The following is a 144,179-nucleotide window of genomic DNA, read 5'->3' on the forward strand; positions in this document are numbered from 1 at the left end:
AATGAGTTGTTTCTGAATTATCATTAGAAAAAATATTTTCTTGAATATACTTTTTAGTGGTGGGATCCTTTAATATTTATACCTTCATTCTTAAAAGATGAAATTACTGGTATATCCTAGATAAGATTTTAGAGCTGAAGTACATATGAGACCTCTTGACCTTTAAAGGATGTATATGAATGCTGATGAGAATATCTCAAATATATAACGGTCTATTATAAAGCTAGATGGCCTATCTTCACATCTGATTCATTAAGCAGGTGTTGATGGAAAAGGGGTCAAGCTCAAGGGATATTATTCTGGTTAACAATAAAAAAAGGTACTCAAGGATTTATTATTTAGAAAGTTCTAGGACAAAATTGTATAAACAGTGGAAATTTCCAACATTGAGAACTCTTACAATATAGTGAGCTTCCATCCACCTACTTAATTGCATTTCTTTTCATAATCCTTTTATGTTGAAGACTCTCCCTCCATCTAACCTAACTTAATGGGGTTATATCCTGAGAAGCAAGTGCAGCTGAAGCACTAACTTCATTAGTTGCCTGACTCTACCTGTCAAGAATTCTGGCTCCAGACCAATTCGAGATAAATTTATACTGGGAAATAAGGCTACAAATAAGGCTACAAATAAACATATTTGGAGAAGAGAATGGTGTCTAAAACTCTTCTATATGAAAATGCGATAATACATGATTGTTTTGAGGGCTTAAGTGCTCATAATACTCTTAATCAACTATATACCGAAACTAGATTGGAGATTGCTCTGGGAGAGAAGATCAATAAGCTTTCTTTTCCTTACCAAACATACAGAGGTGAGCAGGGATAAAGAGCTCCTTACCCACTCCTCAACACAATACCCCTCTATCAAACTTCATCTAGTTAATCAAATACGTTATAATATCAGGCTTGGAAACTCCACAAGAGCGAGTTCTAATGCTTTCTATATTTTTGTTACTAAGAACCTTGCTTATATCACAAATTTAAATCTTATCTTGATAGAAAATTGATTGTGAACTGAAACTCTATCTTTGTCTCTTAGCTGATAATTATTTTATCACTTATTTTTCCATAGTACATTATTTTGAATACAAGAAGATATAAAATTTATTTTTTGAAATCAAGAGATGGCATATGGTTAGGGTGATCACTAATCTGTTGCTCGTACCAGTACACCTTTGAGAGTATAAGGACAACAGTTACGAACCAAGAGTATGTGACACCCAAGGGAAGTTAGTGTAGGTGTCCACGGTGCTGAAAAGTTCCCCTCCAAAGACTTAACTAGCACCTAAAAAAATTTCATTGCACAACCAGTATCTAAATCTATATTTACATTTATACATATCAACAAGGCAATTCAAAGACTAAAAAATATAATATAATGGCCCAATACCTTATATACAGTGTGAAGTCAAATTTTTACCTTGTAGTGCCCATAATAGACTATATGAAGTGTTGCAGAGCTTTTGATTTTTCTATTCTGATAGTCTCTTAATAAGTACATTTTAAAAATAAATTCTCAGATTCCTTTACTTGCTTGGAATTATTTTTCAGTAAATCATTTATTTGGGAAACACTGATGACTTACTCCTAAAGAGCCTAAATCCTTCTCTTCTGAAAGCATAATGCTGAATTTAAAAAATCAAACAGTCTCAGAGGGTTGTACAAGTAGAAATAATAATGTTTCTTTCACTGTTTTTTTTCTTTCACTTTTGTTGGTATCCCCTCCTTCTAAATAAAATGGGCAAGCTAAAAAAAATAAAGCAAATTTGTTGGACAAGGTAATTATCTTCTCTGTATCTACCTTTCCTCTTCAGTAAGGATGATAAATATTAAGAATTATCTGTAAAGATTATAAGGATATGTGAGTCATTAAAAAAATCTCCCTCATGAGGTAGTTGTGAAGATTGAGTACTCACATCTTTTAATTGAAGTATAGTTGATTTACAATGTTGTGTTTGTTTCTGTCTTGTCTTTTCTTTATTTGGGTAAAATACGCACAACATCTACCATTTTAACCATTTTTAAGTGGATAATTCAGTGACGTTGAGTACATTCACAGTGTTGGGTAACCATCACCGTTATCCATTTCCAGAACCCGTGTCTTTTCTGATGGTTAATAATCCTTGTGCATTGAAATGAGCAGAGCCCATGATTTTCAGGTTCCCTATTTTCAAACCCAATCTCAACCTCCTTAGATTTGGCACAAAGAAAATTATCAGCATCACAATCATTGTCATCCAAAGTCATCCCGTAAATGACAGAACTGGGTGTAGAATCCAGGTCTTGGGATTCTTAATTCCCTGATCTCTCTACAGTTCCTTCCTTAACTAAAGCTATTGTGCCACTTGCAACAGATGCTTTAAATTCAGTTCTGAGAGAAGTAATTCAAAGGTCTGACCAATTGCTTTAGCACCCAAACCACTTTTTAAGTAAATATTCTTTCATGAGAAGAGTATTGACAAAGAAAGGAGAAATGAAACAGACTTCAATCACTGAGTCTTCTGGTTTTTATCTAAAGAGGTAAATACATTTAAATAGTGAACACTAGATGTAATTCCAGGAAGAAATATTAAGTAATTTTCCTATAAAGACATGTAGTTTTATTCTGTAGTATAACAGAATAGTTTATCATTGCTTCTTGGTCTCTTGCTGTGAGCATGGTACTGTTTAAATGCAGATGTGGTACTTTACACCGATGCATGGGAACTGAGAAGAACTTTGCTATATTGAACATGAACAGTACAGGCACGTAGTCCAAATAATCCATGTGTTTTATGACTCCACTTCTGTCTTTCTCTCTTCTGCTACCTTTTCTCATTTTCTTCCACCTCACTCTAGTACTTTATGATAGTCTGAATAAAGAAAGATTGATTCATTTTTTAATCAATTGTAAAAATAGAAAAAGTGTTTCAGACAAACTACAGTATACTGCAAATATGAACATTTAATTTTATGTCACTTTAAAATAGAGTCATCTTATTATTTTCTTAAATTTACAAATAGTGAAATTCACTCTTTTTTTGCATATAATTCCATGCATTTTAACACATGTAGATTTTTATAACCACGACCAAAGACAGTTTACAGAGTACTTCCAACAACCCAAAGAATTCCTCATACTCCCCATTGTATTCAGAGACTTCCTCAAATCTTAACCCTTGGAAACCACTGCTTTGCTTTCTCTTCCTATATTTTGACTTTTCCCCAAATGTAAGTGGACTTATTTTTGATAAAAAGAATACAATATTTTATTTTACTAAAATTTTTATTTTGTTTCACTAAAACGTTGATACCATTTAACAAACTTCACCAAAGGATCTATAGTGTATGTGGCTCAATAATGAATAGGTTATACTTTGGTCAGTACTAAGTCTAATTTCTTTGTTTACTCTGTTTACACTGAATCTTTAAAAAACATAATTATAGGTTGTAGTAACGGAACAAAGCTTTTGGTGTCTCAGACCTAGAATTTTGAATATTTGTTTTTAAATCAGCCTGGAATTTCAAAGGAACGTTTGTATAACATCTATTTTCACTTCTGAGAAGATGTGAGTGTTTTTTTTGATTTTTGGATCAGCAGGGATGAAAAAGGAGATGGTGCACCACTTGGCCTGTCCTGCCCCACAGCGTCTTCTCAGAATTGAGCCTTGGGGCAAACAGAATGACAGCGTATCCAAAGTCACCTTCCTCATTCAGGGCTATGCTTTATAGTGGCCTGGTTCCATCCTACAGGGCTTTCAGCGGCTTATTTCTTCGTATGTGATTATTGGCTGGCTCGTGATTATTAAACCACAAAATGAAAAAATGGGACACTCTATATGTAGCAATCTCTTTGTGATACTCTGTTGTGAATTCATGGGAGGAAATTTACGCATGGGCACTACCCAAACTCCACCAATAAACAAGCTCTTCACAGCTACATATTTCTAGAAATACCTTGCTTATCACATCTGAATTTAAAATTTCAATTAGAATTTAAAATAATGTCTAGTTGAAATGTTATGTCCTAATTCCCTGTGCTGCATAGCTAATGGCCATCTTATGAATTTTCTTTAAAAGGATTTCATTAAAATCATTTACTAAATTGTTGCCTGGTAGTGTGTAAACACACTGAGGGCAGGGAGTGTCTTTCTCATTATTATGTCTTCAAATTGTAAACATGGATAAATTATTGAATGAACGAATACCAAAATAAATTAGCTCCATGCTGTCACAGAGCACTGTAATTGATGGAGTTGCCAAAATTATAATATGGCGTGTCCCAGGCCAGTGATCCAAGAACCCATAGCAATGCCTTCGGGACCAGGAAAGGAAGGAGACCAAGGTCTAGTTTATTCTAGAAAATCTCACTGCAATCCAAGTTGAGCAAAGCCTACAACACAGTCCTGAATTCCATAGGCAGAATGTCTGTGAATTTGGATCAACTGAGAGTCTAAGATGTGTTGTTCTCTTAGATTCTTAAGGAACAAGAGAGCAAAGCGAAGCAGCAAGTCTTTCTCTTGGAGGAGAATCTGAAACAAACGTTCTTATTCCTTGAAGGTTGCTCTTCCCAACTCTATGGAAATATTAGAATGCGCCAAAATGTTTCAAAACCCTTTTTCAAATTAAAAAATTTTGTTAGTGGTCACTTTTAAAGACACTGTTTTCTGTGATAATGTAAATGAATGTTTTTTAAGGCTCCATTTCTCTCCCTTTATATTAAAAATGATTTGAAATAGAAACTTTATTATATAGCAGCTCACTATTCCAATGCCAAATGCTTGACTTAAAATCTGGGAAATTGTATGTTGGAGGAATATATGTCATCAATCTCCTGAATTCAAATAGTTTCCAGCATCACTGAAGAGCTGGCACCGTTCACTGCCCCTTTCTGCGATTTTTTTTTCCTATTTCTCTGGCGAACATCTTTATCCGTAATTTAAATAATGTTCGAGAATCTTTAAGAAGGAAAGAATAAATAAATAAATAAATTTGCGATATTATTTCAGAGAAGAGAGGCAGGTTAAACTGGCATGGAAGCATTCCATATTTATTTCCTAACAAATTTGCAAGTCAAACGTAGTTGACTTTTTTTTTAACCCCTGCCTATTCTGATGCTGAAAAACTCACTTAGGTTTCAGAACTCCATCTGTGTTCTAGTTTCCTTCACTGTCATTTGTAATGAAGAGTTTGCAATAATTTTTCAGGAGGACTACTTTGTTCACTGATTTGTGAAATAGAATGGAATCCAGATCTGTTTATGCCTAGCTACCTGGATCTTCAGAGGCTATAACAGACATATTAAAATCTGCTTATGACAGTAAAAAAAACTGATATGCAGAGAGAAGCTACTTCTGAGTTAGAGGGAACCATTTTGACAACTTTCTTCTCTTTGACAATGGAAGGGGGAAATTTTTCTTAGAATTAATACACACTAATAAAAAAAAGTTCACGTTCATAGCCGTGATTCTGAAATACGTCCATATGAGACACAAACTACCAAAAGAACTGATGACGCTCTGCTTTGTTCTTGCCTTAGTGTGACTTTCAGAATGAAAGATAGGTTTTATTACAAAGAATGAAAAAGAGGTCCCATCTTTAAACATGATTAAAAAATAAGAGCTGAACTCATTACCATCACGGGGGCCGGTCGAGCCCTCATAACTTTATTTCCCAGCGATGTTTTTGTGGGTTGACTATATCCTAGGGTTTACTGCAGAGATCTAAGCAGGAAAGCCTTTGAATTCAGAATAAGCACCCTCTGTGGCATTCAGAGGTGAGGCTGCTCACAGGGGTTCAGTGACCCTGGAAACTAATTCCTCCGCAGCAAACCTTTCTAAAGGAAGCCTGTGATTAAATTGATGGAATGGCAACTGGTGGTTTGATTAAAGTGGGAGGGCGGGGGAAGTGGGGAAGAGCTCTACCTTTGGAAACAGAGAAAAATTCTCTAATGCTAATTAACCCAGCCTTTGCTTAAAAGCTGGGCACTTTGCACTTTATTCTCTATGTGAAGACACTGCAATTTGGTGACAGAGAGCCCATCACCTGTCTTTCCCATCCATATAGAAGGGTACAGAGAGCACAAAGCATGTAAAAGGTTTTCTCATATGGCTTTCCTGGAAATTATAAAATGAGACATCAGTACAAAAGAAAGGGGGGAATTCCCTGGTGATCCAGTGGTTAGGACTCAGTGCTTCCCCTGCTGGGGGCCCAGGTTCAATCCCTGGTCTGAGAACTAAGATCCTGCATGCTGTGTGACGCAGGCAAAAAGAAAAAAAAAAATGTAACTACTTCCCCTCTCATCTATATCTACGTATATCTATATATTCTGCCAAAGTTATCTGTAATCCTGGTTCAGTGAATCTCAACGGTAGCTACACATTAGGACTATCTGAGAAGCAATTTAAAATTCCACAACCCAAGCACCATACCCAGAGGTTCTGTTTTAATTGCTCTGGAGTGATCTGGGGTATCAGTGTGTGTGCATTTGCACACATACGTGCACACGCACACACACACACACACACTCCTGTATAGGATCTTCACGTTTTTAAAAAACACGCAGCCAAATTTGATATCCAGTGTGCTTCGTTCCAGCCATACTACATTTTTATCCATCTTTACAGTAAAAATAAGAGACATCTTGTGTCTTGGTGAATAGTACCACCTGTGAGTTCACTGAAGTCTGTTGTGTCTTTTTCACCTAGGTATCTCCCATAATGTCTTAGCCGGAACCTTAAACAATCTTTTCAACAAATAGAAACGTATCATCGTTTTTCCCAGTAAGGCCAAGTAACTCTCTAATAATGGATTTTTATTAGACAAAAATGCCTAACCCGGTTTGGAGTATTTAATGGGAATTCTTTCCCAAATGGACCATATTATTCATATTTTTCCATACAAACTATTGATCTTGGTGTTCACTACTTGAATTTTTTTTTAAAGTGACTTTGCAGAACACAAAAGCTGCCAGCAGATCTGTTGCTGATATGAATTGTCTGCAGGTAGAAACCCATCTCATCTTCACTCCATCAACTTCAAGGGAATTCGCTGACTTAACAAGGTGGTTTCCAATATTCAATGCAAACAGCGGGTAGACTACTAAAGCAGCACAGATAATCCATGCATGTTCTCAGTCTGTCTTGCGCTTACGGGGCACACTGCTTTCTCTCTTATCTCATCGGGGACAATGGGATTAAGCCTTCTTTCCATAAAAAGAACCCAAGCTCCCTGAGCAAATACCGTGCCCTATAAGCTTTATTATAAAACAATGACAGTAATCCTCATGATCATAACAGTGACCTTTGGTTTTCATGGTAGAATAAAGACACGTGTGACCGCTTTTTCAAGTGAGAATCACTCACCCTCAAACAACAATCATAAGGGGCACAGAAGTGAAAGCTTTCTATTCAGTGAATATATTCAGTGAGCTAGAGGATGGATATCTATAACAAGGAAACACAATAAATGAAAAGTTGTTAGTAAAGGAGAGTAAACGAGTCACCGGGGCAGATAACTATCAAACATACAAATCTGGAGATCAACAGGCAGGTTTTCCTCACAGAATCCCACAAAGGCTGAGAACATTGAAAGGGCCAGGCAAGGTCGGCCATTAGAAGATGTAGGTCTAGGGAATTCCCTGGTGGTCCAGTGGTTAGGACTCCGCGCTTCAGCTGCTGAGGACACGGGTTCAATCCCTAGTGAGGGAACTAAGATCCCGCGAGCTGCGCAGCATGGCCAAAAAAAAAGAATTGGTTTAACTACAGGAGAGCAGTTGAAAGCCCAGTGTTTCAACACCACTTGGAGCAGACAGGCCACCACTCCTGCATTATCTTCATAGAAGACAAGGGAGAGTTTTTTTCTGGAAAAAAATTAGACTAGAGAGATGCCAGACTTGGAGTTACAGGCGGAAGACGGTACAGATGAGAGGCTGACCTGTAGACAGATCGACTAAGTGAAAGTCTGTGTATTGGATGGTGGGACCTTCAGCTTTCTTTCCCCAACAAGTTTCAGGAGAGCCACATCCTGGTTTAAACTCTCCCTCCTCCAACCCTGCCCCCAGCTAGGAGCTCAGATGATTCATCTGGAGAAACTAAATCACTAAGTTTTATCAGACTCAAGAAAGCTGAATCTAAGCCAATAGTTGGGAAAGTCTATTAGCAAGTCATTTTGTACTAATGAACCCCAACAAGGCTGAGAAATTGAGGCCCGAGTGTCTCAGAGAGTGAGGGTGTACCTCACTCTCTGAAGAAATAAGAAGGTTAATTAAAGGTGTATGTGAAGCAGTTGGATGGCCCCAATTGCCCCTCCACAGCTGTGGTTGGCAGAATGCTAAAATGGCCTCCCAGATCTTCACCCACTGGGATACAGGCCCTGTATAATCCCCTCCTCAAGAGTTTGGGAAGGATTTGTGGATATAATGGGGTATCACTCCCTTGACTGTGTCACTATATATGGCAAGGGTGATGGGATAGTTACTCCCGTGATTACATTACAGTAGAAAATTGATAGATTGGGAAAATATATATGTAACACAGATAACACAGGACTAGTCTCTATAATAAAGAACACTTATACATTGAAAACGAAAAGACAACCAATCCAATAAAGGGCAAGAAATTATGAATAATTTACCAAGACGCAAACTTGAATGACCATTAAACATGTAGAAACTCATCTAATACCCCTGATGAGTGAGGAAACATAAGGTAAAACAACAGTGAATTATATTATACTCTGTGTCCATAAGCCTGGCCACAGTCTGGAGATGCAAGCTACTACCAGCATTAATACTGCAAAGGTACCTTGGTGGGGTACAGATGTGGGCAGAAGAGACAGGATAGGAGACATATGATTTGATTACACTCATGCATCTATAGGAAATGTCTGTACGTCTAGTTTAAAGAATTTCGATAATGTTTTTAAACTACCACATCAGTTTGTAGTCTAAGGAATCCCTTCAGGAGATAACATTTGCAAGGTACACAAAGATGCTCACTGTAGCATTGTTTATAATAACAAAAGGGAAATAAAACTTAAAATTCACCATGAAGGTAATGGATTCATAAATTATAGCGCATTCCCACTACAGAACACCACAGAATGAGGAATAAGGTAGAGATATACTTATTAAGGAGAATGACTATTTGAAATGTCCAAATTATAAAACAATATGCATGACATGATTTCATTTTAGGTGTAAAAAAGTGTGTGTGTGTGTATATATATATACACACACACACACACACTTTTCATATATGTGTATATTTACCTAAATATACCTATTTATACGTTTGAAAATGAATTATAAAAACTCTACTAGGATACATGCTAAACTCTTAACAGTAGTTACGTCTAGGGGGGAGTAAAATTTAGGGCTATAGATACACACGCACACATACCATAGATATCGATGTGTGTGTCTGAGTTGAGTTTTTCAAAGGAGAATAGATTCATGCATTATATTACCTGCATATTAAAGTAATAATAATAATTGCACCAGAAATTACATATTGAATTCTTTAAAAGCACAAGACGTTATATCGGTGGTCCGCAGAATAAAGCCTTCACCCTTGCTCCCTGAAAGATATTCACATCCTAAAGACCGGAATCTGTGACTGTGTTATGTTACATGGCAAAGGGCAATTAGGTTGCTAATCATCTGGCTTTAAAATAGGGAGATTTTTATGGATTCTCTGGGTGAGCCCAACGTAATCAGGAGGGTCCTTAAAACTGAAAGCAGGAGGCAGAAAAATTAATGTCAGATCCATGCGATGTGAAAAAGACTCAACTAGTCATTTCTGGCTCTGAAGATGGTGGAAGGGGCCATGAGCCAGGGGATGTGGATATCCTCCAGAAGCTGGAAAAGGCAAGGAAGCAGATTCTCCAATAGTGGTTCTAGAAGAAATGTAACCCTCCTGACATCTTGATTTTAGCCAGCAGACCCAGTTCAGACCTCTGAATTACAGAACTACAAGATAATCAATTTGTGTTGATTTAAGCCACTAAGTTTGTGGTAATTTGTTACAGCAATAGGGAAGTTATGCAATATGCATGACCTCATTTAAAATTAACAAGAACCTTAGAAAATAATATATACAACTGTAGGCCCCAATTTGCACAGGAGGAAACCACAGCTCAGAAGATCTGTTTAAAGGAACACAGCTGGGGCTTCCCTGGTGGCTCAGTGGTTGAGAGTCCGCCTGCCGATGCAGGGGACAGGGGTTCATGCCCTGGTCCGGGAAGATCCCACATGCCACAGAGCGGCTGGGCCCATGAGCTATGGCCACTGGGCCTGCGTGTCCGGAGCCTGTGCTCCGCGATGGGAGAGGCCACAACAGGGAGAGGCCTGCGTACCGGAAAAAAAAAAAAAAAGAAAAGAAAACAAATAAAGTAACACAGCTGGTAAGAGCTATGGATGGACATGAATTAGTTCCATAGGAATCTAGAGTTTGTACTTCTCGGCTTCTCTCTACTATTTTGTGTTCTCTGTTCTCTAATCTCTCTTTCTCTCTCTCTTTCTATCACCCATCACCCCATTGCACCTGTCTGGGGGCATGCCCCCCAAAATACTTAGTACGCCAGTAAGAATACAGGTTTGGGGTCAGACACATCTTCATTTGAATCCAATTACTAGCTGTGTGGGTGAAAACAAATTATTCAATTTGAGCCTGTTTCCTTATCTATAAAAGAGGAGAAATAATTTCTACCTTGTAGGCTGAGAGAAAGCATTCAGTGAAATAATGTATGAAAAATGTCCAACAAAGAGCCTTGTACAGATTTTGTTTTTAATAAATATTATTTATAGTTGGTGAGGACTATTGCTTTGTTATAATGACACTGGGAAGCCTGATTTTTTTCCTCTAGATGAGGTTTTAGGGTTTGTTTATACCTTTTTCATATCTGTCAGCTCCTGATTCAGACATGGTGGTTCATGCCTCTGGCACAGAATCACAGCTACAAACTAGGGAACTATTAACTGAGTACAAGTGGAGAGGAAGTGGCTTTTAGTGGTGTGGGCACCGGTGATCCATAATATGAATCCAGTCAGTAGCAAAGATGGACTGTTAGTGATATATATTTATCCCTTGGGATCACATCACAGAGGAGCAAAAGAAAAAACAAAACCCAATGAAAACTTCTGTTTAAATTTGGTCACAAATTTCAAGGGGACATCTCTATCAGAATCCAGATTATGATGACCTTCTGTTTTCTTTTTGTTTTTTTCTTTTTTTTTTTCAATTTTTTAAAATTGAAGTGTAGTTGATTTACAATGTTGTGCTAATCTCTACTGTACAGCAAAGTGACTCATTTATACACACATATACGTTCTTTTTAAATATTCTTTTCCATTATGGTTTATCACAGGTTATTGAATATAGTTCCTTGTGCTATACAGTAAGACCTTGTTGTTTATCCATTCTAAATATAATAGACCTTCTGTTTTCTGATTATGGAGACCTAGACTGAATTTTCTCAGAATATCATTTATAATTCACTGAATCAACATATTCTGTTGGTCTAGACGCTCCATAAGGTTCTTCAAAAATTCTCTTGAGGGACTTACCTGGTGGCGCAGTGGTTAGGAATCCACCACAAATGCAGGGGACACTGGTTTGAGCTCTGGTCCGGGAAGATCCACATGCCACGGAGCAACTAAGCCCGTGCACCACAACTACTGAGCCTGCGCTCTAGAGCCCGTGAGCCACAACTACTGAGCTTGCGTGCTGCAACTACTGAAACCCACGCACCTAGAGCCCATGCTCCGCAACAGGAGAAGCCACCGCAATGAGAAACCCGCACACCACAACGAAGAGTGGCCCCCGCTCGCTGCAGCTAGAGAAAGCCCGCGCGCAGCAACGAAGACTCAACAGATCCAAAAATAAATAAATTACATAAATTTTAAAAATTGTTTAAAAAAATTCTCTTGAAAAATCCCCTTCAGTTCTTTTTTTCTAGGATTTTTTTTCAAACTTTTCAAATTGTTTCTAACCTTTTTCTTTTTGAAGAGCTATTTTCAGAGATAATTTTTGATGGTTCTCCACGAACCATCTACATTTCTTTTAGAGGGTCCTTCCAGTTCTGGCTTGTCCAGTATGACGTCTGATGCATAAGACGTACTTAATCTGGATTCATTGAATGAGGCAACTGTCAAGTGAGGATGTGGCCACATTTGTTGTTCATGGAAATAGATCCCTCCCCCAGTTGAAAGGGAGGTAAGTCAGAGTGAGCACACACTCCCAAGGGACCTGAACCTAAGTGGTCCAAAATTCTTCGTTGGTCTCAGCCATTTATGCCCCTTATGCCTTACGAGAGAAAACTGAGAGAGGAAAAAAAAAAAAAAAAAACCTCCTTGGGAATTGTGTTCTGTTCTAAAAAACTCAGAGGTACTGAAGTGCTTGCCTTGCTAATGGCTTTTTCTAAGTGTGTTGACACCCAAGTGGGCTTGGGAGAACAGTTTTTACATGTGGGAAATACCATATGACTTAGGAACTGTGATTCTGGGTTTTTCTGTGAAAAATTTGTACTTGTAGCACCCTTCATTCCAATAGTCTTTGTCTTGCTTCTTGTTTCAGCTGCAGAGGCAATGAAAGCAGCAGGATAACTGAGCAGAATGGAGTATTTATAGCGATAACAACTCATTAAGGTCATCATTATTAACCATGACATGGGGCTTTCTTAATCACGTCAATGATTGCTATAACTCCTAATGATACTGCATCATTGTACTCTAACACTCTAGAGTGCTGCAAGGCTACTACATGTTACAAGGCTATGAAGACACAAATATACAGAGACATGGATAAAATGTTTCTAGTCTGTTTATTGTTCAAGCTGCATTTACCCACATTTTAAACTCTGCTATACAAAATGTATAAATGAACACAGAATCATACCTTTGAAGAAGACTTCCAAAAAGTAATTTTATCCAGTCCACTGCCTTAAATAGTTAAATATTCAAACCATCAAAGACATATGGTTGTAATTCCCTTTTAAGAAGCCACCAGGCTTGGAGTCTCCACAGTACTTTAAATAGACTGTTTTGGTACTTGATCATCATTTGGTCATTGAGCTTTGCTATAAGTTGAGTAAGTTACAGCAAATTATACACACACACAGACACACATATATGCCAATTATATATATATATATATATATATATACATTCCTTCGTGGGGTTGAAAAAATATTTCATACCTCCTTCATCTCACTGAAGCCACATAATAGAATTCACTTTTCAAGACTGAACACAGAACTTCCTCAACTGCCTTAACTCTGTCTCACAACTAATATTATCACTGATTTTAATCCCTTTGGACATTCTTTGGTCCCTAAATATAAACTTCATTATTTGTATTTAAGGGCAAAGGCAACAAATCAGATACTGGGAGAGGACAAATAGAAATGAGGAATTCTGCTCTTATCTATAGTTTAGTTGTATTGATCCATAAACACTAAGCAAACATATATATTGACTGCTTACGTTCAAAATCAGTTCATATGCCAAATCTTGAACAGGAAGGTGAGCTCGTAGTTAACCTGAAGGTTATTAACCTTTAATTTTTTTATTTAACTGGAATAATGTTTCACAAAGAAACCTGAAAAAACCTGAAGCATTTAGGTAACCTGAGGAGAAACAAACTCATGAACCACAGAAACAGGGGAAAAAATAGAGTGAAAAGTGAACTGGTCAAACCTCATGGAGAACTGGCTTTGTCATTACTCTCCAGATGCGACAATAGTCCTGACTTCCGGGAGCTCTACTTAAGTATCTTGTCATTCAAATACTGGCTTATAAGAATAATTTCTTATTCAAGAGGTTTCTCCTACATGTGACTCAGTCTCTGTATCGCTTTTTCTCTCTTATTCTAATTTTCTCTCCACTTCTCCAGTGTTTTTATGGCTGCTTTCAACACTTTCTACTGCTTTTCCATGGCTCTTATAGTCAAAATTTTACCCAAAGAATTCCCAGTTGAATCAGTAGTCACCAACCAGTAAGAAGGAATACTAGTGGTCAATATTCTCATGCTGTGACACCTCACAGATCCAGCCTTTCAAAATCTCCCAGACTCCTCTTCCAAAACTGGGATTAGAGCAACAGAATCACGTGACAGACATGAAACCCTAGGTGTATGGAACTGACCATGACCACTCATCTCAAATGAGGTTGTGAGTGTGACAAGCACTTCATGCCATCCAGTGCCTGGTAAAGAAGAAAAATATTTCTTACTAACTTAAACAAAAATTCTCTATGAGTAGAGACTAAAAATTATTCCTTATGTAGTCCTGTGTGATATACCATGGAGAATGCAATGCATTAATATACTTGCAATGCATTAGTATGTTCTATTGCATTTTGTATAGAGATTTACCAGAGTTAGTCATTTTGTTTAATAACCTCAGGGATGACTTACCTGTAAAGAACACTGTGCTGAGTCCTGCATGAAGGTGCTGGTGAGAAAGCGTGATGTAAAAAAAATAATACGTCGTATCTGTCCTTACCCCCAAAGAAGCTCATTACACAGTAGGTTATATACAAAAATCGTGTATAAAAAATACAAGGGAGTTAATAGCATTGGGAAAGAAAACAGTTACAGAATCTCTCTGGCAACTTCCAAAGCTTCCACTGTACTAATGCTCCAATTCGAGCTGTTATGGGGAGGGGTGGCCATAAATGTCACTCTACAGCTGAAAGGTATTCTCAAGCTTCAGGGAGCAAAACCTTCCCAGTGCCGAGGTCTAAAGGGTGGAGGGATGAACTTACTGTAGAATGGATCAGATAAGAGAATTGGGGCTGGTTTTGCATCACCTCCTGGATCTTTACCTGTTGGTAAAGTGTCTTCTTTGCTCTGAAAAAGTCTCTTTGGGTGGAGAAATTGTTCTTAAACCACATTAAACCATTCACACTTTCAAGGTGTGGAAATTTTCAGTGGTTTCCATTCATTTATGTATTTACTCGTTCAACCAGCTTTTACTGCAGCTCTAATAGATGTTGGATTATATAAAAGGCGAATCTTATATAATCCTTGCCCAACAAGATGTATAAAAAGATAATTGCAGCATGTTTTATTATTTTTTTGTTTATAGAAATATAATGAAATCTTTATTCAAAATGCTACAGGCACTCAGAGGAGGGGGCTGCATAACTGGGTAAGAATATCAGGCCAAGTAAGAAAGGGAGACCTTCGAAGGTGAACAAGAGCGCACCAGATGAGAGTCAGAGGACAGTTTATTGTAGGAAGAGGGAACAGACTGCAAAAATGTAACTTGTGAAAAAATGATGGTTTTAAGATGTTTGAGCTTCCCTGTGAGATCTAAGGGTCAGGTTGGTAGGTGATATCACAGAAGACACAGCTGGACAAATTATGTGAATCAGCTATAATAAAGCTTCTAGGGTAGCTCTTTTTAAATATAGTTTAGCCATGAAAGTTTCTTCAAATGTTAGAAGTCCCGTATGTAAAATGGAGTAACTCTGAGCTGCTCTGTTTTAAGCAGAGGTGGGGGACCTGAGGCGTGCATGGTCCTACTCTCTCCCAGCCTCATTTCCACCCAGGTAACCCCTAAAGGGCTCTGCAGATCACAACTTGAAAAGTAATGTACTATCATACAGCTGCCTTTCTTCAAAATGAATTATTGAATAAACAGATGAATTGATCTTTATCCAGAGCTCTCTTTTCTAGGATTTATTTTCCTTTACCAGTGTTTTTGAGCATCAGTATTTAAAGCATCCATCTCTCTCTAATACGGGCACAGTGTGTCACTTAAATCCTATGGTGAGTCCCAGGCTTTCCTACCTGATGGTCTTTAAATCAATAATTGTGATAAAACATCATTCAAAAATACTTTTAACTACATCTACATGTATGATACTTTCAAGAAAATCAGAAAAGCCTTTCCTTCTGTGTGGACTTCTTTTCAGTGGAAAAGTTCCCATGACAATATGGCTTGGCAAGCCAATGGTACCTATAGGCAGATTAGAAAAAGCCAGCCCTTCCCTTGACAAACCCAGAACCTGAACTACTTGTGGCTTGGTGAGCTGAGCAATGAGATTCAGATCTCACCTGGCCCCTTGGCTGGGGTCTTGGTTTTAGTGAACTCCTCACATAATGACCCAGGAAAGCCTTATTTACATATTATTATTTTTAGCTCCAACTCTAATTTATCAAAAGATATTTTGTAAACAAGGATGAATTCAAATTTATTCTAGGTCCTGTTTAAAGTCTCACTTTTTAGAGAATTCCAAGCACAGGCAATGTTTCAAAGCTATTTTTGCGCCATTGATGATTATAATAGGGGCTCTCTTGTGTATCAGTTTTTCCCTTGAAATATCCTCGATAGTATAATTTCAAATTCCAACAATGGCTTGATCCAGAGGCTAAGCAAGGAGGTACCATTTGTAGGCAGAGGGAGAGAAACATACTTCCTGGTGCCAACTCGAATAAGCTTTACAATCATTGAGCCTTGGCTATTTGCAAGCATACCCGTAGGCAAGATGTCCCATTACTGTAAGTACAAACATATGAGAAAATAGTTAGTCTATGCAGAACAAATGAATGTGAGACCTATGCTGGTGGAAAGCTTTAAAATTCTATTTTCCAGAGGTGTGTGAGCCTGAAGCACCCGAATAGGAAAGGCAGCTTAGAGCAGTTCCGGCTGCTCACTAAGCACGACCAAGATCTGGGTTTGAAAATGCAGGTTATACAGAAGTTCACCGTCTGAATTCAAACTGCTTGGGCCCAGGTTTGTAAAATAAAGATATTACTTCCCTCACACAACTGTTATAAGGAATAAATAAGATAACCTATATGACAGTGCCTACAGCTGAAGAAATACAGTTTCTTTCTGAATAATTTATTATTTAGAATAATTTACTCTAAATTTCATCTTTATTCACTTTGTAGCCTGGAGTACCTGATCTGGAACAGTGTTTCTCCGCAGTGATGGAAATATTCCATATTTGTGCTATCCAATATGGCAGACACTAGCTCCATGGGCTACTGAGCATGCAAAACACGGTCAGTATGACTGAGAAACTGAATTTAACTGCTTAATTTTTATTAATTGAAATTCAAATTCCAGTAGACACATGTGGTTAGTAGCTACTCAATGGCACAGTGCAGCTCCAGAATAGAATTTGCCCCTTACAGGGTAACTTCGGATTTTTTCAGCAATAAGTTTCTAAGAAAGACAATATTTATTTCTGCAAACATTTTTAGGGCCAGAGGTTTTAAAACTGGAATCAATGGGCAACTTGAACTCCTAAAATTAGATGATAATCATGTAAAGTTTGAGGTGTAATTTTCTGGGGAGAGGATTCCTACCATTGGATTTAGACAGAGGATGTCTCACAAAATAACAGTAAGTAAATAAATTAAAATAATAACATACCTAAGTTCCTTAAACCTTCTCTAAGTTTAAAATGCCCAAACTATGATTCAGAAGACAGAGGTGTCCAAGGTACTGTATTAGCTCATATAACTATAATTAATTCTTTCTATTAACACTAAAATATAAGCAGAGCTTTCAGTGAAAATGTAAAATATGGAATTCATAAGAAGTGTTCCATTGGTCTATTTAGATAAATACTAGTAAACACATTTTAACATATTTAATTACATGTTAATTACATGTTTTATTTCATTGATTTCCTCTAAAATATTAAATAGTACAGAATAGTACAGAAATGTACAAAGTAAAAAGTACAATTTTTCCCACCTCCTACCCTATTTCTACTCCCACCCCTAGGGATAACTATGTCAATAATTTGTCACATTTTCCTCCAGACTTTCTTTTCATTGTCCGTACATATATTGTATGTACACGTGCATGTGTGTCTATATGTTTGTGTGCCTAAATCTTGACTTCTATTGTATCAATACTATTTGTGATGGGTTGAATAATGACCCCAAAGATGGCCACATTCTAATCACTGAATCATATGAATATATTAACTTACATGGCAAAAAGATCTGTGCAGGTATGATTAAGTTATGGATCTTGAGATTGAGAGATTACCCTGGATTACCTGGGTGAGCCCATATAATCACAAGGGTCCTTAGAAGAGGGAGGCAAGAGGATCAGAGTTAGAGGTAGGAAATGTTATGACAGAAGCAGGAGGTTGGAGTGACTCCAGGAAGGGGACACAAACCAAGGAGTGCAGGCAGCTTTCAGATACAGAGGAAGACAAGGAAATTGATTGAGTGTTCCCTGAAGAAGGAAAACCGTTCTGCTGACACCTTGATTCTAGACCTCTGACCTCCGGAACTGTAAGAAAATAAATGTGTGTGGTTTTTAGCCATGAAAATTTGTGGTAATTTGTCACAGCAGCCATAGGAAATGAGTACACTGTTTCATAACTTACATTTTTTTAACTTAGTATAGCCTATGCATCCTTCCATATAAGTACATTATTAGTACATGCAGCGCTACTCCATTCTTTACCGTAGTTGCCTAGAATACCAGTTTGTCTCCCCTTTATACTGTTATGCGTAAGGTTTCAATACACACCCTTGGTTATCTATCTTTGAGCATTTGTCCAGATGGTTTTGTGGAACAGCTGATTTCAGAGAGGACCTGCTTGGTGAGAAGATAAAGATATACATGAGAAATGTGTTGTTATTCAGAACACTTGCCCCCCCTCCTCCCCCTCCCCTCTACAGACTGTCTCACTCACAGGAGATTATGATTCCCTGTTCCATAGACAGCAGACTTGGTCATGTGACTTGCTACGGCCAATAAAGTGTCAGCAGAAGGGATTTGGGCAGGCACTTTAGAAACTAGCATGTGCTTGTTTTCTTTCCCACTGCCACAAGATGCCCCATATAGAGACTGTTCCACCAGCCTGAGTGCCGGCTGACCCACGATGGATATGTAGGAAGACCAAAAAAAAAAAAAATAAGCCTTTGTGGTTGTAAATGACTGCAGTTGTGTTGTTCTTGAACACAAGAGCGTAAATTAGCCTAAACTGCCTGATGAAGTATGTGCATTTAAAATGCTCGGAGTTGCTACCAAATTGCCTTCTGAAGAGCTGTTTCTGTCCACCGACACTGTGTCTAGTGTCTTTTTTCCACACTCTTGCTTACAGTGTATAGCAATCGTTTCTAACTTTTGTCTTTCTCTTGGGAAAAGAAAATGGTATCTCACTGTTTTAACATGCATTTGTCTGATTTCATACAAGATTCCTTCATATGTTTATGATTCAATTGTACTTCTTCTATGAAACATTTCCATGGGTAGTGTACATTTTCATTGAATTAAAATATAACTCAAGCCAAGACTAAGTTGATCTCTTAGTCACTATATGGGCTACTCAGAATTGCTCACTTAGAAGTCTGGATAACAATTGATGATTCGATATCTGATTTTTGAGCCAAAGCATGTACCAAGAATGTTTAGTATGGTCATATGGTGGATCAGAAAAATGGGAAAGAAGAGGAAACCAAGGCCAAAATAGACCAAAGGACAAAAATATTAAAGGATGAAGCAAGGACCAAAGTAAGTGCAAAGTTTATATAATCATAATTAAGGTAATAATAGTAATTTGGCAACATATAATGACAGTCAAGAAAATGTTTATAAATTACAGGTAACCAGGGTAATACTGCAGGTTTTTATCTCAATTTTTTTAAACAATTTCTTTTAGCTAAATTCCTAGAGGTAGGAGTTTTGAATTAAGGTTGACCATAGTAACACTACCTAAGGTAGTGAAAGCTTGAAAGTAACTAAGACATTGACATTATTATACTTATAATTAGACAATTAGGTTAAGTAAAATCTGACATATCACTTGATTGAAATATAATGAAGCTGTTAAAAAATTAATCAGTAGAGTGATGTGGAATCCCGAGCCAATCTGAATGTCTTTTTTTTTTTTTAAATAAAACCTTTTCTGTCTTGTCCAGTTTTGTTCTCTTCTATGTTTTTATGGAACTTTGTGCCTCTATTCTAACATTTATCAAGATACAGCTTGTTTATTATTTTCCTCTCTAGACATCAAGGTCTCCAGAGCTAGATTTATGTCTTTTCTTTTTTTGACATACAATTCATGTTTTCTTACTTGAAATGTATTTATCCATTTCTTTAAGAGAAACAGAAAACAAAATTGCATGCAGACCACAAATATAATTATACAAATATGTTGGTACAGGTTAGAAGGGAACAAAGAAATGAAAATAATTCTTACAGCACAATCATAGCCATATAGATGCTGTTTCAAATGGTTTTCTTATAAGAAAGTGTTTTTTAATGCAAAATGGTATAAAGAAGATTTACATGTCCATATTTCTTCCACACAGTGATAGCCATTGTTAATGTGGCCTATTCTTTTCAAACTTTTCTATGCCTTTTCTTTTAAACACTATTGAAATTATTACACCTATAAAAATTGTTTACTCTGTTTTCTCCACATTTTCACTTTAAAGTTACTTTTTAACCGTTTATTATTAAACTCACATAAATAGTCTCACCTAAGTGATCTGTAGCCCTCAAAGGAAGAGAGCACATCAAATCAAACTCTTGGAAGAGATGAGGGACGGAGAACAAGGATCGTGTTCATGGAAATAGTGATGGCCTCTTTCAAGCAGCTGAAATTGCTTTGTTTTGTTTTGTTTTCAAGCAAAATGGCCAGTCCTGAAGCCAGACACATACATGTAGGTAGAATGATAGGAAACAAATAAGTGGGTAGGAAATCAGAAGGTTTAGAAAGAATTCCTAAAAGACAGGAGGTAGAACAACCTGGAGGCTGTGTAGTGCTGTCTAAGCTAATCTGACCTTATTAAGAAATAAGGTGAAGATAAGAAACAAGGTCATATTTACATCTGTAAATCACAAGTGCGAAACACACTATGGCAGAGGTGGGTGTCTCACTAAACTACAGAGTAAGGTGATTTCTAATAAATGGAGAAAAGGACATCAATAAGTACTTGTTTCAGCCTTCCCATGAGAAAAAAAAAGTCTGTGAGGAGGAGATATATTCTTGCACTAGAAAATTCCTTTGTTACCTAGTCCTTCCATATTTGGAAATAAAATTTCCCCACTCCTGACCCTGCCCACAAAGACCTCAATGCAATGCTCCTTCAGATGGTAGGTAACAAGGGAAGTTCCTATCTAGATGAAGTCAGTTATTTCTTCTGATATGGCTGCTTCAAGGACATAAAGACTAGAATATTCTGGGGGGGGGGGGCAGAGCTACCTTAAGTGCTCTGAATATCCATAAAACAATGGTACTCCCCTAGTGTCCTTCAAAAGATGTTCTGCAATGAGGGGATTAGTCTATACGTGTCCTGCCCAATATAGTAGCTACTAACCACATACGACTACTGAGTACTTTAAATGAGGCTAGTGTGATTCAGGAACTAAATTTTTAATTTTATTTAAGTTTAATCAGTTGAAAATTAAATTTAAATAGCCACACATGGCTAGCAGCTACCATACTGAACAGCCAACTGTAAGCCATGCCTTTGTGCTTATCACTTAAGCTGTAGCTTTCTCTGATCTAGGTCAATGTAGATCCAGGTATACTGGTCCAATCAAATCAGATTACGTGATAATGGCCTTTATCTAGCCTTACCCAATGCTGAGGCATGCATGTGTGAACAGCATACTGATTATGCCTGATATAAAGGCATCATGATGCCAAAATCCAGGCACACATCAGCTCTGTGCATAGAGCTTTTATGTTTGCAAACAGAAAATCTCAGAACTATAGTACCTTTCCCCAACTTCCCTTTCCTAGGTTGGGCATATATTCACTAATACTATAGATGTTGACAAATTATTTTTTCTCTGACTCCTATTAATAGTTCAATACAGCTAATGAGGAAAAAAAATATGTATTCATATATATATATATATATATATATATATATATATATGCATTTTATATCTAAAAGGGGAAATTGAAATCTTAAACCAAGTATGAGTTTTCAACTGCAAACACATAGTTTAGTAACCTGGGAACAAATATTCTAAGTACCCCCATAAACCCAAGACTACTTTTCATCTCATCCCCGATCGAGACTTGTTAAGCAGTCTCTCATGATAAGCCACAGTATTTGCTTTCTGCTTGTCTTCCTTCCTTGGCTTAGCCATCAGAATAAATGGAATGAATGATTTAGGGTGATGAAATCAGTGAGATGAAACTAAAACGTATTACTGAGCTACTGAGTAGAAGGGATGAACTCCAGGAAAACCCTTGAATGGATGAGAAATTAAGGTCGAATTAAGCTTGTTGAAAAATGTATCTGCAGAGTTATTGGTTCTTTGTTTCTTGATGATTGGCTCTAAGGGAAATTCAGCCCAGGGATGTTTTAATTCCTTTGGCTTCTTGCTGTCTGCTTTTCAACAGGACTAGCTCAGCTCTGAGTGCAGGAGGGGCTTTCGTGGCTGAAAGTGAGGTTTTAGAAGGGTACGTTTTTAAAAATGTGGTTTTCCTAGAACCTGAACCGATTAAGGAAGTAAATGAGAGACAAACTGCTGCAGGTCTCTGAATAGGAAATGATCTGTGAGTAAATTGAACAAGCCGGGAGACAGTAAATAGGCAATTAACATTCATTTTGGCAAATCTGCACCTGTTGGAGCTGAAAATACAAAGGGAAACATGAAGGAGGATGACAGAGCAAACCTGTCAAAAATCGTAGAATCGAAAGATTTTAAATCCTGAGCTTCACGAAATCATGAGTGTAAATTATATGAAGCTGCAAATCTGGCCAGACATCAAGAAAGATACAATCCACAAAGAAATTGTGTCTTAGCCACCTTTTCTCCACCTAAGTGTGCCTGAAGAGTTTCGGTGGATTCGGTGTGGCTGCTGGTGGTGTTTTAGATGCTTGTTATCCTTGGGGATTCAGGAAGTCTTGATAAATCTTTTGGGGGCAAGATTGTTCACAGAGGAAGTTATTTAAGGACTCCATTCTCTTCTCCATCCGCTGTTTCTTTTCCATTTTGGAAGGCCTCTACCATCATCCCACAAAGACCCACTGCCTGAAAGGAGCCTCTGTGGTCAGGCCATTCAAGATGGTTATTCTCTTGCTCTCTGTATATCCCCTGCTTGACCAGTCCCTACTTCACTCACATGACTATCCAATTCTCTTAATCAGTAACTACCCACGTGTTTACTCCCTGCCCCTGCAGCTGGTTTCCCTGGTAACTGATGAGCCACTCTGATGTCAATGCCCCTATAAATGGCAGCCTCCTTCTCCTCTGAGTAGTGAAGATTGCTGCCACGTCCTGTCTGCTGTCTTCTGTACACGGTGGGGTGTCACTCCAGGACCTTTTGCTTCAGACATGTAAGATCCCCCTATCCAATAAATCATTGATATCTCTGTTGCTGTCTCCGGGTTCTTTCTTTGATCTTGAGGCTGGGCAACTATGAGGCTTGCAGGCCTATGCAGTGCAGCCCAACAGAGCCTTTTGGAAAAGTTAGGATCATGCTTTGGAATCCACTTCACTAACTCTGCTTTCCTGGGAACTGTGCCATGTCCTACATCTTTATGTCCTTCTTCTTAGGATTCCGTGTTTACCATCTAAGTTCTAAATGTCTCCGATAAATCCAGTCACTGGGATTTATGGCTGATCTTTCTAAGTCTTGGCTCCATTTTACCAGAGACTTCAAGAAATAATCCCCTAAGAAAAACATAAAATAAATATTTGGAAAGTCTAGGCCCCATGGCTGGCCTTTGGAAAAGATATTCTTAGGCAGGTGTGCATTTGGCTTTTGTTAATTACATGGATTAGGGAAGCAACTTCCTTTGCATGAGGGAGTCCACCTGACAGAGGTGTTCTAACGCTAAAGAAACTAAGATAATAAGGTGATTTATAAGGAATTTTCTCTAGATGAGACAATTGAACATCTAGTTCTGAAATTGTTTATACATACCCATTCAAGAGACAGAGGAATGAGCTGGAATTACCTTCTAAGACTATGATTTGATACCATATATCCCAAGCTATATTCAGTAGAATATTGGTATCCTGGGGCATGCCAAGAGGTGTTCTCCATAATCAATAAACTTTTAGAAAGTTGTGTCTATATCTGCTATCCCTGAAAATTAATAGTGTATAACCCAGTGAAATTTACAAGAAGAAACACACCTCATCTCAACACCATTAACCTCACAAAGGACTCCATTGTCTCACAGCGCAGAGTTTGGATAATTCTCATTTAATTTATAGTTTGGGGCACAATTTTATCCACTCTATTGCTGGAGTATCATACTGATTGGCCCCCAAAAGAGCAAGTAATCAATGGAACAGGATAGAAAGCCCAGAGATAAACCCACACACCTATGGTCACCTTATTTTTGATAAAGGAGGCAAGAATATACAGTGGAGAAAAGACAGCCTCTTCAATAAGTGGTGCTGGGAAAACTGGACAGCTACATGGAAAAGAATGAAATTAGAACACTCCCTAACACCATACACAAAAATAAACTCCAAATGCATTAAAGACCTAAATGTAAGGGCAGACACCATAAAACTCTTAGAGGAAAACACTCTAAGACATAAATGTCTTAGAAAACATAAGAAATGTCATAGAAAACACTCTATGACATAAATCCCAGAAAGAAACTTTTTGACCCACCTCCTAGAGAAATGGAAATTTAAAAAAAATAAACAAATGGGACCTAATGAAACTTAAAAGCTTTTGCACAGCAAAGGAAACCATAAACAAGACGAAAAGACAACCCTCAGAATGGGAGAAAGTATTTGCAAATGAAGGAACTGACAAAAGATTAATCTCCAAAATTTACAAGCAGCTCATACAGCTCAATATCAAAAAACAAACAACCCATTCCAAAACTAGGCAGAAGACTTAAATAGACATTTCTCCAAAGAAGATATACAGATTGCCAACAAACACATGAAAGGATGCTCAATATCACTAATCATTAGAGAAATGCAAATCAAAACTACAATGAGGTATCGCCTCACACCAGCCAGAATGGCCATCATCAAAAAATCTAGAAACAGTAAATGCTGGAGGTGTAAAGAAAAGAGAACCCACTTGCACTGTTGATGGGAATGTAAATTGATACAGCCACTATGGAGAACACTACGGATGTTCCTTAAAAAACTAAAAATAGAACTACCATATGACCCAGCAATCCCACTACTGGGCATATACCCTGAGAAAACCATAATTCAAAAAGAGTCATGTACCACAATGTTCACTGCAGCTCTATTTACAATAACCAGGACATGGAAGCAACCTAAGTGTCCATTGACAGATGAATGGATAAAGAAGATGTGGCACATATATACAGTGGAATATTACTCAGCCATAAAAAGAAACGAAATTGAGTTATTTGTAGTGAGGTGGATGGACCTAGAGTCTGTCCTACAGAGTGAAGTTAAGTCAGAAAGAGAAAAACAAATACTGTATGCTAACACATATATATGGAATCTAAAAAAAAAAAAGGGCTCTGAAAAACCTAGGGGCAGGACAGGAATAAAGATGCAGACGTAGAGAATGGTATTGAGGACACAGGGAGGGGGAAGGGTAAGCTGGGACAAAGTGAGAGAGTGGCATGGACTTATATACATTACCAAATGTAAAATAGATAGCTAGTGGGAAGCAGCCACATAGCACAGGGAGATCAGCTCCACGCTTTGTGACCATCTAGTGGGTGGGATAGGGAGAGTGGGAGGGAGATGCAAGAGGGAGGAGATATGGGGATATATGTATATGTATAGCTGATTCACTTTGTTGTACAGCAGAAACGAACACACCATTGTAAAGCAATTATAGTCCAATAAAAATGTTAAAAAAAAATCCAAGAAACAAAATGACTGTACAAGGCAATCCATTGATACTATGTGTCCTTGATATGATACAAGGAAACGGACACTTTACCTCTTTGGTCTTCCTCCCTATAACCTGCTCTAATCATAAGGAAAACAGGAGACAAATAGAGGGACATCCGCAGAATACCTGCCTAGTACCCCTCAAAACTGGCAAGGTCGCCAAAAACAAGGCAAGCCTGAGAAACTGCCACAGCCAAAAGGAGTCTAAGGAGACATGACAGTTATATGTAATGTAGTTTCTTCGATGAGATCCTGCAATGGAAAAAGGACACTAGGTAAAAACTAAGGAAATATGAATACACTACGGGCTTTAGTTAATAATGATGTATCAATATTGGTTCATTAATCGTAATGAACATACTATACTAATGTAAGATGTTAATAATAGGGGAAACTGGGTACAGGTATATGGGGACTCTCCATACCATCATGTCAGTTTTTCTGTAAATCTAAAACTATTCTAAAAAATGAAGTTCATTAAAAAATTTAAAAGGCAACAAAACAAAGTACACTTAGCCCAAACCTTTGCTACTTTAAATACTAGCTACCTCTCTGCTCTTTTAACCCAATAAGCAACTTCACGCCCAGCCTGGGCATAGTGATTGCAGGGCCCAACAGCCAGGTTCCCTGGCAGGATTAGCCTCCTTCAGCATCTCTTCTTACCTAGCAATACCACCTCCATTAGAAGTAAAGCATAAAGACTGGTTCAAATGGCGGAGTAGAAGAATGTGCTCTCATTCCCTCTTGTGAGAGCACTGGGATCACGACTAACTGCTGAACAATCATCGACAGGAAGACTCTGGAACTCACCAAAAAAGATACCCCACGTCCAAAGACAAAGGAGAAGCCACAAGGAGACAGTGGAAGGGGCGCAATCACAATCAAATCAGATCCCGTAACTGCTGGGTGGGTGACTCACAGACTGGAGGACACTTATACCACATTAGTCCACCCACTGGAGTGTAGGTTCTGAGCCCCACATCAGGATTCCCAACCCGGTGTCTAGCAATGGGAGGAGGAATTCCTAGAGAATCAGACTTTGAAGGCTAGCAGGATTTGATTGCAACACTTCGACGGGACTGGGGGAAACAGAGACTCCACTCTTGGAGGGCACACACAAACTAGTGTGCACATCGGGACCCAGGGGAAGGAGCAGTGAACCCAGGGGAGACTGAACCAGACCTACCTGCTAGTGTTGGAGGGTCTCCTGCAGACGCAGGGGGTGGCTGTGGCTCACCATGAGGACAGGGACATTGGCAGCAGAAGTTCTGGGTAGTACTCCTTGGCAACATCCAGCTCTACCCACCACCAGTCCCTCCCATTAGGAAACTTGCACAAGCCTCTTTGATAGCCATCAAAACCCTTCAATGGTTCCCATTGCATTTAGGATAAAATCCAAATTCTTTTGTCCTTTTCTGTCCCTCAGCCTCAACTCCTGCCCACACTCTGAATTTCAGTTATTCAAAACTGCCTACTGTTGCCCTGCATATGTTTTATTCCCTTTTGCTTTGCTGCGTGCTGAAAGAATGATCATTCACGTTTATACTACACTGCTTTGTGTCACGTACATGTTAATATAATAATTTTTACAATAACCTTGTAAGATAGGTAATTCCATTTGCTCCCATTTTTCAGAGGAGGAAATTAAGCCCAGAGAAATCAATTAGCAAAGGCCATAGGGATGAGAATCCAGGCAAACTGGGGCCAGAGGCCTTCTTCTTACTACTGCATTTTAGGATCTTTCAAGTAGAAGGTCGGGCAGAGGCCATCAAAGGAAACACCCTGCTCCTTCTTCAGGATTCAGGTCAATAGTTCCTTCTTTCAAATGCCTCCGCTTCCTTCAGGATCCCTGTCTGCCCTCCTCCCACTTCCAGTCTGATTTGGTACCTCTGATGTCTGCTCCCCTATCACATTGTGTATCTGTCCATCCTGAACACTTCCCAGGTCCCACATTATTTAGTCTCTGCATGGAGTGCCATTTAAAAAGAAAAAACAGGGCTTCCCTGGTGGCGCGGTGGTTGAGAGTCCGCCTGCCGATGCAGGGGACACGGGTTCGTGCCCCGGTCTGCGAGGATCCCACATGCCGCGGAGCGGCTGGGCCCGTGAGCCATGGCCGCTGAGCCTGCGCGTCCGGAGCCTGCGCTCCGCGACGGGAGAGGCCACAACAGTGAGAGGCCCGCGTACCGCAAAAAAAAATAAAAAGAAATAACAGCCCAGCAACCCAAAGTAATTAAAAACAAACTCCATTTTTTATTTGTGACTTGTGAAGAACATTGAAAGCAGATCCAATTAATGACCCACAATTCTCTAAAGCCTCTGTCCTGTACAACCTCAGTCTCTCTCATTCCCCAAAGCTATGGCAGGGTCACTTGTTCAATTCCCCAATTAAAAAGAAAGAAAAAAACCCAGTACCCAGACCACATGACTTATGCTCTCTCTTTGTCAACCACATTTTATCTTTACCCATATTTTATCTTGCTGGTTTTCTGGTATTTGTTTATGTTTCTACTGCTGACAGGAATTCTTCAAGGGATCAGTGGCATGTTAATAAATCCTGTCCCCATCACACCTCTCCTAAAGCACTTATCATATTATATATCTTCCCCCACTACCCAAGCATACTTTATTCCGATACTTTCCCTCCTGTGGGAAAACTTAAATGACCACTAACTTTCTTTGTAATTAATTTTAAAACTTCAGTGTTTCAATCAATACAAATCTAAGCCCAAGCATCAAGCTGGTAATATGGATAATATGCACTTGTAATTACACATTCAGTTAACTATAAAACCTATTATTACACTAACAAAATGTATAAAACTCCTTAACCAACTAGGAACTTAGAGCAGCTGCAATACCGGTGCTTGCCATTTCACAGTTGTTCAGAGATTGTGTAAAAGGAGTTACACAAAGTGCTGGGGAGCTGTTTTTGCATAAAATCACAGTATTTTTTTAGATAAAGCACTAAATTTACATGCAAGACCTTGGGATACAAGAACACAAAGAGTAGGGATCTAGACACCAAATGAACATTTAGCACAAAAGCATTGTGGGAGGATGGAAGTCATTGCCTGACAGTACCCTGCTCATAAGCTCTTAATTAATAGGTGTTACTCCCCCTGAAATTATGTTCATATTGCAAAACTGGACATTCATGTTCCGTGTTGTATAAAAAGTGAAATGTATTAAGGACAGTACTCCTTTGGGGGAGGAGATAAGTATCATGTATCACTGGATAAAGTACATGAGGCAAAGCCTGATGCAAAGTACTCACCAAGTGGTAGCTAGCATTACTATTTATGTGGAATGAATAAACCCACATATTTATCTAAGACAGAATGAAAGAGATCCCAGGGACAACAAAGGAGGAAATAGAAGCCAAGACCAGAGCCAGGGAAGGGCCTTAGTTAATACAGGAGGAAGATTCAAGTATAGACAGGAACCAGCTGAATATCTTTGTCCCCAGGTTGTGCTGATGGTGACAGGAGGGCAGCTGCTGAGCTGAAGCTCTGAGCAGAGTCTCTGTTCTTGCCCTTTCTAGCCTTTCCTTTTTCCATTTGAGAGCTAAATGGACCAAATGGGATGGTTGGAAGGTTAGTATTGTCCTGAATGTTAGGCCCTCTTGGGCACCCAGAGCCCCCTCTGTGCTCCCACGTCCCTCCCCCTGCACTCAGCATTGCTCTGCATCAAATATCTATCCCTTGTTCACTCTGTTCTGAACGTCTTCATTCTGGCTTCTTTCATTCCCCCCTACTACCATCTATTCCTGGATTCTGACTTTTCTTCCACCCTTTTTTCTTATCCATCCATATAAATGTCTTGTTTATTACAGATTACCAATTATGCACAACTTCTGTGTAACCATTTTTTTAATCATTTGCATGCAGAATGGTTGCATTTTATTTGAGGGATGGAATCCTGAAGGACGCATTTAACTTGAAATATGCATTTGTGAAACTAATCCTATCAAATGATGGCAGATCTCTCTGTTCACCAGCTAAAGTGGCACTGCCATGTAGCAGCCACAATGTCAACACAACTCATGCTGCCTGCCAACTTTGGAATTCTGTGATTCTGGACAAAAAAAATTCAATTCGGGGCATTTACATAATTTTGTATTACCTTCATAAAATCAGACTTTATTCATATTTTAATTGCACAACTTTGGATTTGCATTTGTCACAATTACATTTATATGATTATAGATTGCATGGTAGTAGGGCTATTCATTTCAGAGGTAAAGGGGTAAAATGGAGTCTTAGAAAGCCTGAGGAAGGTGAGATCAACAGCTCACCTGTCCAGTTATCTGAGATGGGCAAGCTATTGTTCTATGCAGAGGAGACAAATTACATGATTCTGGGAGTGACTCAACAATCAAGTGAGAAACTAGTACCTACCAACCTGCAGGATGATATCCAGGAGACAGCTGTCTATGTAACTCCTGAGAGAAACATTCCTTATTTTTATGTAAATCAATAGAAATTACCTGCAATTTCAAAATTTCCATGAACTCAAATAAAAATAAAATACTTCTTTCAAACAAAACACGACTTAAGACTTAAGCTCTTGAAATAAGTAAACCACTCCTATCCTGGCTTTTAAAAAAAGGAAGGAGAGAAACAAAACAGTGGTTTGTGATCTCATCAGAATAATCATTCAGTTTTTCCATGAGGAGCAAAGCACTGTTCTATTACTTTTTAAATTATTCCTCCAAAATAATCAAGAATCATCACAATTAAATTTATGAGACTTATAAGAGCAAAGGAGTCTTTTTTCCCTCTTCTTTTTTGCTATAGAAGGAACACTGTCGATTCTAAAGTCAGAGCTACACTAGCCATAATCTTCTCTTATCCCTCCAGTCATCATTAATTTTTTTTTTAAAGATTTTTTGACGTGGACCATTTTTAAAGTCTTTATTGAATTTGTTACAATATTGCTTCTGTTTTATGTTTTGGTTTTTTGTCTGCGAGGCATATGAGATCTTAGCTCCCCGACAAGTGATCGAACCCTTACCCCCTGCACTGGAAGGCAGTCTTAACCACTGGACTGCCAGGGAAGTCCCAATCATCATTAATTTTTATGCAAACTATTTTTAAAGAGGCTGTAGGTATTCAAAAATGAACAGGATGTTCTCTTGGTCCTAAAATAATCACAAATAACTGTAGTACATAACTAAGTTCCTATATTTTAAGATAATACTTTGTACTTCTCATTCCATTCATTATAGAAAAGTATGAGGGAGAGAAGTGAATAGGAGAGATCCAAGAAGGAAACTTTAAAGGGAAATTTAGAAAGATGGACCAGAAATTTGCATTCTAGCATACAATTTATGAAACATAGTTTCATATGATTACCTCAGATTTATTTTCACTGTAACTCCGTGAGAGAAATAGGATGGTAACATTTTACATTTCAACTGTAAAATTGGGAGTGACTTTACCAAACTCATGGGACTAGAAAAGAACAGAAGTTAGATTGAAATCCAAAGCTGAACTCCAAAGTCCATTCTCCTTCATTATACTGTACAGGCCTTTTAGGACAATGACAACGTGGGACAAGGAAGCAGAAAGGAATTAGGCCATTTATGATGGAAGAAACAGAATTACCAAAGGCATGGTGATCTGTAACACACGGGCAATTTGGAGAGTTGAAGGAACTGAAGATGAACCACGAAAGATAGGTCAGGACCAAGTCAAAATTGTGTACTTAATTTAATTCAGTGAGCAATGGCAGGTATTCCATCCACAAATATACAAAACCAATGTTTCTTGGGTAAACCTCCTACATTTTATGAATTATTTTAGGCATTAAAGACATGGAGAAAATAATGATCCTGCTATCACCATACTAACAAAACAGTGGAGAGACATATATAGAAATATTTACAATACACTGGGGAAATTTCTGTAATGAGCACGAGTATAAGGTGAAAAAAGAGCCCAGGAAAATAATCTACTAAATCTATCTTGAAATGTTGAAATTTTTGAATTTGGCACCCCAAAACAATTACAATAGTAACCTCAAATATTACTGATCACAGATCACCATAACAAATATAATAATAGTTAAAAAGTTTGAAATGTTGTGAGAATTACCAAAATGTGACCCAGAGACATGAAGTGAGCAAATAGTGTTGAAAAAATGGTGCTGGTAGAGTTGCTCAGGATTGCCACAAACCTTCAATATGTACACAATACAAAATCTGCAAAGCACAGTAACAAAACACAATAAAACGAGGTCTATGCATTTGAATTCTGAATTAATATATTTCATTCCATGGTAAAGAAAGTGAGTGAGGACTTCCCTGGTGGTGCAGTGGTTAAGTATCCGCCTGCCAATGCAGGGGACACGGGTTCAATCCCTGGTCCGGGAAGCAACTATGCCCGTGCACCACAACTATTGAGCCTGCACTCTAAAGCCCGCGAGACACAACTACTGAGCCCGTGAGCCACAACTACTGAGCCCGCGTGCAACAACTACGGAAGCCCGCACGCCTAGAGCCCGTGGTCTGCAACAAGAGAAGCCACTGCAATGAGAAGCCCGCACACCACAACGAAGAGTAGCCCTCACTCGCCGCAACTAGAGAACGCCCGAGTGCAGCAACGAAGACCCAACGCAGACAAAAATTTTTTTTTTTTTTTAAAAAGTAAGTGAGTGAAAAGTGCAGGTGAGAAAGGTATTTGGTTTTATTTCAAACATCTGTATACTGATAGGAATTTAATCAATAAGATTCATTCTGGAACTGGATATCAGGTTATAGTAGTAGTTTAAATTTAGGAAATTGTAAGTTTTACCATTTATACCTGTCTATTCTTGATGAGGAATAAAGATCTGTTCTGTAAGCAAGAGAAATGTAATGATGGGTAAATATGCCACGAACCAAATTTTAAAACGTAATACCTTATCACTTGTCTAGCATAAATGATATCCCCTGGATTCAGTTAGAAACCTGCATTTAAATGCTGGATGAAAATATAAACTAAAACATAGACGTGAGTGGGAAACATACTGAAAGCCAGTGGTTTTATATACATACTTATTTAATCCTTAAAACTTATGTTTCATAATCTTTCTAAGATCTTACAAAGTGTTATTTTTCTAAACAACAAGAATAGCTATCTCTGTAGAACAATGCTAAAAGAGAACAATATAATTTATGTTTCTCTCCTCAATCCCCATTCCTTTCACTTTCTTCCTAGTATATCACAGTCAACAAAAAATCTTAAGTAAGTGCTTTTGGCCAAAGAGAAAAGTCTTTTATATACATATGAATTTTATATAAATATATAAAAATCAATTTAAAAGGACAAAGAACCATGAAGAAAAAAATGGAAAAATATGAATAGGAAATTCACAAAAATAGAACTACAATTCAGGCAAGAAACACTCAAAAAACTCAATTTCACTAATAATTAAGGATATACGAAAAATGACAAGAGGCAGCGTTTTTCCACTCTAATTTAGCAAACGTATCTTTAATATTGGCAAGTACGTAGGAAAAAATGGCATTCTTTTAAACTGTGAAAGAACAATTACTCAAGGTTTAATAAAATTTTAAATGTTCAAGCCTAACTGACACAGCAATTTTACTTCTTGAAGTCTATCCTGATACTTTCACAAATAAATACACACACACGCACACACACACATACACAGATACTGTACTGTAGCATTGCTTTGTAAAGTTAAAATCTGGAAATTAATCAAGTGTTCTTCAATAATGAAGTATTGAGTAAATCATTGTACAACTGCAAATGGAATGCAATGTAGCATTTAAATAGAATGAGGTATCCATATATATGTATATGTATATATATATATATTATAATGACAGAGAAAATTTCCAAAACATATTATTAAGTCACAAAACAATGTCTATAATGTGTATAGTAAAATATTATTAATTTTTAAAACTAAACTATATATGTATGTGTGTTTGTATATAATACATAAATATATCTAACTGTACATGAAAAGTAAGGAGTGAGAGACATTGTATGCTTCTATGACTAATTATGTTAATGAAATTAATTCTGAGACAGTTGAGGTGACTGGAGGGAAGCTAAAAGTATAATTTATTGTTCTCTACGTATCAGAGTGCTGGAATTTTTAACAGGCAGATACCCATGTATTACATGTAATAGCTGAGAAAATTGTATCTTAAAAAAATAATTTGGGGGCTTCCCTGGTGGAGCAGTGGTTGAGAGTCCGCCTGCCATTGCAGGGGACATGGGTTCGTGCCCCGGTCTGGGAAGATCCCACATGCCGCGGAGCGGCTGCGCCCGTGAGCCATGGCCGCTGAGCCTGCGCGTCCGGAGCCTGTGCTCCACAATGGGAGAGGCCACAACAGTGAGAGGCAAAAAAAAAAAAAAAAAAAAAAAAAATGACAGCTACATGAAGAGAGAACTAACACCTGGAGATTTTTCAGATGCATAGCCAGCTCTGTTCTCGCTGACTAGAGTAAGCAAACCTTCTCTATTCTTACTGATCTGCTTAATTGGACCGGGAGGTGACAGCAATAGGGAGGGAGGTTTGCTTTCTACGTGTATCACATAGTAGGAATTATTGTTTGTAGGCACCAACAAAGAGAATGGTACTGAATCCTAAGAGGTCCATGATGCTGGATCTGTATGATTTATTATTCAGTTAAAACCTCTAAATAGGGAAATAAGACCTCGTTGTCAACTCTGATTTTATATTCTCTCACTTTGCAATTCAATGAGTGAGTCAGGTGGGTATTGCCAAAAACTGGTTATGGATTTCACCCAAAGATGTATAATTGTGTTTGTATGCAGAGTTTCATCTTCACGTGCTTTGTATTATTTTATTTTTACCCCTTTTCTTTAATTTAATTTTTATTTATGTATTTTCTTCACCCACTCCGACCAGAATGACAGGACGTAGCTGCTTAATATTTAAGCCATTTTTCATGCATCCCTCTGATTCAGTTCTGGGCCTCTCCCTCACCGCTCTAGAAACAGGTGAGCTGCTTGCAATTCCCATGCCCTCCTTAACACCAAAACTATGCTGAGCTACTCTGCCACTGCCAGTCTCATCTAGAAGGTACATTTTTACTCTCTACATCTGGAAACAAGGGAAATAAAGATCAGAATATATTTGGCTTTAGCTGTAATTTAGACTTTGCTTTTATTTAACAAGCAGGATGATTCAGACCTCTGCTGCAATTACACTGCCTTTAGGGGTTACTGAGATGTAGTCAACTTCTACATCAGCAGTGATGTTCTACATCTTTCGGAAGGAGTATTGGTGGTAGGACCCGGGGACTGGAAAGTGGGAATTTAGAAGGATGCATTGGTAAAACCTACACATCTACATCTTCTCAAGAAATAGGCCCCCAGAAAATGTATTTAACCATGCAAATACTCATACCCTTTTACAAGTAATTCTATTCTGTAAATCCTTTCCAAAGAAAAAAAGAAACAAAATGTGGGAAAGGCATTATGCACTACGTTGACCATCAGGCAGTATTTATAATAAAAAACTGAAAACCATTAAGTTCTCCGATAGTAGGATGATGACTTCATAAAATGTTTATATTCAGTCTTACAGTGCTTTACAGAGATTGAAATGAGTGGTAATGAAAAAGATTTAGCAACACAAAAAATACTTATTAGTGAGAAAGGAACATGCAAATTAATACATACACTGTGGTTAAAGCACTGCAAACAAATGCATGGGAAATAGACCAAGAGGAAATGAAATAATAATGCTAAGAGGAAAAGAGGAAAGAAAACACCATAATCTTAGTTTTCAGATTTTTATTGTATGCTTATACTTTTTGATTAAAAACATTTATAAACTAATATGGCATATACTTTTTTTAATGCTTAATTCCTTTTAAGCAAGCAGGAAGCTGGAGTAAGGACCATATATCTTTGTATCAAATCTAAAAATTCTCTACATCTCCATATCCCCATTCTCCCTAATCCTATCCCCAATACACATGAGTATACACACACACTCCTCCTGAACAAGAAGATAGGAACTGCAGGTGTTTGTAAGTCTTTCTCGTTAGTGGGTGCATTTCTGGCAGGGGGACATCAGGTTAAGAGCTCTCAATTTTCCTCTTTTTCTGAAAAAATACCTCTTTTCTTCAGAAATAGTCATCTCGCACTGCATTACTCTTCCTGGCAAAATCCAGCATGATAACCATGTGAAGTGATAGCAATATACGTTTACACTCCAAATAAACATCGAAACAGGACCAGCCCAGGCATTCTCTTATCAGCAGATCTTGAATAATCTATCAAAAAGCATGAGACTGATCGTAAGATTATAGAGACTAATCCATTCTTCTCAAGATTGCTCCCATGTTCCCCAAAGGCAATCATTTGTCCTTTTAAATCTTTAGTGAGAGAGATTCTATGCCATCACCACCACTACACACGCACATGCACGCACACTCCCCATTCAAAATTTCTGAATAACTTGAATAGCTGGATGATTAAGAAAGGCTGCAGAGGCTCTCCTAAGCTCTTAATTAAAAATAAAAGCAGTAGCAAAAACTAAAAACGAAAATGTACTACAGTGATCAGTAGTGGACTGAATATATAACTGTTCTTGTCTTCTTCGTCCTCACATGTGAGTGAGAAACTATTCTATAAACCTGATTTTAATGGTGGGAAAAGCTGAGATTTAGAGAAGATAATTATAACAAGGTCCCATAGCTGTGAAATATCATATGTGTGATTCACAGGAACCTACAGCTCAGACTCTGCCCTACCTCTCACTCCCATTAGGTTATACTCTTTATCAGAGCTGTAATGTATCGTTGGGCAGGTTGGACACTGCACAACTCTTAGGAGCATTACTTACTTTGTAGTCTATGTGAATGATACTCCCAAGAGTTGGGCAGGGCACAGGCTGCACAACCTTATGTACTACGTACATCATCCCTCTGGATGTTTCTATCATCACTTATCAGCTCAGCCCATCACTTTCAAAGAGGTCAATTGACACAGAGTAAAATTCATTCTGGTTGGGGTCACAAAACTAGCAAAAATGAATTCTGAGCTCTTGGTCAGCAGAGATTTTCTTATGTTTTTTTAGTAACATCTCCAGTAACAAACCCAGTACTAGACACAGAACAGGAACTTAATAAATGCACATTAACTGATTATATGATCTTCTAGGAAAACTACTGTAAATCATGTAAAGGGATCTTTCGGAGGATATTAGGAAATATTTTGTAGCAGGTGCTAAACATATTTCGGACTATAAATTGGAATACAGTATAGTAGGTGGCTCTTCTATGAATGAGCAAGGGCAGCTACTTAGTACCTGTGCTGAAGAAAATTTAAACTAAAGTTCATTTGCTCCAGGTCTATAGAGAAACAGAAATGAAATGATGTGCACTTACATGAATATTCAATTTTGCCATCTCCTGGCCACAATGCAAATTACTGACAGTTTTAGAAATGTTTTAAGAGTATGATTATCAAAATCCTTCGAATAAATCAAATACAGTCATAAGAATAAAAACAAAATTGGAAATTCGGCTTGCTGGTTTCATATCCTTGCTTTCGATTTGCAGACCTCTGCCTAACCAATGCATGTGTAAATGTGACTCCCCGTATACAGGTGGCAAAACTAAGATTCAGAGAGAACTGATTTGCTCAAGATAAATGATGAAGCAGGGGGGAACCCTATAATTCAGTCTTTTGTAAATCTTAAACAGATGTTTTGAAAAGAAAAGAAATGAGGGAGTGTGACACATCTGGGTTCTCCAGTTTTCTTAGCCCAGTGTCCTAGGCTGAGCCAGTTTCAAGAGGAACAGAATATACTGAGTGGATAATCACTACAGCAGAGAAGTGAAAAAAAAATCCTTTGTTGCATGTATCACTATACACCCATACATACAAACACAAGCATACAATCACATTCAAATTCATTAAGGACCTACTGTATAGCACAGGGAACTCTACTCAATATTCTATAATAACCTATATGGGAAAAGAATCTGAAAAAGAATGGAAATATATATATATATATATATATTTATAAAACTGATTCACTTTGCTGTACACCTGAAACTAACATAACATTGTAAATCAACTAGACTCGAATAAAAAATTTAAAATAAATAAATTAAAAACATTGAAAAACAAAACAAAACAAAGCAAAACAAAAAGAGTAAAGATTCATCAGCCAATAAAGACAGCCTTCTGACTAGCTGTTGACTTCATTTAAGAAAATCAGTGGATGTAAAGCTATGCTTTTACCCCCAGGACATGAGCTCACAGTCCAGGCATTCCATGCCATACTAGACGCCCAGAAGAAGAGGAAGGGTAAACAGAGAAGACCTGGCGACAGCTCTATAGAATTTATTTCCCTGTGGCAAGCTAAAGTTTTAAAGATCTGTGCAGCAGGTGTGCCCTTCCCAGGAGCAGGTAAGTGCAAGAACTGCCTGCTTCTTCGGCTTCCGTAACTTTCCCACCGCTCAGAGCATTAAGGCTATTAACGGAAGAAACATTTCATTGAATCAGCATGAATCATTTCGCTGGAGATAGTATAAGTACCAGTAATTTTCAGATCAATTTACGTGATATTCCACTTATTTTATGCATCTCCTCATCGCTCCTCTACTTGACTGCACTAATAACACGGGCTTTTACAATTAAAATTTTTCATCTTCTCAGAGCTCACCTTTCCAATGGATATATATTGAGACATCCTCAATATATATTGAGAGGTGGACATAAAACTTGGATGGAAACAGACCCAGTGTTTTCTTGCCTCCTTATTTTTACCTCCAGGATCTCCATATAATTACTATTTCTCCCATAAACCCCTGCCACGGCTCTGTGATATAGGCAGGAAATGGGATTACTAACACTGTTGGATTCTAAATAAGGAAGCCTTTTTCAAGCTTTGCTTTTTGAAAATGGAAACCCAGGAGCTGACACATCAGTGGCAAATGTCTATGCTGCTGCTTAGAGCTGAGATTTGGTTTATTAATTCATTTGTTCATTTAATAGACATTAAGAATATTTTACTGGCTTCTATGCTAACTCTTGTGGATGGGAAGATAAGAGACATAAGTGTTCTCCTTCATGAAGGATTCAGGTAAAGTAGACATGGTCTATGGTCAAGATTAAGACAAGAATAGTTCAAGAATAGGCAAGTCTTTTGGCCACGGGGCAAAGAAAGCCATTATGTATGGAATTTCCATTATTCTATTCCAATTGCCTTTCCTATATGATTCTTCAAAAAATATGTATGTAAAGTAGACATCTTGGGCTTCCCTGGTGGCACAATGGTTGAGAGTCTGCCTGCCGATGCAGGGGACACGGGTTCGTACCCCGGTCGGGGAAGATCCCACATGCCGTGGAGCGGCTGCGCCCGTGAGCCATGGCCGCTGAGCCTGTGCGTCCGGAGCCTGTGCTCCGCAACGGGAGAGGCCACAACGGTGAGAGGCCCGCGTACCACAAAATAAATAAATAAATAATAAAGTAGACATCTTGATATTATACATGGGAACAAAGTAAATTTTCTAACATTGCACATCTAATAAATGCCAGAAATGAGATCCAAATATGAAAGCATCTTACTCTAGAACCATTGCCCTTTCCATGATTTTTCGCCAATTTAAGTAGCATATGATTCCTTTTCTCCACCCTTTGTTTCCTGATACACCATCATATCCTTTCTGGTTATTTGCTTAAGATTTTCCTGTTGAGTTGAGTCTGATTAGGGCTAGGGGGCAGGGTCGTAGTGAGGAGAGGTAGAGGAAAATAAAGTTTGAGGAATGAGGCATAGATCTCAAACTAACCCTGAGCGTCCAGGGTTTCTTTTTCATCAGTTCAGGATCATTTATCTCACAATGGAAAAATACTTATCTCTACATTTCTTCTTTAGCACTGTACTTGTCCATCTCAGACTGGTGCTCTTGTGGGAATATATCAGCTCGCTGTGGCCACAAACCTCTCCGAACTTAGAGACTTAAAATGACAAGCAGTTACTTAGTTCAAACCTCTGTGAGCCAGTGATTTAGCCTGGGCTCCACTTGGCTTCCCCGTGTTTGGAAGTTTGCTGAGGGTCAGCTGGCCTAGGAGGACCTCATCTACGATGTTGGGATGACTTGGCCTGGCTCATTGTGACTGGCCTGAATGTTCTCCTGGTGAGGGCAGAGGAGCAAAAGCAGAAAGGGAAATGTGCAAGAACTTTTTCAAGCCCCTGTTTTCACTTCAGCTATTAACATCCTATGGGCCGAAGCAAATCATGTGGCCAAACTCAGAATCAAGAGGTGGGGAAACTCTGCCTCTTGATAGAAGGAAATACAAAGTTGCATCGCAAAGGGCATGGATGAAGAGGAAAGAAGATTTGGGGCCACCTACCCCTGGGTCTAAACAAATGATCTTCTGACCAGGAAGGTGCACAATTTCTAGGTTTCACATGCTGTTTTAACTGAGCAAATATTCTTTTTCTGCTCTCAAAGAAAGTAGAAGACTTAAATAAAATACAGTGTACTCTGTTGTTCTACTGATCAACTTCTCCTTGCTATTACCTGCCAAAATTTTGATTTATTATCATGGAACCATCATTCTCTGTTTTACCCAAGAAGTTAAACCAAAGGTTCAAAAACCAAATTTTTGAGATTTGTACAATGTTTCTTAAAGTACAATGTTTCTTAAAGAATAACATAATTGTAAATAAATAATAATAAAAATAAATATAACTGATAATATAAATAATTAATATAATATAAATATAATATAAATAAATATTATTATAATTATTTATTGATACTTCATAGTTATTTATTAAAGTTTATTACAATTTATTAAATCCTTACTACATGCCAATCTCAACATTAAGTTACATTTTCTCATTTTATGAAGTATGCATTACTTTCCCAAATTTATACATGAAGAAACAGAAACCCAAAGCTAAGTTTGAACACACGTCTAATTCCAAAGCACCTTCTCTAGTCAATGTACTTTCTTTTTACTCTTGACTCTACCAAATTTCTCACATTTAATTTGAGCGATGTCATCCTGTTTTCCTTCATTTTGTCATTCTTTTTTCTAAATCAAAACTCACACAGTAACTCCCAGATTAACATGAGACAAGTGATATTTCTGATGATTGCTCTCCTGCCCTTGATTCAAGAATGGTTCCCTATCCCCTATGGCTCAGTTCCAAACTTAACGAGTGATGGTTTGCAACCTCAGGAATTTCCAGTTGAAATCTGAAACCAGCTCTCACACAAGGAGGGCACAGAGACACTGTAGAAAGAGGCAGACCACTCCAGACAGGTTTAATAAGGAAGGGAGCTTATATACGAGGCTTGTCTTGAATGGCTGCAAGACAAGTAGATCTCTACACCTGCCAGAACCTTCAAAGTCTATATAGAAGGCTTAACAGGGTTAAGTCACATTATCTCATCCAGATGGTCTCAGTAAAACATTGCTCTCTCAAGGCTGTGTCCTTGAAAAGACTGCTAGTGCAGGAATAGTGGGCAGAAGGTACTTTCCAAGGACAGGGAAGGAGGTGAGGAGTCTGCCTGGGTCCACATCTCAGTTCAGCCAGCAGTTACATTCTCTCAATGACCTCCTCCAACAAGGCATTTTATTCCCTCCCCAAATCAGGTATCTTATCTACCAATCTCTCCTATCCCTAAGCTCCAAACTGAAAAATATCTATTAGGATTGTATTGAGTTGGCCAAAACCTTCTTTCGAGTTTTTCAGTAATACCTTATGGAAAACCCCGAAAGAACTTTTTTGGCCAGCCCAATATTTTACTCCATACCACTCACCATCCTATCAGGGTTTTTCTTGAATTTCTCTTTGCCCATATTCTTTCTCCCATAAGGATGCCATCCTCTGTAAAGTCCTGCTCATCTTTTAAGGCATATTTTAAGAGGAATATTCAGATCTCTTTTTATAGCAAAGACTCATAGAAAATCAGTTTGAACCTTGTCTGGAAGCACTCTCTGAGTATTGATAAATAACCCAGGTCAAGAATGTTTCAGTCCACATACAGAACGTTGCAGTTTCTCTACAAAACACACACACACAAAAAAAAAAAGGATAAGAAAAGGACAAAAGGATAGTGTCACGAATCATCTCTGCCTAAGTAGTTGGATATTTTTCCTTTGAAATATCTCTTTATTCAAAGCTATAGGGATGAGCAGTCTGTCACCCTTTTCCAAAATGAGTCTACGGAAAAGAGTCAGAGGAAGTCTCTAATGGGGTACCAAATTAGCATAAGGAAAAAGCAAACATGTCCTCTCATTATGAATTGTTAATGGCCTGTTTACTGCTGAAGCTGTCACAGAAAACAAGAAAGTCTGGTAAGCCAATAATTTATTTCAGACTGTGGAATTAATTAGGAAGACAATTAAATAATTGTGGGAAAGCAAAAAATATGTTTGGACATTTTGTTTCTAGAAGTCTGGTGGTTTACGTGGGTTTGGATACTGCATGAGGGGTAAAAAAGAAGGAAGAGGCAGAAAGGGAGTAAACTTTCTAGGTGTTTCTTTATTATAAGATAAAGTTCACTTTCCATCAATTTCTTCAAGGAAATTTCAGTCAAACATCAAGCAGCAGTAAGCCGCCTTAATCCCTAAGAATATTTGAACGCTTTTGCGTTTCATGTAAGATGAGGTGGTCAAATTTGCTGTGGCTGCCATTTGTTTTTGCTCCATTTTGAAGTTAAACAATGAATAAATGGCCTTTTACCTTCACACCTGCCACATGAATATGACAACAGTAAATCCAAATGAAAATTAAAACTATCTTAAGTATATTTTAAACCAACTGTCTTTAAAGACTTCAAGTCAGTTTATAGACTTCTTTTTCCCAGAAATAATAAAATTTCAATAGAAATCAAAATTCATAAAACAGCATTTTCCATGCTGGAATTACAGCTGTCATATCTGTTTCAAGGAAGCTGCTTCCATTCCTTAGTACCCACCTACATTAATAAAGAAAATGTTTGGTGATCTGATTACAGGAAACAATTCTTTATAACAAGCAGTACTGCAGAGATTGGACTTGGTTATGCTCTGGATTGATGACAATAGAAGTCTACTAGGCAAAGCTGGGGCTTCTTTGTTGTGATGTGTTGACCGATACACCTGTCCCTTTGTCCTTTATATTCCCTACTACAAAAAAAAAAAAAAATCATCATTCTAAAAATACCCACCAAAAGGCTTTTAAAAATTAGTCTAGTACTTGGAATGGGAACTCTAAACCTGGATTACATGATGGACAATGTCAACTACAAATTGGTCCTTGCCATCTACCTCTACAAGGACTCAATTATGAGCTGTTGCAGCTGCTAACTTTCAACACACCCTGAAAGGAGTTTCAGGGTGAAGATCAGGAATAAGGCACTCTGTGCTCTGGGAAAAACTAGCAGAACAGGTCTTCAGATAGTCAGATATTTTCAGGAGAAGATTTTATGAGCCCAATTCTTGCATCTCCTCATATCTAGAAAAGTACTAAGATCCTTCGTGGTGACATCTGCTCCTCGTGACTAGCAGTGACCTTCACGAGACTAGCAGAACCTTTTGCAAAAAATAAGCACTTGATTGCATGTACTCCCCCCTTCACCAAAATCACATGTATTCTGAGCTCCCCCCTACCTCCTTGGCGCAGTTCCTCAGAGCTGTCTCCCAGGCTATAGTCCTCATTTTGCCCCAAATAAAACTTAACTCACAACTCTCACATTGTGCATTTTTTTCAGTCGATGACACTTTTTAATTTTTTTTTTCTCTTGTAAAGTCACTACAGAGAAATCTAGAGGGAGGTCAACTGAAAAAAAAAAAATACCATGTGAGCTGAGTTAAGCTTTATTTGGAGCTTACTGAGGACTATAGCCTGGGAGACAGCCTCACAGATAGCTCTGAGGAACTGCTCCAAAGAAGTAGCGGGGAGGGTCAGTATATACGTGATTTTTGTGAAGGGGGTACGTGCAATCAAGCACACATCTCAGTAGAAGGTTGCCGTTAATCACGAGAAGCAGAAGTCTCTGTTAATGGTTTTAGTACTTTTCTAGATATGAGAAGATGTAAGAAATTGGGTTCATAAAATTTTCCCCTGAAAATATCTATCTATCTGAAGGCCTGCTCTGCTAGTTTTTCCCAGAGCACAGAGTGCCTCATTCTTGATCTCCACCCTGAACACCTTTCTAGGTGTGTTGAAGGTCGGCGACTGCAGTGGCCACTGACTTCATTCTTGCCGTACCAAATGGTGAGTGACAATCTTTAGTTTTCAGGTACAAGAAACAAAATCTTGAAAAATGACATTGTTATTCTGAAAAGCTTAACAACCTACTAACCACCAAATTCCTTTCCCCTGTTAGAAAAGATTCTTCAGCCTGGCTTCTCACTGTTCTGCTACTGCCTGCTCTTACAGAGGAGAATCCAGAAAAAGAAGTCAGCCCTAAAAAGTGCTTATGCTAAGACATGATTTGGACACTTCTATAGATTAAAAAAAAAAAAGCAAAATCATCTTCATCCCATCATCCTCTCATCGTCATCCTCATCTGGGAAAAAAATCTTAGACTTTCCTATTGCTGCCTGCCTGCAACTCCAGATATTTTTCATTGGTCACCAACCAGGTCCAAGATCGGAAGAGGTCTCCAGCTCCCGGTATGGGCACTCCACAGGGGACCTCAGGACTTGAGAACTAAAAGAATACTAAGGAAACAGTCCAGTTACTGAAATAGAAGCTCAATTCTTCAAACCGCTGTGATGCTTGTTATCCATTTCTGAAGCACATGGTGGGCATGAGGCTGGCAAGGTAGGAAACTGAAGTTCAGGAAGAAGCCAGTGCCATGATTTCTGCACAAGCTCGGATTCAGAATCCCTGAAGATCAGGATGGTCTTGGCAACTGGAAGGTGGAGAAGTAAGTCTACTGCTCATAGAGATCCAGAAACCCCAGCTGTGAGAAGGAGGAAGGATACAAAAGCTAGGAACTTACAAACTTGGAGAGGGTCCCTGGCCCATCCTGAAATCTTAACATGCGCTTTTGGACCAGCTACTCTTCTCTTCTTTAAATGGTTAGATAGATAGATAGATAGATAGATAGATAGATAGATAGATAGATAGATAGGTAGCTTTGTATCTTTATACATATATATCTGTAAATACATTATGTAACTTTATATATAAAGATATGTATTTACAGATGCAAATCCTCCTCATGTGGCTGACAGAGTATTTTATGCACATAAATTACTACTGGATTATTTCCATTATTATCTACACAAGTGGAGGAAACAAATATTTGCTGAAAATAACTCAACGATGAGAGAGAGAGAACCAATCAGGAGCTGTTCTCTGAGTTCTGTTCTTTGTTTGTCAGGCTTCAGTGGGGAAATGGGATGGAGATGGGAAGTTTCCACAAAGCCAGCTGGCTGGTGAGTACTTCCTCTATGCACTGGAAGCATGAGGGCATTCAAGAGGGATCAAATCAGCTGGAGGCCACACAACAAAACTGCATGATTTATAAAGCAGAAACTAACACACCACTGTAAAGCAATTATACTCCAATAAAGATGTAAAATAAAATAAAATAAATTGTCAATAAAAATCCAAAGAAAACTAAAACAAAAACAAACCAAAAAAAACTGCATGATTTAGAGTTTCACTGGCCTGAAGTTACTGGACCAGATGATCTTTCGAATTCCCTTGAAGGCTCTGTTTCTGTAATCACTGAAGTTGCCTAGTTTGGAATCCAGCATGTCCTTAGGTCTGGCCCGTTTTGGTAGGAGTTGTGTCAATTCAGCAGAGCTTGTAGCCATAGTTTTGTAAGCTGGGAGTTCTTGAAAGTTGGCCAACAGGTGGATGCTTGTCCATAACTTAAATTAGCATCAGTCTTTTCTGAGAAAAGGCTAACAATTTCTTTAGATTATTTCCTTCTTCCTTACTTTTGCATTGAGAAGTCCTTTCTTTTATTAAGAAAATCTTTTGAACTTAGGATATTCATTGTTATTTTTCAAAAGTCCATATTTAACAACTATAAAATGGCAACACTGGTTCTAGCACGCCTATCTTTTTTTTCTTTTCCCTTTTGTTTTTAAATGCATTTGGTCTGTGAAATTTCAAAGATTAGGAACCACTTTGCAGGAAGATTTCTGTGATTACTCAGATTCATAAAAGGGAGCAGAGATTTCCATTCATGTAGTCAACAAAAGTATTCACTGAGCATCTACTATGTACCAGTCACTGTACCAGAGACAGATAATAAACAACAAATACGATTTTAAAAAATAATTCGCTTGTATATCACCAAGAGGTTGTTGAACCTGAATTCAGTTCATTGGAATCAGTATGCTCCTCTGTCAGATTCCACATTCTAGGCTCAGTTAATTTGGGATAAATAAGGCAGAGCTCAATCCTTTAAGATGTTCATTTTCTAATACAGAAGATGAAGTAGGACACTGTTTCCTTTCTAGGTTATGAGTTCTTAGCTGATGAGAACTAATAAACAGATTTTTTTTTAAATTCTAAGTTTCATAACAGAGTTATCTCCTAGTTGTTAAAACTGTTGAAATGCACTTGCTTTGCAGTCTCTGTACCTATGGTATCCATACTTTCCTTTTCTTTCTTTTTCCTGGTTATGATAAGCTTAGCCCCACACTTAAAGCTTAGTCCTCACATCCCACCATCCAGTCCAAGCAGCTGACATACCAAAAACAGTGAAGCGGCACGGGCACTTGAGATCGTGTGGTCCTGACAGCACACGAGCCAACAGACTACAGTGTGGGCACCATCAAGCTACTCAGCTTAGTGCAAGAGTGTGAGCACCTCAAAGCTTCACTTGGTTTTCAGAGACAACGAACGGGGCTCTGGGTATGCGTATTAAGAACCCAGTTCAAAGCCCAAGTGAAGCATGTTTAGAAAATAGATGAGCTCTCCTTGGATCAGGTTCTGTTACTGAGTCAAGTTTTAGTAGGTACATAAATGGTTATATTTTCCCCTCAAATTCCTGCACAGGTGGGAGATCACAGAGAGATGATGCAAATGAGCTCACAGTTTAGAACAAATTAAAAAACAGTGCCAGATATTAACATGCAAAATGCCAATACTGCATATGTACAACAGTCAGTGGAATATTGAATAGGATTTTTATTTTTATTTGACTTCCAGCTTATGTCAGTGAGCATTTCACAAGCTGGGACAGGGGAAGAGACAATGAAGGGGTGCTATTCCCATTGTTGAGCCCATAAAACCCATCAGGTTCCTGCTTCCGGTGAAGACAGATTATAGGTTAGAAAGAGAAGGAGACCTTAACAGATGGAACTGGGAGAGAGCCAGATTTTGCATGCCAGGGGCGCTTTGGGGAAATAAAACCTTCCGGCATTTTGGTTGTGTTTATCCCAAAATGTTTGCAGGGAAAACAGTGTATTTGCATTTTTGTAATCAAGTGATGATAATCATAGGTTTCTGAGAGATATTAATCAGGGAAGATTCAATAAAAACAGAAAAATTTGAATATGCATGTTTTGACCCTCCCTGACCCTCAGAAGCAGAGGCTCCCAGATGACCCTGTGAGTGGAGTAGGGGAAGAGTGTGGACTATTTTCAAATTCTATGCAGGGAATGACCAGGGCCCCAGCCCATTGCCAGGTTGGGTTTCTGGGGGTAGGGGGGATGTAGCAAAGCTCTCTGATGCTCTTTTTAAATTTTTATTTTATATTGAAGCATAGTTGATTAACAATGTTGTGTTAGTTTCAGGTGTACAGCAAAGTGATTCAGTTGCACATATACATGTATCTATTCTTTTTCAAACTCTTTTCCCATTTAGGTTATTGTGACAGCTCCTTCCCCTTTGCCCTCCTTGGCCTCGCAATCACTCTGCCTGCCTGACACGTGCTGACTGGGCTGTTACACCCCCTTCCTCCCAGCTCCCACCACCTAGTCAAAGAACAGAGTTTACTAGTCAATGAACTTCAGCTAGCTCTCAAACATGATGTGTCTATAGTAATTACTCTGTATCAGTTTGAGCCAATAAACCTCCTGTTATTCCAGTCCATCTGTTGATCCAATTTGATCAAAAAGATGTACTGGCACTTCTAGAAAATTCTTTGACAAATAGCAAGATTTTTCTGACTTCACAAGAGGAAAATGTTTGTAAAAGCCGGTTTGGTTCATTGATTCCTTAAGTCCACAAATATTTATTAAATGTTTAGGCACTACCTCAGGTGAACAATCTCTTTTTTTCTTTCGTCTAATTCTTTGTAATTATTCACAGCTACTTGAAAATAGTCCATTTCCCCAAATAAATCAACCAGGACAAGTACTGCTCTTTGCTCTTCTGCAGTTTTATTCACAGATAATCTCCTCCCACCCCCCGTATTGGTGGTCACCAGGCATAAGGAGATTCTACCAGATGATAAGTATACATGAGGCTCAGGACTTGCCACTGGGATCAGTACAGACAATAAGTTCACAGAAATGAAAGGAGTTAATGGACATGTCACTGCTCAAACTTCCCTTCCTAAACATTTTTAAAAATAGTTTTTGTGTTTTTGTGCAAAGTAATATATGAATACAGTTTGAAAAATACAATCATAATGAAGGTTCACCTAATGAAAATCAAACATCCATTGCCACTACCTTTCCCTGTTCTGATTCCAGCTCCCTAGAGAGAACCATTTCTATCTGTCTCTGCTTTTTCTTTATTCCCTGATGCTCTCTGATACATATCTAAATAATACGTCTAGACTGCTCTTTTCATTCACTCACTCATTCTAGAAATAACTGCTTATTGTGGGCCAACACCTTTTAAGGAACATATATTAAGAAGTGACAAAGCGAGAGAGAGGCATGGACATATATACACTACCAAACGTAAGGTAGATAGCTAGTGGGAAGCAGCCGCAAAGCAGAGGGAGATCAGCTCGGTGCTTTGTGACCACCTGGAGGGGTGGGATAGGGAGGGTGGGAGGGAGGGAGGCGCAAGAGGGAAGAGATATGGGAACATATGTATAACTGATTCACTCTGTTATAAAGCAGAAGCTAACACACCATTGTAAAGCAATTATACTCCAATAAAGATGTAAAAAAAAAAAGTGTTTAAAAAATCACACCCATTTGGCCCATTCTTGAAACCATGTTACATCCTCTTATCTATTGATGAACTTCTGCTCATTCCCTTTGGTCTTATGGATTTAGACCTTTTTGCAGACCGATATCATTTCAAGGGGCTCTGAGGAAAGAGAGGAGAGAAGCATTGTGCTCAGGTCACTTCCACCAACAGAAATGTCCTAATCTTCTCTTTGTGGAAACTTATTGGACTCATAAGAACCTGGAATGAGATGAGGTTCACTTTACATTCGAAGAACCAGAAGTTGCCTCAGCTGTGTTGGAGAAAACGCGGAGTCATAGAAAAGCACAGGGCTGGGAGCTGGGAAGCCTAGACTACATCCATCATCATGGCAATAACCTCGGCGTTCACAGTACTTGGCAAATAGCATGAGCTATCATGGTTTTTATTTATTTGTTTGTTTGTTTTTATTGAAGTATAGTTGATTTACAATATTGTGTTAGTTTCAGGTGTACGGCAAAGTGATTCAGTTATATATATGTAACTGAATTTTTTTCAGATTCTTTTCCATTATTACAAGGTATTGGATATAATTCCCTGAGCTATGCAGTAAATCCTTGTTGTTTATCTATTTTATATATAGTAGTTTGTAACTGTTAATCCCATACTCCTAATTTATCCCTCCACTCCCCTTTCCCTTTTGGTAACATTAAGTTTGTTCTCTATGTCTGTGAGTCTGTTTCTGTTTTGTGAATAAGTTCATTTGTATTATTTTTTTTAGATTCCACATATAAGTGATATCCTATAATATTTGTCTTTCTCTGTCTGTCTTACTTCACTTAGTATGACATGGTTGTTTATTACTATCTTCATTGTAGTTACCATGTACTTAGCTCATTCTATTTGCCAAACACTGTGAATGCTGGACTGATTTTCTCATTTAAAGTAAGTACTTTAATATCACCCCATTTTTCAGATGAAACAACTAAGGCCTAGAGACGTAATATTTTTCCAAGGTTTCAGAACACAAGTAGGAGTTAAATCCAAACCTGTTTCACAGACTTAGAGAACGAACTTTTGGTTACCAGGGGGGAAAGGAGGGGGGACGGATGGATTGGGAGTTTGGGACTGACATGTACACACGGCTATATTTAAAACAGATAACCAGCAAGGACCTACTATATAGCACAGGGAACTCTGCTCAATATTCTGTAATAACCTAAATGGGAAAAGAACTCGAAAAGGAATAGATACATGTATGTGTATAAATGAATCACTTTGCTGCACACCTGAAACTAACGCAACATTGTTAGTCAACTATACTCTAATATCAAATAAGAATTTTTAAAAGTCCAAGCCAGTTTCTAGAGCCCATGTTTATGTTATTCTCCCCTTAGTTTAGTCAATTCAATAAATATTAGTTGAAGTGCCACTGTTCGCCAGACACTGCTCTGCTACCAGGTTCTGGACACAGAGATGAATAAGGCTTGGCACATCAGACAGCTATGGGGATACTATTTACATCCTCATGGTCTCATCACTGATTCACACACCATCTGCTGGGGACTTCCAGGTGGGCTCCAATTCCTGACTTACTACTACGTGCTGACGGCTTCTCCCCTCAGCACGTGCCCTGTCCCCTGACACTAAGCACCACTAAGAGCTGGTGCTGTCCTTGCTCATTTGAGGTTGGGATGTGTGGGAATTACCACCCAGGAGGACACCCCTCAATAGCTGGAGGGCAGAAGCTGTTGCATAAACAACAGACTATTCCGGAGGCATTCTGGAGGCTTCCCAGGAGGTCCCTGGGGGGTTGGGTCCCCTTTTCCACAGCAGGAACCTCTAAATCACATTCTTAGATTGGCTTTTTTTTCTTCTCTTTTTCACTCTCCCTCAGCCCCTTATTCCTGTTCCCTGAGATCATCTTTGTCTCAAGGATTGCTTTCAAGGAAGCCCGAGTCAAGATGTATGCTAAGGGTAAGCCAGTATACTTTAGTTAGTGCTAAGATACGGGTGATGTAGAGATACAGGTGATGTGGAAACATAAAGGGAGGAGTACTCAGCCAAATGAAGACAGATGAGAGTCAGAGGGGCCTTCTGGAGGGAGTGACACCTGGAGGGTAAATGTAGTTACCTATCTTCCTTCAGATAGAGCAAAATGAACAAAACAGAACCAAGTGTGACACATGGGCATTCACTCATTCACCTATGCTTTCATAATGATTTATTGGATAACATACTTGCTAGGGAAACAGCATTAAAACAAACCATGGCCCTGCCTGGGTGGGGCTCATCGGAAGAAACACACAGACAGATGAGCAAAAATCTACATAAAACGAGAAGTGGACAAGTGCTATAAAGAAAATGAAAGTAGTGTAAGAGATATAATTCTGACACTGAGTCCAATGTGTAGGGTTTTTTTTCCCTACACCACTAAGAAATTATCAACACCAGCTGGATGCGTTACCACCCAACTCAATTCTGACACTATCTACCTGGAGACAGCATCAGATTCCCCAAGTTAAGTGCTCAGTCCCACAGGACTGTCTCACTGCAGATACCAAATGAAAACCCAGGTTGTTTCCTGAGCTTCTGACCAAGTGGCGATTAATCAAAAGTTCCCAGGACTTCCCTGGTGGTCCAGTGATTAAGACTCTACGCTCCCAATGCAGGGGGTCTGGGTTCAATCCCTGGTCAGGGAACTAGATCCCACATGCATGTCACAACTGAGAAGTCCGCATGCCGCAACTAAGATCCCGCGTGCCGCAACTAATATCCAGCGCAGCCAAATTAATTAATTAATTTTTTAAAAAGTTCCCGTGACACCCCTCCTTGAGTTCAATTAATTTGCTAGAGCAGCTCACAGAACTCACAAAACTAGTTTACTCACTAGATAACTGGTTGATTGCAAAGGACAACAAAGATGATAGGGTGCGGTCCCAAAGGAGATTCTGTCCTTGTGGAGTTTGTGGCCCAGCTCAGCAGCACATGGATGCATCCTTGTTCACCAACCCAAAAGCTCTCTGAACCATGGTCCTGTTGGGTTTTTATGGAGGCTTCATTATGTAGGCATGATTGATTAAATCATTGGCCACTGGTGATTTATCCATCCTCTTTCCCTCCCATGAAATCAGGGAGTTGGGCTGAAAGTTCCAACCCTTTACTCATGGTTGGGTCCCCTGGTGGCCAGCCCCCCCATTTTTAGGAGATTTCTGAAAGTTACCACATTAACAAAAACCCAGTTGTGGTGGAAAGGGACTTGTTATGAAAAACAAGACACCCATTTCACCTTCATGGCTCTGAAATGATTTCAGAAACTGAGGACAAGAGAACACATATTATAGCAAAAGATGCTCCCATTTCTCTAGTAGCTCAGGACATGCTAAGAGTTTAGGGAGCTGTGAGCCAGGAACCACAGATGAAGAATAAATATATATTTCTTTAAATCACAAAATCACAGGGACAGAGAAGGGCGAGGATGCTATTTTTAAGAGGCTGGTGTCCAAGATGGCAACTCAAAGGAAGAGTATTTGATTTAAGAACTGGATGAAGTGACGGCACCAGCAGCTACCTGGGGGAAGAGTGTTATTGGCATCCATGAACATGTGAGGTGTGTTCAGGAAATACAGTGAGCTTGAAGCACTGAGACAGGAGGGTAGAAGGAAAGTCAGCCAAGACTTGAAAGGGCCTTGAAGTCCAGCTGAGGACTTTGTCCCCACTAAGGGCTTTAACCTAATTTTGTCACTTTTTCTGGGATTGAGTTCTCTCATAAAATGAGGAAGTTATAAATTTACAAAGTTCTTTATAATTTTTACATCCCACATCCCACACACCTAAATTTAAGCCCTTTGGCAGCTCAAGCCCGTGATAGCCCCGTTTTTCAATTCTTCTTTGAAAGCTTGGATGGTTTATGGGGAGGAAGACTTCTCAGTCAAGTGAAGTATATGAAAGTGTTAAAACACCCTATTTCCCAAATATAGGTGAAGTTAGAGCGTAACTTATGCTGGCATGGCCCAGCTGGATGACACCCCTGACAGCTCCCCCCAAATGTGGTGCCCCGTAGGGACCTGTCCTCTGTGGCTCCAGGAGGAGGATAGGACTCTCCTCCTTTTGTGTATGTAATCCTGGGTAAGTGAGGACAGAGGGAGCTCGCCCCAAGCCCTAGGTTTGAAGAAGTTCCACCTGTCACACCCGGAACTCAGAGTTCACCTCTGAGAATGTGTTTGTAGGAGGAGTGGGGACAGAGGCTACAGAGACTGGCAGCTGCCAACTTTGTGAATAAGCTCATCTTAACTGCGGTCTCTGGAGGACCTTTCTGATTGGTCCTGATTGGTATTATAATCCAGCCTGGCTCCTTTTAAATGAGAGCAAAATAAGTGTTCCACGTCCTTCCAAGTTAGAAAGGGCAAATTGAATGAAGGTGAGCTTAGCAACATGGAAGTAAGACAAGCTTTTAATAACATCAAGGCTTGACTCTTGGTTCTCCCACTACCTGGCTCTACCCGGAGGGTATTACAACATCTTGGATACCAGGACCATCATCTGTTACACCTTAGATAATAATAGTCACCTTATATAACTATTCTAAGTGTCACAATAAATGTACGTAAAAATGTCTGGCCCTTAAAAAATGGCAGGTTCTGCTAGGATTATCACCGATGATGAATCAGTACTGTGTCTTCCTACGGATGAAGAAAACATTTTAGATCCTGAGGAGAACCTCCTCTTTGAGCTTAGCCTGCCTATGGTAACACGGTACTTGAGGATCTAGGGTCTCTACCTCGGATGTATATTCTTCTTCCTTTGGCTTGAAGCTTTAAGCTGCTTACAACATGTGGAATTCAAAGCTGCAGGCATTTGACTGTCAGAACTGTGAGGAAGATTAACAACAGGTATTTGAAAAGAAAACAGTAGGCAGTTAAGGGGCTGTTCTTGGAGTATGATTTATGAAGGTTTTCATGACAAGACCATGGTTTTGATGAGAAAACAGTACACATTTCGTGAAACTCAACTACATGGGTGTTTTGATAAACAAGATGCTTTGGACCAGTAGATGCTATTCATATACCTAAAGCATCTTGAGAATAAATAGTCAAAGGAAATACCAAAGTGATAGAGAGGCAGCCCTGAGGTCCACTCTAACAGAATAAAATTTTGTGGCCCTCATTTTATATGTCATCTGAACCACAGGTGACACTTCATTTATGTTTTACAGAGGTATCAATTTATCAGCCTCAAGCCGTGCCTTGCAGAAAGTCCCCAGTTATTTTATTAAGTGCGGCTGTAAAATAATTGATATATTAAAGATTAAAAAAAGCTTCATAAAACTGCATTTAATATATGAAGGCACAAGAAAAAGAAAGGGTTTAGAGTTATAGTTCATCACGATGATCCTAAGAATTATTCAGTCATTAAAAAGGCTTAGTCCTGCAAGATTCTCCCTAGAATATATTTCATATGACAATGAATTTGGTGCCATCAGGAGGAATTGTACACACAAATATCTAAGTTGCACAGTATTTGATGCTGGTGGTCATTGTTTACAACTACTTCACCCATTCATTTTAAAATCTATTTGATTGAGCTCTGTTTCATTTTACTTTGCTTTTTTCTGAGAGCCTTATGGGTAACCGGCCAACTTGAACTAATTTGTGAGTGGCGTGTTGTGGCATCATTCTTTTCCACCACATGGCAGTCCATATCCATCAGAAGCTACCTTACCCAAGCCTAAGGCTTCAGCTGTCCTCTTGTTCGGCCATGTTATTCATCTGTTACCTTCCGCTCCAGAGAAGCAGTTACATCATAAACCAGGTGTGCCCACTGGAATAACTTGATTGAGAAGATTATATCTAAACAAGGATCAGCTATTAAGTTTCATCAAGCCGCATTTTCCCTCTATTTCAAAGAAACAGCAGGTGAGTTAGACTGGTTGCTTGCTAAAGAAAAACACATTAAGAAGGCTTAAACCTCAAGCAAGCATGGATATAAAAGTGTCATTGGTGATAAAAATCTAACCCGTAGGACATTTCTACAGCTATAATCTAGACGATTGAGATGAACATTACTATTTTAGGTTTAACACAGAGAATTTTGTGCCTCAAGGGGTACTTCTGAATCCCCAAGACGGTACCCAGCACCACTGAAAAATGTCTCTACACGTTAGGTAGCTACATGAATTCGATGAAAATATTTAGAACATACGTCTTCAGCAATGGGTTCTTGGCTGCTGCAAATATATCAAAATGACTGTACTTGGGCAAAATGGGAGAAAGGAAGGAAAGTGACAGTTTAAAGAAGATTAGAAAAACCATCCAACTTTTAGGAAGATTAAAAAAGAGAGAGCCAGGAGGATCGTTTTTAAAAGGAAGGATGTAAATTCTTTACAACCTGATTGGTTTTCCCTGGAATTTGCTTGCTTTGATGAAACTGTTATTCCTGAAGGACTGAAAGCCCTTTTTTAATGTGAATAAAAAGGTACTGGGAGTTGACATGTTGTTAGTCTGTGGCCTCAGGAGACTATCTCTGAAGACCTAATTAGGTTACAAACATGTGAAATGAGTTTAGTAATCCCTTTGTGGGAGGTTTCAGGGTGGCTGATTTCTGCATTTTGGAATTGTTAACACTTCCCAGGGCAGCCTTTGTGAACTCTATAAATCACTGCTTTTCTGCCTTTCATAAAACAGCTAAGTTATTATCAAAGACTCATTTTAGTCAGATGACCTTTTCTACAGTGAAAAAATTAAAGATGTCTTGGGGTTTTCATTGACTTTATGATAGAGTTCCTGACAAAGTTTGCACATATCCTAAGTTTTTTTTTTTTAATAGCTTCTCTGCCAAACGGAATAACGAGTCTGATTTATGTTTTTTAAATCAATCATTCCAAGGAATTAAAGGGCACACTCTTTAATTGAATGAAATGAGGTTTGCGTCTTAGGATCCAATGCTTTTCTTCCTAGTAGCCTCTAATAGTGAACTGAGGACAAAGCACTGTCAGCTCAGGGAAGTCAGAGGTGGCATGTGTGACAGAAAAAAGAATGGCCTTGGGGGGTCACAGGAGAGCAAACCACTCAAACTTTTGCTTATCGTAACTTTGCAATGGAAATAATAATGTGTACCTCATATTCTAATTTCTCTAATTAAATGTGTTAAAGTAAGAGAAAGCGTTTTGTCAAAAGGAAAGTATTGAACAAGTAGAAGATATTTTCACATGTGCAGAGCCATACAAGTTCCCTATGGCCAGTACATGTGTTACTAGTAGTTAAATAATTCACTGAATTATTGACTATGAGATCACAGATTTTAGTACACTTGGGTCAATTATAGGCAGAAAGAGAGCATATTGGTCATCCCGATTAAAATACATGGCATTACCCACCAAAATGCATGTCATTATTCACCAGGAAATGAGAATAGTAACCACTACTGGAAACCCCTCTAGTAAAAGGTATGTGGTCTCATAGCAATCCAGTTGGTCAGATGATTCAGTATTAAAAATAAAAGAAATGCTCTTACAGAGTTGGTGTTTGCATGGATACTCAGATAAACTGGACTATAAGTTTCATAAGGACAGGAATCTTTTTTTTAATTTTGTTTACTATTTACCCCAATAGCCTGGGCAATTTCATATATATATATATATATGTATATATGACAGAATACATATTTGTTGATCGTGAGAATAAAATAAAGAAAAAAGTGGACTGAAAATATCCCATAAGTAAGATTGAATCTTAATTTTCTAGATCTTTTGGAGGCACAGTAGACTTCAAAAAGCCAGCTCGCTGGTGCTCCAAATACAGCCAGAGCTGGATAATCCATGTTGAGTTTATCCTTCCTTTGATTGGATTGGCTTTGGGACCACTGTAAGGTGAGTTCCTGTTTTGTGCAGGGTTCTAGCTGGTCCCCTCAGAGGTAGCTCTGTTCTCCCTTGCCAGCACATATATGTTTTCATTCCCACTCAAGAAATCCCCAGAATATTCTGTTATGGCACAGTTGACCATGGACTCCAGTTCTCCAGCCAAGCTCACTTCTGAACAAGAGCAGAAATGGTTCTATGGGGCAGGAAACATGGCTAAGTAAACTTTCTTTAAAAGGCAGCTGGGGGACTTCCCTGGTGGCACAGTGGTTAAGAATCAGCCTGTCAATGCAGGGGGCACGGGTTCAAGCCCACGTGCCACAGAGCAACTAAGCCTGTGCGCCACGACTACTGAGCCTGTGCTCTAGAGCCCGCGAGCCACAATTACTGAGCCCATGTGCTACAACTACTGAAGCCCGCTCACCTAGAGCTTGTGCTCTGCAACAAGAGAAGCCACCGCAATGAGAAGCCCTCGCACCACAACGAAGAGTAGCCTCGGCTCACCGCAACTAGAGAAAGCCGGCGTGCAGCAATGAAGACCCAATGCAGCCAAAAATAAATGAACGACTAAATAAATAAATAAATTTATTTTTTTAAAAAAGGCAGTTGGTACCTAATATGCATAGAGGTTTTAAATCTATCTAATAGATTGTGTTAATAAGAAAATTATGCAGCACCAACTGTGTACAAGTCACTCCACTGAACCATGTGATTCAAATAGAAGATACAGTTCCTGCATTTGAAGGAGCTTAAAACTCTCATTGGATTGATATTATCTGTACAGTGGCATTTCCTGATAATAGATGGTATTTTGAAAAGGCAATACAGATTATGCTGGGCTCAGCATAATCTGTAAATCAAGGTAAGACTTCAAGGTAGAAGTGGAATTTCAGCTGCCTCTGAAGGGTGTGGAAGAGGAATGAAAAGTACATTCTAGTAAAGGTGAATATAGAACTCTGCTGAATGCACTGTTGTGATCTAAATGGGAAGGATAGCCAAAAAAGAGGGGATTTATATATGTATAGCTGATTCATTTTGCTGTACAGTAGAAACTAACACAACATTGTAAAGCAACTATACTCCAATAAAAATTAATTTTTAAAAAAAGGTGAATATAATAAACAAAGACAAAAAAGAGTGGAAATGTACAAGATGTATTTGGTAAAATTCAAGAACAGTCACTGGAATAAGGGAGTAAAAGAGAGCATAGCAGGAGATAAGCCTTGAAAAAATACTACCTTTTATATTAAGATCCTTTGGACTTGAAGCACTATAGCAAAATGCATCTAGGGGCCAGGCAGGGACACAAATCTCTGAATTAGGCAAAAAACATTGTGTGGCAACCTGCAAGGACTTGAACGGGCCATTTTCAAATTACTAAAATTAACGAAAGTGTTAAAGTCAATTTTTTTTTTTTTTTTTTTTTTTTGCGGTACGCGTGCCTCTCACTGTTGTGGCCTCTCCCACTGCAGAGCACGGGCTCTGGACGCGCAGGCTCAGCGGCCATGGCTCACAGGCCCAGCCACTCCGTGGCATGTGGGATCTTCCCGGTCCGGGGCACGAACCCGTGTCCCCTGCATCGGCAGGCGGACTCTCAACCACTGCGCCACCAGGGAAGCCCTAAAGTCAATTTTTAAAGTGCTGAATTGACCCCCCAAATGAGGTCTTCCCAAGAACTACCATCTTGCAACCAGTAACTAAAGAACAAGAAAAATACATAAAAGTAAGCACAGTTTGAAATAAATGAAGTAGAAATGTTTAGTATAATTAGAGTCAATGTGTATATATTTACACATATAGTCTCAAGGCCTTCCTGTTACCAGAAAGAGGAAGTACAAATCAATTTACCAAAACTAAAGTTATTGCTTTAGGTAGATGTTCCCAGGTCCCTAAAATCTGAGTAAGCTACAGAGCTGTAGTTTGCAAAGTTTAACATGCATGAGAATCATTAGGAAGGCCTGGTAATAAAAAACACAGACCGCTCAACGCCATCCTCAGGGATTCTGATTCAGTAGATCTAGGCTGGGGCCCAAGAATTTGGATTTGAAACAAGTTTCCAATGCTAATGCTCTGATATGGAGATTACACTTTGAGAACCAATGGGTCTAGAACAAGCTACATCATCCAGGCACCGCTGCTACTACAATTCGTCTTATAAAGGACATCAGCAAATAAAATTTCACAAACCTAAGTGTTCTTTGAATGACTTCCAGATATTGTTCTTTTGTGGTTGAGTCATAACTTTGGTTAAACCTTTTTATGTATGAGGATTAAAAATACATTCTAAGGAGAACATTGGGCTTGGCAAGTGAAAGCGGAAAGCCCTCTCTCCCAGCACATTCTATTAAGCCCCACGATTTTCACAACATAAAAATCTTACACCCAGCTTGGCTGCTTTTGAAACATATTGTTCAGATTTATTTGGCCAAATAATTTATTTATTTGTAGTGTAATACAAACACGCCAGGTATGTGCCAGACAGTTCAGTCTTAACCTCGCCCAATATCTATTTTTAAAAAGCTGAAAGAAATCATATTTGCCAAGCACTGTCTGAAGGATACCCTGTTCACACTTTCCTCTCCAGGTAATTTGTACATTGGTGGCATAGTGGTGTGTTGCTGTCAATTGTGGAATATATTGGAAGGCATTTATTAGTAATGAGAGTTAAGAGTGAAATTTGCAAATGATTTATTTAAAACAACTAATTAGAGCAGAGGTAGGGTTATTCCTCCAACATCATTCTCACTAATGTGCACTCTGAAATGTGTTTTTCAAGTGAGAGAGAGAGGCTGGGGATTTCTGAAGCCTATCTTACATGTATCTTCAGCAGTGTATTTGTCATGAAAGCGTCATCTGCCCAGTATAAAAAAAATTGAAACTATCATTTAGGTGCGCTTAAATGTGTCCCTCACTGGAATGACTCGGAATGCTTGTTACAAATGCATATTCCAGAGTTCCATCTGAGACTTGGTACGCGGGCCTCTCACTGGTGTGGCCTCTCCCGTTGCGGAGCACAGGCTCCGGACGCGCAGGCTCAGCGGCCATGGCTCACGGGCCCAGCCGCTCCGCGGCATGTGCGATCCTCCCAGACCGGGGCACAAACCCGTGTCCCCTGCATCGGCTGGCGGACTCTCAACCACTGCGCCACCAGGGAAGCCCATCTGAGGCTCCTTGAATAAGAATCTCTTGCATAGGTGGGGTCCGGGTACCTGCACACTCTGAGCTATTCAGTTGTTCCTAATGCCCATTAAAGTATGAGACCACTCTTTCCTGGACCCCCCATGTCTGGGCCCCTACAGAGCTGCACAAGTGACGTCCTTGTCCTGCTTTGCAGGCCTTTCAAAGAAGTAACTGGTTGATCTACCTTTACATCTACTCTAAAGAGGCTGAGAAGGAGTTCTGTGTTATATAAAATATTAAATCACTTATGATGATTCTCAGAAAAAAAATTTCTTTTAACTATTAATGATTGTTCTCCTCTTGCTTTGCTTTTGTTTAACCAGTATAAACCATAGTACGAGAGAAGGGTTCTCTTTACGGAGGATTGCAAGAAAATGTAGCGCCGTTTTTGTTTCTACCCTTAGTGGAGAGGACCCTGGTGGATATTTCTGTCCAAGCTTCATTCTTGTGTCTACTTTGTGTCCCTTGACTGATATTTGGTTAGCTGGTTTCCGTCTTTCATCTTCTACTTTCTGTCGTACGCTTTTATTTGATGTAGCCCTTATATGCAATCTTAGATATTTAGTGGAACAATGTGGTAAATAAACCCATGTGAATGTGTGTATAGTGGTATTTGGCAAATGGCATATTTCTCTTACAAAACAAAAGAGATTTGGGGCTTCATCTGAAAGCAAAAATGTTGTCTTTTCAGAAATATATAAGAAATTCTCATCTAGAATTAATTCAGTAACATTTAGTCTAGTGTTTTTTGTGATTTACCTTTACAACAATGTATAAAAATGGTAGAGGACACTAGAAATTATCTTCTGAGATTTTGACCAGACCAGTGTGTGTGTATGCATGTGTGTGTGTGTGTGTGCTTTTTTTTTTCCCTAGATGTGTTTAGGTGGTGTGATCCTCTCCCTATATCCTCTATTTTTACTTTGGAAGTTAAAAAAAAAAAAAAGAGTTTTAACTGTTGAGAAACTGTAGAGCCAGAGAAATAAACCAATTCTAAAATGGTTAAAGAAAAAATAACTTTTATTCCTGGAAATGTATGTGTCTACACTTAACCAGTACAAGATCTCCAGAATTGATCTCCCCTTTCTTAACACCCACCCTTCTGAATATGTACATATGATACTGCCAGAAAAATTTAACTATTGTGGCCAAGCTTCCAGCTGCCTTAAACAAAAGGAATTGACTTGAGAAATTGTATTTCCAGGGGTTAGTAAAGGGCCAGTACTGCAGGGAATGGGCTACAATCCTAAATTTGCCTTGACGCTTGGACCAGAGAAAAGACAGAATTCCAGGAAAAAAACTCTTTGGTCTGACAAACGTTTGAACAAAGAAGCTGGAGTAGCGAAGAGGACTTAACAGTAAAGCTTTTGCAGGGAAATAGGACAACCACAGTGCATGTTCCTGGAGTGGCTTAGCGTGTGACAACAGAATTAGTTGACAAGAGAAGTGAGTTTTAAAAATCTACTGCCCACTACTGTAGTCTCACATGGAGTAGTTTAGAAGCAGCTTTGCTAAAGGCTCTGAATTCGCAAGCAATAACAGTAAACAATGGAGTCTTGTTTCAGACTCAGTGGTCTGATCCTAAAACACTCTTCCACATCAAGGTAGACCATTATCAGAAGTCATCGTACCCCACATCTATTTCTAATCTGAGGAACGTTCACATTTCTGTCACATTTTTGTCTGTAAAAGAGAGCAAAGTTGTCATGGGATTTAGATTTAACCTATGTGTAATCAATATATAATTAAAAAATGGAACCAAAAGAGCGAAGTCTTTAAAAACATCAAAGGATTACCAACAATTAGCTGAAAAGAAATAATGTTGATACATATGATTAGGGTTTCTACATAGTTTGGGAAAGCTGGGTAACTGAAAGTGTTTGCTCAAGGTTTTGACTGTTAGTGAGGATTAAAATACCCTTTAAATTGAAATTAAATATTGATTTGGCTCAATAGTAATTGCTAAGTTCCCTACCTACTTCAGTTTGACTTTATACAGTTTATGATCACCACCTCTGTCTCAAATTTCCTTCTAATGAAGTGAGAGCAATAATTTATGTCATGTGTCTTTAAGGTTACTCCTAGCTGTGCGATCACATATATTTCAAGTACAGGTATATGATTCTGTGTGATTCATAAATAGAAATATTAAAATTTGGATATCCTGTTGTTAATATGCCCTTCTGCACATTATTTATTACCTTATTTCTACTCCCCTCCTAACAACACACACTAGAATGGATGCATCTAGAAGATGAGGGACTTTAACCACCCTGTTCAACTGCTAAATCCCCAGTGCCCAGAATAGTACCTGGGCATAAAAGATACTCCATACATATTTCTTGAATAAATTAATAAGTAGCCGGCAGTTAGAGCACATATAAATCAGATTGTACTGCTGTTGGCAGTGATTGAAATCCAGGAAATAAAAAACAAATAAGGGGTGTATGTGTGTGTCCAGAACAAGCAGAGGAAGGGATGAAAGGAAGCAAGTGCCAATCATATCAAATTACCCCAAATTTAATTCTGATAGGGTCCATTTATGTCATCCTTCCCAAATTCTACCCTCATGGTTTCTTTCTTTTTTTTTTTTTTTTTTTGCGGTACGCGGGCCTCTCACTGTTGTGGCCTCTCCCGTTGCGGAGCACAGGCTCCGGACGCGCAGGCTCAGCGGCCATGGCTCACGGGCCCAGCCGCTCCGCGGCATGTGGGATCTTCCCGGACCGGGGCACGAACCCGTGTCCCCTGCATCGGCAGGCGGACTCTCAACCACTGTGCCACCAGGGAAGCCCTCTTTTTTTTTTTTTTATTGTAACAATAGATTTTTTTTTTAACTTTTGTAGTTATATTTTGTTTTGTTTTTGTTGTGTTTCGATCAGAAGAAAAATCCACGGAGATTTCCTTCCATGTTTAATGTTCCATCAGGTTGTCATCCTACAGATTGTCATAAAAATATGACTTGACCTGATGTTATCTACAACTATCTGGAACATATTTTCTCCAGTATTTGAATTTAAGCTTACCGTAGATGTAAGACATCACCTCCGATTCAATGATTTGTAACTGATATCTAGTCAATAAAAGAAAAACATCTATGTCATGAGTAATGTTTACCCAAATCTAAGGCACTCCAAGTTTTTTGGGAATCCAACTAAATTAGAAGAGCTATCAGTGATATCTTTGGTTTAGAAATTATCTACTCCTGTATTATCTTTTAAATTACACAAAAGAATTTCAAACAATTCATGAGTTTATAAAGCAAAACATTGCATTTCTAAATATACGTATTCAAAACATTTTTATTTTTAAATTTCTTTTGCCTTTATTATTTACATAATGAGACTCTACTGTAGTCAAGGCATTGTTCTGTTACTCGTTTTTTTTTTGTCACTTAACAATATGGCGTAACGACTTTCCTTGTCAGTACAGAGCTTTATCTCATTCTTGCTAACTATTGCACCAGACTCCACGGACCCACTGGTACAGGGTTTGTGCCTTTTAAGCGTCAGTAGATAACACCAAGCTGTCCTCTGAAATTAATTCCAGTAGTCTATTTTCCAACTAAGATTATGAGAGTCTCTAAGATGGCTCTCTATGATCCCTACATCCTGATATTCACACACTTCTGTAACTCTCTCCCCTTGAGTAGCGGCCGAACCTATCGACTCACTTTTAACAAATAGAATATTTCAGTGGTGGGCTGTTATAATAGACTGTGGCTTCCATCACTCTCACTCTCTCTCTCTTTCTCTCCCTTTTGTGCTGGGGGAATGAAGATGTCATATTGCCCTTTGGAAAGACCCATGTGCCCTGGCAAGGAACTGAGACCCTCAGTCAAATAATTCACAATGAACTGAAGAACCTTAACTGTGTGAGAGCTTAGAACTGGATCCTTCAGTTCACCTGAGACTTGCTGAGTCTTGAGATGAATGCAGCCCTAGCCAAGAATTTACAACCTGCTGAGAGACCCTGAGCCAGAAACAATTGGTCAAGCACCTCCCAGATCCCTCACCACAGAAACTATGAAGTAATAAACATTTGTTGTTTAAAATTGATGTTGTAGAGAGATATGTTACGTAGTAAGCTTTCGTTATAACACCTTGCTGCCTCTTGATTTTCATTCGTTTAGTTTTCTGCTGATCTAATGGAAACACTAGTGATGGGGACATTTATAATTGTGTGTACAAGTATGTGTGTGTAAATTCCTCCTTCAAGTCCTTTGCTCATTTTTCTATTGATCTGTTTGTCTTTACTTGTTGATCTGTAGAATTTCTAATGTATTTAAGTGATTAATGCTTTGTTTTTCATAGATGGTGCATATATTTTCTTTCTACCCTTTTAACAATATATAATTTACAATTCACGTGCAGTCAACCATACAGATTATTCTCCTTGTCACTTCTAGGTTTGTATTATAATTAGAAAATCAATGTTAATATTTTCCTGCATTTTCTTCTAAAAGCTTTAGGATCTGTTCTTCATCTAGCTCTTGAATCCATCTGCAGAAAGTTATATTTTAATGAGGTATGGAGAGGGCTAAATGAAATTTCCCAACTGGATAACCAGTTGTCAAAGTATCAGTGTGAAGTATTTTATTGTTTACCTCCTACTTCATAAGTCAAATTTTGGATAAGTTGAATCCTCATAAAAACAAACATTTCTGAACGTTATATTCTGTACCGTGAATTTTATTATTACTTCCTGCAATAACCAAGCTGTCTAAATTGCTGTAATTCTATAATATGTTTTGATATTTTGTAGGACTAGTCTCTAGTTGGTCTTCCTTTCAAATATTATCTTAACATTTTGTGCATAATTTTCCATTAAATTTAAAATCTTCATAGATTTAAATTTTCAGATTACCCTTGATATGAAGAATAATTTGGAGAGAGTTTACCTATTTCAAATACTGAATCCTTCTTACCAGGGACATAAGGTAACTTTCCCCTTTCTTCAGGGTATGCTTTATGACCTTCAATAACTTTCTATAGTTTTTTAATTAGGTTTTAGAAGTTTCTTACCTTACTTAATCATAAGTATTTAATGAGCTCCGTGGCTATTCTAAATGGAACCCATTTTTCGATTACATTTTAAATTGGTCATTGCTAGTGTATAAGAAACCTATTGATCTTTCAATATTGATTTTTTATCTGGCTACTTTCCTGGACTCTTACTAGTTCTGGTAGCTTTCCCATTGATTCTTGTTGATTTTTTTTTTTTTTTTTTTTTTGGTAAACAGTTTGTTTCAGATAGATGATAGAAAGATAGATAGATAGATAGATATAGATAGACAGATTATGTGTGTATGTATATACACATACAGACATATATTCTTTTCCTTTCATTTGTTTGCATGGTCTATTATCTCCGAAAAGTATCAATATTAGCATAATAACTGGGATTCTTTTCTTATTTCTGACTTACTGAAGATTCTCTTTTGTATTAGTTTTCTTGGTGCTATTGTAACAATTGCCCATAGACTTTGTGACTTAAACATTAATGCGTTATTTTACAGTTCTGGAGGTCCCGAATAAGTCTTGCAGGACTATAATCAAGATATCGGCAGAGCTGGTTCCTTCTGGAGGCCCCAAGGGAGGATCTGCCTGTTGCCTCCACCAGTCCCTGGAGCCTGACTGCATTCCATGGTTCAAGGCTCCTCTTAATGTCACTTAAACATCTTGTTTCCATCATCACATTGCCTTCTCCTCTCTCTAACCTCCTGTCACCCACATAACCCAGGATCATCTTCCCATTTCAAGGGCCTTAGCTTAATTACATCTGCAGGGTCACTTTTTCCATGTAACGTAACATATTCACAGGTTGCAGGAATTAGGACCTTTTTTGGAGAGAGGTATATTATTCAACCTCTCACACTTACTAATAAAATATTTCACTATTGTTTATGTTGTTTTCTTAAGGTTTCTGGTAGATTTTTAAAGCCAAGTTTTAAAAGTTTATTTTTATAACTAGCTTACTAAGACTTTTTTTTTCTGAGTCAGTAACAAATATTATAATGAATCAAATGATTTAATCATCCATATTGAGATGTTTATTCACTTTTCTCCTTTAATTTGTTAATGGACTAATTATATTAATGCACATGTTTCATAATCTAAAATACTTCTCTGTTCTCAGCATATATCTTTTGAGCATAATGTATTAATAGTCTGCTAATACATTCCTGAAATTAACTTGGTACTAGTTTATTTATGATTTTTGTACCTGTGTTCATGAATTTTCTTTTATGTTCTATTTTCGTTCACTTTTGATATCAGAGTTATATTACATCAATAGAGTGCTTTGCGAAAGACCCTAATCAAAAAGCATATGTTACAAGGAATTATTTCTTCTTTAGAGGTGAAGTTAGCTTCACCTATAAAATATCCTGACCCTTTTATTGCCTTGTCATGATAGATAAGCTTTCAATACTTTTCCCACGTACTATTAATATTTTCTACCCTTCCTTAGGTGAACTTCGGTAATTTCTCTCACTAGAAAATGTCTTTTTTTTAGGTGCTTAATTCTTAATATAAACTATATTTAAATGGGTACTATATTAAGAATGCCACTTATTTTCTCATTCCTGCTGTTATTTGTTAGTTTTTTGGTTTTTTTTTCCTTCAGTACGCGGGCCTCTCACTGCTGTGGCCTCTCCCGTTGTGGAGCACAGGCTCCGGACGCGCAGGCTCAGCGGCCATGGCTCACGGGCCCAGCCGCTCTGCGGCATGTGGGATCTTCCCGGACCAGGGCACGAACCCATGTCCCCTGCATCGGCAGGCGGACTCTCAACCACTGCGCCACCAGGGAAGCCTGTTAGTATTTTTATTGGTGAAAGTTACCCAAGTTTGTTCATTTTATAATTTTAAAGAGTTTATTTTTAGTTTTATTGATCACTTCTACTTTCTGTTCTTCATTTATTAGTTTCCAGTTTTATCTCTATTAATTCCTTTTATTTTCCCTAGCTTTGCTTTGTTTCCCCCACTCCTCTCCCCAGCTTTTTACTTTTGTATACATAATTTATTGGTTTTAAATAAATATATGCACTTTTACACTCTTAGTTTTCAGCTCAGTACAACTTTGGACAGATACTACAGCTTTTGATTTGTGCTACTCTTATTATCTTTAGCATCAAAATAGTTATTAATATCTGTTTAGACTGTGTCTTTATTTCACAATTTATTTAGAAGAACATTTTTGAGGTTTCACCTACAGAGACCTTTCAAGCTTCTGATTTTATTGCATTATATTCAGGGAATATGGACTGTATTATTTTTGCTTTAGGAATTAACTGGAATTTCTCTTAAGGCATAATTCTTGACCTATTTTTATATGTCCTATTTGTTCTTGAAAAGGCCATGTGTTCCCTATCTCTTCAGTGCCAAGTTCCTTTCTTTCTTTCATCATATCTATTATATCATGCATATTAATTGCATGCCTAAATTCTAACATTAAACCTAAAACATCTTTTAAAAGAAAAGAGCTCTCATATTGAATAAAAATGCACATTGTCTATAAGAAATGTTGAATTAAAAGGAAGTGGGAAAGATATGCCAGAGGAGAGAGTAAATCCTGACTCCTTAGAGTGAAATATACAGTATTAATACCAAACATAGAATTAAGTTTAAAAAATAATAAATGGGATTTAAAAGATTTTACTGAGAAAAAATATATTTTACAACAAAGATATAAATCTTAAAAATATCTGTGCACCTGGTAGTACATCATTTTAAACACATGTCAAAATGTTGTTAATATAAAGGAATTAGGAGAATTAGGAGACCTTAACACATTTTTCTTATTTCTTGGAAAACCAAAAGGTCAATAAACTATAAAAAGATATATTTGGGGCTTCCCAGGTGGCACAGTTGTTAAGAATCCACCTGCCAATGCAGGTAACACAGGTTCAAGCCCTGGTCTGGGAAGATCCCACATGCCGCGGAGCAACTGAGCCCGTGCTCCACAACTACTGAGCCTGCACTCTAGAGCCTGTGAGCTGCAACTACTGAGCCCACGTGCCACAACTACTGAAGCCCACGAGCCACTACTGAGCCTGCATGCCACAACTACCGAAGCCCACGCAACTAGAGCCCATGCTCCGCAACAAGAGAAGCCACCACAATGAGAAGCCCACACACCCAACAAAGAGTAGCCCCTGCTCGCCACAACTAGAGAAAGCCCACATGCAGCAACAAAGACCCAATGCAGCCAAAATAAATACATTAATTAATTAATTAATTTAATTTAATTTTTTTAAAAGGTGTATTTGGTAAACTTCAACACTTTTTCAAAACAAACAAACACAGCTAGGAAGAGAAGGAAATTTCCTCAAGATGATAAGTGCCATGTAAAACAAAAAATATAGCTAACATCATACTTAGTGTTGAGAACAAACGAATCCCTAAGATTGGGAACAAGGTAAGGATATTTACTCTTTTATTTTTTTAAAGGAACATCTATATATTTATTTTTTGGCTGCGTTGGGTCCTCATTGCTGTGTGGGCTTTCTCCAGTTGTGGTGAGTAGGGGCTACTCTTCATTGCGGTGCACGGGCTTCTCATTGCTGTGGCTTCTCTTGTTGCGGAGCATGGGCTCTAGGCACACAGGCTCCAGTAGCTGTGGCACGTGGGCTCAGTAGTTGTGGCTCGCGGGCTCTAGAGTGCAGGCTCAGCAGTTGTGGTGCACGGGCTCATTTGCTCTGCGACATGTGGGATCTTCCTGGACCAGGGCTCGAACCCATGTCCCCTGAATTGGCAGGCGGATTCTTAACCACTGCGCCACTAGGGAAGCCCCAAGGATATTTACTCTTACTACTTTTATTCAGTAGTGTATTAAAGGTCCTATTCAGTTCAATAAGGCAAGCCAAACAAATATAATCACAGACTTTGAAGGAAGAAAGCCGTAAAGGAACTTAAAGAATGGTAAGCCTTCTCTACATCATTCAAGCTTAAAATGATGGCACCCACAGATATTTATGGTGATGAGATTGTTCTGTATCCTGGTTGTGATGGTGGTTATAAGAATCTACGCATGTAATAAAATGGAATAAAACTATACACACACATTCCTGGTTTTGATATTGCACTGTGTTTACACGATCATTAGGGGAAAGTTGATAATTGGGACCTCTCTGTGTTATCTTTTCAACTTCCTGTAAATCCACGATTATTTCAAAATTTAAGAGGTGAAGAAATGAAAAAGAAACCTAAGCCTACCTGTGCTTAGCAGAATAGACCTTAACCAGTTTTATGACAACCTATTACCCACATTCTGTATCATTGCCACATGTATGATTAAGATTCAACTGAGGCGCTGCAGAAAAATCTCCCTTGTTTAACTGCTAATGAAGATATATCAATATGTGTGGCTAAATGAAACGTCTATTGCCTATTTTCTCGATGCCTTCCTAAAAAAGTAAAATGGAGAAAGAGAGGAAGAAACAACTTGGGAATGAGAAATAATATAAAGAAAGCAGAAAATATAAACAGCACAGCTTAACACTAGAAGGACGACGTAAGGATTAGTCAACGTTTTGTGTATGTTTTCTATTAAATTAGTTTTATTAGGTTACAAATTTCCTGAATCTTCAGGAGAGCATTACACTAAAGAGGAGTATGAAATGGCATCTAAACATTCTATTGTCCCTTTTAAGTATTGTAAATCCTGACACTTTATAGACTTTCATGTCATTGGAAACTGTAACCACGTTAAAAAATACAGGTAATTTATCTATTGGCGCAGCTCAGATCTCTGTCTGTTTTATCCTTCTTTACCTATTTCAGCTAAATTTAAAATTATTTTCCTTACCCTCTGCCCCTTCCCCATCAAACAAATATAGACTTCAACTTCTTAGTCCTTTTTGAGTCAATGGAGTCAAAACTAAGAGTAATTAAAAGGTTTTTAAAAATAAGTATTTTTAGAGACTATTTGTGAAACCACAGAAATCCCCAGAAGAGAGGAAATTACCAGTAAGGAATTTCTCCCAATCTCAGGTTGACTACACGCAGCTTTGAAGTGGCCTGAATTCTCTGGCCTCTTTCTTAAGTGGAGTTGGTCCCTTCAACACATATGAAGAGAAAGACCTTTTAAGAAAATCTAAAATTTTATTAAAAGTGCCTGAGGATGTATTTTGATATTCACAGAGAAAGTCACTATTTAATTCCTTATTTAAAATTCTCTTCCTTGATTTCTTTTTTCACTTGTAAGAAAGATGGCACCAGGGTGTAAGTTCAGGTCAGCTGATCCAGAGATGCAGCCTGTCACTTAGAAGCGTGACCGTACAAGTTGACTCCGGGCACTTCATCTCAGGGACTGTGTTCTAAAAAGATTCTCAAAAAGATTAAGGAACGACATGAAAGGCAAATAATCTCCTCCCCCACCCAAATGTCCCTCTTCCAATAATGGCACCACCAACAACCTAGTTATCCTAGACAAAAACCTGGTTTTTCAATCACCGAGTTCTGTTGGTTCTACTTCTGACATACCCTTCAATATGCTTCTTCTCCCAGAACCGTTTCCACTGTCAGTACTCTTCCTGAAAATACATGCTCTCCACACCCTCTGTTCACTACCTCAGCCCAATCCAGTCTTCACTGCGGCCAGGCTCACCCTTCTGAAATGTGTACATTATCCCTCCACTGGCAAAGGTTCACTTTTGCCAAAAATACAAAGACCAAACTCTTTCGTATGCCTTTTGCAATTTATTTTCCTAAAGATGGAATGAAGTTAAGCTTCCCGCTGAAATTTCACATAAGGAGAAAAAAATAAGGGCTCTGTAATTTCCTATCATTTTAACCTCTATTAAAGCCACTGACATCATGAGGTGGTATATTCATAACTATGTGGATAAACACACTCCAGGAAGTCCAGAAAACAAAGGAACAGATCATACTGTCCTATGTGAGTTGAAAATATAAACTAACTCCTCTTCCAAACATCATTAGAAGTCAGATCCTCCACACTTTACACACACATTTCTTGCATTGCAATGACTACACTACCCAAACCTCAGAATAGTAACATCTCTGAGTTGTATGCCGACAGAAACCATTTTCACTTGACGAGAAGAAATCCTCCCAAATTCTCAAGCTTCATCCAGTGTTTAGTTTTTGCAAGCTGTATGTTTATTACAGTCAGAAATTATACAAAGTTATGAAATTGGGAATAAGTTGATGCCACATCATCTATATGTTCCTCTTTAAGTAACTGGAATTCAACAAGTAGAATATTTATTTCTATCTATGCAATCACCAAAACAAAAGAAAGAAAACTATGTTTAAATTTCTACAGCACAGATTTTTTGCTACTATGCCAACTCTAAACATGCTCCCAGGATTCGAGTATAAAGGACCCTGCTTTGTGAGTAACTCTAGAGATGGAAGAATTCGTTTAGGATACTTGCTACTGATATCTAGGTGGGAACTCCCCATCTAATAATTCAATTTTTTCCCATTCAAAGACAGCAGTGTCCACCAATACATACCTTACTTCCAAAGCACACGGCATCCCATTTTCAAGGGCTAAGATGAGTTAAGTCTTTCAAATATTTGATTAGGAGACAGAGGAAACCGTTTTCCCCTTGGTCAGTAAACAAACCCAGAGAGAACAGCTTTCCAGCGTGTTGAAGATTCTCTGGCAGATCATTAATCCCAGAAAAATCTCTCCAAACTTACTGATGCGTGGATTCCATTTTCAAATTTCTCATTAGTTCCTCTTTATGGATTAAATGCTGATGTTCATGAATGAATGCACACAGCTTCAGCTGATGGATGTAATTGGGTTGTAATGGATTTTAGCTGCTGTTTCTTCTGATCTAGCCAATTTGAAATGCAGTATCAATGTATTCTCCCCATCTCTCAGTAGGGAATGAGAAATTGAAACCTACAAGATGAAATGTATCAACTTTCATAAAGTCAGCTTCAACCATCATAAAACTGTTAAACTTCTCATTATCATTCTATCGCAGTTATTTCTCAAACTCTAGTCTGGCAGTCAAAATATTAAAGTGTATTTGGAATAAGTAGAGTTGATCCTCCAATGTTCTGTGTGTCTTCAACATTGATTTTGGTGCTGTAAATATCACCAAGTGAAAATGACATTAACACAGCAAAATTTAACACCAGAAACATAAAATGACAAGAAAAGATTTAAAGGTTGCAAAACCTTCTGCAATTTTATATTTAAAAACAGGATTTGCAACTACACTAGGTTCAATAACAAAGATTACATGTTTCCAAGCCTCAAAAATTGCTACTGAGCTGTTCTTCTGGTGTTGGATTCCTGTGTCTCTTAGCACTGGAACATCTAGTGATGAATGGAAGACACAGATCAGCGAGGACCCAAGTTGTTAGCTGTCTCAGTCTCTTCATTTCCTATATTGCTCTATGTGTGTATGTTTTTCACGTCCCAACCAGTATTTTCATGTAGTTATATATTCATGAGCTCTGTAACAGTGGGGTCAGAATTCAGTTGAGCTCAAATAGACTGAACTTTCCTGTTATCACTAATAGTGTAAAATGGAAGATAGAGTGAAACAGCTATTTTATTAAGAATTGTCAGTGAAGAGTATTATGGGAAAACAATCCTCTATTCCTCTCTTAAATCCTCCTTTTAAATTAATGCAGAAATTCAAGTTTCTCATACAATTCTAAAGTTTACTTAAATAATGCAAATCACACTGTAAAACATGACTAGACATTTACGCACCACTTCTATTTTATTCTACAGAGACAACTTATCGCTGGTAAAACTAGAGGACTAGATGGAGAGAAAGGGAAAACATATTACCTAGTTCTTATCTGTTGTGTCTCTGGATTTAAACAACATTTTCTTTGTACTGTGCATCTTAGAAAACTATAAAAATGCAACTATTCTTCAGGTTCATGAAACTTAGGCAGATAAAGTGACATAGCTGGGAGGAAATAGAAGCCATTAATGTCTTATTTGCTTTTCATAAATAATACTAATTAGCACATACATTTCACTTAGCATCTTCAAAACACTTGACAAACATTAAGTAATTAATTACTTAAAGAGAAGACCAGGATGAGCTTACTTGGAATCTCCCCAAGGACACTCAATACTTCTTGGTTCAAACAGGTTTTGAAATAACAAGAATAACCTTTCTTGTGATATCTGACTGCCAGTTCGAGCCCAGAAAGTACCTGAGTGCGTGACAATTAGATGGTTTTAAAAAGGTCAGTTGGATTTTGTGTAACCTCTAAAATGAGAGGTTAAATTTTTTCTGATCTCTCTCTCTCTCTCTCTCTCTCTCTCTCTTTCTCTCTCTTCCTTTCCCCCCTTAAACACACACACACACACACACACACACACACACACACACACACAAACTGGCTTAATCTGCCAAATTAAAATCCTCCCTCCTACTCAAAAGGCCATATCCAGAACCAAATTTATGACTATGATGTTAACATCCAACCAAACCTACACAGGAAGGCATCATTTTAAAGGAAAAATAACTGGATTCATTCCTGTAAATTAATAATAAAATCGGTCATTATTATCTATCAAGACTATCTCTTCCTTTTCTCCCCATAGGAGAAAAATAAACTCAGACCAGTAATTTGCTTTTCTGCAAAGGAGAAGCCTTCCTATTGACAAAAAGTAGAATTTAACCTCTTAATCATTCATTGTTTTTATTTGCACCTGAGTTAAAGGTTTAAAATGGAATCATCTTCCTTACTGAGAAGAACCTCACTTCAAACATGATAAAAGTTCTGAGAAAAAATGATATATGAATTTTCATAGCCATTCCATAAACTTTATGCTGCTAAACGGCCTTAGTGTCATATAAGCTCCACTAGGTGACTCACTGAAACGGTAGAACAAGAAAGGTGAACCCAGCAACACCATCTTCTCTTCATTCTAGAATATCTCCTTTTATCAACAAAAAACTCTCAAAGAGAAGAGAGTACAGTAGGTCTATGAGGCATGTAACAAGTATTCTTTAGTCCCATCGTAATTCAAACAAGGTTTGGAAACGCCTTTGTAGGCAGTATTTGTACTACTAAAAAATCCAATTCAATGCTAAATATTCACCAATTATATTTTATTAAAAATAATATTACCTAGCCTGGCCACCTGTCCCATTATTTACACCTAGCGAAACTGGTTTAGACTGCTTCTGAAAATCAGCTTCCCCGCTCAGAAGATGAAGGTGTGCTATAACCAGGTTAAAATAATTAAAAGAAAAACGTGCCCAGTGCACTGAGAACAATTCCAAGAGAGGATTTCAAAAACAAAACAATAATATAGATATATTTATATTTGCTTATATTTTGGTAATTTTATTAAAAAGGGATCTAAACTATTTGGGGACGTTTTATAATATACTTACTGTAATGATGCTTTCTTTCAAAAGGTTATATACTTTTACCTCTCAAGCTGATAATCTACAGTTTGTATGTCTTTTCCACCCTACATGATTCCCAGTTTTACCTCTGAGATATCAAGACTTGTTTCACACAACTGGCTCCATATACAAGGCCAGTGCCAAGTAAAGGATCACTTACCTTAAATCTCATCACCGTAATGCCTGCGCCATTTAGATGAGGTGAGGAGAGAATCAACACCTTTCATCTGGAGCTTTAAAAACAAAGCTGGTTTATTATGTTGAAAATGGAACTCAATTGTATTAGATTTTTCCATATTTAAAAATAGATCTGGGATGGTTTGTTTGGGGTTCCAGGAGGTTTTCTGCACACTTTAAAAGTAGCAATGCAGGGTTTCCCTGGTGGTGCACTGGTTGGGAGTCTGCCTGCCGATGCAGGGGACACGGGTTCGTGCCCCTGTCCGGGAAGATCCCACATGCCGCGGAGCGGCTGGGCCCGTGAGCCATGGCCGCTGAGCCTGCGCATTCGGAGCCTGTGCTCCACAACGGGAGAGGCCACAACAGTGAGAGGCCCGCATACCGCAAAAAAAAAAAAAAAAAAGCTTGGCATCAATACTTAATTGTACAACAAGGACATTGCACTAAACTCTTTTCATGTTCCTTAGCACTGAACCACATTTCATCTGTCCAGATTATGCAAAATTAATTTTTGAGATAGTGGTGAGATATTGTTTCCTTCAGTTAAGAAGAATGATTCAAAGGAGTAGAACTGATCTTTTCCTATATTTATAGAGTAAAAATGTAAGAAGAATCCAGAGGGATAGCAGAATCCCTCATGCTACTTCTTAATGCCTTTCCATTTGATTTGTGGACAATCTCTAAGTTTTTCTGGTGAGGAAAAAAAAAAACCTTTACAGGAAGGAATGAACAGAATCTCTTTCAGTGTTCAAGAAACTTCTCAAATTAATACAGCAGCCACAGTGAGAACACCCTTTGGTAACTGCATTGGACAATTCGGTTGCTCACACTATGTTTGCAACCACCTATGTAGGTGTGCCCAATAAATATATTATACATTTTATTAGCATTTGACCAAGTCCGACCTCTCACACCCTTTCCAATGAATGCCACCATTCTCAAGCTGTTTCCCTTTCTCTCTCTTACACACACATTCACAAACAAACTCACACACACTCACACAACACAATTATTCTTCATATTCAGCTGCAACTGTTATTCCCTGATCTACATAGGTAGATAGATAAATGATAGATAGATAGGTAGATAGGTAGATAGGTAGATAGGTAGATAGGTAGGTAGGTAGATAGGTAGATAGGTAGATAGGTAGATAGATAGATAGGTAGATAGGTAGATAGGTAGATAGGTAGATAGATAGATAGGTAGATAGATAAGTAGATAGATAGGTAGATAGGTAGATAGATAGATAGGTAGATAGATAAGTAGATAGATAGGTAGATAGGTAGATAGGTAGATAGGTAGGTAGGTAGATAGGTAGATAGGTAGATAGGTAGATAGGTAGGTAGATAGGTATTATGATTAGAGCAGAAAGGATAACTCACAAGCAAAAGTGCTTGGTCATTATTATTTTTATTGTATCTTATTGGTTTGTCTACTTTACTCTTGACCTCTTAAGATACAACTGCCTTTAGTCCAGACTGCCAGCTAGTACAGAAATTCAGAGGACAAGATTGGAGAATTTTGATCTAAATCCTTTATTTAGAATTGGAGAATGCCAATGAACAATGAAAAGATCTGCTCTCATGGAGTTTATCTTCTAGTGAGAGAAGACAGAATATTCACTAAATAAAATAAATAAGGTAAATATTCTATGTTAGAATCTAAATGTTAAGGAAACTAGAACAAGCAAAGGGGATTGGCAGTGCCAAGGGCTGCCTCATGAGAAGATGACAGTGAGCAATCTTGAAGGAAGCCAAAGCGGGAGCTATTGGATATTTGTGGGGAGAGAATTGTGGGCGGTGTGTCTGCCATGATCAGTTATGCATGCTTGGTGCACAACCTGAGCCCAACACAATATTTCTGAGGCAGAAAAGGCAGCAAGTGCAAAGTGCTGGGGTGAAAGCACGCCTCGCAAGTTCATGAGAAAGGGCCATCACTGTAGCTGGAGCAGAGAGAGCAAAGAGGGTAATAGAAGGGCATGAGATGAGAGAAGGAATAGGGGCCCAAATGAATCTGAGTTTCCCTTCTATAATCCATCCTGATTGGTTGTATGTGAGGACCTCATAGGTGGAAGGCACGTGTGGGAATAAAGCTTATCCAGAGGGAATCTTGCTGACGGCCCTGCCTCGTGGTCATCATCTGTTTCCTGCTGGTGCATTAATGACTCCGGCAGATCAGAAGGCAACAGAATGACGTGAAATGAGCGCACAGTCATATGTCAGATAAACTGTTTTGAATTGAACTCCATCACTCCATCACATTGGACTCCAGATGCAGAGCTACAGGTTAATTTCTTAACTTGGTGTCAACTCAACTCAGCAAACCTACTGGTTCTTACCAGAAAATCTAACATAGCAGGACCCTGGCTCCCACAAAAAAGGAAGTATTTGAAGATTTACGCCTCAAGCAAGCAGTTTATAGTCTAAATGAGGAGTTGGCAAACTTTTTCCACAAAGGATCAAATAGGAACTATCTTAGACTTCGTGAGCCATTTGGTCTCTGTTGCAACTACCCAACTCAGCCACAGTAGCACAAAAGCAGCCAAAGACAATATGAAATGAATGGGCATTGCTGTCTTCCAATAAAACTTAATATACAAAAACAGGCAGTGGCCAGATTTTGCCCATACTCAGTATTTTTCCACCCTTGGTCTACAGCATCATTATCTAATACAGCAGCCAATAGCCATATGCAGCTCTTTAACTCATGGCATGTGACTAGTTGACCAAGGAACTACATTTTAAATTTTATTATAATTTTAATTAATTTTAATTTTAATAGTCACATGGCACTAAGGGTTACTGTATTGAACAGCACTGGTCTTAAGGTAAAGATAGGCCTGGGAGAATATGAAGACTATGTTAAAAATGACAGACGGGGCTTCCCTGGTGGCGCAGTGCTTGGGAGTCCACCTGCCGATGCAGGGGACACGGGTTCGTGTCCCGGTCCGGGAAGATCCCACATGCCGCGGAGCGGCTGGGCCTGTGAGCCATGGCCGCTGAGCCTGCGCGTCCGGAGCCTGTGCTCCGCAACAGGAGAGGCCACAACAGTGAGGCCCACGTACAGAAAAAAAAAAAAAAAAAAAAATGACAGATGTCATATTGGTATAAGGAAGAAGTAAGTAGTACTGACTGGGCGTTTAATTGAAGGCTTCATATACTAAGTGGCATTTGAAATGGGTCTTGAGAAATGAGTAGACTTTTTTGGTAGGCTTTCTAACCTTGCTAGCAAAAGGAAAATAGAAGTACCCAGAGGGAATCTTGAAGTGTTTTATTCTTAGAGACACTTGCTAGGCATTCTACTGTTTTCCAAGATTACTGAGGTACAATGGGAAAAGTTCAGGCTTTAGCACTGGGAAGGACAGATTTAAAACTTATCTTACTTATCACATGAGTTTAGATAAGCCCCTTTATCATTCTAAGCAGTGGTTTTCTCATCTTTAAGATGGAAAAGGTACTATTGACTCTAAGAGTCAAATGACCTAAGGTCATTTGTCAGATTCGATTATGGTACCTAAGATAATGCTAAGAACTTGGAATTTGATTACTGAGTTATTTTAATTATTATTTAAGTTATTTAATTATTATTATGTCACAATATAACTTCAATCAATTCTCACAACTCTGTGTGATTAAGGAAGTGTAGGCATTATAATCTTCATTTTTTTTTTGCAGGAGAGTTCTTTGTGTATGACATGTATCTTGCCCAAGACCACGTAGCTCATAAATGGTAGAATCAAGTTCAGAAGGCTCAGAACTCCTCATACATATTCCAGTGCTTTTTCCACTACCTGTTATTAACTCCCTTGTTAAGACAAACTAGTGAAATATTTGGAATACCAGGTCTAGACTGAATCTGCTATCTCAGTGGGTTTTAAGATATATTCAGGCTGATGGTTTCATCCAACTAGTCACTCATATTTACTCGTCAGATGTCCTGTTTTGACATGAACTCTGTGCAGACTTCATTTTATTATTTAAATAACTTTATAAGATACATCTCCATCTGTATAATCGTTCATCAGTGCCACAGTCTAGAGCAATGACTCCTGACATTCAGAAGCATTATGTAAAACAAACCAAACATGCTAATACCTAGGGCTTTATATCTTAAGCCTTCCTTGACATGGGTTTGTTTTATGTCCCGTCTATTCTATGTTCATCTTTAATTTATGTTTAAACAGCTTATGTTTAATTTATGTTTCAAAGTGAAGCTACAAATCGCCTAAAATTTAAGGAATTTCATTCCATGCCATCTCTAACCCCACCTTGTGTCTTAACACTCATAAACACAGGCACTGAGCAACACAATGATCTGTCATATTTCCAAACAAAAACGTAATAAGGTGCCATAGGTAACTGTAAGCTTGTGTCTTCTTTCCTTACATCAGAAGAGAACGTAGATTAATAACGATAAGCACTGTAGAAAGTACCTATGTTGAAAAGCAGGGAATTTTTGGTTTTGACTTATTCTGTCCCTTCATTGTACCCATTTTTAAATCTCCTTTGTCAGATAGGATTTTCCAGCTCCACCTTATCCTTGTGCATCCCTCTGGGTGTGTATGAAAGGAAACTAGCTGGTAGTCTCTGAAGTATTTACCTATGTCCTACTAAAATGATGATGCTGCCAGCAAAGGGAACGCTGCCTACCTTAAGGGTCAAACCAATTGTATGATCCTTCTCTTTCCAAACCTGACACCAGAACTTCTCCATTTTCTTTCTTGTAACCAGATAATGTATACCTATATGTTCCTGCATCTGTCTGATGTTAGCTCGCTATCTTTTTATGAGATTTGAGGTTGGGACCCAACCCACCACGCCACTAGAGGGAAGTAGTCACCTAACAAGGGGAAGAAGTAAACAAAGAAGGATGTCAATTTCTTGGTTCCATCATAGCTCCTTTCACTCTTTCTTTGAACTAGATATCTTTTATGTGTTCCCAAATCAACCTAAACCTATAATGAGCTTTCCCACATTCCAAATTATTATAACATTATTATTAGAAAAAGTGTATAGCTCTACACTTTTTTTCTAGTCAATTCAAAGAGAATTTTAGAAGTGAGAGCAGGAAGCTATAGAGACAATGAGAGCATTGAAGCAGTTGGGAAATTTTACTTATTTATGTGTTTGCTTATTTTATTCAACTCTTTCTTTATTACAGAAGGCCAGACTGAGGTCCAGAGAGGTGAAATTTCTTACCAAAATTTTGACGTTAATTAATAGCAGAACTGTTCAGCATCCATGTCTTAAAATTTGTATTGCAACTTATTCTGTTACATATACTGCTCCTTTTATATATAGACATCTCCATGAATATGCCATTGCTTTGTCTGTTTGTTTTTCATTTTTAATGAGAAACATAACAGTCTAGGGTCTTTTGGAAAAAATTCTCTTCCTATAAGCAAGCTATATGTTTTAAGAAGTTAAACACATAGACTTCATAAATTTCACGGTGTTGTGATATAACAGAATGTTTATTGTTACCTTGGGGATTCCCGTACAGTCCCCTTCCCAAATACTTTCCTACCTTTCTCACAAATTCAAATTTGTCAACTGTTCCTAGTCAAACTCCAAAAAGATTCCCTGAAGAATCCAACCTTCATTGATTTCCCCTTATACTCAGTCCTACATGTGTTAGCCCTAGATAAGCCCTCATATTGCGTTTATCGGTACTGTGGCTCCCAACCAGACCATATTTAACATCCACCTAGAGGTGGAATGAGTTCATGACGCATAGCTTCCCGTGCTGCCATGTTAGGCATAATTCCTTCTCAATTAATTTGAAGGGCTGAATTCGTACTTCGATGACTTTAAAGAATGGCTATGACTTCCCAAATTACTGTGAAATACGGCTTGCACCTGAGTTATTAATTCGGTGGATGAGCCTCAAAGTCTAGCCTAAGTTTGAACGCTATTACTCCACTAGTATTCTTATCCCTGAAAGACCTTGCTACATTTAGCTGAGCCAACAGTCTTTGCAAACATTGATGTTTCATTCATCTCGTTGTTTAGAAAGATTTGTTTCCCTCTTAATGGCTGAGAATAAAACTTTAAAGGAAAACATCTCCACGGGAAGCCTAGCATTGTTTAGGAATGGATAATCTGTGGCTGCCAGAAAACATTACTCGATTATCAGCTTGAATTTCCTTTTGCTCCTTAGTTTCATCCTATTAAGTATTTCTTTTATTCCCTTCGACCACCCCAGACTGTTTTTCTCCCTCCTGGCTGTCTCTATAGCTTTCAAATATTTAGCAAGCTTCAGATTTTGATTGATCCCTTTTTTTCTCCTCATCAAGTGCTAACTTCTATCCTCAGTGGACTCCTGTCTGTTGTTCTTTGAGATTAAAAATCAATGAATATTACAAAAGCTGAAGAATTCTTTAACAAGTCCCTTTGTCCCTCCTTTCACCTTCTCACAAAGAATGTTTTTTCGTTTTATCACTTCCCTTTCAAAAGTACCATATACCTTAATTAAATTATTACAATTCTTTTGAGGATTATGAATAAATCTTCATTTGTTTTCTTTATTAGCATTCGATCTGCTTTTGTTAATTGTGTAAATGTTCCCCGTAGGTAGAATAGCTCAAATGAGCAATAAAACTCAAATGAAGCAGGGCTTTTTGTTAAGGAGAGTCAATTTGATTAACGTCACAGTCAATATGATGAATGGCAGCATTTTGGAACAAGTTGGCCAGTAACTTGAAACTGACAATATAATGTGTGTGTCATTAGGACTAAAACAATAAATTCAACAATGTATCATAGCGTTGATCTGGAATGCTCCTTGGTTTGGGATAAAATAATGATTCTGTGCATTTCCATAATATTCATTCTTATATTCAATGCTTTATAAATAGACTTTATCATCTTGATGCTTAAATGACATGGAAACAAGTGAACTTCGTCAGTGCCAAAGGAGTAAAATGGTCATTCAGGGATCTAGATTCAGTGCTTGGAGTGATAGAAATTGATTTCCCCTGTATGGCTAACATGATGTAGTTAATAAGGAAGGATTTATAGTAAATATAAATAAATGTTCATGGGAAACACTTAAAATGCAAACCAAGAAATTGCAAACTTCCAACTATAGATTTTCTCTGTGTCAGCCAAATGCTTGCCAATATTCAACAGTGGATAAACATCTGATTAACAAATTTTCTTGTGAAAAAGGAGAAATAGATAGAAGAAAATGTACCTAAGGATTGGATTAAGAGTGCTATAAGAATAAACTTTCTTCAAGGATTCTAAATCTCAATAATGCATCCCTTATATCTTCCATAAACTAAGGCTCCAGAGATTATGAAAGCAGAAAATAAAGAATAGTTTTTGGTGTTTTTCAGTGTTATTTTGTGGTGGTTGTTGTTTTTGTGCGTGTGTTGATTTTTTTAAGCAAAGTTAGGACACAATTTTGTTTCCTGGAAAAGAGAAGGTAACTTATAAGACTAAAACCCCATCAAGTGAAACTTCAATAAAAGGGAGAGAGACAGAGATGAGAGCTTTTTGTGAATCACTTATTTATCTGATACAAAAATGAAGTCCCTATAACCAAGAAACAGAAGCAGTAATAAATCCGTTCTATATGAAAGAAAAACATTAATTTAAAGATATATATTTAGACTCTACATGTGAAATCTAACTATATCTTTGCCAGTTTTTCTGCAAATGAACAAACTGATCCTTAAAATTAAAAAAAGTTCATATAAATTGGCATCAAATAATTATGAACCGATAGCTATTCTTCATCCAAACTCTCTTGGTTTTATCAGTAATTAAGATATCCAGATTTCTCCATTACCATTTTAATTTCACTACATTCTATTTCTCACCTCTAGGACTTACTGTTAGACTCTTTGAAGAAATGATCATGTATTTCTATTTTGATATATTGCCATATGTAAACAAAACATAGACAATATACTTTTGAAGAGACCTAGAGACCTTCTTTTTCTTCAAAAAGAAGAAATTCTGCTGTAGACTAGGAAATTGGTTCCAGACTATAAATTCTTGGAGGTAAATGGAGCTTTTAGTACAAAGGTAAATTATATACAAATGCAGAACAAGGATTTTCTGGGAAAAGAGAAGTTTAAAAGTACTTTGGGGAAAAAAAAAAGAGTGAGACAACCTAAATCAAAATCTCCTAATAGTCTTTCTTCTAATCACAGTTTTCCTCAACAGTTACTTTATTTCCCCTCTATTGAGTAAAAACACAAATGCTAAAGGTTTAGTAAAACAAATGAATGAATATAACAAATCAGAAAGACTCATACAGAGAACAAACTAGTGGTTACCAGAGGGTAGAGAGTTGGGGGAGGGGCAAAATAAGGAAAGGAATTAAGAGATACAAATCACTAGGTATAAAATAAATAAGATACACAGATGTAATGTATATGTATATAATGCACAGGAAATATAACCAATGTTTTATAACTTTAAATAGAGAACAATCCATAAAAATATTGAATCACTATGTTGTACAACTGAAACTGATATAATATTTTAAATCAACTATACTTCAATTAAAAATTTGGAAAAAATTCTTTTAAGAAAAACGTGAAACTGATCAAGAAAGAAAAACAATACATGTCGAACAGTAGATAAAAGAAGTGGCCAAACTTGAAATGCACAGACAAGGCTCTAGGCAAATTAGAAATGATTACCAAGTTAAATTAAAAAAGGAAACAGTAAAACTGTGATTAGAAACAGTTCAACATTGAGATGCCCACATTCTAAGGTAACCGTATTTCTTTATATCTTGTTCTAAATTACATCAAGTAAGAAGACAATAGATACAGTCAATATAATTTTATATTATCTTTTTAAATGTTGTCTTTTCTTTTAAATCTACTTGTTTTATACATTTTTCCAAAGTATGAGATACCTGTGTGATTTTCTTTCATTTAAAAACACATGAAGAGCTTCCCTGGTGGTGCAGTGGTGCAGTGGTTAAGAATCCACCTGCCAGTGCAGGGGACGCGGGTTCGAGCCCTGGTCCAGGAAGATCCCACATGCTGAGGAGCAACTAAGCCCGTGTGCCACAACTACTGAGCCTGCGCTCTAGAGCCCGCGAGCCACAACTACTGAAGCCCGCGTGCCAAGAGCCCATGCTCCGCAACAAGAGAAGCCACCGCAATGAGAAGCCTGAGTATGGCAACAAAAAGTACCCACCGCTCACCGCAACTAGAGAAAGCCCACACGCAGCAATGAAGACCCAACACAGCCAAAAATTAAATAAATAAATAAATAAATATGTTTTTAAAAAATGAAAATACAGAAGTGTATGCCCTCTTTTAATTTACTTCACACTATACATGGAAGGCATGAATCATCTGATCGTGAAAACCAAGACATTGTTTACCTGGTAGCATTGCATCTTTATTTCACCCAAAGTAACCAGGACAGAAATAAAGGCTGTGATTTAAGTGTTTTGGGATCGAAAGAGCATCTTTGTAGAAGTTAATGTGGCAGGCTCCATCGAGACTTTTTCTGCACTATTTCAATATTTTCATGTTTCTTGAATGAACCTGGGGTGTTATCACTTTTTTCCCAATGCACACATTTAATATCATACTTGTACAGAGCATTCAGAATTCTTAAGAAACAAAAAGTGAGCTACCCCTGGAAAGCGAGGGAGAAGAGATTTTTTGCCCTGCCTTCTGTTTCTTTCATCATATCCCTCTCCTTTGGCAATGGCCTTTATCCTCCATGCTCACATCAGTGAAGAGACCAAGGCCAAATCCAACTCTTTGGTTACCCCATCCTCCTTCTGGGTCCTGTCCTTTTGCTTTGAACCTCCACCCCAAAGAAGGATTCCAGGCCAGCGACCTTTCCTTTCTTTCTTTTTCAGAAGCTTCTTGTTGTCAGCATACTTGCTCATTTCTTTAGTCCAAGTGTGCCCCTTACAAAAATATCTATTGCCCCTGACCTTTGAAAAGGGCAAAGGGGGTTTTAGCTAGCGCTAACAGGGAGAGGATGAAAGCCTTGACAGTCTCCATGGAACTCAAGGATACTAAAATTTCTCAAGGTGCAGCCCCCTTCTCTCCGTTTGCCAAATCTTCGTGCTTTTTGAGCAACTGGAGTGAGTAAATCTGAAGCAAAGATAAGGAAGGAAAATAGTTCTCAAAGGGTAAATTGTAGGCTCTAAAGGGGGAAGGAAAACTTGTCATCTTTCAACCCAACTTTCCTTGGCAGAAGTAGCCTTTAAGAATTCCCTTTAAATGAGTTCTCGACTTCTGGCAGGCTTCTGGCTATGCAGCTCCCTTTGTTCAGGAATGATGTTTTAAGCTTCCCAGTTTAGCCTCACAGCACAGTTTTCAGGAAAGTTTTTTTATTTTCTATATATTCTTACTTCTTATCCCTAAGACAAGTTTTTCTGCCAAATAAAACATCAATTTCCAAAGAATTGAACTACCTTTAATATTGTATTTATGGCTTTCTTGATGCCTAAACTATTTATCACACACACACACACACACACACGCACAAAGAAGTCATATACCAATTAAAGAGTGTGTTTCACTGCACTTTTCAAGTTCATGCATGACTTTGGGTGCAATATTTAATTAGCAGCAATACAGCAAAAGATGACTGACTTTTAGAAACTAGAAACCCACATACAGGCAGAGTCTCCTTCCCCTCTAATTATCTTGTGTGTGTGTGTTTTTAATTAAATATCCCCGGGTTTCAGTGATCCTGCAGGTGTTTGACACAATACCCGTTCATTAGAAATGCTTTATATTTATCACATCTCGAAGATGGACTTTTCAGCTCTTTCTTTCAGCCACATGTCTCAGAGTAATATGCGTTGTGAGAGGACTTATTTGACAGGTACAGAAGGGTTGAGTGGCAAGGAGAGAACATTATGAATCTCACTAGAATTAGGAAAAAGAGGTAGAGTGACTGCATCAAGTCATTGTCAATAGTTCAGTTTGAACGAATACAGGTGCTATTATCTCACAAGCACATAAAAGGAGAGGGAGGAGAGATAAGAGAGCTGTATTTTCCACCCGTTGGCACATCGATGGGTTTATTCTAATCCCCATATCTCTCCATGCCTTTCATGAGAGCTTATTCATTTAGCTCCAGTGGGCCCACTGAACGTGATTATTTTAAATGACTGTTAATGAGACAGCAATTCTCTCATTTTCAGGTTCATAACAACCCCAAGCCACAAAATATCATAGATATCCCATTTCTTTTTTTTTTTAATTAATTTTCATTGGATTATAGTTGATTTACAATGTTGTGTTAGTTTCAGGTGTACAGCAAAGTGAATCAGTTATGCATATACATGTATCCACTCTTTTTTAGGTTCTTTTCCCTCATAGGTCACTACAGAGTATTGAGTAGAGCTCCCTGTGCTATACAGCAGGTCCTTATTACTTATCTATTTTATATATAGTAGTGTGTATATGTCAGTCCCAATCTCCCAATTTAACCCTCCCCCTGCTTTCCCCCTTGGTAACCATAAGTTGGTTTTCTACACCTGTGACTCTATTTCTGTTTTGCAAATAAGTTCATTTGTGCCCTTTTTTTAGATTCCACATATAAGCCATATCACATGATATTTGTCTCTCTCTGACTTAACTTCCCTCAGTATGACAATCTCTAGGTCTATCCATGTGGCTGCAAATGGCATTATTTCGTTATTTTTTGTGGCCGAGTAATATTCCATTGTACATATGATGCCCATTTCATTCATATTGGACAGGTGGCAAACCATTTTTCCTTTGGGTCTGTGCTGTCCTTCTCACTTGATAGCTCCACCTGCCACTGCTGTAGGCCTTCCTGGGTCACAGCATCATCACCACGTAGAGCAAAGGGCTTTCGAGGCTTCCAGCCAATCACCTCATGTGTGCTGTCATCCTCTGACCCCTTCTACCCGTAGACTCTGTGAAGGAGAAATCTCCTGAGTCCACTCCCCCACTCACACCACCTTCCCACCGCTGCTTCTTTGGGTATCTTCACTGTGCCCCGCTGTGTTCAGAGACCTTAGAGGAACGGTTGAGACAATACTGTAGGAGAGCCTTGGTCATCTACAGCCACCCAACACACTTACAAAATTTTATTTTCCTCCAAAACATTTTGCCATTGGTGCTTGCCAAAGAGAGGTGCTTTTTTTTTTGGTTTGTTTTTTTGAAAATGTCAAGGTAACAGAAAAGTTTATTGGGACAGGAAGTGTGGTACATTTGGTCCTAGGAGAGGAGGAACATCAGCCACCTGCTATATACACTAGATCTACACCTTTATGATGAATTTGCTTTGATTTTAAAAGGTTGATGGAACTGAGAGCAGGCCACCCCAAAATGTGCCATATTGATTATTTTAAAGTTACTTAAGAAACAGCCAGTGCAAAGAGGACACTCTAACCCTCCCTTGTCCTCTTGAAGGCAGGAAATAAATCTCCCATGTGAAAGGTACCCTCCCCATACCAGGAGGTAGAAATATATCCTTATCACTAGAGACAGGGAATTCAGGGCTTAGAAGGCTGTATGAACAAACCTTGTTACTTCTTTACTAGTTTACTACCCCAAGCCCAACTTTGTCAATTCTTTACAAATTTATTATTTCTTTATTTAAAAGATATAAAAGCTGATAGCTTTGGTCACTTCTTTGGGTCTCATATCTTTGTATGTATAAAACTAAATTAAATTTGGTGTTCTCCTATTAACCTCTCTTTTAATACAGGGAGTGTCTCAGCCAAGAACCTAGAAAGGTAGAGGGGAAATTATTTTTCTTCCTCTACAGGGTCAGAGTTTCATCTTGATTTCCACCCAGCCCAATTTCTAGATCGTGGCCTCTACTATTAGTTTCCTTCATGCTCTGTTCTTTTCTCATTAAAAGAAAGCTATTTTTACATAAGTAAGGGAACGCCACAATCTACTTTTTGTCAGCATGCTAAGATAACAAACAAGAGGGGGCCAGAAAAAGAGGAGGCAGAAGTCTCCTATGAAACACTTCAAATGAGAAGGATTTCCTTTTGTCCCTCAAATTTTTGGTTTGTTAGACATTTTACCTGACATGTGCACTGTGTATTGTGATATACGTGCATTGTGAATACAAAGATTGTCCTCGACGTAGAGGACAAATCCCGGATTTGTCCTTGACAAGATATGTTGAGGCCAGGTCTCCACGTTCCTCAGGGTTCCTGCTGCATAATTGTTACATTATCCGAAGGACACGAGGAGATCTCTGGAAGTGAAGGAGTTGTGTGTGTTCTGTGAGACATCAATTCATAAACATGGTTTGTTTGAACCTTTAATGGAAACACTTGTGTTCCAGTTGAAAGAACACAGACAGTCATTCTTCACTTCCTCGAATGTCACAAAAACCCACAGGACTGATGAACAAAGTTGAGTATCAGAAAACCCTCTGAGAGGGGGAAAGAGGGGAGTCACAGAAGGAGCAAGTACAAAGTTATCAAAAGAATAAATGATCCTACTTTGGAGAAGCAGAGTGATCTGGAAGGGGAGCATGGGTACCTTTGGCTCACACTTATATGTTGATATTCTCCTTATTTTCTTCTCACTTAGCTCACTTTTAGGGGCTATATCATCCATTCCCATGGCTCCTCTGTAATTACTATTACACAGCCACTGTCTGAATTGGAGCAATGAGCAAGTGTTACGTATACGAGTCAGCAGACATCTGGTCCTGTCCAAAACATCCATAAGACATTGGTCTATACCAAAAAGTCTTTGATATTTGGTCCTGTCCAAAACGATTTGGCATGGACCAAATATGCTCATGGATGTTTTGGATAGGACCAATTTCAAGGATATTTTGGCATGGGCCAAATGTCTTAAGGACAGGAGATGGAAGCAGATTCGGCACTTGAATGTGGGTAAGGGGTAAGTCGCCAAGCGCTTGGAGAATCAGCAATCATCAAAGGAAGCCATGGACAGCTTTCCTTAAACTAATATGTAAACGTTTCGATGAGATCTATTGCTATGTCAGCGATGACTTATCTTAAGAGTTAAAAGAGAAATAATGCTGACTTGACCATTTTATTTTTATTTTGAAAGTGAATAGGACACCCCCTAGTGACCACAAAATAGCCAACTGGTTTCTCTAGGTCAGTTAAGAGCCTTCCCATGATGGGAAAGAGGAAAGCCAACTGGAGGGTTGAGGAGACTGTTACAAAAAGATCCACCTGGGAAGAATGTATCCAGCAATGACAGGTTGTGTGACGATGATGTGAGATTGTCAAACACTTTTGTATCCTTCCCTTCAGTCTGGCTTATGTACCTTTCGAAGGAGCACATGGCTTGATAGGGAGGCAGCCTTGAAATCAACTGACAGAGCGGAGAAAACATTAAGAGCATCTGCAGCCACAGGACACTCTGCTACAGTGAGATTTGTCGTAGGACAGAAAAGACAGCTTTATAACAACGTCTTATTGATATCGGCTTCCAGAGCATGGATAGGAAAAAAAAAAAAAAAGAATGTGTACGCTGACAGCAAGTGTTTGCAGCAAAAGTTCCTGCCAAAAGTCATCGATTTGTTATTTTTGAGTATACAGACCGCTTTTCAGCTGAATTGCTTGATGTGTCTTAAGCCTCAAGTTCACAGATCTTGAAATATTGATTTTATTGTTTTAAAATGGGGAAATTTTATAGAGCACCCGCGGGTCAGTGGTCAAACTGCAGTTAAGTCAATGCAGGATATTTTTTCTAACACGTCACAATCACTGTTCAGAATAGCTTTGATTTGGTGCATTACTGTATTTTTTTTTTTTCGCCTCTAGGGACAGCGTGGATGCTAATTCAAATTTTTCAAGGCAGGAAATGAGGTGTCTGGTCTGGTAAAGAAAGTCATTCATCAGAGTTACAGTTCTTCCTGGCTGGGGATGTAAACGGAAGCATCTAAACAGTCTAAGAAAGCTGATCTTATGACATCCCTGGAGAAGATGTCGTAGCGCTAACATAAACCATCATTACTCTCCACTTCCCAGAACCTAAGTACTTCAAGGTTAGTGATAGATAAATAGGTTCTGTTTTTATGAAAAGATGTAAAACATGAACGCTTCTTTTGTTCTAATTCCTGATGACGCCTGTGTGTTTGGAGAGAGGGAAAGAGCCCCGTTAGGAAAACAAGCAACATCTGATTCCAGTTCTTTCTTGGTTATTCTTGCACTGATTTGAAGGGTTGTTTTTTTTTTTTCCTTCCTTAATGCAGTTATATCCCATTTGGACAGCTCTGAAGGGTGTTACTGGGTTTAATTTGTCACATCACACTTATTTCTAAATCTTGTGCGTTTCAAACAAAATAATTCTAGACGCTATAGGAGACAGAAAGAATTTTGAGACTCAATTACCTATCTTCAAGCAACTTGCCCTAGAAATAAAGAGAAAGTATATATCATTATTTTACCTCTTACTGGGGGGCTTTGACATAAAAAGATAACTAAAAATAAATGCAGCTTTTGTGCTCTGAAGCCAGACACCCCACTCTGTTATTTAGTATCTGGGTGACCTTGGACTTGTGCTTTAGTTACCATAGCTATAAATGGTGTTAGCAGTACAATATACATCATAGGGTTTTGGTAAGTATTAAATTAGTAACTATACACAAAGTAATGAGAATGCAATCTTGAGGCGACAGACTCAGTAAAAATATATGAACAAGGAAGTGTAGGGGTGGTGAGTGCTGTGTTATCATAGCAGGATAAAGGAATAGCAAAGAGGCTGGGAGAGGACTTACCTAGGTCAGTTGGAGAAGGCCTCCCTGAGGAAGAATTATTTGGACTGAACCAGAGAGTAGAGGGCATTTCACCTCGGAATCTTCTTAAAATGTCACTCTGTATAAAAGTGGAGTTACGGGTGGCTTATGAGATGGAGAAAGAAATCATTTGACTATGGTTAAGTTGGTCCGGGGAGGCAGTGCTCTTGGTAAATTTTCATTAACTCAGTGATTGAAGGGTTAACTGATTAGTTCATTTATTGCATGAAACCTGGAGAACCCAATGGTGAATAAATATTTAGGGAAGAAAAGAATGAAGGGATGATGGATCATATTAGTGGTAATAATGATGTAAAATTTTGGAGGTAAGAAAATATGAGGGAGAAATCAGTACTCCGTTAATGTGGAAGACATACAAGATGACAAGTCAAAGATAAATGAGGTGTCAGGCCTGAATGACAAGTACACAGTAACAGGAAAACACCAAGGGGGACTTGCTTTGAGGGGAAAAAGATAAGGATACGCCTTTCATATAGATGTACGCACATCTGAAATGTGGATACATTTTGTGTTGCACAGTGTGATGGAAAACGTGTTTTGGACAGATTTGCCTCTAAAAAATAGGAGAAACTCAGAACTTAGGTGAGCATTAGAACCAAAATAGATAGTTTTATTTAACCAAAGAAGTGATTATTCATCTCTCTTCATTTCTTTCATCTTCATAGATGGGTTATCCATTATCGTGATTTTAAAAATGATTGTATTTAGCAAATATGGGTTGAGCTGCCGCTGAACACCAGGTTGAGATGAATAAAACACAGTTTCCACACCTCTGCTAGAGGGGATAAGGAGAAAGGGGAACCAGCAACACACACATGCATACACACACACACACACACACACACACACACACACACACACAGGAATGGTTAGTTGATTAAAGGCGATCTGGGGAAATCTGATACAATGAGAGTAAAAATTTTCAAGAAGAGCTCTCTCAATCATTTAGCAAAATATTTCATGGAGAATAAAAGCTAAGAAACTGCCTTTAGATTTGTCAACTAGGAGATGATCATTGATCTTTGAAGAGGAAAATTCAGTGGAATACTGGAGAAAGAAGTCATGGTGCATCTTTTATCCCTTCATCCTTCATTCCCTTGGGTTTTCAAGAAAAGTCTTATCAGTTGGCAAAAAGACATGTTTGTTCTTTCTATAAATGCTGACAATAAATGACTAAGCCATATTCATAATCACTAAATTGTCAGAATCCACTTTAAAAAAAATGACAACTAAAAGCATTTAGAAGACAATCAGACAGTGACAGGGTCACCGCCCCCCCAAATAAAGTATTGTCCCCAAAGTAAAACTTCTAAATGTATATAATAATGTGTAATTAAAGATATAAGACAATTGCATTTTCTGACATCTCATGCCAGTGGAGTTGCTACCTTGAAGGGTGTCTCCAAATGATAGAATGAGTAAATAAACATGGGAGAATTCTTTAAGGATAATTTATTTACTTTATCTTAAGAGACAAATTTGATAATAAATAAGAAAGAAAAGGACAAAGGTTTTGAAGGTCAAGTTAAGCATTTTTCTTTAACAAGGTTATTTTGACATTACTAAATGGATCAGCCACAGAACTTTGAGCAGCTCTATTAGATTAATGATAGCATCAATGATACAAACAAGCACAATTTGTTAAGCACCTTTCCTCCTCAAGACTTTAATTCTGCTTGGGATATGGAGAAAATGGAGATGGAAAGAAAGCCTGGTCTAACCCTGGTCACTATATATTTTTTTCCCCTTTAAAAAAAATTTTTTTTAATTCAGTGAGAAGGAATCCATAGCAAAAAATAACTTTTCCAGACAGTACCACAAAAATCAATAATCAGTCTTGCCAGAAGAAATCCAACAACATTTGCTATTACAGATTAGACAGACTGTATTGATAATAAAAAGCCATATGTCCAGTCTTTTATATACTCTGAAAGGAAGTGTCTTTATTATTGCATAAAGCCTCTTCACCTACTCATACCCTCAGCCAAAGATAATCTCTTCCTCCTTTCACTTGTTTAGAATTTTACATTTCAAGCAGAAAGTGAGAACTTCTGGTTAAACATGGAGGCTTGAGTATGTGAGGGCTTTTTCTCTGCTCCTTCCAGAAATCCCATTCAAATGAGAGTACCCTACCTATGAACGATTTCTGTTCCAAGAGCACGTTTGTAAGTCCAATTTGTTCATAAGTCCAACAAAGTTAGCCTAGGTACCCAGCTAACACAATGGTTATAGGGTTCTGTACCATAATAGGTTTATAATACTTTTCACACAAATAATACATTAAAAAAAACACAAAAAATAAACATTTTTAATCTTCCAGTATCTTGAAAACTACAGTAGTCCAGTACAACAGCTGGCACACAGGGGCTGGCATCAAGTGAACAGGCAAGAAGAGTTCCTGACTGGAGGAGGGAGAGCAGGTGGGAGATGGTAGAGTGGAAGGGTTGTCAGCAATAGGAGATGAAGGGCAAGCTGCAATTTCACTCATGCCTGACGCTGATGGCACAGGTCCTGGCTCCTTGCTAGGACCAGACGCACATTCACATCTTTGGAAGTTCACAACTTGAAGCTTCACATGTAGGGGACCTACTGTAACGATAAACCCACAACACAAAGGGAAAGGGGAGGGAACTATCAGGGGATAAAGAGATGTCAACAAAAGAATCATGCAGCAGGAGCTTGTAAAGGCTTATCTATTGAGATTCTATATATCAAGGAAGGCTACAGTGAGGCGTGAGACTGAAAAGAAAGTCTACCTGAAAGTCCTCACGGGAAATATTTAAACACTTGGTCCCTTCCCAGAAACTGGTGGTTTATTTTGTGGAGAAATAGAATCAGAGGTTACCCAGATTTTAGCACATACGGCACAGATGAAAGGTGAGGGAGAGGGTATCATGCTTGAAAGTTACTGTTTGATGATACCTCTCCCCCCACAAATCTTCTTAATTCCACTTCACTGCAAGAATATCCTGTTTTGGCCAATATTCATAGGCAGGAGTTTGGAGCAGTCTTCCCTGGAAAAATTCAAAAAAAGACATAAATAGTGACCTTTGGTGGTGCCTCAAAGAAACAGCTGGGTCCCCACCCAATATTGCTACAGGGAAGCCTACTGGTCCTTAAGACCTACCCACATATACAGAAAATTAGAAGATCAATCCAGGAGATCCATGCCTCCTGCATGTTGATCACTATCTCTGTTTTCTAAGGAACTAAATCTGGAGTATAGTGATTCAAGAAAATTTTCTAGAAGATAACAATAGTATTTTCCAGATCAAAAAAGCTTGCTAAAGTCCCAGTATAATGAATGATAAATTACTTAAAGCACATCAACATGCAAATTTAGAAAGCAAGAGAAGAAAAAAAATCCAAAAAGCTTTGAGAAAAAGAAATATATCAGATAACATCAAAAAGAATATTACTCAGTCATAAACAGAAAACAATTGAGTTATTTGTAGTGAGGTGGATGGATCTAGAGTCTCTCATACAGAGTGACGTAAGTCAGAAAGAGAAAAACAAATACCGTACGCTAACACATATATATGGAATCTAAAAAAACAAAAATGGTTCTGAAGAACCTAGGGGCAGGACAGGAATAAAGACGCAAACGTAGAGAATGGACTTGAGGACCCGGGGAGGGGGAAGGGGAAGCTGGGACGAAGTGAGAGAGTGGCGTGGACATGTATACACTACCAAATGTAAAATAGATAGCTAGAGGGAAGCAGCCACATAACACAGGGAGATCAGCTCGGTGCTTTGTGACCACCTAGAGGAGTGGGATAGGGAGGGTGGGAGGGAGATGCAAGAGGGAAGAGATATGGGGATATATGTAAATGTGGAGCTGATTCACTTTGTTATAAAGCAGAAACTAACACACCATTGTAAAGCAATTAGACTCCAATAAATATGTTAAAAAAAAAAGAGGGAGGGGATATGGGGGCATGTGTATGCATATGGCTGATTCACTTTTTTGTACAACAGAAACTAACACCGTATTGGGAAGCATTTATACTCCAATAAAGATCTATTTAAAAATTTTTTAAAGCATCAAATGGTATAAAGCATTGGATGTCTCAGCCACAACACTAAAATCTAGAAGATGATAAAGCAATTTCTTCAAAATTCTGAGGGTGAATGGTTTTCAAACTGTGATTGTACATGCTGCCAAATCGTCAATTAAGCGTGAGAGCAGAATCATGCACTTTCTTATATCCAAGGGTGAAAGCCATCTCTCCCTTCCTACGTTTTTCACGGCACTATGGGTGTGTGCTGCCAAAACAAGAGAGTAAATGATGCAAAAGGAGGACGACACTGAACTCAGTAAGTAGGGGATGCAACAAAGGGTGAGGGCGAAGTCCCAGGAGAAGAGCTCTGTGTCAGGCTTTAGCATGAGTCCAACAGGGAGCAAGGGGAGAGAGTTATCTGGAAGGGGTTTCCTGGAAAATTGTAGAACTGTTGCAATACCTGAGGTGTTTTAGTGTTCAGAGAGGGTGTATTAGTTTGCTAGGGCTGGCACAACAAAGCACCAGAGATTGGATGACTGAAACAAAACAGAAACATATTTTCTTAAAATTATGGAAGCTGGGAGTCTAAGATCAAGTTGTTGGCAGGGTTGGTTTCTCCGCAGGCCTCTGTCTTTGGCTTGCAAGCGGCCGCCCTCTTGCTGCCTCTTCACAAGGTCATCTCTCCGTGCATCTGTGCCCCTCATGTGTCTCTTCTTATAAGGACACCAGTCATATTATATTAGGGTCCCATCCTAATGGCTTCGTTTTAACTCAATCACCTCTGTAAAGATCTTATCTCCAAAGATGATTACGTTCTGTGGTGCTGGAGTTTGGGATTTCAACATATAAATTGTAGAAGAACACAACTCAGCCCATAATAGAAGGGTCATAATTCCACTGGGAAATGTGGAAATGAAACGTAATCAAGGTATAATACATCAACCAGCTACAATAAGAGAAAACCTGAATATCAACTGAACCAAAACTGGCATAGAACCATAATGAGGAGACAGATGAGAATAGGGACAGAGAAAGTTTGTAGAAGATTATCACAGGGCAGGAGGGTTGGATCACGGGAATATTGTTGTTTTGTACTTAGCCTTGTACTACTATTTGATTATTAAATTCTGCAAATATATTTTATTGACAAACACTTTTCAATATTTTTTAAATGAAGTGGTGTTATTAAAAAGGGAAGCTAGTTATTTGTATAAACACTTTAGCTTTACCGTTAGATCATCGGGTTCCTGAATGCAGGTTCCATGTCTTAGTCATTAGCATCTCACTTGTATTCTTCACATACGACATAGCAAACCCATGAGTAGAATATGCTATCACTCAAGGAAAGTTTCTGGAAATAAAGAATATAATGATTTATTTCTCATAATACCTAGCACCCGATTATTACCCGATTAATAGCTAATCATTATAAATGGAATATGTATGATAACTATTGGCTAAATGAACAAATTAATCAGAAAGTAGAGTAAGAATGGATACAGTTTTAGTCAATCTCAAATAGAAAATAATCCAGTGAACGAAAGAGTGAGTTGGAGAGAAGGAGGAGAGAGAGAAAGGTAGAGAGAGAGAAGGAGAGAAGGAAAGACAAGTCTGTGAGTTTATTTAACAATTATACAAGTAACCTCGTGCTACAGACTGAATGCTTGTGTCCCTCCAAAATTACATGTTGAAACCTAATCCCCACAGTGTGATGATATTTGGAGGTATAACTTTGGGGAGGTGACTAAATCATGAGGGTAGAGCCCTTGTGGATGGGATTAAAAAAGAGACCCCAGAGAGCTCCTTTGCCCCTCTCAACATGTGAGGACACAGCAAGAAGATGGCCATCTACAAACCAAGAATCAGACTTTCATCAGACACAGAATCAACAAACATCTTGATCTTGAATTTCCCAGCCTCCAGAGCTGTGAAAAATAAATATTTGTTGTTTATCATCCACCTCATAAAAGGCCTTTTGTTATAGCAGCCCCAAATAAACTGAAACTGATGGACAATTCAGCCTTTACCAACCTAAACCAATTTTCCATCCTTTGCCGTTTTGGTGCGCCTTTTCAGATCACTTCTCTAAGAAATCAGAAGTCCCCTTTGGCTAATAATGCCAAAATGGTATTAAGAATATTTTTAATAATTTCATATTGATATGTATAGAAATATCAAACCACTATGTTGTGTAACAGGAACTAACATAGTGTCGTAGGTCAATTATACTTCAAAGGCAAACAAACAAACTCATAGAAAAAGAGATCAGATTTGTAGATCAGAGGCGGGAGGTAGGGGAAGAAGGAATTGGATGAAAACAATCAAAAGGTACAAACTTGGTTATAAGATAAATAAGTATTAGGGATACAATGTACACCATGACAAATAGAATTAACGCCGCTCTAAGTTATATATGAAAGTTGTTGAGAGTAATTTCTCATCACAAGGACATTTTTTTCTATTTCTTTAATTTTGTTTCTATATGAGGTGATGAATGTTCACTAAACTTACTGTGATAATCATTTCATGATGTATGCAAGTCAGATCGTTATGCTGCACGCCTTAAACTTATAGAATGCTGTATGTCAATTATATCTCAATAAAACTGGAAGAAAAAAACAAATATTTTAAAAGCAATTTTCAACGAGATATAAAATAGGTAAATCCATTTCTGGTTGCTCCTTCACCATATTCCTGCCTCGAGAAACTAAAACAATTGTACCATGTCAACCTGAGAATGCTTAATGCTGTCCTTTAGAAAAAATCTAAATAATTAGGCTGCCCATCATGAGAGGGCAGTGGAGGTGGAGATGAACTTGGAAAGTATTCATGAGCTGAAGGTGGTGACTTTGTGGCTGCACAATAAAAGCCACTGGGTAAAGAGTAAAGCAGCACAATGTAGACTGAAGATACCAGTCTTAATACTTGAAGGAAGGAAGGAAGAAAGGAAGAAGGGAGGGAGGAAGAAGACAGAACAGAATCTTGGCAATGAAGGAAATATCTAATAATCTGAACAGAGTACAAGTCAGAGTTAGACTAGCAACATGAGGACGGCCTTGTAGCGAGAACAGAACATTTTCCTCAAGACCAGGAAGGAGGTGGCTCTAGCAATGGAGCAGGACGGGTGGCAAAACCTGGTAAACAGGCAGAATTTATCATCACAAAGTTGAACTGCAAACTTCCCTCTTGTTTCGAGATGGTAGCTTCTAAATTCATTTGTATTTTGAAGGAAAAGATTTTTAAACCCTCCTTTTGTAGAGAAGTGTTGAAAATTGGAAAGACCATATCCATCGAATTGTGGAACACATCTTATTAATCAAAATATACTTAAAAATAAAAACAGTATATTAGAGAAAATGCAAGTTTCTCATAACATAGAATGGGGGCATCTCAAAACTGTGGAACTAAAGTCATTCTCTAATAGTTGGTGTCAAATTAGTTTTTACCATTATGTTATTAGCCTAAGTGTTCCAATTCATCTACAAAATGAAGGGATATTTTCCCCCATGTAACCTCAAGTCAATCTTCTTTCTGTAAATTGATTATACAACTGGAAATGATTAAGCAGTGATCTCACCACAGCTTAAATCTATTCCAAAATATGGTATACATGAACATTAGAAGATTGACATATTCATTAAAATGAGGACCATTAATTCCTTAATATTTATTTAAATAGGAAAAAATAGTGGTACAAATGCAGGTTCGTTCAAATAGGAAATTATGTCTAAAAAGGCAATACGTATTCTTTGTGGAGATATCAGACCAAGGATTCAGACTAAAACACGATTTATTTTCTTTGTCATAAATTACAAAATGTGCATTCTTTAGCAGATACTAATTGTACCAATGGGATTTGTCCAAACTACACTCGTCTGAGATGTGGTTAGTTCTCACTGCATCAGCACATGTATTCTTTCTCTGAGACTTAACTAGAAAGGCATATAACAAACTTTATTTCCAGCCTTACATGAAAAAAAGGTAATAATATGTGAGATGATTAGCTTTGTCGGGATCTGTCAAAGACAGACTATGTTACACGATACTATCTAAACAGTGTGGGCAGGTGCTATGCGGTTGAGAAAATAATTTAAACGCGCATGAAACAGTTTAAGGGTAAGACAACAGATGACGATAGAAAGCCATTTTGGGTAGTATATGTTGACAACTAGGGAACAAGAAAGCACTCAATAAGTTATCAACTGTACAATAAATACAAAAACATTTAAAATGAGTTAGAGTAGGGAGAGAGAAAGGAAAGTAAGATTTCGTGTTCAAGGTTTAGTGAACCTTGTTAAGAAAACCCAAGGAAGCTCTCTGCTCACCAACCTCTGTCTATTTATCTGGGACCATACAGCCTTTAACAATATTAATGACCCCATAGATTTACATCCCATTTTACACCTTTCAAAGAACTTTCGTACGTGAGTGATAGGTCAGGGCGTGTATTCTTATCACTACTGTCCAAATAGAGGAAGAAGATGCATAACATAAGGTGACTTTATTAACACGAAAGCAAAGTGTAAGGCTTTCTAGATTCTAGCCATGCCTTGACACCTCCATATCAAGATGGGTGACCTAATGAGAGGGCATGAGTGCAAAAGAGAAAGGAAGAAGGCGACAGAGAAGATGATTTTACGGCATCCGATTGTCAAATGGGCTCCTGGGGTAATGGTTAAAATCATTTTTTTAACTTTTTATTTTACATTGGAGTATAGTTGATTAACAATGTTGTGTTAGTTTCAGGTGTCCAGGAAAGTGATTCAGTTATACATATACATGTATCTATTCTTTTTTAAATTATTTTCCCATTTAGGTTGTTACATAATATTGAGCAGAGTTCCCTGTGCTATACAGTAGGTCTTTGCTGGTTATTCATTTTAAATATAGCAGTGTGAAAGAGAAAAAGAAATACCGTATGCTAACACATATATATGGAATTTTAAAAAGCAGTACTGAAGAACCTAGTGGCAGGGCTGGAATAAAGACGCAGACGTAGAGAACAGGCTTGAGGGCACAGCGGGGAAAGGGGAAGCTGGCACAAAGTGAGAGAGTGCCATGGACATATATACACTACCAAATGTCAAATAGATAGCTAGTGGGAAGCAGCCGCATAGCACAGGGAGATCAGCTCGGTGCTTTGTGACCACCTAGAGGGGTGGGATACGGAGGGTGGGAGGGAGGCTCAAGAAGAGGGGATATGGGGATATATGTATACATATAGCTGATTCACTTTGTTATACAGCAGAAACTAACACACCATTGTAAACCATTTATACTCCAATAAAGATGTGAAAATAAATAAATAAATATAGCAGTGTGTACATGTCAATCCCAAACTCCCTAACTATCCCTTTCCCCCAGTAACCATAAGTTCGTTCTCTAAGTCCGTGACCCTGAGTCTGTTTCGGTTTTGTAAATAAGTTCATTTGTATCATTTCTTTTTCTCTTTCTCTGTCTGACTTTCTTCACTCAGTGTGACAATCTCTAGGTACATCCATGTTGCTGCAAATGGCATTATTTCATTCTTTTTGATGGCTGAGTAATATTCCATTGTATGTATGTACCACATCTTCTTTATCCACTGCTCTGTCGATGGACATTTAGGTTGCTTCCATGTCCTGGCTATTGTAAACAGTGCTGCAATGAACACTGGGGTGCATGTGTCCTTTCGGACCATGTTTTTCTCTAGATATATGCCCAGGAGTGGAATTGCAGGATCATATGGTAGCTCTATTTTTAGTTTTTTAAGGAACTTCCATGCTGTTCTCCATAGTGGCTGCACCAATTTACATTTTGAAGAGATTATCCAGCATTTGTTTTGCTGAATTACAAGGAAGGGAGACAGAGAAAGGGCCACGTGGTCAGTTATTACTGGGGAGCTTCCCTTCTGGTTCAGTGAAAGTGGCCTGTTTTAAATGCCATGCTTTTTTCCTCGGCAGGTACCCTTCTGTGTAGAGTAGATAGGGAGCCCCTCACCTACCCACCACCCCCCTCCACTGCATGTGTAAAATGAAGGGAAAAGTTGTAAACAAAAATGGTCATTTGAGGTGTTAACTTGCTTGCATTTATAGTGAAAATACAAAAAGTCAGTTGCCACTTAGGGAAAGGTCCAACTGCATGGAGAAAAATGTATCGTGGGTATACTTCACAGAGCGGTCACACACGAGTAGATTGCGCCCTCTAGACCAGACTTTTGTCCTAAGTAAAACTGTGAAGTAATTTGCATTCATCCTCTTTGTAGGAGAAGAGCACACAAACTCAGAGGGAGAAGAGCTCCTTTGTAAATGAATAAAATCCCCATTCCAAGAGAGACATGCATTTTAAAAATTTAGTCAATGTGGTGGGCTTCTGGGCATCTCCCCTGCCTTAAATTGTCTTGTGTACCCTTCCTTCTACATTCCATTTGCTGCCAAACAGGGTAAATCCATAAAGAATGCAGATCTGCTAGGAAGAATACACTACAGTTCTCTCTCATGTAGCTTTATTGGATCTGTGGACTCCAATGAGAGATGAAATGCATTGTTTTCCATTATTAAAAGTCATCAGAAATGACTTGAAGATGCACTGGGAACGAATATCCGTGGTAAGAAAATACCATGTTGATTAGGTCACTTTCTGACCACAACTAAGTTTTTTAGGAGAAGGGAAAGCCTGGGAAACTCAAGAAGACAACTAGAGGTGACAGAATCCACTCATTAGAATACAGAGCATGTCATTTCAGCACTGTTTACTGCACTCCACAGTGGTAATGCTTTTCCTTCCACTGAACAGATCCATCTCCGGAGCCCTCTTGGAACTGTCAATATAGTCATTATCAATTATGTAATGCGGGGGGGAGCGAAGATTAATAATTCAGGGCTAAGACATCACCACGATTTATAATCTTGCATGTAACTGTCTACAGCTAGCATTGGGAGCCTGTCATTAACAGGCATTAACTTGAGAAAGTTAGAGTTCTGTATCGATCACCAAACACATATAGTTTATTGTGAAGTGATGCTTTAATTTATATTCCAATCAAGCCTCTAGGTGAATATCATTTGCATACGGAAGACTGCATCCTGAAGCCATCTGGTCCCACAACATGACAGCAGCTGCGGGTAAGCATCCTCTCTAAATAAGCGTATTAGTTGCAGTAGGAAAAGATTGAACCCAACCCACTTATGCATATGGCATATTGTTAAGGCACAATTACTACCCAAAGAGATAAAATGTCGATTTGTCTTGAATATGAAGAACTTGGGCTAGTCAATGACCTGATGGATGAACTGAAGGGAATATTACTTCTCCACATTTTCTATCTCTGGATAGGTGAACTGCCTCTCTGCTCTTTTGCTGTCCCTACCTCTCTAGAAATTTGCCTCCCTTAATTCTTCTAATACAAGTAGAAGAATGTTATTAACTTGGCCCAATTCCTGAGTTTCTGCAAGTGAATATGAGAGGATTACGACTCTCTCCCTGGGAGAATTAGATGTGAGTGTGCATTAACTCAGTTAATCAGACTGCCAGCACCAACTTTTGGAGAAAGCATCTGAGAGACCCGAGCTGAATTTCAGAGAAAGCAAAAGACCTTTTTGTTACAAACACTGCCTAATAGTAAGTTAGGCAGAAATCTCACAGCATGGCGGTACCAATGGGTTAACAGTGGTTTTCAAAACTTAGCTGCGTATTATAATTATCTGGGGAGATTTTATATAAAATACTGATGTCTGAGCCTCATCTGGAGATTCTAATTTAATTGGTCTGGGATGGAGAATCAGGCAGTGGAAATGTTAGCTTTTTAAGTCCCCTAAGTGACTCCAGTGTGCAACCAATTTTAAGAAGCACTGGTTGTAGAGTGTTCAAGTATAAATGTGTAAATTTAAGATAGAAAGAATGTAGCACAATGAAATGGCTAAGATTTGGTGTAAACATAAATGTATGGGAAAAATTAAGCAGCAGTTAGGAAATTAGTATATAACACAGAAATACGGGTGCAAAATGTTGGATTGCCTGGTTGACAATGTTGTCTTGGCTGGTTGACAGAAGAGTCTTAGAGGGGAAGTAGTGGTATAAGAAAACACCAGCGTGCTTCCTCTATGTATGCCATACTTTGACACCCAGCAGCTAAGGTGAGTGATGGACAGGGGCTGAATTTAGTGGATGTTAGACATGCCCTTCCTGGCTATGAAACATAAGGAGAGGTATAGGATAAATTGGATTTTGCCACTTTGAGGTTAGAACTGGAAAATCATTCCTCTAGAAGTTGGTGGATGTCTAATGCATGTTTCATAGGGGCAGTTGAGGAAATGTTCACTGCGTCCCATTCAACTTTTATCTGTGCACTCAGACCTGGATGTAAACAAAAAGGAGAGGATGATATTAGGAGAGCCTGTAGCCAGGTACAGTGCAATTCAATAAAGGGAGATTAAAAGAGCGTTTTTAAAGGCTTAAAACCTCAAAGATAAGCATCTGACAAAGAGCGTTCAAGGCAAAGAACAATAGATTAGAGAGGTAGCTTTGATAAGTTTTCATGCTGAGAAAACAAGGAGAATAAAGAAATAAAGCATCTAGAAGGAGCCCCAAAACCTCTCTGCTTATGCATTATTAATAACTAAAGAGGAATAAAAAATAACGAATCTTGACAAATAGAATGATGACAGCTTTAATGTTTCTGTGCTAGTCAAGGATGAATGAAGAATATGTATCTTCTATATCCAAAGACGTGTAAGTTTAGATAAAATTGTATTATGCAAGGATCTACTCTAGATCTAAATGGAGTCTAGTTTAAATGTTAGTAAACAATTCTAGGTGGATTTCAGGATGCATCTGAGCACTATTTGTAGTTTAGGGGTTAGTATCAAACAGAATTGTTCCCAAATATGATTCTTGAGATGGCCAGTCTGATGGAACCTACCAGAACGTTGAATTTTTCACCTTCCAACCCCATGTTCAGTCACAGAGAACTTTCGGCACTTGCTGAGCCATTGGAAGCAAACAGCAAACTTTTCTTCACCTCCTCCTTTTGTGATAGTAGTCATGTGTTTTTTTAATCCAGAGTCTGTGGAGCCTTCTTATCTGGGGGAAAATGTAATGGAAGAAGAGAAAAGACATGACAACATGACCCCATCAAATAAGCATTGGCCATCATTTCTTGCAATTCGATTAAAGAAATCTCCGGGCACCTCAAAGCAATTTATAGAAAAACGCATTCCTATTTACCTGGGGAAAAGTGACTCAGGTTACAACTCCCAGTTTCTAGTTTTACTGCCTTAAATTTGATTAATGCGGCATATTGCTTGGTATCAAGCTAGGTGTAATGAGATGTGGTATTGACAAGGGCTTTGCGATGTTGGTTGGACCGTTCAGAGGAGAGCACTTGTCTGAAAGGAAATGTACTTGGTTTAAATTCCCTTCTAATCCCTTCCCCTTGAATTGGATGTGTATATTCTTAAGATCCAGTTCCCTTTTGTGAGTACCTTCATTTGTCTTCATTCTCAAACAACATTCTAAGTGGTCACCAACCCATCAGTCCAAGAAGAGAAGATCTCCATCTGGATTCTGTTACCATTTTGAAAAGCTTCCTTTGAGATCTTAGACTTTGTTTTACACAACACCATCCAAACCTTAGCATTCCCACACCCAACAAAAGTATAGCTAATAGTTATTGGACATATTATGTTATCAGGCAAAAATTAAGTTCTTATGTTCATCCTCTTCTTTTATGCTCATGAGACCCCTCAGATAGGGTATGATAAGTATTTCTATTACACAAATGATAAAATGGAGTCCTGAGAAGTTAAATTATCTTGCCCATGGTCACACAGCTATTGAACAATAGAGAGTGGCTTTCAATTTTTTTCATTCAACACATATTGTTCAAGACCTACTATGTTCCAAGAAGTACTGTATTAGGAGTAAAAAGTACAGAGGTGAGAAGAAATATGGAGGTATCCTCATGGAGATTGTTATAGTGGCAGAGAAGGACATAGGGAAAAAGGTAAACACAGACAAAATATTGACAAACTGTGATGTCATGAGATACAGAATATGAGGAAGGCTTTCTCCAGAGAAGGTGGTCAGGAAAGGCTTTTCTACAGAGATAACATGTAACCTGAGCCCCGAAGGATAGCCAGCCAGCTATGGAATGAGGGGGAAGGGGTAGAAGTAGAACTGGAACGGAGGGAGAATGTGCCCTGAACCTTGTTCTTGTTCATTGTAGTACACCATGTACTCTTTGACCTCCTTCAGAATAACCTGTGGCATTCATTTTTCTCAACTCATTCTAACCAATCTCCCACCCCATCCTACATTTAAATGTTGCTCTGTCTTCTTCTGACCACATTTTATTTCTCTTCAGTTGAAGGGAAAGTGGTGTCACTTGTTACTTTTCAGTTTGTCTTTCCAGGGGGTCGACTTAAGCTCACATCCTGTGACTCCCCTGGGACCTTGCTCCTTTGCCTGCTTTTATCATCTATATCTTCATCCTCTCCTTTTCTCTTGATTCCTTTGTTGCAATGTACAAACATGCACAACTTTCTCGTGCCTCAAAGTAGCTCTCAAACATGCATCTTCCCTCTAGCTACTATCCTTGAAAATAATGATCTATAATCCCTTTCTCTCCTTTCCCAGTTCTCATTTATTCCATGGACCCCTATGAACTAGATTAGCCTCCTTTACTCCACGGAGCAAAAGAAGCAGTTGAATGAAGAGAACAGACTTTGGATTCAAACAGAAATGGATTAGAGACCCATGTCCCAATCTTTAGCTGTGTGACCTTGGGAAAGACACTTAACATCTCTAAACTTGAGTGTATACATCTATAAAATAGGGACAGTGATAAAAATACCTGCTTCTCGGGTTATAGGAAGTATTAAAAGAGACAGTATATACAGAGCACAGCACAGAGCTTCATAAAAATAGGAGTATTACGACATTACTTAAATCATTACTTAAACTATATTAGCAAAAGGCAATAGTGACCTGCTGATTTTCAAATCCAATGGGATGTTTTCAGACCTGGTCTTATTATAACTTCCTTTTGATGTTTCACATTACTTAACACTCCTCTCATCTTAAAATCCTCCTTAAAATGCCTTGACCTCCATAATACCACTTTACCCTGGTTGTCATTCCCTTTATCTCAGTGTCATTCTCATCCCATCACTATTCCTCCTTGGTACGATGTGCTGAATCGTCTTCCTCTACTTCCTCTTGTTCCCTTGGGACACTTCTTTGTTATTCTAGGCCTCCCGCTGGTCATTCACACGGCCTCCGTTGCCATCTGTATGTGAGAGACTCTCAAAACTAACTTCTACTGATGGTTGTTCCATGAGCTCTAGATGCATTGAATACGTATTCAACTGTTGACAGGGGTTCTTCGCCTCCATGTGTTATAGAAGCTTCTGTGTCAATGCTGAGACAACTCTTTGTCTTCCTTTGGTTCCCTACCTCATTTTACATTACCAAAATCTGCCTGATTTTTCAAGGAAAAATGTTGGCACCATCTTAGGCTGCTTGCCTGACAAATCAAGGACACATACAGAATCTCTTGCCTTCAAACCCAGTACACTTTGACTCAGTGTGCTGAGATTAGCAGCACACAGCATGTTCTTTAGCCAAGTAAATAATAGGTTAATATTATTCCCCTGTGATAGTTAATTTTATGTGTCAACTTGGCTAGATCACGGTAGCCAGTTTTTGGTCAAACACCAATCTAGATGTTGCTGTGAAGTTATTTTTTAGATGTGATTAACATTTAAATCAGTAGTTTTGAGTCAAATCAATGACCCTCCATAGAGTGAGTAGACTCCCTCCAATCAGTTGAAGGCCTTAAGAGAAAACCACTGCGGTTCCCCAAGGGAAAAAGAATTCTGCCTTCAGACTCAAGTTGCAAAAGCCACTCTTCCCTGGATCTCCTGCCTGCCCCGAAGATCTCAAATGCATGAGCTCCCACAATGACATAAGCCAACCCCTTAAAATAAATCAGCTCCTCTCTTTCCCTCTTTCTCTCATTGGTAATGTTTCTCTGGGGAACCCTGACCAATGCATATATATACCCTATATGTTTTTCCTCTATCATTAGAAACACATCAGTAGCACTCTGCCACTTTAACTTACCTTTTGCACGTTTGTATTATTTATTTTTGCATAAACAGATGTCTCATATGCAATGGGTAACCTACTCTCTTTAGATAAATGGTGTCACTAGGCTCTTCAGTCTCGAGAAGAGAAAGCATCTTTCCTCTTTCCTCTCTTCCACTCACGTCTTTTCTTCATCAGCTTCCCACTGCACTAGCCCCGCCCCAATCTCATCCCGCTCATAAACAAATGTCAACCATCTCACCCACCTGAGTGGGTGGCAAGGATTTGCGATCCAAGTATTTCGGGCTTCTTAGGTCAGAAAACAAATTCAATTGCTATCTTGAGATCCAGGTGGTAGGAAAACTTAAAAACTAATAAATCGCAGTTCTGTGTCTTTTTTTCCTTCTCATAGTTCGACTTGATTATTGATTGATTAATAAATTGATTAATTTGCCCTCTATCATTGTTCTCAAGTTATAAACTGATGACTGCAAAAGCTTTGCATGTCGCCAGCAATTCAGCTTCTCAGAAACAAAGGACAAAAATCTGATTTGGAGAGAAATCTCTAAGGGATTAATTAACTCAGCAAAGATGTTACAGCACTGGGTAAATGGATGATAGACAGAAGGTTGGGTTCATTCCCTATGTGCCACTGGCTAAAAAAACGCAGTTAATCTAGTATATTAAGCAAATATTTAGGACGTAAAAAGAAGACAAAACTGTTTTGTTTGTTCACTTGTTTTGCCAACCAAAAGTTCAGCTTCTGTTTCTTCTTCCCTCTGAAAAAAGGTAATATCTAAGAAGAGCTCTAAAAAGAGTGGGTTCGTGTTCCTGTTAAGTTTCGTGCCTTAACATGATATTCATTGATTCTACTCACACTTGCTGCATTGCCAGAACTTTTAACACATATGCTTTGGTCTTCTGGTTTCTGGTTTCTGAGGATTATGGTATTTTCCTAGGTTAGCCAGCCTTCTATCTTGGACAAAGCTCTATGACTATTTACTCAAGTAACCTACCTCTGGAGTTGTTAATGCTTCCCATATTTCCTGCCATGCTCCTCTGAATGTCTGGATTGTGGAAATTAATATTCAAAAGGGAGTAGAAGAAATTTTCATATAAAAAGGTAAATAATATGTCTAGGGAGAGGAATGAAAATTTGGTCTCAGAGAGGCCATCTCTTCTTTCTATTTTCTCTATTGATGTGTTATTTTTAAAAGAAGGTATCTTTAGTTACCTATCATTTGATAATGGTAAATATTTTCTTTTACCTCCCTATTTCCTTCTTTCGATAATATTTTTTACAGTCTTCAAGGTATCAATGTAAAAATATAAAAATAAAATGAAACGTTAACATTTCTGAAAAACCCAATGATTGAGTGGAATGTCCATTTCTGTCGTGCATATATTGGCATGAAGGCTTGTTTTAAACAGAAGGTTCATTTGTTTTTACTTGAGAAGTATCACTCTAACTTGAAAATATATAATATGCATTATATCTGTGTGAATAATATGCATCATTTAAAGGAAACAGAACAAGTAAACGTGTAGATCTCCTTTAAAAATCTACCTGAGATGATCTAGAAGTGGTTTAGTCTAAAGCCAGAGGAATGGATGAAATAACCTTTTAATCCACCCTCCTTGTTCTAGAATTGTAAGACAGAAGAAAATATATTCTGATCACAGAAATGGCATTTTCTTGAGTAGAATACTTGCCAAAGGGAAGAAAGACATGTCTTGATGTTGTTGCAATAAAATTACCATGTTTTGCTCTAACTTTAAAATCCTAAAGTATATTTCATTAAAATTATGCTTTAATTATTCATTAGACATAATAAACTTAACATTTCGATAATTAACTGCTCTAGCAAGAGGAGAGAAAAATCCAATGTGTTTGTTTATCTCCACCCTTTAAAATATCTAATTGTTACTGCCATCTTCCACCTCTACTTCAGAATGTCCCAGTGACTAGAAAATATCAGAAATCACTTAAGAGCTAATTTCAAAATGAAGATTCCTCCTTTCCTTTAACTTGCCCCTTGAAGGCCAGCAAAAATTGTATTTCTATTCATTCTCTCTGTCTCTGTGTCTCTCTGTCTCCCTCTCTCCTTCCCTCCCTCTTCCCCTCCATCTCTATCCCTCCCTCTTGCTCGCTCCCCACAGAGTATAAAGGGCTTTGGAAGATTCAAGAAAGATTAAATAGTATGATGGGGAAGGGATAAATTGGGAGATTGGGATTGACATATACACACTACTATATATAAAACAGATAACTAATAAGGGCCTGCTGTATAGCATAGGAAACTCTACTCAATACTCTGTAATGACCTATATGGAAAAGAATCTAAAAAAAGAGTGGATATATGTATATATATAACTGATTCACTTTGCTGTACACCTGAAACTAACACAACATTGTAAATCAACTATACTCCAATAAAAATGAATTTTATAAATAAATAAATAATATAAAACATGGGTATGTTTTCTTAATAGTTTTTTTTTACAGTAGATCTTTGTCGGTTATCTATTTTAAATATAACAGTGTGTACATGTCAATCCCAAACTTCCAGTCCTAACAGCTTGATATACATAAAAACTTGGAAAATTCCTACACATACACACACACGCACACGCACACACACAGTTTATGTTATCAAGTCATGGTAACTCAACACCTAAAAAAAGTTCCCAGAGCTAATAAAAAGCTGTTTTTAATAATATAAGAAGTTTCCTGTGTATTTCTGTAGCTCACCGGCCTTCAAGTGGAGCTCTCCACAGTAAATACGATTCAAAAGCTCAATCATTAATTCTATTTAGGTTTAATGTGTCATAAAGCTACGGAAAGCAGGGCCATTTTCCTCTCTGCTGAGGCACGAAAAGTGTATTAACTATTCTAGCCAGTACTGTGAATGATTTATTAATTCAATTTTGGAAAGTGAGACTGTCAGATCATATATGCACGTATTATAAACAAACGATCTCTCTGGAGATTCTTATTCCTTCTCTTAGCTAAATGATTGACAATGCACTTCACCGATAAGCTCTCTCTCTCTCTCCCTCTCCCTCTAAACTCCCAAACACACACACACACACACACACACACGTGAGCGCACACACACAACTCAAATTATCTAGGTATGGCCTCTAATATCCTCTCATACTTGAGACAGTACAACCAACTCTAAATATGAATTTAAAGCACCTGGAATGAAATGAAGAAAATTTTCCAAACTCAGACCTGAAAATTCCTGAGCCAACTGTGATGCAGTGAAAAGAACAATAGTGGGGACTCCAGTGAGCTGGATTCTACACTAGGATCTTCCAGGAAGCACGAATGACCTTGAGCAAGTCACTTCATCTGTGTCCTTATCTACAAAGGGGAGGACTAAGTGAGCCCTACCATCTCTAACTCTGTATGAATCTCTGTGGTGACATGAGTGGAACACGATGACCTAATGAGAGTCTACAATCAACCCAGCAGGATGATTCTCTGTGTGATTCTCCTCCATATGCATTGACATAGTAACTGACAGATCTCAATGCTCAATCCATTCCTTCTGAGTAAATACACCATGGGGAAAATGCATATTATCTAACCTTAGAATCCCAATACGGGGGCAACATCAGAAAGAGTGTGTGTGTGTGTGTGTGTGTGTGTGTGTGTGTGTGTGTGTGTGTGTCCTTTAGGTTAAATCCACTAACCTCCCAGCATCAATTTTTCTTTTTGCTGTACGCGGGCCTCACTGCCGCGGCATCCCCCACTGCGGAGCACAGGCTCCGGACGCGCAGGCCCAGCGGCCATGGCTCACAGGCCCAGCCGCTCCGCGGCACGTGGGATCTTCCCGGACCGGGGCACGAACCCACGTCCCCTGCATCGGCAGGCGGACTCCCAACCACTGCGCCACCAGGGAAGCCCCCAGCATCAATTTTTAACCAAGGCTCTTCAATCATAGAATACCACTAGTGTTGTAGGATTCTGAAACCATTTTTATTACCACTTTCTGTAGTAGGACTTTCAATCCCTTCAATTCCTTTTTTACAGACAGAGAAGCTTAGTTTTATTCCCATGGGAACTCTGAGAATTAAAATACAGAGATTATTTTAATCGTGGTAGTGATTCATTTCCTAAGATGTTCACTATGTGATACATATGGGTGAAATCAAGGGATAATTTTCAAGATCAGAGAGCTGTTTGTAACTTTGCCTCACGCAGAAAGTACACTCACCTGTTTCCTAACCAAATTATGTTCAATAGGAAATGTTTATTCCTTGTTCCTGACTAAAACTTTTTACAGGGAATATGCCCATTTCTGGCTCAGACAAAAACCTCAGGTGTAAAGCATTTAAAGATAAGATCAGGAAGGAGTGGTGAAGGAAGAGGCAGAACCAAACTTGATTTTATAAAAGTAGAAAAAGAACACAAGTCGTTTAATATTAAAAAGTGGCATGGCCATATATACACTACCAAACGTAAAATAGATAGCTAGTGGGAAGCAGCCGCATAGCACAGGGAGATCAGCTCGGTGCTTTGTGACCACCTGGAGGGGTGGGATAGGGAGGGTGAGAGGGAGGGAGACGCAAGAGGGAAGAGATATGGGAACATATGTATATGTATAACTGATTCACTTTGTTATAAAGCAGAAACTAACACACCATTGTAAAGCAATTAATTATACTCCAATAAAGATGTAAAAAAAAAAAAGTCATCACTTATCCTAACAAAAACTGTTGACATGATGCTTTATGCGCAAGAGATATTTCAGTTGTAAAATCATGTTCCACAATATCTATTAACACCGGGGGCTCTCTTTATAGATATTGTCCTCAAAAGGACTCACATATTATGTCCCAAAAATTGCAAATGCAAATAAGACAGTTTCGATATGACTGTGACTTCTTTTAATTATACCACAGGAGCCACATTAGAATTTAGTTTCTTAAATTTAAATGCAAGATATTTTACTTTATTTTGTCCTTTGCCTTTCTCAAATTAAGGCTATATTTAAATTAATTATTATAACCATGCCCTTTATGGGTAAAAGTGCATCTCCCCAAAAATTCATGTGTTGAAATTCTGCCAGTACCAATAAATGTGACCTTACTTGGAAATAGGGTCTTTGCAGGTGATAAAGTTAAGATGAAGTCATTAGGGTGGGCCCTCATCCTATAGGACTGTGTCCTTGTGAAGGGGGAAATGTGGACATAAAGAGAGAAACGCACACAGGGAGGAGGTCGCGGGAAGGCAAAGGCAGAGCTGGGGTGATGTGTCTACAAGCCAAGGAATGCCAAAAATTTCCAGTAAACTACAGCAGCGAGGACAGAAACCTGGGGCAGATTCTCTGTCACACCTTCAGAAGGAAGCAACCCTGCTGACACCTTGATCTTGGACATCTGGCCTCCAGAACGGTGAGATCACAAATTCCTGTTGTTTAAGCCACCCAGTTTGCAGTACTTTGTTTATGGAGGTCCTAGGAAACTAATTCAGTGCCTGTATTTATTATTTGCATGTGTGTTTGTTTTTGATCCCAACATGAGAAAGCGTCAGATGCTCAAAATGAGGAACATAGCTTGCAGAGACTGGCTCTGCTGATTGGCTGAACTTCAGCTGAAATGGAGGGATGTTCCCTTTGTGGTCCACATCTTTTGTTGTTGTCTCTGTTGCTTTAAAAAAATTTGAATTAACTCCCAATTAGAGAATCAATAGATCCCTCCCAACCCATTTTTCCTTCCCTCTTTTTCCCCCTCTTCCACGCTCTTTCCCTTTTGCAGTTTATCCCTCAAATTCCTTTCTGCACTAACAAGATTTTGACAATTTGCTTCAGGAAAAATTAGCCCCCATGTCTCCCAGGCAGCTGGTCAGTGTCTCAGACTCGCTGTGACTTTCTTCCAAGCCTACTATGTAGGATACAGAATGGGGTGAGCAGACGGGCGGAAGAAGGCTGTGAATCTGAGTCCAACTCTTTATTTAAGCCTTTTAAAATATGGAAGATGGGCTTCCTGAATCCCTTGAATCCCGCTCCAGACTTCCGGTTTCAGAGAGGATAAGATAACAGGCCCCCAGATCACCTACGTTCTGTTCTCTGTCATTTGCTCAGAGACCTGATGGGTGACTCTGTAATAATACCATTGCAGACACTTCTCTATTCCTCAGACAAAAAACAGATAATTAAATGCATGTTTCTATCGTTATTCTCTATTTATGCAGGGTCGTGCATAGTGAATTAATATCTCCAAATATCCCACTTATATTAAAGAAAAACTGGATAAGACTTGATTTGTATCTACTGCTATTGTGCTTACATCGCTATGTTTTTTTTGTTTTGTTTTGTTTTTTGCAGTACGCGGGCCTCTCACTGTTGTGGCCTCTCCCGTTGCGGAGCACAGGCTCCGGACGCGCAGGCTCAGCGGCCATGGCTCACGGGCCTAGCTGCTCCGCGGCATGTGGGATCTTCCCGGACCGGGGCGCGAACCCGTGTTCGGCAGGCGGACTCTCAACCACTGCGCCACCAGGGAAGCCCCATCGCTATGTTTTTCTATTTGCCTTTTAGCCTCAGTCAGGAGTAGTCTAGGAAAAGCAAATAAAAAGTTGGAAAACCAGAAGGTTGTTTTTCCCCCAAAGTCTTTGCTTCCACAATGTTGATATACCAATGTGAACAGATTTGGATGGGTTTTCAGAGCCTCTCTCGTAATCTGTCTATTCCTCACAGAGAAAGAAAAATCCCACAAACAAATAGTACATTTTGATTCTCATCTAAACCTACAGGGTCAGCAAAACTGAGCTATAAATTTCCCTACCACTGCTTCTCGGGAGATTTCTAGTATTTCTGAATGGGCCAGAAATCAGTGAAAATGGCCTCTCTCTTGCCATATTTTGGCGTTTGGGCTACAAGAAAGAGAAAACAAGCATAGATTTATATGGAGATTTTACCACCGTCTTTTCATCACGCGGCCCTGTCTCAGCAGCTGACTGCGTGGGGCTTCTGCGGCTTGGCCTTAGTGCCTGTGAACCGTCAGTGAGCTTCGGGGGCTGCGCTCCATCTCTCAAGGTTCTCATAGCCATTGTAGGCGCAGAGGATGGCATTAACCCTCCTCCCAGGAACGTGAGGCCCATTGAACTCCTCTGGAAATAATTGTAAGCTTGACTTCCTAAGGAGAAGATGGGAATGCAAAGGTTATTGTGTCTTCTCTAAGATTTTTGCACCCTTAGGAAACTTGCTGGATTCACTTTCCTGTAAAGAATAAGTGACAAGGCTGAAGTGACCCACTGGGATTTACTCTCAAAGAAACAGACCACGATGATGGGATAGGAGAGGGGATGTTTTCATAACACATCTTTGGGGTGGAGCCCCCTTTAGGCTACATGAGCAAATGTTTTTTGAGTCACCCCAAATCACTGGGTGAGCATCTTTTTTTTTTGTCCCAGACCTATGGCATACAGGATCTTAGTTCCCAGACCAGGGATCGAACCCATACCCCCTGCAATGGAAGCACGGAATCCTAACCGCTGGACCACCAGGGAAGTCCCCGTGTCTACGTTTCTGATGGCCCAATTTCCCAAGAATGAAATTAGGTGACTACAACGAGACTGATGGCTGCCCAAACCATCTTCCAGGAAGTGACATGTGAGTGGTTGCATGACTTGCAGGGTTTCTCTGGGCATCTGGTTGATGCCCACAGATGGATGGAGGATTGAATAACCCACCTAGAAGGCGTCTGGGCTCATGGTACCTCGCCCAGAAGGTACTGCCACCCTGACAGTTGAAGGCATGGCAGGGGCACTTAGAAAATATCAAGGCAAGAGCTGCAAAGAGCTGGAGGGAGTAAGGGGTCCCTGAGCACTGAGCAGGTTCAGGTCCACTTGCCCACATCAAATAGTGGTACGGCTTCGGGCTAACCTATTAAAGTGATGTGATTTAAATGTGTGATGCCCAAAGAGAATTTTACAAATAGTGTTTGAATATACGAATCAACATCAGATAATAGTGAAAAAGGGAAAATCACTTTTGTTTGATTAAAATACGTTATCTGAGTGTTATTCAAATATTTAAACAGCCATGCTTTTGTACACACCCACATACCGTTTTACCGTTTGAGAAAATAACGACTTGCACAAATGACTATATATAATTAGGCTATTTGCAATATGTGCTCCACAAAGTAAAAATGAAATGGCTGGGTCGTATCAAGTATTTGAACAACATATGTTGATGTGTAAACTGTTGTTGGAAAATAGGCCATTTCTACAGAAGTTCAAAAATGCTGCCACAGTTATTTCTGTTGCTATGGTTTCAAAATTGTTTTATAATGTTACATGGTAATTTTGGTCTTCACATGAACTTTTTTGTTTGTCCATTTTTAAGGAGAAAGAGCAAATGTAAAGAACTTCCATTTTTAGCACTATGATCAACTAATATAAGCAGTGAAAAAGGCTGGAAAGTATATGATAAACATCTTTTAAAATACATATTTGAGGAATAAGGGCATAAAGGACATCTCAGGGGCCAAATAAAGAAGATACTGGAAACTAGGCTGTAAGTAGCAGCCTGATTATTCTGCTAGGCTGTGGGAGGGACAAGAGCAGATTTGGGAACAAAGGAATTTAAGTTTTAGTGCCCAGTAGAGTCAAGAGGCAATTTCTTGAGACTGGGGAAGGCAAAGTGAGAACTGTCACTCTCCTCCCCCAAAACCAGGACTGAAGAACTACATTCTCAATTACAAGGTAAACTATAAATAGATAGATAGATAGAAGATAGATAGATACGGGTACCCACCAGCACAGGAAACTATAAGCAAGATTTCCTGCCTTAACCTGTCACTCTGTGTAAAAACCAAACCAAACCAAAGTTCTTCCCAAGGTCTATAACCACAGGTCTGCCCTTACATGGGTGCACAGTATGAATGGTCTTCACTGCTGCTTCCAAACTGTTGCCCCTCTCTCCTCTCTTGAAGCCTCCTGACTTTGACTTTCATGTCATTAGACTCCACCACGTTCACTCATTCCTTCTTCAAGTCATATACACACCCTTGGATGTTCCCATGATTCCTTAAATATTTTAGCTGCTGACTCTTTCACTCTCTCTAACATCTTTAATACTGCTCCAGTCACAATGCTTTGTATTTGCCAATAAAACAAAAATGATCTTTCTAACATAATGTCAGTGTAGCAATATAACTCCTTAGTTTCCTCTCCTTTATTAATCTCTTCCCTACCTTACCTCAACCATGAACTCTTATATTCTTGCTATATACCATCTCATTGTTGAATGAATAAATGATGAATGCTGTAGAATGAGCACAGAGAATTTTAAATGTAATGCTGTAGACTGAATGTTTGTGTCCTCCCAAAATTCATATATTGTAACCTAATCCGCAATGTGGTGGTATTTGGATGGAGGACCTTTGGGAGGTGATTAAGTCATGAGGGTAGAGACCTCATGAGTGGGATTAATCCCTTATAAGAGACCCCAGAGGGTTCTCTCACCCCTTCCACCACGTGAGGATGCAGCAAGAAGATGGCTATCTCTGCAGACCAGGAAGGGGCTCTCACCAGATACCAAATCTGCTAGTTCCTTGATCTTGGACTTCAAAGCCTCCAAAAGTGTGAGAAAAAAATTATTTGTTTATATGCCACACAGTCTATAGTCTTTTCATTATAGCAGCCCAAAGGGACTAAGACAGAAATTGGTGCTGGGAGTGAGATACTATTGTGACAGATACCTAAAAATGGGGAAACAGCTTTGGAACTGGGTAATGCATAGAGGCTGGAAGAGTTTTCAGGTTCATGCTAAAATAAAAGTCCGCATTGCCTTGAACAGACTGTTAAGAGTGATTCTGACGACAGCTCAGAAAGAAAAAGGAAAAGGAAAGCTTTAGAGAAACTCTCAATCTTCCTGGAGAATACCTAAGGAATCTTGAAATGAATGTTGACTGGTTGCTAAAACCAATCAACCAAAAAATATGGTTGGTAAAGACCATTCTGATGAGATCTCAGATGGAAAGGAGGAACATATTTTGGACAATGGAAGAAAGCCATCCTTGTTATAACGTGGCAAAGAACTTGGCTGAATTGTGTTTATGTTCTAGTGTTCCTGGAAGGTAGAACTTGCTAGTAATGAAATTATACATTAAACTGAAGCTATTTCTAAGCAAAGTGTTGAAGGTATGGCTTCACTTCTGGCTGCTTATAGTAAGATGTGAGAAAAGAGAAATGATTTAAATGATTTAAAGACAGAATTGTTAATTGAAAAGGAAAGCAGCACTTTTTGGAAAATTCTCAGCCTATGTATATGAGAAAGCATGAGAAAGCTTCTCAGGAAAGAATGTTAAGGGTGCGACCAAGAGACAAAATGGTCAGGAGATTAGAAGGCAGGAACTATTCTCCAAGACAATGAACGAAGGACCTTGAAGGCAATTCAGAGATCATCAGGCCTGCCCCTTCCATCGCAGGTCCAGAGTGCAAGGCCTGGGAACAGAGCAGTTTCACAGGAGGGGCCCCTGGTACCTGCAGGACCTTGGACCCTTGCACTCCGTTGCCATGCTTCTCAGCTGTCCCAGGTGCAGCTCTGGCTACCTCAGTGATGCACAGGCCACAGTGGCCACCTCTCCAGAGGACACAAGCAGCAAACTTTGGTGGCTTCCAGGCAGCACTGCCTCTACAGGTCGCCCAAGCCCTGGCTGCCTCCACTTAGATTTCAAAGAACAAGACCAACATCGATGGTGGGACCCAAGCAGAGAGCTGTCACAAGGACTGGCCACCCAGAGCAGTGGGGACAGGGCTGCACGAAGCTGTGGGCAGAGATCCTTGGGGATCCAGGCAGTGCCCGCAAAGCTGCAAAGGCAGGACGGCAACCCCACTGGGTCCAGGAGGCAAGACCCTTGCCCCAATGTACTGGAAAGGAGGACCTCTGCTCAAGTGCATCCGGAAGGTGAGACCCCCTGCCCCAGTGGGCCTGGAGGACAGAACATTAAGGCAAAGATTATTCTGGAGCCCTAGGCTTTAATGTTGTGTGTGCCCTATTGGGTTTTAGACTTGCTCAGGACCTGTCACTCCTCCCTTCTTTCCTATTTCTCCCTTTTGGGTGGAAACGTATATCTTATGCCTGTCCCAGCATTGCATTTTAGAAGCACATAATTTGTTCGATTTCACAGGTTCACAGCTAGAAAGCAATTTGTCTCAGGATGAATTGTATCTTGATTCTCATTCATATCTGATTTAGATGTTATTTAGATGAGACTTTGGATTTAGAATTTAAGTTAATATTGGAATGGGTGAATACTTTTGAGACTGTTGGGCTGGAATACATGTACTTGCATGCAAAAAGGACATAAATGTAGGGGCATCAAGAGCAGAATGCTATCACCTGAATATCTGTGTTCCCCTCCCTGCAAATTCATGTGTTGAAACCTAACCCCCCCCCATGTGATGGTATTAGGAGATGAGGCTGTGGGGAGGTGATCAGGTCATGAGGGTGGATCTCTTGTGAATGAGATTAGCACCCTCATAAAAAAGAGCCCAGAGGGTTCCCTCACCCTTGTGAGGATACAGCAAGAAGATGGCTGTTTATGAAAATCAAGAAGGGTCTCTCACCAGATACCAAATCTGCTGCTTCCTTGATCTTGAACTTCCCAGCTGCCAGAACTGTGAGAAAAAAATTTTTTGTTGTTTGTAAGCCCAACAAGTCTATAGTATCTTTATTGTAGCAACCCAAATGGACGAACTGAGTTCATGGATGCACTGACTCAATGTTATTTAGGTTGGTCTATACAGTCAATGCCATTCACAATCGCAATAGGGTTTTTCATGGAAGTTGACCAACTATGAGGCAAGAATAATCATGACATAATAATCCTGGCAATATTGGGAAAAAACAAGCCAGAACAATTCATCTAATAAGATATTAAATTATCATAAAGCTATAATTATTAAGACAATGTAGAATTAGCAGAAGGATATAGAAATAGACCAATGGAAGAGAGAATTCAGAATCCAGACCCATACAGATAAAGAAGTGCATGAAAGAGGTAGCAACACACATCAGTAGGGAAAGGACAGACTATTCGACAAAATGTACTGAGATAGCTGGTTAACCACATGAAAAAGATGGATTATTTTATAATATCATAAATATATGCAAAATGAAGCCTTAATCATGGAATGCAAAATGTTTAGAAGAAAATATTGGAGCACATCTTTATATGCTCAGGCTAAGGAAGGAAACTGCTTCATTTCCCTTTCCTCTAAAATCCTCCATCTATTGCCAGCAAATGGGCTATCTTCTAACTGCACTGTTCTTATCAAGTAAACTTTCTATATTCTTGGTTCTAGACTCCTCTGCCTTCGCCCCTCATTCCTTTCATTTAAAGAAGAGTTTATTTATACACTTTCTCGTGTCTGTTTCGCATCCACAAAATACTCATAGTCTATTTTCCATCCACACATCCATTAAACAGATTGGATGACGAAGAACCCTCCATAATTTCCTTGCTATCTAAGCAGCATAAAGCTGTAAATAAAATTCTCCATCTGAAATTTGAAAAACAAAAAATCTCTGACCAAAAAAAACCAAAAACAGAATAGCAAATTGCTGTAAAGAAACAACTTTATAGTAATAAGACAATAAACAATTGTACGTTATCATCATACTCCCATTTATAAAGCTGTTTCCCATGGGGACATGGGTTAAGGATTCTGTAATCACTATGTGTGTATACCAAAACTGAACAACTAAGTCAACGGATGGTGGATGGAGGGATCCAGGTTTCTAACTGTTGGAGTTGCGGTTTTCAGATAAGCAACGGGATGAAGCTTGAATGAACAACGTGATAATGGATTAGAGTTTGATACATCAGTATGAACTCATGTTTAGCTTAATATACATAGAGATAGTTACATATAGAAATATTTATAGATTCGTATATATTTATATATTTGTTAGTACATACACGTACATTTCCTCACACTGTCAGCTAGGGAACTAGAAGCAACAACACCCCAGCAGCAGTAAGCACACCTAGCACACAGATCTTGGTTTCTAATTCAGGTCTCCCATAAAAAGAACCAGGTCTCCTTAGAGAAATGGCTAATTTTAAGACTGCAGCAGAAAATTTACAAGATGACCCTGGAGCATCTTATAGTGATAGAAAGTAAGGAAGTGCTCAAAAAAAAAAAAAGAATCCACAATGATGGCAGTATGTCAATATATCAAAGGGACACAAAGAGCCAACTGAAAGATCTCCCAGTAGCCAAAGCTGAATAAATTTAAGTACCAAAATAAATAAAGTAATAATGTATTATAACCCACATATAAAATAAGTACCCTTGAGTTCATGCCAATATAAACCATTGAGTAAATAAATAAGTGAGGGAAGATAGACAAATTTACCAAGCAGAATTCTAAATAATTTATGTACATACTCCACCCTCAAGGAGACGAAGCATAAATCCCCTTTCTTTAAGTGCGGGCTGAACATAGTGACTTTCTCCCAAATAATACACTAAAAACACGGATTGTGGGGGGAGAGCAAGTATCCAGTGAGTAAACCTGACAATTACTAACTCAATCACGTGATCAACGTTACATCAACAGTGATAATTCATTGATAACTCATAACTCATGATGCTTGTATGTACCCTTGATATGATGTAATGAGAATGACACTTTACCTCTGTAGTCCGCTCTTAGAAACACCTAACTCCAGTCCAATCGTGGGAAAAGTCATCAGACAAATATTAATTTGAGGGCCAAATACATGACCAGTACTCCACAAAATTGTCAGGGTTATCAAAAACAAGGAAATCTGAGAAACTGTCAAGCCTAGAGACCTCTAAGGAGACAGGACTACAAAATGTAATGTGGTTTCCTGGATGAGATCCTGGAACAGAAAAAAAGGACGTTAGGTAAAAACTAAGAAATAAATTACGACCTTTAGTTAATAATAATGTGTCAGAATTGGCTCATTAATTATGACAAATACACCATTCTAATGCAAGATGTTACCCATAGGAGAAACTTGGTGTGATACATATGGAAACTCTGTACTACTTTCTCAATTTTTCTATAAATCTGAAACTATTCTAAAATACAAAGTTTATTAAAAAACAAACAAAAGAACCCCACCGCCTTTGTTGAATGCCTTTGACAAAGGATCTGGAGAGAGGTCTCTGAGATCAGATACAGCCCAAATGGCATCATCTCAGTAAGAATTCCCCAACAATTTGATCTAACAGTCTCCACAGTTACTTGTTGCCATGGTTCATTTTACTCTATTCTCAGAACTTAGCACCACCTAAATAGTCTTGTTTCTTTATTTATGTCATATATCCTCTGTCTCCTGAAATAGAATGTAAGCTCATGAGACCAGGCGCCTTGTGTGTTTTGTTTAATCCTGTGCATAGCACAGTGTCTGGGCTTTAGTGGGTCCTCATTAGATATTAACTGGATAAATTATCTTTAAAATCACTTGGAATCATGAACTCATATGGCCACACAAGATGAAAACAAACCACTTAACCATTGTTAAGTGCAATACACCAGCAAGTGCTTACCCACCCAGGAATACTGAATCCACACATTTGTAGTTGTGGAATTTCAAACCTGGACGTGTCCTGAAAGATGATGCAGTGTAAGGTCTACATTTTCTAAATGGGATGAAAACTAAGAAATCATGGACTTTAATGTCTTTGAGTAACTTTAGGTAAAGAAATGTAATTGTATCAATAATAAGAACTATGTCATTCAAAGTGGCTTCCTAACCATGAAGTCAAAGGAAGAGTAAATAGTTATTTGCTGTTTATATTTCAGTGTCCATGGCAATGCCCAGTACCATATAAACAAAAAACAAGGAGGTTCAAGTCTTACAGAATTAAACCATATCAACTTTCTAAGCTCAGTTATAAAATTCTTTCCCTCTATGTCCTAAGAGTGAGAAGTAAGATTTATAACTAAAATAATTTGATCACTTAAATTTGTAAACTATTTTTGTTATTGGAAATTGTGTTTGTTATTGGAAATTGTGTTTTTTCACTTAGGACATAAAACATGTTTTATAAGAATTAAATTTTCTCACTTAAGCTGTGAAATGAATTCCCTAGCTTTGTATTAATTTACCACCTTCTCTATATATTGTGTGGCGTCTCTTGCTGTCCAAAACCAACAGGCAGACAAATAAACTACCGGGTCTGGTTTGCTCCTTGCAGAATTGCAAACTACCACGAGTTCAAATCCAGACACAATATAACATCTTGGGTTTTTGGTTTTCGGTTTTTTCACAAAGGAGGTAAAAACAGTATCTTCAACATTCATTAAAGGCTTACTATGAGACAATCATCCTCTCATTTTATTCCTACTTTTAATTTAAGCATCACAGCAATGCTTTAGAGCAGGTTCAGTAATTATTTCTATGTAAAAGTAAGTAAATTGAGAAACAGAAAATATGAGTAACTTTTCCAAGTCACACATCTAGTAAGTGATAGGCTTCAGAACCAAACATTCTGACTCTAGAAAATAAGTGCTCAGCCTGTATATGAATAACTTCTCTGGGCCTAATCCAACTGGAGTGATAAGAAAACTACATGGGACAAAACTAAAGAGTCCTGTTGAAATTTAAGTTCATGGTCTTCTTTGCTTTCTCGTCCTCAAGCAAGCACACGTCTCTTATCAGTGCAACTCTGAGTGTATACTACCTTGATGAAAAAAAGATAGTGGTGCATATTATAAACACGGAAAAGAATGAGTAATTTTCTATTGACAAACTTCTGATGATTAATTGAGACATTTAAAAATAAATGTCTTCTTCCTCCAGTCATCGCCAGATTGATTTTCTTATGGCACAAATTAATCGTATCAGCTCACTATTCAAATGCTGTGGCCTCCTCAACTTATCGGACTTTTGAACACAGCATAGCCTTCTGTGTTTAGGTTTCAAAATCTCCATCTTCTGACCCAAATCTACCTCTCCACTAATTACTTACTTATAAGTCATTCTACTGGCAATCCAAACTGGGAGTCACACTCCAAACAAGCTTTCCAATCTCCTATTTCTACTCCATTGCTTGTGACAGACCCTCTACCTAGTAGATCTCCTCCTAATTTCCATTTGGAGAAATTCCCCCAAGCCTTCAAGGTCCAGACCAACTTCATGGAGCCTGATTAGGTTTCTGAAAACAGAAGCAATTCCTCCCTCTTCTGAAGTGTCATAGAACTGTGTTCGTACTTAGCTTCATTTTACTTGCATATTACACAGATTCAGATGATAGGTAAATATCACCCACCTAGAGATAAGCTCTTTGAAGTAATGAACTTTATATACCTTGTGGTCCCAAGTTCACTACCTTATCCATTGTAATTGTTCTATAGATATCTGTGTAGAAATGAATGAGATATGTGTAGTTGGATGCACTATCATTGTCATCTCAATTTACTCGATGAATAAATCTATAGTAAGGGCTATGGAGAGAGACTGAAGAACATAGAATAAAATTTTAAAACTGTTTACTGTCTTCATATGCCTTATATATCAGTGATTACCTCTCTTTTGATGAAAACATAAATTTTAAATAAACTATTAATATTACTCATAGTTGTCAATGTCATTAATTCCCAATGTGAAAATAAGGAAATATATGAATATAAATTGAAGATAAGTAAGGTTTCATATAAATAAAAGATGAAATGCAACTCAAGGGTAACGTATTAGCAAGGGAAAAATAATGTAATTTAAAGTTTCTAGCAGGTCTTACCTTAGGCAGTCTTTCTGCCATGTATTAATATGAAAGATGTTCATTCAGTGTATAATAAGTACACTAGTTTTATTTAATTAGAGCATATAATACCATCTATTTTTATTGTCAATTTGATTGAAAATTCAGATAGAGTGCTTTGAGTGGTAGATCCCTTAGCAGATTTTTTTTCATCTTATAAGTTCACGGTTATAGTGGAAAAATTAGAAACTGTGAACGAACAAAAAAGTTCAAGGAAAGAAAGGCATTATTGGGTCTACTACACAATGAGAATTTCTGGACACATTTTATTGCGTATTCTTACATCACATATGTATTATGTATATCATGTATGTAAAAACTAGGATCACACTACAAATATGGTTTCATAAATTGTTTTTCTCACATAACAAGTGAACATTTTCCCATATTGGTAAATATAGATTGATATTATCATTTCGATTGGCTAAATATCTACTTAATCATTTTTTGTACACTTAAAAGACTCACAGTTTTTATCTATTATAAACAACACAGCAGTGAACATCCTTTCTATACATCTTTGCATATTTTTCCAAGTACTTGCTTAAGAAAAATAACTTGATATGGAATTGTTGATTGAATATATGTGAACATTTTAATGGTATATTTGAAATATTGTTAGCGCCCTCTGGAAAGACTGCACTAATTTAATATCCACTGACATATAAACTAACACTGGATAGTCACTCTAAATGCAATATGCGCTTATTGAAAGAAGAAAATAATCTCTCACAGCTCTTTTAATTTTGGCCCAGTTGTCTACCCAAGTGAATATCATGAATCTCTCTAATTATGAAGGACAAGACCTGAATCAGACCTTCAGCTCCCAAGTCACAGGAAGTATTGCCAACTGGTATTTTCATACTTCAACCCAGACTTTAATTAACCCTAACAGAAAAGATGCCCAATTTATTTTAATCAAATAAAAACAACAAAACCAAGCCATGCACTGGAGGCTTGCCTCACAGCCAGTCTCATTTCAATGAGACCGGCATGAACTCTTTCTCAGTCTTCCTCTGTTTCCTTACGCCTTTGTGCTTCTGAGAATTCTTGTTTTACATGAGTCTCATCCTTGGAACTTGCTCTGTTGGAGGGAGGGTTATGATTAAAAGAAAACGTGGCCCCTCCATCTTGTTATCTGTGTCCCTTTCCTGGTGAGGTCTCTCTACCTCCTTTAATGATCTGCTCTTAGCAGGTGGGAGAGGGCATGGAGAAGCCATGCCACCATGGAATTCAAGGAACGGGATATGTCGATATAAATGGTACCCTACCTGTCAGAGAATCTCTCAGGAACTGACAAGTAAGAGACACATAATTACCGGGAACGATTTTCTCCTTGAAAGTAAAATAGAGCTTAATAAACATAATGCCCACAGGGTGTACAGACAAAAGCAGCTCTCCGGGTGCCCTTCTGACTATTTCACTGCCGCTTGCCACCCCTTGCATCCTGTAATAAAGTGACCTCTCAAACGAGGATGAGTGATTTATTACATTTTTCAAGTTGCTATAAGGTGGAGTTGCCAGTTGCATCTACCGCTGAGTGGTTAACTAAAGTCCAAATTAGGGAGAAGCTAACTGTGCCTTCCGATTTTGTTTCTTTTCCTTGTGCTGCAGACTTTCTTTGGACTCAAACCTACCCTTAAATTTTTTAAATTTATAAAAAGGAAAAACAACAGTGGAAATGTTTTGAGCAAGATAGAAGTGGGCACCAACACATCTTAGCAGGGTCCTTCATGAAAAAAAAAACCTTATTGAAACAAGCATAGAATTGGTAATTAAAATGCAAGCAGGGCCAAATTAATGATATCTAAGTTTCAATTCTTAGCTGTGTGATTCTGGAAAAGTTACTTATCTCTACAATTCAATTTCCTCATTTGTGAAAAGGGATGATAACAGGGAGATAAGGATTAAATAAGAAACTAGATGGGGAAAAATCTCTGAGTAATTTATGACAGTCTACGTTCACTTATTGTGAACTTATCTTTATCTTCTGGTGCTTCATTCTGTTTTACTCTTTAACATTAATTTTCCATACATTATACATTTACACAGTAAATGAGAAAAGAAACAGCACACAATGAAAATTATCTCTCCAGTCCTAAACTCCAGACAACCAGTCTCCCTCCTCTGGGTCAACAAATGTTATCACTTTCTTTTGATATCATTCCAAAAGTATTTCATGCGTGTATAAGGAATTAATTCTCTACATATACATGTGTATATACATTTAATCTTTTCCCCATATTATGTAAATATTGGGATACCAATGCACCCACTTGCACCTTGATTTTTTTCACTGTTACTATGTTCTATATCAGGACATAAAAAAAAATTATTCTTGTTTCTTGGTATTGTTGCATTGTATTCCATCGCCTGGTTGCTTTGTAATTTAACAATTCACCATTGATGGGTATTTAGGTTGTTTCTAATATTTTGCTACTTCAAAAAATATTGTCTTGTATAAAGTTAGATATATACAATTTCACATATACAAAGTATATCTTTAGATATACATTCTTAGAGGTAGAATTGTTGGTTCAGAGGGCATTTAGTTATTTTGTATTTGTTATTTTGATAGCCTTTTTCAAACTGCTCTCCCCTAGAGATTATAACAATTTACATTCCAATCCAGAGTATCTGAGAGCGCCTGTTCCCCCAATCTCTTGTCAACAGTAATATATATGCCAAACTGGTGGTGAAATTGGTATCACAGTATGGTTTTGATTTGTAGTTTTCATATTATTAGTGAGGTTGGGCATCTTTTCATATATTTGAGCCATTTATATTTCTGTTCTGTGAACTGCCTTTTGCTTATTTTTTTCTATTGGGTTATTGGAGTTTGTTATTAGAAAATCAATATTAGAAACATCTGTCCTTGCAAGTATATTTTCTTGATTTGTCACATCTTTTGACTTTTGCTTATTGTGGGTTTTGCACATAGGTGATGGTGATGATGATCTAGCTGAGTTTATCAGTCTTTTCCCTTAGAGACTGGTGTTTTATTTTTCATATATAAATGTTCACATATATAATACTTACATATACATAATTCTTCTATGGTATCTTTTAAAATTAAGCTTCAGTTTTTCACATTAAACCTATGATCCATTTGTAACTTTTTGGTATAAGCTGTGAGGTTGAGATCCAACTTCATTTTATTTTTCCAAGTGGCCACTCAACTCTCCTAGTACCATTAACTGAATCCTAGTTGATTCTAAGAGTCATTTCCCATTTCATACCAGCACACATAGTATGAATCTGGAAGTGTATATCAAATAGATGAAAAATATACAAAGGTGGAAAAAGCAACCGGCTGAGAATCCTGAGCCCAAGGAGCTAGGCTTGGGTTTATCTCTGTTCGTTGAATAATCAAGTAGTTTGGTTCCTGCTTTCAGTTATGTATATGTATGTGTATGTGTTTAAACACTGCTGCCAGATTGATTTTTCTAAAAGACAAATATGATTATTTTTCTGTCAGTCAATAGTTCCACAACACATACAGGGTAAAGTATAGATTTTTAATATGGTATTCTCCTTCTTGTACGAGTGTTCCAGCCACCTGTTCGGCTACCTCTCTGATATTGCATTTTCAGCTTAAATCTTAGCAAATTTAATTAGGTACTACATCACTCCAAGAAGAATATATGCTCTCTGAGGGGAAAGGCCAAGTCCTCAACCACCACATTTGAATATATGGTAGGTATTGAGAGATACATTATTCAACTAAAGTTGATTTTCTTGTTAACAACTCACCTAATTTCTTTCTGTTCAATTCTTTTAGCGAACCTCTCTAAGCATCAGAAAGGGGTTGGGTAATTATGTCTGCCTTCTACCTACCCTACATGGAAGAATACTGGCTAAAATATTTATTACCTTGCAGTGCTAAGGCAACTATTTGAAATTCCAGAATTTAATCTAGAGATTAACAAGGAAAGACTAGCCTCTTAGATTTCGACTTTTAATATCTCTTGCATACATAGAGAAAAATATTTCTCAGTCTCCCACTGCTGCAGAGCCCTGACAGAAAGAATCACATTTCAGATCAGAAGAATATGCAAATATCTTCACATAGACATTATCAGTAGCCCAACGGGTTGCAGAATAACCACAGAGATGTTATCTACAAATCAGATGTTCTGAACCTAAAATGCATTAACTTTCCACATTGCCACTTCCAGGCAATCTCAGAAGGATGGTGCCTTGTATTCTGTCCGCATGTCACCCAGATATCAATCCTTCTTTAGATGAAGAGGTAAGGAATGTTGAAGATTTCTCCCCTTCTGCTTGATCTGTGAGCAGTTTTAACTGACTGACAGGACACCACGGAAACCCGTTGCTGTAGGACAGATGGCCACATGGTCCCTGCCAGCACGGCTGAGAGCACGTGTTATTGCCAACAAACATAGGCTGCAGGGGAAGTTCATGAGCCGCTATTCTAGGGACTTCTGCTCGAAAGGCTGTCACCTTTTCAGTCTATGTCTGGGTTTCCATTCTAGTCACAGCTGCCAGTTAGTGAATTACTCCACAATTCATCAAATTCACTTGATATCCACCACACCCAGTCATATAGAAATTGCTCCAGTGATTGAACTAATGCGCTGTGTTTGTTTCTATAGCCAACTGGCATCAGACTCCACTGACATATGCAGGAAACCCACCAGGCCAGAAGGGCTCCACGCAGGCTTGATTCTTGCCATAACAAAAGCATTCAGCCAAGCCATGGGCTCACTAGAGGGAAATGAGGAAATGGGAGAAAAGACACAAAAATTATTGTGCCACCTTCTTCATAATTATTGCTGACCCTCAATTTAAAACAGTAGTAAAATAGAAAGTTTAATCCTTTAGTTCTTATGACACTTCCCTGGCGGTCCAGTGGTTAAGACTCCATGCTTCCACTGCAGGGGGCACGGGTTTGATCCTTGGTCATGGAACTAAGATCCCGCCTGCCGTGTGGCACGGCCAAATAAATAAATAAATAAACAAATAAGCCTTTACTTCTTAGACTTGAACTTTTCATTTTTATCAGATTACATCACTTTCCTAGCTAAACCTCTTCGATGAGGTCCCATTGCAATTAGAATAAAATGCAAAATCCTCATCACGACTGTATTTCCCTAAATGATTTGCATCATTTTGAACTCTTCTTCTCATTTTCCATACTCCAGCACTGGTTTTCCTTCTGGGTTTTTTTTTTTTTTTTTTTTTTTTTTTGCGGTACGCGGGCCTCTCACTGCTGCGGCCTCTCCCGTTGCGGAGCACAGGCTCCGGACGCGCAGGCTCAGCGGCCATGGCTCACGGGGTCCAGCCGTTCCGCAGCACGTGGGATCTTCCCGGACCGGGGCACGAACCCGCGTCCCCTGTATCAGCAGGCGGACTCTCAACCACCGCACCACCAGGGAAGCCCTGGTTTTCCTTCTTTTGTTTGAATATTCTACGAGTATGTACTGCTTCCTCTGCTTCCAGAACCTGTGCCTTGTCCTTCCTGTAAATTTTTCTAACAATGCAGGATTCAATTCAGATTAGATTTGAGCTTGCTTTGAGTACCTTGTCTAAAAACAGCCTTCTTCATCTCCCCACTTGCTCTCTCTCTCTCTCTCTCTCTCTCATTTTCCATGGTCCTAATCACACTTGTCACACACACACACACACACACACACACACACACACACAGAACACCAACAGAGTAGACATTCATTAATATGAAATCAGTGTATCGGTAATATTTTTGATAATCTTCTTAGACAAACATGTATTTCCAAGAAATGAAATGAGGAAGCAGAGGGTAATGATATGTTTGAAAATGAGAGGAGGGCTCCTTGAAAGAGCACAGAGCCTAGTGGTTAGAGCTGAAGTGGCCACTGCATCCTGGACCTAGCATCTCTCTTTCCTTTTCATATTCTTCAGCTTCCTCTATTGAAAAGCCCATAACCAAAAGAAGTTGGTACGAAACAAAATGCAATAATTAGATTGTTAAACTTTTTCTTACAATATTTGAGTATTTCACAAAGGTCATTGCTCTAAAACACTGTGTATAAAAACAACCTGTAGTTTCAAAAAATCCAGACAGTTTTCTAGTCTAATAATGATTTCTGTTCTAATAATGTCTTCCCATTGTGAAGCATGTCAAACCCTAGCCATTATTTCTAGTTCCATGGGGGAAAATAGAGTTCTGCTCTTTCTAATAATGTGTTTGATCACCATTTTTTCAAAAGAAGATTTGTTTTTCAAATTAAATGTAGCAGACCAGTGAGCCTATAAGGCAGTCCTTTAGATGCCAGAAAGGAAATAGAAATGGACATGTTATTAATGGCTGAAAATTGGGTCATTCTGTCTTATCTAGGGAGACTCTTCTCCCAGTTTAAACACTCAAGCCCATATACATATCAGGGTGATAAATCATAGACTGATCACTGAAAATGCAAGGAAGCATCAAATCAACAAGTAGTTCACTGAGGAAGAAGGAGCCACGGTATCCTGCGTGGGGTCCTGATTGCCTTCTCCCTAGAATGCTGATGACTACATTTTATCATAACGTTTCATCTTCCTTCCTCTCATAGGGTGTGTAAGAGAGGACAATTACCCCTTGGTACACACACAAGCAGATAAGGCCGAGTAAATCATCAAAATGCTGGCAGATGTGAAATCAGGAGACACAGGTTCAAATCCCGGCTCTACTCACTAGTAGATGAGTGGCCCAAGACAAATGATTTAACTTCAGTCTGTGTCTACAGATACATATCGCAAAGGGTTCTTAAGAGAATGAAATATGACAAAAAATATATATATAACATACTGTCTAAAAGACAGATTGTCAGTGAAAGATTCCTTTCCTCTTTTCCTCTCTTCTTTCCTCTTTTCTTTCTATTCAAAACAAAATATTCTCTGCAATTAGTATGAAATTGTGGATTTTAAAAAAAAAGTAGAAAATCAATAGAATTTCATAAATTAGTATTGAATATTTGGGACTGCACCTCCTCTAATTGAAAACAACCTGCTCTCATCTAAGTAGAAAATAAATGTTGTACCTTAAAATTATACTTTTTCCCCTCATTTTTAGCCACATTTATTACCTCATAGTAGGTTTCCAATGTGTGAAAGTGTAGATTTTTCTAAAACTGTGATAACATTTATTTTTGAATTCCAATATTGCTTTTACCATCACATTATTTCAGCACATATTTAAAGAACATGACTATGTGACCTAAGCTCTATTATAGGCTCTAAATGACAAGGTATCTACTGGTCTAGTGGTGAAAAGCTATATAACATTCACAATTGCATTACAATGAGGTAAATATTATAAATAAAGGTATGGAAAGGGTGATGCTGAAGCACAGAGTGGGAACATGCGGTTTTGCTGGACAAGCACAGAGGGGAAGGATTTAGAAAAGTTTCTAAATGGAATGACCTTTGAGACAAGGTTAGCAGATGGAAGTATAGATCTAAAGCTCAGAAGAAAGAAAAAAGTTTGAGATAGACATTTAGAGTCCTCAATATTTTAGTAGTAAGAGCATGGATAAGATTCCTCAAGGTCAGTGTGTAGAATAAGAAAAACAGTCTAAGATTAGACTATTGGTTTATTAGTCATCTTTTTTTTTTATCATATCAAATAGCCCTAATATATCAGTACCTTATATTCAAAGGCACTTATCTCTTGCTCACTCAATTTTGTCATTAGGACTGTGGTTGACCTCAGCTCTGCTGGTCATTACCTAGCTGGGCTGGGCTTGACTGCACCCCATGAGTTTTCTCACCCCAGCACCCAGAGGGAAGGAGAATCCACAACCTTGGAAAGGCTTTTCTCTTGGTGGAGGGTAACAGAGAGACATTGCCGAATCACACAAACACAAACCTTCGGCTCAGATGTGACAAATGTCACATCCCATTGGCCAAGGCATGTTGCATGATCATACTCAAAGTCTCCGGGGCAGAGGCAGATGACTACAAGTGAACAGGCAAGTCAAAGGTAATGGGTGGAGGTGTATAATATAATCTTACAGGGAAGAGGAGAAAAATTGGGAACAATAATCCTTCTTGAAAAAAATTATGGTCTGCCTTTTTTTATGCTTCTCTCCATTTCTGAAACTTTTATTCTGGTTTATTAACAATTTTGATGAGCCCTACCAGTCAATGTAGCACTTCAAATATACTTTTTAGGACTACATTCCTAAATACTAAAAGACAACCAAGGATCATCAGTACTGAAATCTAATACATGAAAACACTAACACAAATCAGAAAAAGAAAGGAGTTCAAGGGAAACAGAATGCCAATATTAAGGGAAAAAAACATATTTTATTTTTTTTAAAGGTACAAACTTTCAGTTATAACATAAATAAGTCATGAGGATGTAATGTACCACACAGTGACTATAGTTAATAATACTCTACTGTATATTTGAAAGTTGCTGAGTGTAGATCTTAAGAAAAACTATTAATCTTCTCAAAAATCAGATACTCCATTTACAAAACAGAGGTTATTTTTTTTTTAAAAAGGAACACTCTGAAAAGAGAAAAGCTCTTTAAAATAGATGGTCTTTAAATGCTTCCTTAAATAAAGTGATGGCCAAAGTACACATTGTACTTAAGAATGAATATCACATTTGGGAAAACCTCCCTTCCACATATTGGGAAAAAAAAAAAAAAACACAACTCTCTGAGAGGTAGGAATAGAGGGGATCTACCACAACCAGATAGAGAACATCTAAAAAAAACCTGCACCTAAAATTATGCTTAATGGTAAAGACTGAATGATTTTCTCCAAGGTTGTGGAAAAGGCCAGAATGTACGTTTTCACCACTCTTATTCAAAATAGTACTAGAAGTTGAGACATTTTTTCACTTGTTTCAAGTGTGTTTGTCATTGTTCACAGATGCATTTTTATGGTGCGTTTTTAAAAACGTTTGTCAGAGAACTTTAACAGTTCTATTATCTTGGTGTTGGCACACTTTGTTTGGTGGCAGTGCCAGTGTTTTCATTTAGTTTGACATTTTTCTGTTTCTTGTTGTTATTTTTGTTTTTTTGTGGAACGTGGGCCTCTCACTGTTGTGGCCTCTCCTGTTGCGGAGCACAGGCTCCGGACGCGCAGGCTCAGCGGCCATGGCTCACGGGCCCAGCCGCTCCGCGGCATGTGGGATCTTCCCGGACCGGGGCACGAACCCGTGTCCCCTGCATCGGCAGGCGGACTCTCAACCGCTGCCCCACCAGGGAAGCCCCTTTCTGTTTCTTGATAGACAAGTGATTTTTTTAATTGAAACCTGGAGAGTTGAGGTATTATGTTATAAGACTCTGGATCTTATTTAAACCTATTTATCTGTCTTCCTCTGACATGGCTCCAGCAAGAGAACTGGCAGGTGCTGCTTCATTACTGCCAGGTGGTCCTAGAAGTCAGGGTTCCCCACTCAGCTCTCAGTGACATCTGTGCTGAGGACTCATCATTACTGCTTGATAGGGTAGGAGTTCTGGCTCCCCAGGTGGCTTCCACTGACCCCATGGTGAGGGGAAAGGGTGGCTTTAGTACCTTGGTGATGGTAAAAGACCTGAATTTCCAATAGTATCCACTAGGTATATTCCCAGCACATAGAGGGAGAGACACGTCATCAGCGCTGGGAGTTAGGGTAATCCAGGTTCCCCATGTGATCTCTGCTGACATCCTGCGGGGAGGGAGCGGCTCGTTACTATCCTGTGGGGATGAAAGTCCCAGTTCAATCTTTGACACTGCCGTGGTGAATGATTGCAGTTCCTTGTTACAGCCTGATGAGGGTGAGAGTCTAGGATACCCACGCAGCCTTTGCAGAAGGGTGAGGGTGTGGATGCTGTTTTAGTGTGGTGTTTGGCTGGGGTAGTGTTGTTATTATCTAACAGTCTTCTGTCTTGCTAGACTGCCCCTTTCTTGGTCCTTTGGCTAGAACTAGCAGGCTTTGGTTGGAGCTTTTTTGTCCATAATCATTGACATTTCCACGTTGCTGATTTATTCAGCCCTAAGTCTGAATACAGAAGGCAAAAAGAAGTCCTAGGGAATTCACTGGTATGTTATTCCTTGGGCCCCTGGGACTCTAACCCATCTGCCTTCTTCCTTCCATCTTTCAGAGTTGTCTGATGGTATAATATTATATGTATCATACACAATGTATTACATATATTAATAATAATATGCATGCAATACATAATATATTATAACATATATCACAACATATATATTATCATAATATATGATATTATGGTATATAATCTTATGATATAATATATTAAAATAAAATTATATTACATTATACATATTATATGTATTTTTTTAGGGATTTTAGTTGTACTTGAAAGAATAAGGAAAGTACATCTGCTCCATCTTTCCAGAAGTGGAAGTCTCCATTGAGTTTTTAAGTTTAGTTATCATATTCTCTTCCAACATTTTATTTTCTCCAATTGTTAATGACTATCCTCTTCTTGTATTTTTTATCTATTTTAAATTTTTGATTTTTTTTTTTTGGCTGTATTGGGTCTTCGTTGCTGCGTGCGGGCTTTCTCTAGTTGCAGTGAGCGGGGGTTACTCTTCGTTGCGGTGCGCGGGCTTCTCATTGCGGTGGCTTCTCTTGCTGTAGAGCAGCAAGAGAGCTGTAGAGCACAAGCTCTAGGTGTGCAGACTTCAGTAGTTGTGGCTCACAGGCTCTAGAGCGCAGGCTCAGTAGTTGTGGTGCACGGGCTTAGTTGCTCCACGGCATGTGGGATCTTCCCGGACCAGGTATTGAACCCATGTCTCCTGCATTGGCAGGCGGATTCTTAACCACTGTGCCACCAGGGAAGTCCTTGATTATTTTTAAATTTTTATATTTTCAGTTTATTTTACTATCTCAAGTTCTTAGAATACTAATCCTGCAGTTCATTGTATCTGCTGAATCCCTTCATTATAGTTCATTCCCTCTTGTAGTGTGTAATTTTTGAATGAGTGTTTATCTTCAGCTCGAATATTTCTTTCCTGAGTGAATCCCTTTCCTCCTATACAGTAAAAGCTCTAAAGAGCAATTTTGTTTTGCTTCTCGTGGACACCTCTGAGAATTCACCTGTCCAGGATCAGTATTTACATGTTTAATTTATCAGCTTAGAATTGTCTGACCGTGGAGTGTGAACTGGTATTCCATACCTGGGCATGGTGTGAGCTTTGAGTTTCAGTTCTTAACTGGAGATTTGTTGTCGTTACTCTTACCCAAAACATAAAGGAGAAAGATTCTTATGCCATTTCTTGGGACTTACGATGCTTTCTCTTTCAGCTAACAAACCAGGCAGCTCTTAGGGGAGCCTGGATTTTTGCTGGTGTCTGTTTTCAGCAGTCAGTCTCACATGGGCCCACAGCTACATCTTTTATTCTGTACGGACATTAAGATCCTAGCCAGTAGCCACTAAGTCCTATATCTATTCATATGCCTTTGGACCAGCTTGACATTTCTTATTTGTCTGGGTATGAATATTTCTGTCACCTTGGGATTGTCTTAATGCATGCCGAAGCCAGCTCATACAGGCTGGCAAGAGTCAATGGTGAGATTTTCTGAAATTTGTAAGTGGATCATTATAAACATGCTGGTTGAAACATGCATTTCTAAGTGTTTATAATGTTAGCGGTTCTGCATTAGGTCAGAATGCCATGATACAGAGTTTAGAGTTTTGTCATCGATTTTACAGTCAGAAATTCCGTAGAAAATAATTTTACTTTTCATCCAGGGCAATATCCTTCCATCCACCCACCTACCCCACTCCCACTTCCCACTTCCCACTTATGAGAAAATGAAGGCTCAGTGAGATTAAATGCCAAGAGTGTGCAAACATTTTCCTCACTCTCTATGACACCACTGCTCTTTCCACGACTTCATCCTGTGGTCTTGCCTGTACTTGTGCAGGTAAAAGGTCATTTCTGCACTTCTCTTTTAAAACAAGCTTCAATAAAATGATGGAGTTGCTGAGCCTCTTGCTTCCAGATTGCAAGGTAATGAATGGAAATCACCATCAAGAGCTGTCCAGGTTCCAGTATCTCCCTTGAGGTGCCTCTGGCTGGACCGGTAAGAAAACCCACCTCTGAGGGACAGATATCTTCCCACATTTCCCCAGAGGACACTAGCGCTTGGCAAATAGCCCCCTTGTCAGTGACAGTTTCTAGAAGTCAGCTTCGCACCACCTTTACAGAGCCAAGCAGAAGTCATTTTGAGCCACTTCTGTTTTTTCTCATTTTCTACTTTACCCTTCCCTCTCCTTTCATTTCTTCTCCTTTGTACCTCTCTTCTTAATTGCATTGTCCCATTATTATTATTACTATTATTATTATTGTCATTATCATTATTATTATTTTGCTAAAGCAGCAATCATTGAAAGGCCTATCCAAACATCCGTTAGCACGTCATATGAATACACTGTTTCCCAAGGGCTATATTTTGTAAAGAAATCATAGATTTCTAATTATCAGCAGGACATGTGTTTCTAGGAACTAGAAAAGGAAGTGGTTTAAAACACTTTTGAAGACTACATGAGAATCCCCCCTTATCTTTGGGGTATGCATTCTAAGCCTCCCAGTGGATGCCTGAAACCCAGGCATTTTAATTTGTAAATTAGGCACAGTAAGAGATTTACGATAATAACTAGTAAATAATAAACGTGTACAATTATAATAATATACTGTAATAAAAGTTATGTAAATGTGGTCTCTCTCTCGCCCTCTCAAAATATCTTGTAGGAATTTAGTGCCTTTTCTGTCTTAACTAAGCCCTTATCACTCACTGTGGCCATCATTTTTGCAGTTTGAGGTGCTACCTCAAAACCATCATATATTTCTTTTTCCCTCTTCACAATTTCACGGATGAAAGATTAGTTCTTGCCATAGATCTTAGCAACATACAATTTAAAAATATTTTTCCTAGTAGGTAAAGAACTTTCACCTTTTCACTTAAAGGAAGCACTTTACAGCGTCTCTTTGTCACAACCAAACTGCTAGCATCACCACGCTTGCTCTTTGGGGCCTTTATTCATTAAAATTAGGGTCACTCGAACACAAACACTGAAATACCAACAGTGGATCTGATAACTGATTTGGGCTAGTAAGTGACTAACGGGACGGATACGATGGACAAAGGGATGATTTACATCCAGGAGGGACAGAGCCAGTGGTGTGAGATTTCATATAAGTTGTTTATTTCTGGAATTTCCCATCTAATATTGTCAGACCACAGTTAACCATGGGTAACTGAAACCATGAAGAAGAGGAGACTGCTCTACAGAAAATAAAAAAAACAGAAATACCATCCTACTGTTTGTAGTACATTCATTATCCTTATTATAGATAATCCTTAAATAGCTTTGGATCAACGTACAACTATGATGCTGATGGGACTTGGATTTTACAATGTTGTAGAACCAGGGATTACTTGGTTTAACTCCCTCACTTGATAAATGAGGAAGTAAAACTAAGAAAGCAGGCACCTAGTTCTACTTTCAAACTCAGGGACTGTATACTTCCTCTGTTACCTTTTTCAAGCATATAATAAAATCTCCTTGTAGATTTAATAATACAAGTCACTTGAATGTCACTTATGAGACAAAATAGTTTAAAAGGACATGGTCTGTGGTCCAGGGAACCGGCACTGACCAAAAAGTCATATGTAGGTAGTATTTGACCCTCCTGTTTGCATACGAAAGTAAACCCTCCCGGATTAGCTATCACAATGTCATCCCTATAAAAAGAAACTTTGTTAACAGTGTAATGTAGGAGTTACAATCACAGGCTCTAGAGCCAGACTGCCTGGGCATGAATATTATTTTAATTATTTCCTAGCTCTGTGACCTTGGGCCCCTCACTTATATTCTCTGTGTTTCAGTTTTCTCATCCATAAAATTTGGATAATGTTAGTAACCACATTTAGGGTTGTTTTGAAGATCGAATGAACCATACATCTAGAACGCTTGGAACACTTTTCGTCGCAAAGTAAACACTACGTGAGGATGAGTTATTGTAATAGATTATTTTTTAAGAGGCTGCAATTAGTCCCCTCCCTATTCAGATGCTCCTTACCAAGTGACTGTACAGCAACTCCCATTAAAGAATGGACTCTATCTCCCCACGCCCTGGAATTGGGCCTGACCTTGCCACTTGCTTTGGTTAGCATAGGTGGTGTTGGGACACTTTTGCACATAGGTCTCAAGAGTACTCAGACCTTCCTACCGCCATGGGAAGGGGCTAAATGTGGCCAACAGGAAGACCAGAGTCTACACAGACCAGAGTCAACTCAGCCCAAACTGAGGCTCCAGAGACCAGACAGAGCCACCGCACTGAGCACAGATGCATGCGAAAGACCAGAAAAGAGCAAAAGAATCTTGCAGCTGAACCCAGTCTAAATTACCAGTTGCAGGATAGTAAGCTAAATGAATGTTTCTTGTTTAAATTTTGTGGTGGTTTTGCTGTTGCTATATAAGCAACAAACTGATATAGTTATTATATTTATATTGTATCCCGAATCCTTCGATATTCCTCCATTCAAGAAGAGAGGTCTATGTCCCTTTCCCTCGAATCTGGGTAGGTCTGTGACTGCTTTGACCAATACAATGCAAGAGAAGGGATACCACCTGACTTCTGAGGCTAGGTGACAGGAGACCCCATGGTAACCACCTGATTCTCCTGGAACATGGGTTCTGGGAAAAGCCAAGGATCAAGTGAGATGTTTGATGATTCTGAGACTGTCTTGCTGTAGACACTACATGTAAGTCCTCTGGTCATCAACCCCGGCTGAGCTCCCAGCCAACAGCCAGCATCCACTGCTACCTACATGATTGAGCCATGTTGTAGGTCTAACCTAGCCAAGACTTCAGATTATGCTGGCCCCAACTGACATTTGACTGCAATTGCATGGGGAACCCCAAGTGAAAATTACCCAGTCAAGCCCTTCTCAAATTAGCGACCCACAAAATGGTGAGCAAAATTAAATGATTGTTTCAAGCCGCTGAGTTTTGGAGTAAGTAGTTACACAGCAATAGTATGCGTCTGATTCATAGCAGAAAAATCAAGTGGTATTTGTGATGGGATCTGTTATTCCACTAGGGGAAATCAAAATGACCCCTTCAAAATATATAGAAACAGATGCAGGGTTATCAACAGTACATGAAGGTGGGGAATTGCCTGACCCCTTACCCACAAGCCCACCATTCTGCAATGGCATCCTCCCTCACGTCTAAGAAAGCTACTTTGAATTGTATCTTTACCTTCTTCTTTTGGAGCAAGGCCAATATTTAGAGTTATGCAGACACTTCTCCAAAATAACTTGCAGCTGAAGACCCAACGTTAATGTAGAATCTGGTCTCCTCTGATTTGTGCTTGTCTTTAAAGTTCTGTCTGTTACAGCAACCAAAACACTTAGGTCCCATGAGCTAAAGTGAAAGTGATTTTTTTTTGATTCACTCTCTCAAAGTATTTGACTTGTATTTCCATAAAAACCTGCCTGAGGAGTTCTCTTGGGATACAAGGACACGAGGAGTAAAAAAGGAAACACTAAATGTCATGCAGAGATGCACTGGTGTTTGCATTTTAAACTTTACCCAATTGAATGAAATTTTGAGACTTTATATTTTTAGGTCACTTTACCATGACCCAGAACTATTGGGTCAGAGCTTGAGGACAAAGAACTGGGGTCATTTGATATTTCCCCAGCTGCTTTTTCTTGTGGTGCTAAGTTCCCAAATCCCTGACTAGGGAACAAATTTCTAAAAGCACTTCACTAGAATGACATATACAGGCTAAACATTCTTCATGGCTGGTAATATTTTTGCACATTTTCCCACTAATGGAAGTAACCTTTGAATAGGACATGTTGTTGACATTTGGACCTATTAGTTTTGAAGTAGATGGTGCAGGTCATCTATTCTGAGGTCAGGGAGATCTGGGCTCTAACATTAACTCAATAACAGGATTTTGGACAAATCATCTAATTATTTTATGCCCCAGTTTCCTCAGCTATAAAATATATGAGCAAAAACATTTATCTTGAAGGACCCAAATAAGACAGTGTATGTAAGAGCAACTTGTACAGTGTTTGACATAGAGTAATTGTTCACTAAATGCCAGCATCAGAGCTGACATTTAAAACCAATGCAAAGTTTCACATCAATTTAGTTACCTGTGCAATCCTGGATAAATTATCCCCACCCCCATGCCTTAGTGTATTCATTGATAAAACAAGATTTTAAAAGGTATTAGAATTCAAATGTAAAATTATGTGAAAGCATTTACAAAATATAAGGTGCCCCACCAGTAGAAAGGGGGGTAATGGTGATTATGATCATAACTGTGAAAATTGATGCCAATAATGATATTTATTTCGGAATTATTTGGAAATCTTTTATAGGAGTCTCAGCAAGCTTCTTAAATGTCCTTTTGAAGGAAGCCTTTAGATGTTATTGTTACTAAATAAAAATGTGAAAGCCAGGATCCACTCTGAACAAAAATAAAGAGGTAAAGTTTGTCATTATACTTGTAGGTACCCGGGCTTAACAAACACACTTCCTGTTTTGCTCTATTTACCCTTTCTTCACCATGCCCATGCTGTACCCACACAAGCTCCAAGGTATCCACATTTCACATCATGTTCTGAGGCTCTTCTATCTGAGTTACACTTGAGTGGAACTTAATTTGGGAATTTCTAGGTGTGATGTAACTCAAGACATTGTGACGCTTTGGTGGAGTGTGAAATTTGTGAGCAGAAGATCCCCAGATACGCTGCACTGGCCTGGGAATGAACTGGCGGGAAGGTGGTAGAAACTGGAGATGACATTTTGAGAAGTTTAGATGTGGAGGAGAAGGAAGAGGGTGGAGAGTAACTAAAGAGCTTTCTTTTCCCCACTAATACTTCACGGCTAACCCAAATGTTCATCCTGCTTTAGGCATCCTATGATCAATGAGGGCGGAATCTTGAACCACTTGCAAGGTTATTTCACCTCTGAGCCTCTGCTTCCCAATCTATAAAATAGGAATAATTACACACAGCGGTGTGGTGATAAATGTTAAACAATCAAGGAAAAAGCCTTGATTTGTAACATTTGTCAACTTTGGCAATGTTGATAGATTCACAATGACCAATTTCCAGCGACCAATGTGACTTGACTGAGTGCAGAATTGGGAAGGGATGTGCCATTACTAATGTTATATAGTATTTCTACTATATGTAAACAATAGATTTAAATAACCTGGAAAGCATAGATAGTAGTAAAACAATTAGGAAGTAAGGAGTTTGAGTTTTCATTACCATTGTTTTTAATATAATTTATTTCAAGTGAAGTTTCTATAATTTAATTTTTAGTAATGTCAGTATTTTACAACCTACTCGCAAAATTCCTAAAAATGTAATGACCTGCTCTTTCTTGCTAGCTGGCATGGGCCAGCTCCAGCACACCACTGATTATATTTGCTTAAAGGGCTTTTTTGAGAATTATCATGCCACATTTTAACTTAAATCTTAAGAAAATCACATTTAAAGCTATTACTTTTCTATTTTTCAAATTTGGCAAACCCAAATGACTTTGTCAGTAACTCTGGGTGTTAAAGAAATCAATGCTACTCAGACGTTAATTGTAGTTAGTATAGTTGAGTCTAGATAGCTGCCACATTCTCAGAGATAACACCAGGAACTTTAGCAGCTGCAGAGGTGACTGGAAAGTGTGACAGTGATGAAATCAACAGCGACCAAAGAGTCTAGGGGAGGAATAAATCATGGTCCACATCTAATTCCTTTTGCTGACGTATCGTATGCCTTTGGTCCTCATGGGGATCTAGGAAAGGAGGGAGAGGAGCTGGCGGTTCTGGTGATATGGCTGGTGAAAGAGAGTCATGAGATCATTGTGACTGAATTTTTTCTACTGTGTCTAGAAAGGCTTCTGGAATTCCCTTGCTCAGGCATGTGGATTGAAGACACTTATTGTCCAATGAAAAAGAGGAAGGTAAGAGATGAATCACAGAAATAATTTGATAACAAGAAAGAACATGTAAGAGAGGGAGAGAGGAGAGACAGAAGATTGGAGAAAGCGAAAGACAGATTGATTTAGTTCCTATCCTGAAGCTAAAATCTGGTCAAGTTTATTAAATGGAAGGAATATTTTATAGGAATCAGATTTCCAGGAAAATTCTTCAGAGTTAAATTATATCTTACACAAGCAACACCTTTCTGTCTGAATGAAACAAACAACCAAAAAAAAACAAGCAATAACAAAGATCCAAAAGATAGGAAATAGTGAAAGATCTTTAGTAAATTTAAAAGATTCCATTCATCCTTTTACTACTAATACTAATGGAAACAGTCTTTCCTTGGGCGGGCAGAGATAATACTTCAATTTTTATTTTTTATGAAATGGACTGAGCATTTTAAGACAAAAGGCAAACGCTCTGACAAATGTTGTAAGCAAGCATTTAGCAAAAAGTATGTGTCAAGTGTTAATGTCAATGTACTCCTTTTTCTTACCATCCACTTTGCCAAGTCTTGAAGAAACATAACCCATAAGCTGATAGGGTAGAAATATCTCAAACTAAGTTAACATGGCAGAGCTGCTTTACCCAGGCAGCTGGAAAGGCTAAAACTCAGTCGGTGCCCACTTTTATTCCTGGCAGAATATGTGTAGAATCAAGTGTTTAGATGCAAATGGAAGATAGGTAAGGCTAGGAAAGAGCAAGATATGGAAAAACTTAAACATAGAGGGAGAAATTATGTTCTAGAAAGAGATCAAGGTGACTTCTCTTAATGTAGTGTGTGTGGATACCCACATGTTTTCTTGTACACACAATCTCAAGATGTAGTGGTTCAAGTCATCCATTGGGAGAAGATAAATAATATTATTTTCTTTTAGATAATGAGAAGAGAAGACTTTTTTCACTTGTTTAAATAGTGAAAAGAGAAAACATCCCAAGTTGCTCATGTGTCATTAGGATTGAAGTAGAGGAACTCAACACAACTAAAAAATATGGGGAAAAAATGTGGTAGAAGCACAGTTTGCTGTTACCATTAATTATTCTGAGATGTAGCTCCAAGAACGTCCTTCTGCTTTTAAAAATCGTTTTCTTTTGAAATACTAAGAAAATTCATGCAATAACTATCCCCATATACATGCTGAGAATGATGGCGAAATCTATAACTACAAAAAGAGCTACGTTATGAGGGAGAAACGCATAAGATAATGAAAAAAATGAAGACATTATTTGTCAAGTATGTTAACGGTACAGTGTCTCCACGTACTGTAAAGTAGGAGGATTCAAACCTCCAATGTCTTAGCGTTTGTCCTTTTACTCTGATCTTAATTTCCCTCCTGTCTCCACACGTACCCTTCAGAGGAAGACATACTTGTTTATGGTGCCAAAGAGGTTACGTGCTTTTCTTCTGCTTTTGAACAGACATCACCAGTGAATCAAGAATGAGGTCACTGTTTCCACGGCCACCCCCAGCCCACCACCAGCTAGTTTATTTTTAAGCAATATTACCCTCTCTCTTCTTCTACATTTTTTCCGCTCCTGTTTTCACTTTTCAGAAGCTTGTAATTCAGTCCCAATTTACTACTCTGGCAAACATCAGAAACTGCTAAGTAAAAAGAATCCTTGCTTTGAGGCCTGATTCTGGGTTTAACATATGATTTCTCCAAAGGAGGGATTGTAAAAACAAATGTGTTTCCTTTAGATCACGAGAAAACCAAACCTAGTAAATAATTTCTCCAAGAAAGAAAATATTTGGTCAACTCTGAGTTGGACTCACTAATTATTGTAGTGTAGTCCCACAATGATCTATCTTGTTAACGCTTACGGTTAGATAAATACTGCAGGGTAAGTCATGTCTCCCAAGATATGAGCTAATTTATCTATTCACTAAAGTCTAGAAGACTTTTTCCCTTAGTTCTGTCTTTTGCTGAGTATACACAGTGCATTTGCTCCTGCCCAGCCAAGAATATAGTATGGTTCCAGCCCAGCCAAGAATATAGTATGGTTCCAGCCCAGCCAAGAATATAGTATGGTTCCAGCCCAGGCAAGAATATAGTATGGTTCCAGCTTTGTGGGACTTTCCAAGGCTCCCAAGGAACAGCCTCACTAGACTTAGAAGCTGAGTACAGAAAAGTACCTCAAGAGCAGATTCTCATCGGACTCCTTCTCCTGAGTCTGATATGCCATCTTCCCTACGGAAATACTACTCTCCAGTACTGCCAGAGGAAAGAAATCTATGCCAATATTCCAATATACCGAAGAAAGCTGAAGGCTCCTTGAGCTAACCCCAAATGATGCAAGGTATTCTTTGACCATTCCGGTCTCAATGGGCCACACTTTAAAGGAAGAGGCATATCTAAGAGCTTTCTAGTTTGAGCTGGGACGTTGTGAGCATAAGTGCTCTCAGAATATGATTTTGATCAAGCCTGAGTCTTTAAGAGTCAGGAATGTGAAGTTGGCTGACCTTGGTCTGAATCTCAATTCTACCATTTGGATATTCACTGTATGATCTTGAGCAAATAACTTATTCTTTCTGAATCTCGGTTTTCTCAACTGTAGACTAGGCATGATGTTTCCTACCTCGCAGAGTTATTTCAAGGACTGGCTGAGTCAGTGAGATAATCCATAACTTGCGAAACACTTGCCTTATTGTTATCAACAACAACATTTGAAGAAAACTGCTATATAGTCCCCGTCAAAGGTATTCTTATTTAAAGCATTGAGGAGCGCTGACAAATTCCCACATGGTACAGTAGTCTGCCTAAAAAAAAAAAAAAAGAAAAAATCAGCTAATCAGGATATCACGGCTGGTTCTTATACCAGCAGAAAGAATGACTATTTTTGCCTCCCTTACGTCTTGCTTGGTACCTATAGCTGCAGTATTACTGTTAGCAAAGCTCAAAGCCTAAAGCTAGTACTATCGCCCAGTGGGACTTACAGATTATTAATCATTTCCACTTTAACTCGAGAGGGTTTCAAATCGTGTACCAGAAGGAAGTCTGGCTGACAGAAGCGTAACTGGGTTTTAAGGGCCAGAGCCCCACCTAGGATGCAATGAGAAGCAAGTAACCACCAGGCTCCATGAATGTTGTCCTCAGATACCCAAACTCTTATCCCAGAGGGTGATGTGACTACTAAGAGCGGAAGCACATGAAGTCTCGTTCATGGCCATCCCCAAAGTCCTACAAAGGAGGTGGCCCTGCCCCCGAGACAGCTGAGAAGGCTCCTCAAATAATGACCTTAGCACATACGCCCA

Source organism: Monodon monoceros, unplaced genomic scaffold (assembly GCF_005190385.1).
Source record: "Monodon monoceros isolate NGI ecotype Baffin Bay Population unplaced genomic scaffold, NGI_Narwhal_1 Super_Scaffold_17, whole genome shotgun sequence".
Classification (NCBI taxonomy): domain Eukaryota; kingdom Metazoa; phylum Chordata; class Mammalia; order Artiodactyla; family Monodontidae; genus Monodon; species Monodon monoceros.